Genomic DNA, 100,939 nt, shown 5'->3' with positions numbered 1-100,939 from the left:
CAGGTTTTCTGCAGAATTTAGCAAAGTCTGCGTATCGTGAACGCACCCAACATCTCCTGCGGCTAGTTTCACAGACCCTAATTAGCTCTAATCTTGGATTATTTTACCTAAATTAACATTGTGGTGTTCAAGATTAGTGCTAAATAGGGTCTCTGATACTAGCCAATAAAGTCCTTTGTGCATCAAAAGGATTTTCATCATACACATGGGAGGGGTCATACGCAATAAACACTATCATATTAATAATAGACGTACTCCCTCAACTCAGCACCGCACGACCAGCATGACAGTAACACAGACACAATGAAGCGTTCTTACCTTTGTATACCGGCTAGTGATCAGCAGATGTGTCAGCCGCACGAAGAGCACAGCCTGTGGTTTATATATATATATATATATATATATATATATATATATATATATATATATATATATATATATAGGGACTGTTGGCATGTATGCAGTTCAGGCTTTTCAACTCACCCCCCCAATGTTCTGGTAAGTGTAGTCTTGCTGTTAAAGGTACCTGAGAAAGGTAAAGCATCATGAGACTTGTGAGCTTCCCACTGGCAACCATTTCCCTACCTCAAAATAAACAAACTAGACTCTAAACAAAATGTGCTTTTTAAATCCTCTTCGGTGAGTTTTTTTTTTTTTAATTTAATTTTGTAAAAACTGTTCATGTGAACTCAATGGGGTATGAGAAGTTGCCCTACCAAAACGATGAAATAACATGCATACAGTGAACAGCTGGGAAACTTACGGTACATTTATTCAAATGCGGTGACAGAAGTTATAAACAGTCACCAAGTAATATAATTTTTGAGTAAAAAATTGCATATTATGTTTGTATGACAGTGCCACTTTAAACGTATATTATTAATTAAAAAATGGGCTAACATTCTGTTCACCAAGTGCAGTTTTGACAATAGCAACAATTGTATTCTTGACTAACTACATACGTGGGCGAGTACACGAATCATTCTGTGCAGATTTTGTGCAGAATCTGACCAATTTAGCCTAGGTGCGGTCACGGAGATCATTCTTAGAAGATCATTGGCTAAATTGGTCAGATTCTGCAGAAAATCTCCTTGAACGCACCCAGTCTGTTCGTTTCCAGATAAACGAATAATTTCCAGTGTTGAAAAGTGGGTCTGGAATGGCCTCCAGGTTTCTACATTCCTATCGTGAATTGTAGTGTCAAAGCCATAATACGTGCCTTTATACAAAGGAATTGGAAGGCTTCATGAACAACAAGTCCCAGAAACCAATGTGATGCTTGGGTTGTCAACTTTCAAATCTGAAATAAAGCAGGCGTTTCCATTTATTTTATTGGTTGAATATCATCGACGGCCCCCCTTACCAGGAACTGGGTTTTTGATTGTGTGGTTGGGCTGTCAATTAAAATGCAACCTTCTTCAGTGGTGGAAAGCGTTTGCTTGGGCTAGTTGCAGAGGTAAGATTTATACCGGCGAGAGAGCTGTGGAAGGGTGCAGATTTAAATAATTCATTTTGTAAACAGGCAATATTTGAGTTGTGATTTGTACAGTGTTACATTTCAAGATACTATGTCTGGATGTTAACATTAATAATTACTGTAAAAAAGTAATGGGATAGTAGCGAACCGCTAGTTAGCGGGATACGGTGTAGAGTTTAGAGGCTGTATGCATAGGCTGGAAATCCTGATGTTAAGCGGGGATTGTTAAAAACAGATTCCTTACTTTTTGAGTTGCAGTGAATTAAAGATAAACTTAGAATAAGTGTGTTTTCAAGCGTGTAATCGCGTTGTTAATATCCACAGGCGAAACGAAATACGACGTGGACAACAATAATCCATTTGATGAAGCAAAGAGAACAAAATTCAAACGCTATTCGATTTTATAAGCTAGTGTTACCACAGTTCGGAGCAGTAACTGGAGGGACTGACAAATAATAATAATAATAATAATAATAATAATAATAATAATAATAATAATAATAATAATTGGTTAAAAAAAGTTGCAACGTTTTGCCAACTACGTAATCTCACTGGACATGAGAAAGAGGAGAGAAGATTTGGTTAAACACGCGACGTTGGGAAAGCAAAAAAGATATTTTTGGAACGTTCCTCGAGTTTTCCGTGCTTGTTAACATAACTTTATACAATTGAAGACGGCCCATATCACAAGATTACTTAGAGTACTGCTGAACTAGAATTACTCTTGGCAATTAATGGAGTGGTCATTGTTCTGAGAACAGACCTGATACATTCAACAGTGTTTAGCAAATAACATTTTCAAAATTTAAGGACAAATCTTAATTAATTATTTGCAGAAGTGAATTGGGTGTCGAGTGTGGTTATATGAATTCATATTAATCCGTATCGATGCTGAGTAAAAAAAAAACTTGAACAAAATATGTTGCAAGTTGCATTAAATAGGATGTTTATGCAAAACATGTAACTGAACCACAAAGCTATACAATACTATACCAAATACCTACAATATTCGTTCAGTATGGATATAAGCGATGGTACAGGTAGGTGGGATGGGCTAGGGAGCAGAGACATAAGCACCAGAGAAATTGCAATGGAAAACGTGAGTCAAGAAGTGTTGAGCAGAGCTGAAAAGATTGGCCCCATTTGTGAAGAGGTCATTCAACCACTTCGATCGCCTGTCCGCTCTCCCGATGACTTGAACTGGATGCTGGCCCGGCTGCTGATGTTGTCCCGGAGGTGTCCATATGCTGACGTCAGAGAGAAGTGCTTATCCGTGCTGCAAAACGTGCAGGTAGGTAAACACCTGACCTGCGGCTAGGGTTGCTGCTTGTCAGTGACTGTCGGTTTTGATGTGTTCTGTGCAGCAAAACGCAATCTCCTAAAATGTGTTACCCTGTTTTTATATATTGTGTACTAAATATGGGATGATTGCTCTCAAATGTATTTAAGAAACCGTTTGAACAACCACTCAGTTCCGTCTGTACCTTAATGGGTTAAAATATGATACCTTTTTTGTTTGATTTGTTTTGTATCTCTGTTGCATACATGCAGTATTGTCTTTTTGTGTGTTTGCTTTTGTTATGACCGCTGTCATAGTTCCATAGTAGAGTCAGGCATACACTGTAATAAGTACAGTATGTGTGGATATGAAACCTATATACAATCAACCTGTTTTTCCTGTTATCAGGTACTATTGACTCGGATATTTACACAGAAATATTTATCGCGGATCTAGAGTGATGTGTTTAAGTAGTCTTTCGTACTTCATCAAAGAAAGGCATTTAAAATACAGTATGTCCAGGTTTTGTTTTGACCAGGAACTATATTTTTGTTCAGGGTGAATATATATGCAACCATTCTGAGTGGTTCTGATTCACGTGCTACAATATTGAGATGTATGTATTTTTTCTTTAAGCTGACTTTAAGCTTGCTTGTGGAATTGTGTTTCCAGATACTAGGAGTGTCATGAGCCCATGACCTGTCAACTCGCTTGGCTAGCTCTGTGCAATAGTATCAAAGCAGGTGGAAGTCAATATCTTATATAGGAGCTACAGTGAATGGACACACAGTGAATGATAACAAACATCGTAAAATGCAAGTAAAAGCTTTGGGTATTTCAGGATGAGGGTCTTGTGGGAATTCAGCATGCAGTTGCTGTACACAGATTGAAAAAAAAATAATAATGTACGCAGGTTACCTCACAACCCTATACTGAAAAAGCAGGCTTGTTATACTGTATGTAAAAACACAGAGTCTCCTTTTAAGCATCCCTGTGAAAGGAGTTTTTATGACTTTGCAAATCCACTGGTGAACCAGCCACTGCTAATATTTCATGGAACATTTCATCTTACGGCTTGATGTTTTTTTCAGTGTTATGGAAACTCCTCAGAGGGGGGAGGGGACACTAAACTGTTGCGGGTGTCAGGGAGAAGTTAGTCAAATTACCTCAATATGGCAGACGTTTTAAGTCAAGTCAACATCCTAGTCAGCCATTCGTTTATATAACCCTTCAAATATGAAGTCACTAACTGAAATGGTTTCTGAGATTTGAGGCTTTGACATCATGGTGGCTGTAGCTTTATAAATAAACTAACACAGATTTTTTCTTGTCAAACTTCAGACTTGTGTCAGCTGTGTACCGAGAATGCAACAGGTCTTTCTCACCTGGAAAAAAAAAGGTCACATGACCTCAATATGGCAGCCATCTTTGACCTAAGTACACTAATCGGTTCAGATAGTGACTTCACATTTGAAAGGTTATATAAATCTTGCATGAAATCTTGTTATCCCTGCCACACATAACAGGTATAACAGTTTAGTGTCCATTCAAGCGTGTGTGTCTGCAGCTAAAACAGTACTGTAGGTAATGTAAACAAACTTGTAAGCCAAAGAAGACTTTGGAACATTTATCTATGCTGTGAAACACATGCCAATTTTATTCCTTTGTCTTTTTTTAAATTCTTTATTTAGGTTCTCGTTGAGCATTAAAGCAAGTTGAGGAAACTTCAAGAACTAGTGCCGACCTAATAAGTGAGCTAGAAGTAATGTAGTTACGGTCACGCTGTGTAGTTATTTTGGTATCTGTAAAACAGTTTATAGTTTACAATAAGGCTTTTACAGGGGGCATTTACAAGGGAGACTTTATTATGTTGTCACATTTGGTTAATTTAATTTTCTTTTTGGTGTATTTAATTTTTAGGGTTACATTTTTAGAATTATTTGGTCGTTAATGTAGTAATGTTTTGAGATTGGGGAAGTTTAAGCGGTTACTACAAGCATTTTAGCCGTTAATCGCAAATTAAAATGTAATTGTTGTTCAACCTTAGTTGGTAGTATCAGTGGACACATTTGTTATTTGTTTTTTGTACCTTTATCATTAAGAAACACGATTTAGTATTTAAATGTTTTATTGTTCTTTTATTAAATTTTATTAAACATAATCGTACAAACAAGCAAGAGCCACATTAAAGTGCACAGTTTTAGTTAAATATTTAATAAAATACCATTTAGAATTTACAGCATTAAAGAAATGTTGTTGTTCAGAATTTGACCAACACATTTTAGAAATAATTGCCCAAACCCATGAAGAAATACTATTTGGAAAATGAACACAGCTATTGTTCTCCTAAAATGAAGCATCAAAATTATTTTCTTTTGTTTTGGATCAATACGGAAAATATCGGACACTGTCAAGTAGCTGTAGCTTTCCATCTATTTCCCTAGTTTCTGAAGTTCATTATTTATTTTTTTATTAGCTACAGTTACTTGTGAATGCTGGGAGTTGGGTTGTGGTTCGTAAAAGTTTCCACACAGTTCATGACCGGTCGCTATGGCAGCACTGGCATTGGTTTCAGAGCAATGCTACTGTAGCTACGGTATGCTGTGCTTTTTATAGGACACCACATTCACAGAATGGCACGGCTCTTTTTTCAACTGTCAAGTGAAACCAATGGAAAATTATGCCCCACCCCCTTTCTCTGAGAGCTCTATGGTTAAAATAAATAATGATGCATTTCCAGAGGTGCAATATGTTGTTACTGAGGATAAAGAGAGCTGTCAAGAGGTAATTGCACTGAATGAATTTTGAAAGGGACGGCAGTTGTTTACACCCAAAGAATAAAATTTAAAAGGGGCAGTTGACAGAAAACAAACTTGCTTTTGGAGATGATTGGCTAACAAATTTACTTGGAACATCTGCCAGGGCTGTATCGCTTACAGATGGCTTCCTGACTTGTATGCAGCCAACAGTTTTTATTCTGCACCCTGCCAGTTGTGGATTTGGCAGTGCACAGGTTTTTATCTTGCGAGGGTTATATGGTGTTAGAGATACAGTACACAAACATAGGTCTGTTAGTTTAAGTAATTGTACCAAAAAGAACGGGGGGCAGCACAGTTGAGCTTCCTTTCATTTGCATTAACAATTATTTACAGTATCTAGTGTTCTCTCCAGGATTGAAGAGCAGGAGGAATTTAAGATGGAGGCCTTCTTTAATTGATTAGATGTGAATATCGCTTTTGAAGAGCCAAATTTGTATGCTTGTCAAAAAACTACGCAAACTCCTGAACATTTGTTTGTTAAAAATATCTCTCGTCATGCAAGTCACAGTATTGTTAATATAGGTCTGTGACAGGATGTGAGTGGTGTGCTAATAACAAGAAGGTCCAAACAGTACTGTACTCCAAAACCTCCTGTGCTTATTTATAAACATATCATAAAGCCGCCCCTCAACTAGTGATGGTATCGAGGGGGGGGTTACAATCCCAAACAATAAACAAACAGTCCCACACAGGTAATCCACAGTGCACACAACTGTTCTCTCCAAACCGGGATGTGGTGCGTGTCTTGTGCAGTGAGGGTAGTGCTCAGGGCTTTGTGCTGCTCCGTGGCGGCTGCTTCCGTTTCTTAATCCTCCTCAGCAAAACAAGAAAAAAACGCAAACAAACAGCGCTCCGGCTTATCATTCAGTGTAAGGGGCTGTACTCACGTAGCTGCATCCCCTTTGTACTACCAAACTCCTCCCTGTGATCAGCCCGGCGCTACGGTCTATCCAATTGCTGCCTGCCCTACAGCTGACCACAATGGAGTTGTTTAGCAAACTTGGAGCTGCGCTCTTTCTCCAAAATTAGCTGACTTCTGGTTGCCATCTACCATCTAGTCGCCCTGTCTATGGGAAACATACCACCAACCTTACACAGCGCCTTTTCTGGTCAGGAGGGAGATGTGCAGCTCAGAGTCCTTCTCTGTCATAAAATAAAATACTTGCTTTGAGCATAATGTTTCATTATTGTTTGAAACCACTCTGTGTCATTCTGTATCTGCTTATCTAAGTCTTTCAGTTGTCTTGCTTCAGAAATGGCTACAGATTTGTTTTCTAATGAGGACCCCGCGGCCCTGGATTAATGTTGTTGCCATTTAATTCAGGTCCGCCCAATAAAGATGAAAAAGTAACCATTTAAAACTGCTTGTAAAATTACAATCTTCTCTCATTCTAATGTCAAACTGGGGCTGCCACCTGTTCATTCAGCTTTCTACAATCCAATCTGCAATTGGACTGAACACAAAGATCACCTTGAGGTAGCAATGTTTTATAAATTCATTCGCTTGCCTCCAACATTCCCTAATTGTCACATTAATTCACAGCCCTCTGTTCTGCCTACATTTTTTCTGTTTTGTTTTGCAGTCCAATGTTTAACACCCTCTGTGGTGTCCTTGGCATTACCTTGAGCTGACAGTTCAAACCAGATGGAAACAAACTAGATTGATTTCAAGACTCAAGTCCATGGCATATAGAAACTCAGCATTAAAGTATTTGGTTTCATGGTGCAGATGGAAATGGGTCATTATTCCACCTTTAGAGGTACTGCATATCTGTATGCATACCAAGTTGGCAAACACATGCCTTCTTTCCACAGACAAAATCCAGTTGTTCTGTTGACACTTGAGCAACGTGACAGAAGTGGTTCTCATGGATACAGCAAGGAAATCCTGCAACACCTTCCAGTTGAGCCCTGTCCAGTCATTTCAAATTGTTTGTGTGTAACATCTTGCAACATCTTTTATCATGTTTTGTGCAGCAGTAAGCTGAATGTAACTTGGCAAAAAGTCATTTAAAATATGTTTCTTGTGTCTTTTCTGTATCAAGTAGGCCAAATCACTTCAAGAAAAATAGACAACAGTGGTGTTATTATTGACTTGTGTACCTGTCTTAGCAGTGACCCATTACAGAAAAAAAAATTTTCGGCAATGAATTTAATAACAAATGTCTGATCCACTCATTCTGCATTGGTAGTAAATAGTTGTGAGGTTCTCCTGCTTCTTGCTCATTAAAATCCTTTGCATGCATTTATTTGAAGGGGAGAGGATTGTCTATTGTCTAGGGATAGCAAGATATTTAGTAAGCAAGTGATCTGATTGGGTTAAAATAGGCAAGAAATGTCCCACCATCAAGATCCACAAACCAGCAGGAGTGGTTAAATACGCGAGTCACTGTATGTAACGTTGAAATTACAACGGGTCACAGCACATTATACAGTCATCATGTTGCCAGCCTCCTAAATGTTTCCTGCAGAACTAGTAGATTTTAGAGATTAATTTGTGGAAGAAGCTGCTTGCAGTGATTTCAAACTGACACAAGAGGGAGGCATGCAGCCCTTTAATCCTGGATTTTATTCTAATCCACACCTAATAAATCTAGGGTTTCATCTCCCTCAAGACTCAGGGGCACCCCTGAAGCCACAGAAAAATGCAACAAATTCCACCACGTAGCAGGGGTCACATTGTGAAAGGAAAACTGGACAGCATGAGAGCTGGGTTTCTTGGATGAGAAGAACAAGCTCTGGTTACAAAACACACACAGAGATGGACAGTTTTAGCACGTGACCTCCTTATTATTGACTCAATAGATATGAGGCATTCTGGGTGTGAGATGACATGTTTGTAACTATGACCTCATGGCCTTGTGTAGTGATAAATGGGTAAGCTAAACACCTGCTGTACTGAAACGTTGTGTGAACCCATGTACTGATTCAGGCAGATTGTTCCAAATATTACACCCTAGTACCTGTTTCTCAAAGTGTTATGAGCAATTTGCATCTGCTGCAATCAGGCATAAACTGTAATGTGCTGTTTCATCCCCACTGGATGTTAAGTTACAACACTGTAGTAGAGAAATTGATTTCCAGAATGACTCAAACTGGCTCTCAGTGAGTGGGTCCTATTTGTTACAGTTTGTATAATTTTCCCCAAATGTAGTGCTAGCTATAGTAGGAGTTGGGGACACAAGCCCCCCAGACATCACTCAGCACACTCCTGCTCAAGCATTCAACAGTATAAATGTCTTCAGGCTGTCTTAACTCAGAAAGCCAAACTGTCCAAATGCTGTTTTTGTCCTATTGATTGTATTTTCAGGAAACATCTGCAGTAGAGACCTGAATTTTTTTGGTTTATATATATATTTTCATCTTCAATTTAAGAAAATTGCACATGTTGGATTTTTTTTTTTTAATCTGTGAAACTATAGGACTATTTTTTTAGATGTTTCTTTAAAAAAAAAAAAAAAAAAAAAAAAGAAATTGAACCTGTCATGTATGATTTAATTGGTTCCTGGGGTCCATTGGATATGCAAAAATAATGTATCTCGGAGGGAGTCGGTATACTACATAGCAGTTGCCTTATAAATTAACAATGTAAAATGAATATGATGTGCTAGGTTTGACTGTACACATTAATGTATATTGCACCCTGATTTAGTTTTTTTTGTTGTACATTCTTAGATGGTTGCTGCGCGTTCAGTATTCTGTCATTGTGGCCGAGGTGGCATGTAGCATGGCTGTGGGTTGCAAACACCCACACTCCTGAAACAGGTATTGGGGCAAGTTCAAACAGAGCAGAGCACAGTAAAGCAAACAAATACTGTTTTAATTAACTGCAAACATCCCTGTATCTTGCAACTTGCTGTTTAGAAATGTGTCAATTTAAAGTCCTAATTTATATATTCTGTATTTATTTTTGCAGAATGTAGCATTGTGTTCTTATGGTATGTAAACCATAAGAACAATTTTCTACCTTTCCTTTTTATGATTGAGCAGCTCCGAGTTCTGTTGCTCTAAAATCAAGATTAAATAATTGCCCTATATAATATGAGTCTGCTCGGTGCATTCTTGCTGAGTCTGTTTGTTTTTTCTTTGAATGCAGACATCTCGTTTTACTGGTTGTCCTGCTCCTCTGTAAGGGAATTTTAAGGTGTGTTATTTAATAATATGATATGGGTACAGGAAACCGTACAAAATTCCATTAATTTAGAAACAATATAGGTGCAGAGTTGTTTTTAGAAAGACTTTTAAGGAAGTGAAATCTGTGTGTGTGTGTGTATGTGTGTGTGTAACCATGAGACAAGTCACTTGACTGGCTTGTGATGGGTCCTCCTATCTGAGTGGTACAATCCAGTACATATTTGGACAGACAATGAGATACCACATCTCAATTGAGCTGTCTGTTACTGGGAGAAGGAAGAGGTCTCAAGTATTCTAGCCAAAACTAAGTCAAGAAGAAACTGCTGTTGTACAATTTCAGAGCTAAGACTGTAGAGACATGCAATGTGTGCCAAGAGAATTCCACCAGACCTAAGAACTTCTGTTTAGAAAAAAAAAATGAAACACTGAGCTAATTGGAGAACTGACATTGATTAAGTTTCCATTATCAAAGAGGCCCCCTCATGTGCCCAATTTAGTTATGCATGATTCAGTTTGGACAAAATGTTCTACAAAACAAAGCATTAGATTTAAAAAAACAGTTATTTAACCCTTAACTTGAGAGACTACTGGAGGAGACATTCAAATCTTACAGGGGTTGAACTGTTCAAATGAAAAGCAGGCCAGCTACAGTGACCTCCTGTTTAGGAAGGGTTTAGGCTAGAACTACAGCCTTCACCAGATTACAGTCCCAGCGGAGTTCTGTGTTGTGAGAGCTTGTCTTTAATGAACTACCCTTTCATGCCACTACACACTGCAGTATAGCAAGTGACTGCTTCTATAACAATATTAAATCACAATTATTGTCTGCACCCCACACCAGTGTAGGTTGAGTTGATGGAAGAAGTAATGTAGCATCTTTGTCCCGGACAAATGAAGTGACTCTTGCTGAAAATGTGTCTTTTTTTGTGTTTTAAATTGTTATTGCCCATTTTGTTCAGTTTTTTCTCTGTCTGCTCTGAATAAGGGAAAGTTCATTGTTCTGGTTTCAAAACGTTGTGGCCTTGCTTGTGTATATATATATATAGCTAATTTTTTAATGTAATTATGTGACAGAGTGGCATTGTTCTGTATGATTTTGGGTGCATTCTGCACATAAACAAAGAAAATGGATACATTCACTGAAATATTCATAAAAAAATTCCAGGATATGCATCACTGAATTTACAGCAATTGTTGTTGTCTTCAAAAACAAGTTTAAAACCATGCAGTGTCAATGTAATCTCCTGTAGGATTTACAAACAATGTAGTAAAACTTTCTCGCTCCTCCGATGGAAGAGGTGACACTTAAAATTGGGTATTGGTCATTGTTTCCTCCTACCCAACATAACCTATTGCAAGGCCATGCTTTGACCTGAAGTCTCCTAAGACCGCAAATCAGGACACGCACTTGACAAACTCAATGTTTGTTTCTAAGGCGTCTAGATTTTACAAAAGATACCGTACTTCATGAGAGGCAGATCTGGTGCACTTTATTTATGTATTGCTATCTTCACAGTTCAGTGACAGGTCAGACATTATGGACAGCAGGGATCACAGCCACAGACAATGGAGGGCGCTGTTCTACCCTCCCTCTCAAAATCAACTTTGTAATGTGTCCACTGTATCACATTCATTTCCCCACAACAGCACTGCACAGTGTCCATAGTCACCTAATCACTGTAATATTGTGGCAGCCATGATCAGGTGTTTATTACAAGTTAGTAAAGGCATGCTGTCAGGAGACTTGTTTACAATGTGCTATTCAAACACTACCTCTTTGTGTTCATATTACAGCTTGTTCAGGGATTACATAGTGCTTTCCCCAAACTGCCAAGACAGCAAATGGATTTGAAGTGTTTGCTGTAGGCTGTAAAGTTTAAACATTGTGTCCTTAAATTCATGAATGCATAAATAAATAAATGCTAAACAACTGTATTTCTTAATTATTTTAAGCGGCAGACAACAGTTCTAGTTCCTAGAATAACATAATCTTCTAATTTGCACGTGGATTTGGCACACGCTTCAGATAAACATTGTAAAACCACATAGCCCTTGGCTGAATGACTCACTGGTTTGATGGATAGAAACCGGGTGGAATTTGAAGACCTTCAGTTCAATAAATGGAAAGCCATGCCTTTCAGGAAATTGCTGTGATACTATCTATTTATTCCTTCTGTGGTTGGTTGCTTACTGGCTTTCAGACTTGTTTTGGGAAGAAAACCATCAATGTTCAGGGTGACAATTTGGCAGATTGTGCAAGAATGGCATTTGCAAAGCTTGCAAAAAACAATGTCATCCTGTCTGTCAGTAGACTCGGCTGTATGAAAATATATGTCTTTACTACATATCTATATGACAGGCTGACCCTTATAAACGTTTACCACATTAAATCTGCATGGTGATTTTTCTGTTATTCAGGTAATTATTGATTTTAAATATAACAAGGCTACATATGCCATGAAATAAACCATTTACAGTAGGATAAATAAAAAATCAAGCCCAGCCTATCTGTTTTAAAATGCTTCATTACACTTTGCTATGCTTTTACCTTGGTAAACTTTTATAAGGGGTGCTCAATAAAGTGATGCGATGAACTGTAACGATATGCTTCAAACCTGTATCTACAGTAATTTTAAAGGGGTAGTGTCTCATGTAGTTTTAAAGTGTACGTTTTTTTTAGGAAGGCTGCTACCTTGTAAGCCTGAGGTGCAAAATATTAGTTCTACAGGTGCTTCCTGTAAATTGCAATCAGTAACACAAGCATCATTTTAGGAAAATGGTAATATTGTACAGTAACCCTTTTTAATGTCTGTTTCTTTTAAAGAGAATCTTGGTATGATTATGAATGATCAGTTATTTTATCTAATGTAGTCTCCTTGCTGTTTAGATTCACTTCTATTTCACTTCATTTTCTGTTTCACATCCTGGTGACTTTCAAACCAAACTAAAATAAATGCTGTTTAAGTGGCTTTTCTTTATTCCTGGTCTGTGACCGTTTTTAACAAGGGGTCTTTACAGGGAAGGGCCAAACAAAAACAAAAGATAACCAACAAAAAGTTAACTTTTTTCTGTATCTTTTGTACAACCGCTATCGTTATTATTATTATTATTATTATTATTATTATTATTTATTATTATTATTATTATTATTATTATTATTAATATGATATCTTTTTGGTATCTTTGCAAGCCATCCTGTACTTGCGAAGGAAACCAGGCGCAGTATTGGAGTAGCTCCCGTTTTCACAGCTACCAGTCAGGCACTGTCTTTAAATCAAAAAGGGTTTCTACAGTATGTATTACTTCTCTATCCTAACCTCCCCAGCATGACCCACTCAATCAACCACACATTCCCCTTGTATACAACAAACCCCACCCATTGAATGAGTCTTTCCCTAGGGAATAGGTGTAGCTAATAAGACAATGACTCATCAACATGGTGTTTCCCAAGATGGCCGCCCCAACCGGACAGTAGACTTAAGGTCCGCGCCATCTCAGAGAGGGTGGGAGTTAGTGCATACCACGCCGCCCCTGGTTGGGAGGCCACACTTCACCCCTGAACAAGGGAGAATACTTTACCAAGCCACAAATAGAAATCTGACCAGTTCTGAAGAAATTAGAACAGCAGTTTCCCCTATGATAGAATGACCCTTTGATAAATGAGAAGAACATTATTCCTCATATGTGCTTTGTAGGTCACAACTTCTGTTTTTCCAGTGTTATAGTGTATTGTGTAGTCGACTAGTTCTTGTACTGGAATAATAATAACACACTAAGCAGTGGTACTCAACTCTGGCCCTCGAGATCCAGTCCAGGTTTTTACACCAAGCAGGTTCTAATGTTGTTTAATTGAAGCTGTTAAAAGCCAATTAACTTATTTAGGACCTGGTTGGAATAAAGACCAGGACTGGAATAGATCTCGAGGGCCAGAGTGGAGTACCATTGCTAGATGTTTGAAACAAGCCTGGCTAATCTCCAGGGTGCTCATTGTTTATCCTATCCAAGTATATTACCCATTGTGCCGATATCAGCGCCCTGGTTTGAACGATTGCCACTCTAACTTTTAGCTGAAAGTCAAATTTTCACCATTAATTTTCAGTTTAATAACCATGTGCAAATAATGCCTGAGGGGAAATATCACGTGCATAGAAAAAAAAAACTGCCTAGTAGTTGCTCTGTGCATTGAGTAATGCAGGTTAGGGTTCATGTCTAATCTTCGATAGAATAGAATATAATCACACTTTGTAAAAATACACCTATTTCAAATACATCTGTTTCAAATAGTCCTCGGAAAGTACATTTGTATGTTGCCTGTCCTTGGTATGTAACTTGAATGAAGGGTCCTTATTAATGCAACTTAATAAGGGAAAGTAGAAAATCTAATCCCCAGTCCTTAGTCTTTCTGATTTTCTATTAACAGGAAAATAGTGCTGATTTAAAGGATGTCGTAATACAGTGTATCACTGACATCCAACAAACGTGCTCCCAACACCCGTCAACTCATTCAGTCACAGCTTGACAATGAAGATCTATCGTTGAAGAAGGAATTATTTCCTTTTGAAGTAAAAAATGAACACTGTAGTGCAAGCCATAAATATAAATGAAGTAAGCCTATATAATACAAAGCAATAATAAAACCAACTGGGCATGTTTTGACCTGTTTTCATGTAGCCTTAAGACTATAGAGCTGTAGAGTGTACAAACATCTGCTTTATTTACAGGGTTCTCAAAAGAGCTGTGATTTCGTACTCCGGGTACAGTTGAGTTAGGAATGATCCCTGGCATTTAATGACTTTTATAATTGAGCTTTACAGCTGAGAAATAGTGGGAAGGACTCCAACTTATTTCACTGGAGCTGGCCTCTCCAGCTTCATAACAACCATCTGTCATCTATAAGCCACTCAGCCTCCTCCTCCCCTCTCCCATTGGCCCAGGGGCATTGAAAGAGTAGGGATTCTGCTATTCATTGGATGAGTGGCACACACCCCCAGAATTTGTTTATGTTCTAAACTATGTTCTCTATGAAAAGAACATTCCTTGACGCCCAATGAGGGGTGAAGTTGTTTTGGAGGAGAGGGGTGGGAGATTTCATGTCTTCTAGGAACTGCTGCTGTTTATTTTGCTTGGCCCCCGGGCTAGCCTGGTTTTGTCAACATTATGTAAAAGCCTGTGCTTTAAGATGTTTTTCTGTTTCGTGTTCAGAGAACTGGGCTGGACATTCCCAAGATGGCAATTCATTTTGTTTACTTGAAGCCCTGCTATGTACATATATGACCTAGCAGATCGTGGGAAGAGAAATGCGAGGTCTGTGATTGCAACTCATTCAAAGTATAATTCATTAATAATTATTATTAGGGCTGTATTTTTTTTTTTTTTAACATTAACACTGATTTCACGATTTCCGTGAAATGTACCCATTGTTGTTTTAAGATGTAGTTCCCTGTGAAAACTCCCATTTCTGAAAGAGTAATTGTAAATAGACATTTTTTTATCACTTAAAAATAAATACAGCAAACGTGTGCCTTATTGACGCACTACCTGTTACTGTACACTGCATTTAGGAACCTGAGAGTCAGTTTAGTTTGCTTCCAGTAAATGATTGAACACATTGCACTGAGCTGCACAATTTCTTTAAAAAGTCTTCAACGAAAGACACCAGCTGCATCAAAGATCAGAAATAGTTCTAATAAAGATCTATCTGTCCAGTACTGTAGAGTGTCTTTTAAAAGGTTGACATAAAAAATGAAATATTCTACCATTTAGCATTTACTGTTTTTCAAGTTAGCATCAGATATTTAGGAACATTTGTTGTATAACAACTGTAGAGAAAATTTCGCCTTTTTTAATGTGACCACTCCATTTTTTTAAATAAATATAATGTTCAATTAATAAATATAATGTTTATTTGTGAAATATCTTGAAATACCTATTCACAAAGCTTTTAAGAACAGTGGGCCATGTTCACAAAGGTGAAAGTCAGGAGTTAGTTGAAGACTGCGTTTAAAATAGTTTGCTTAAGAAATGGGCAGCAGTTTCAAAAATATTAGTTAACGTGCTCTAAATTGAGAGAGAGAGAGAGAGTTTTTTTGTTGAATACGGCCCTATATACTTAGTAACATAGAAAAACATTAAGGCTAATGGACTAGAAGAAATAAAAAAAAAAAAACAACTGTACTGTTAACACAGAGGCTTAGGTTAGGGGAAGTCTCTTTTGTTACCTCTGTCTCAAACACACACGCACACACATTCACACACATATATGCACAATCTTGAGAGAGGGAGAGCCATACTGGAGTTCTGATTGTTATCATAGGCATCTGCTCTCTGTCTTTCCTGACAAACCCAGAAAACAGATGGGCTTGCAAACTGCAGCGTTGCAGTCTTTGCAAACTACAATAAACCACTACTTAAAGAAAGAAGCTAAATGGGGATCATAGGGCAGATTTGTGCAAGTGTTACACCTACTGTACCGTGTAACTAAGGTACCCATACAGCAGAACTTAACCGAACAATCTTGTGCCCCGAAGTAGAGCACCATCAGGTTTTGTAAAAGGTTTTGCTCTGAGTGAGTGAGTGTAGGTACTACAGGGCATCATTGACCACCCTACAGTAGTTTTCGTATATTTGGATTGTTAGGTTGGCTTACTTTTTTAAATTGTGTTCTCAATTTGACCTGTAACTGTACGCCTATATGTAAGTGTTTTTGACATTTTTTTTATGTTACACAATATGATTTTATTTTTCTTTTTTTGTAGAACAGGACGGACTGCTTTTCAAAATTCGTTTTTTCTATGACGTGTGCAGCACCTTGAAGTACAGTGTGTTACTATTTAAAAATGTACAATATAGTTTTAAGTTAAAACTTGCTTTGATTTGATGTTTTCTTTTGTTTCTATTCTAATGCCCTTGGATACACCGCATCTGTTAAAGTCTTTAGTCTAGACCTCCATCTTTGAAAAGGCCAAATGTTACAAATTTGTTTTTATTTGAAAATCCAACCTCTAATTATTTAACAGGTATAAAAGAGACATGCATCCATCAAAACACACAAATAGCTGACATTTAAATAACTCAGAAGTTAGTTTTGTGAGCGTAACACTACATTTGTTTAATGGTCAGTAAGCTTCAAGATAAGGTTTTACCACTTTTAAAACCTAATCAACTTGAATTCTATCCTGATATTATAAAGTACTCAAAAGCTAGTCTTTTAACAATACAGTGCATTGTTGTCTGATTAAAGATTATTTTATCAAAGCTCAGCAGGACACTGATTCTGTTGTTTTTAAACTAGCTTCCTAATCTTTACAACAGGAATTAGCATAGGCAATCGAGACACTGATAATACAAACCATAACAGACCAAACTACATACAAGGAAGCAATTCAGGGGGTCTAAAGGTACTGTGGTCCATACTGATGATTAACGAGATCCTTGGTGTACCTGTGCCTCTCTGTTTCTTTGGCTTCTGTAAAGGCTGAGACAAAATAACTCTTTTTTTTTTTGCAAACTAACACTGCAAACTGTAGAGGTCAAGCTAAGTAACTTTGATACAATGTGGGGGAAAAAAAAAAAAATTACCAAATTGAAATTAACCAAATTGCATCAAACACTAATAAATTGGGCTCAGTGTCTAGTCTACACAAACAATAGTGACAGCTATTATAATGTTGTAGCCCTAATCACAATAATACATCTAAAAAAGTGAAATCTGTTTTATTTCTTGCTGTCACAATATACAAAATTGTACTTTATAGCGATTTTTTTTTCAGAGTTGATTGATATTTTAATAATTCAAACTTGTGTGTTTTGTAAATCTTTTTTGTTAGTATTACAGTAATGTTACCATTAAAAAATGAATGAATACATAACCTGCAGAATGCAAAAAATTAATGCATCTTTTTAAAGTGTGTGTACACAGAGAAAACAGACAGTAGTTTCCAAAACAAAGCAATTTTTTATTCCAGCATTCAATAAGGCTTGCTCTTATACTGCAATGTCAGCTGCGTTATCGAGAAGTGTCCATAAAGAAAGTAAACAGTTCAAAGAAGATTTAAAACAAAACAAAACCACCAAAACAAAAATGCCGATGTAAACCAACTGGACCAATAACCACGTCCAGTTGGTGAATAGGTAATTCCACCTGGGGTTTGGGTTTTTTCTACCTTGCTTGGCTTCTTCTTTAGGAAACCCTTCTCCTACCCTTATTCTGCAGTCCAGTCCTTTATGAATCCCAGCAGTGGACGGGCCATTCCTCGTAGCCCCTGTAGAGAACAGGGAATTGCAGATGCAAAGGACCACAACGTTATCCGACACTGATTCCAGTTATTCTATTCCGGTCGGATTGTAGATAAACCCCAGAGGTTCTCAGGCAGGAAAACAAAACAAACAACCTACCAGAGTGGCGGCACATGCTCCCTTTTACCAGCCAGGCATTTGGCTGTTGCAGGCTACAGGTGTGGGCCAATTAAGGCCAATGTATAGTCTAACAATAGTCAAACCATAATTGCCTACCTAACCACACCTGCAGCCTGTTGGCCCGTTAACTCCTTGACGTTATGGCAGGCATGTATGCTGCCCACAGGTCCATCTGATCATTATTGCAACCTCTGTGGGCTCATACCAAGCCTGCCATGAATGACTCCTGGTGGTAAACTTGTGAGCTGGCTCACAATATATATATATATATATATATATATATATATATATATATATATATATATATATATATATATATATATATATATATATATATATAAATAATAATTACTCTTGTAGAGAACATTTGAATGTGATGAATGAGTCTCTTTTGCCCTGTAAATGGCACTAGTACAAGTTTACACAAAACGTGTCTGTAAAACGCGGAAATGTATAATTCGGTTATTTAAAGAAACTCCACTCACGTCATTTTTTGTGCTTTCTAGCTGATCAGTCAGCATCAGATAAAAGGGTTGGCCTCTGAATTGAAAGTCATCCTCATGGTTGGGGCAAATACCCTTAAAATGTTCATATTTGAATGAATAGAAATACTATGTTTTACTTACTACGGTAGCCTTTTTTGTAAAACGGCTTCCATTTTTCAAGGCAATACATTTTTCTTTGGGTGGGAAAATCTAAATCTCAGTCAATTTTCTTTTGTTTTAATGTGTTTCATAAAAGACCTACAGTATACTTTCCAAAGAGTATTTGAAATTGTCATTCTTTACAATGACTGTACTGCCAATGGATTGGCTCATGTTCCCTGTTAAACAGTTTAGAATGTATTCCAGGGTTGAGAGGGACCCTATTCAGTGCATGCAAGTAAAAATACTAAAACCCAATTAAAAGGATCCCCGGAAGGGGGTGAAGAATCATTTGTACATCATGTGTGCATCCCTAAACCTTTTTAGTATTGTTTCAACTGTGCAAAAAATAAATAAGTACTGTGTTTTTTAACAGAACAAATGAGGGAGAACCTTTGTACTTATTTTGTAAATGCAGCTGCAGTCTTGTAGCAGGTCAGGAAATGGCTGCTTCCAACTCTGGTGGCCCATTTGTCTTGGTCAGGAAGATATTTTTATATATATATATATATATATATATATATATAATATATATATAATATTCAGACATTTTTTGGTTCATCAGAAATTAATACAAAATAGTGTGACTTGTATTCACCAAGTACAATGCAGAGGGTACTTCTAAGCCTAGACTGTAGGTTAATACATAGTTTTCTCCTTTTTGATAACTGTGTTTTCGACTATGTTAATAGTCCTTCAGTGACCATGTTATTTACAGCTTTGTTTGCTGATGCAATTTTGTCTATTTGCAACAGTCTGGGCAAGTTCCCAAACGGAATACCAGCCTGGAAGGTCGGACTGTGCTCCTTGCTCTCTCTCGTGATTTGTGATAGGTGTCACGACTTCTCTGTTCAGGCATGTTCCCTGCTGTTCTAATGATCTGTGTGCAATGCATGGATATAGCCTGTGGTACATACATTTCTCTAACAAAGTGATGCTCCTTTAACATCTAGAACTGCACCACAAATTAAACGCAGTATTTTAATAATTGTAAAATAAAAAAAACACTGTTTACTTTATTCTAGTTATGCATAGTCTTCTTTTTCATTAGTGATGTTTCCGATTATTCTAATTGGGACATATAGCACTATGTGGTTTTATATTCCTGGGGGAGGGGTTTATGTGGTTAAAGTGGGGATGCTTGCATTTATGTAAAACTCTTGGGCAGTTTTTCCTTCTTCAATTAAATGTATGGCGTCTAATTTGGAGTTTCTTGAAAGTCATAGAGCCCTATGTTGCATACTTTCAGAATGGCAAACCTGCTCAAAATTGGTCAAAACATTAACTATTTCCTGGTCATCTGTAATAAATAAATAAATGGTATAATGTTTTAAAAATAAACATACAAGATGATTAGGTGTAAAAAGGGTTCAGTTGATTGTCAAGTAATACTTCATGAAATGTGTATTCACTGTGTGACATGATTTTCCTTAGTATTACTTGAGTGAAGTCTAATTGGTGAGCGGAGGGCTTGTCAGTCAGCAGTGTGCAGTCGACGCATTTTGTTACGCATTGTTTGCGGCACTCGGGAGGCTCATAAATGCCACACTGCCCAGATAAAGGTTTTAGGAAGGTGTCAAAGGCTGGGCTTGAGGCAGCGCTTGTGTTGGGGTGAAAAGTTCAATGGAAAGGCAGGACTGGGGACTGAAGACTCTGCTATTTAGACCCAGGAAAGCTGACTGGCACCAAACAGACCTTGTACTGGCATCCATGTCAGCTCCACAAAACATTCCTGCTTTCTGATGATAATTCTATAATCACGGTTACATTATCAGATGGTATGTAATCGGCTACACTAGGGATTTGTGGAATTCAATCTAATTCAGTTTCCTGTTTACTCTATTGAGTGGCTTTTTTTCCTATTGCTTTTTAATATGTGCCTAGGTACAGAGAGCCCCCCTGTCATTTTCTGCCTGGTATTATTATTATTATTATTATTATTATTATTATTATTATTATTATTATTATTATTATTATTATTTATTTCTTAGCAGACGCCCTTATCCAGGGCGACTTACAATCGTAAGCAAATTCATTTCAAGTGTTACAATACAAGTAATACAATAAGAGCAAGAAATACAATAACTTTTGTTCAAGCAAAACTTTTGACAAACCAAAATTCAATAATACAGCACATAATAGTGATAGTTACATCAGGATATGATTAAATAGTGATAGTTACATCAGGATGTGATTAAATACAAAGTACTACAGGTTAAACACTTGGCAGATTACAGTATTCTGAAGTATAGGATTAAATGCAGTAAAATAGGGTGCAGATAAGCAAAATAAAGCACATTTACATGAAGGGTGATAGTGTCCCAGGATACAAACAGAGGAGTTCTACAGGTGCTGTTTGAAGAGGTGAGTCTTAAGGAGGCGCCGGAATGTGGTCAGGGACTGGGCAGTCCTGACAACAATACTGTATCAATAAGTGTTGAGGTTTAAGTTTTGCCTTTCTTTGTATTTTGATTACTATTGGGACCAACAAAGGTGTATTTTCTCACAACAATAATAAATGGGCACTACCAATAAAAACCACAATGGGGCATACAGTCCCTGAAAGCCTGTTTTGTTGGTTTTATTTTTTATTTTTATTTTTTCTATCCAGGAACAATTGACAGATGAACCTTCAAATGTTTCAATTATTTCTCTGTTACTGTTTTTGCACTTTTATGATTGGCCCTGGAAATGTGCCCTGGAAAACTGCAGTAGGTAGATTTAATTGAATGCAGCTGATGGTTTGTTACACTAAGTCTAATAGAGGTAGTTGAAACACCTTTTATCTTCCCCACGTCACCAGGACCACGGTGTCAATTAGGAAAGGTTTTCTGCTGTTTTGTGTTTTGTGTTGAAGAAGGATGAAAACTTTTATGCAACTTTCTGACTCCTCTGAAACCTACAAAGACAGTTGAAATAAATGCAAAAATAACTTAGCCTTACCAGCCAAGAATAAGTAGCTTCAAATTACATTTTCATATTTCCCCATTGGCATTTTTTAGGAAGTTCCCAGTTATTCCCAGTGGTTCTTATAACCATTTCTCAAATGTTGTGTTTATTATTTTGTGTGTGTGTTGAGGTCCTAATTAGTTCAGGACCAGGTGTATCTGGGGTGGGCAGTTCCGGTCCTAGAGGGCCAGTGTCCCTCCTGGTTTTTGTTCCAACTGTACGCTAAATTACTTAATTGCACCAATTAAGTGCTTATTAGAAGCTTAATTGGTCAGTTGGAATGAGCACCAGGAGGGACACCGGCCCTCCAGGACTGGAATTGCCCACTCCTTAGATGGACATATGTTACACATGCTAGATCGACAAATCAAATTTCCTTTTGTACTGCTGTCAATCAAGAATACCTGCTTAATAGATGACACTGACTAGACACTTTGCTGATCTAGCCTATGTTACATAGATCATGACTTGTGAAAGGAGGCTGTGTGGTCAGGTGATTTAAAGAAAAGGGCTTGTAACCAGGAGATCCCCAGTTAAAATCCCGGCTCCGCCACAGATTCATTGTGTGACCCTGAAGTTTTTCAGTGAGACGTTGAATTTGTATTTCACACACCCTAGTCTCTGTAAGTCGCCTTGGATAAAGGCGTCTGCTAAATAAAGTAGCTAAATAAACAATACTAATAACTAGAGCTGAAAAATTAGTATCAAAATTTATTTATTTATTTATTTATTTATTTATTTATTTATTTATTTATTTAAGTATTTGTAACTAAAAACATCATAAAATGGTAAAAGGAATGTGACCGAGTCCCCTATCATGGGTGCGATCCCACAAAATGGCATCTGAGACGGTACAGCCAAGGCCAGGCTGTTAGGAGGCTGTGTGGTCCAGTGGTTAAAGAAACAGGCTTGTAACCAGGAGGTCCCCGGTTCAAATCCCACCTCAGCCACTGACTTATTGTGTGACCCTGAGCAAGTCAATTAACCTCCTTGTGCTCCGTCTTTCGGGTGAGACGTAGTTGTAAGTGACTCTGCAGCTGATGCATAGTTCACACACCCTAGTCTCTGTAAGTCACCTTGGATAAAGGCGTCTGCTAAATAAACAAATAATAATAATAATAATAATAATAATCACACTGACAAAAGAGGTCAAGTGTATTTTCATTGTTTGCCAACACAAAAAAAAAAAAACAGATGGTGATGCTGAGGATATGCAGCTTCCCAGGAAACAAATGCAAAAATCAAACTTCATCTCTATGTTTAACACACATCACTTCTGTCAGAGCTTACAGTATGTCAGTACTTGAACAGCTTACTACTCAAGCTGTTTCTATAATCTAAGGTAAAACTATAGAGTCGTTAAGACAGACGCACATTACTACCCTGAATAAGGGACGGGCTGAAATGTTTGTCGAGATAGCGAATGTTTTACCATAGAATTCTGACTGCTTTCAGCTATTACCCCTTTTAAATGTTTTTTTTTTTTTTTAAATTACACTGAGCCCAGCTGCTGTTCTTTCTGTAAAATTCTCTGCTTCCTGTTTGGAACCGGAGAACACTTTTCTTCCTTCCTGTGCTGGGTGATGGATATAATCTCTGGGTTTGCCTGGCTCCTCTGTGTGTGCACGCGATTGTGTGTGTGTTCTGCACAGTTTAATAATGGGTCTTGTTATCATTAAATATGTTGGTGTAATCATCGCCAGGACTGTGAAACACTTTATAGAGCCTAATAGATTGTTTACATGCAGCATATTAAGTTGTGCATGTCCAGACTTGCCCGTTGTGTATTTGTCAAATGTTTTTGTACAATTGAGTAAATCGCTACCTTGCTGAATTCTAAACTATAATTACCCACTATGATTGATGACCGCTGAGGTTTGTGGTTGAACAGTACATGTCCTGTAAAGTACAAGAAGCAGTAATTAATACACTAATTGTACAAATAACACAAAGCACTGTTGAGTTTAAACAAAGGTGCCAGGGTGGTATTGATGATTATTATTATTATTATTATTATTTTTTTTTTTTTACCTTCCAACTAGAGACTACAAGGAGCTGTAAGCATTTAGTCTTTTACTGTTACAATAAGTGATTTCATCAAGAATTGATCTGACGGTAATATTCTTGATCTGAGAGGCAGTTTTGCAGGGAATGATGTCTGAAGAGGAGTTGAGTGTGTGGTCTGTGACAAAGCTCTTACACAGGTACCGGTACCTACAGCTTGGCACAGGTGTGAAATTCAAGGTTATCTGAGCTGCTGTAATGTAGTGGTCTTGTTTTTGAGATTTGACTTGTACAGTACCTTCAAGTACTACTGGTACTGCCGTTGTAATGAAATCTCCCCTTGGTCTGGGTAGCAGGAGAGGGTCCATCACACTTGAGAGCTGGGTCCTTGAAGATAGCAGGCCAGCTAGGGAGCCAGACAGGATGGCAATTGGATGAATAGCACTAGCTGGAGACACAACTGCAGCAGGTTTGTGACTTTTATTTGTGTGTACAGGGTAGAGCAGATTCCTGTTAGAATAATACATTATATTTAGGGCTTCTGTTTTTCAGTTTTTATTAATTACATTTTTCATTGCTTATTTTTAGTTATTTTCAAGATACTCCAAAATCGTTTTTTTGGGGGCTTTTGCTTTTTATATACTCTATTGTTTTCGGTTACTTTCCGAAATGCTTGGCCGTTTTTTGGTGACAATACGTATAGTAACTCAGCAGTACTTGCACACTTAAGTTGTACCCTTCTTTCCTTTGCTGTCTTCCTCAATGAAATCCTTAGTCACGGGCAAATCCTCTGTATCTTAACTGTAATACAGCTGTAAATCTCGCAAACAAGCCTCCATTCCTAATTCTAATCTTGTTTTAAATCTCGCAAGCGGAGTCTCCAATAGAAATGTAGGGGTTTGCTGCCACTCAGTAGTTGGGTTGGGTTTAAAGTATTCCGATCGAATCAATGATAGATTCAAGGCAGAAAGGAGGGACATTGCCCAGCTACACTGGGAAAGGTAGATTCAAGGCAGAAAGGAGGGACATTGCCCAGCTGCACTGGGAAAGGTAGTTTTGTTTTTCTTTTTTGGTATTTTTTAAATGGGAAAGGGGTGAAGTCAATGTGAATTAAGTAAGTAAACATTTCCAGTTTTTCCATTGTTTATTGGCTGTACACCAATTACATGTTTTCGTATCAGAGGTGTTTTATCATTTTGTATCGTTTAAAACTGAAAATCATAAGTTCTAATGATGTTATAATGATGTCGATTCCTACTTCCAGAGCGTATGTTACTCCCCTATGGGTTAAAGCACTTTCTCCTTCTGCGCTTGCTCACCGTCTGACTGCATACAGCCATTCAAAAGGGCAGAGCTGAAATACATAGGAGGCTGTGTGGTCCAGTGGTTAAAGAAAAGAGCTTGTAACCAGGAGGTCCCCGGTTCAAATCCCACCTCAGCCACTGACTCATTGTGTGACCCTGAGCAAGTCACTTAACCTCCTTGTGCTCCGTCTTTCGGGTGAGACGTAGTTGTAAGTGACTCTGCAGCTGATGCATAGTTCACACACCCTAGTCTCTGTAAGTCGCCTTGGATAAAGGCGTCTTCTAAATAAACACATAACATAAACACTCTTACAGGGGACGCATCCTGCAACAGCAGAATCATTGCACAGTGTAACCATTAACTTGTCCCCCAGAAACACATCGGTAACAAATATCACATAGGTGGTGTTACTACAGTACTTGCATCTTGCAGAATGTTGCAAGGGTGCAGGTTAATGGTTTCACCAGCTTGAGAGCTCTGTTGATGCTAGAGGGGTGCTGACTGGTGATATGATATCATGACTGAAACACAAAATGATACAAAGTGAAGAAACCAAATTGCTCATTACATTTTCTTATTATTGTGTTTTTTTTAATAAATTGGGTCAAAACTTCATCAAGCAATCTGCCGTGTTTGAGCACTGTGCCGGGTTCAGAGAGAGCAGCTGGATATGAATAGACATGAACATGCTGTATCCCTTGATGCTTGCTGTACATGTGGATTCAATAGAAAATAATTTGTTAGTTCATGTAATTACATTTGAATTACTGAGACATTTGGAAATATCCATTTTTTTTTAAGCTCTGCAGCGTATGCACTTCTCTGTCATGCTTACATTTTGATACAGTTCAGAGCCACATATCCAATTGTGGTGACAATTGGTAAGGATATTGATAATCAGAATCTGGTCCAATCTGGTCCAATATGGAGGTGCATGTTTGTTCCTCCATAGGTCAGTGCTTTCCTATACAATTATCTGTACCACGTATTGAATCGTGATGAAACTTCGTAGAGACATTTTTTAGCACAATGTATTAGTGTCAGACTGTGGAGGTGTACGGAGGTGAGGTGCCAGTCTGTACATACGTACGCATGTCACATTTTCATTTTTGCCTAATGTCCCCAGTGAAGGAATGTTTGAAGCATATGGATTGCCCCTGTTTCCTTGTCAGCCGAATGGATACTGTTAAACTGATATGTGCAACTTCGGTTTCTGTAATTCGTTACCCCACGGGGATGCCATTTAGTTTTGACTTATCCAGGTTGTCGACATAACCACGGGTGCACATGCGCCATGGCACGAACGTGCATATAAACAAGAACTCGCACATTTACAGTGTTTACTTTTATTTTTAGTTAAATGTCCTTATGAAAATGGTTGAAAGAAGTGCAGGGAATGAATCAATTACAGTATACAGTACTGTACAAACTCGGTACAACTCGTGTAGTTCGATTTGAAGTAAGAATTAATAAAATAACTACAGTGTTATTTTTATGATATACTGTTTACTATACTTTTAGGTATTGGCTTGTACTGTCTAATTTGATGGCTTAAACAGCAAAAGTTAACAAATGTACATTATACAGAATTAACTCAATAATAAACAACTTAGTTTCACACAGAAATAAAACATTGTCAGTTGTTTCGCCTGCAAAAACACGCGCTTGTTATCTCGAATAACCTGAGCTTTAAAGCCAATTGAATGAGAACCAATTTTTGGCTTCTCGCTCATTATGAACTAACACTGTAACCTGCTGCACTTGGTAGTTGTGAATGAATGGATGAACGACCCGTTTCCAGTCAGTGATCAGTCACATGAAACGACAGTGTCGAGTTATCCACCAGTCTTTTTAATAGTTTTTATCCCTTCGGTACTGATAAGTGTCAAGTTACGAGTAAAGCGTGGTGTCGAATTAAAAAATGAGGCAGGATGCATATATTTTATATGGAGAAAATTCAGGACCAAGACTGTCTGTCGAATTAAGCAAAGGTGTTGAGTTACCCACCAGTCGAGGTTAACAGAGGTTGACTGTACTTTCTAAATGATAAATTCTTTAAGTGAAGATAAGTTAAAATTGATTGAAAAGAATCGCTTTTTTAAACGACTCCCTCTTCCTCAGAAAAAATAAAACAGAGATGTTTCATCACTTGAAATCTGTCACACAGATGGTTTGGAGCTGTACCAAAGGAAGCAGAATGTTACACACAGCAGGCAAAAATAAGTCTATAATGAACCTTGCTGTACTTGGAACAGTAAACACAGCAATGAATTTAAACACGGGTGGTAATTCTTAATTCAACATCTGGCACTGCAGTATGATATTCCACACTACCCTTTAACCTGACAGATCTAGCACAAGCAAAAAATAAATAAGGTTTCTATTCTAGAATCTCCTTTTTAAATTGGGTAGTTCTGATGGTTTCAATGAAGCTGAAACTCGGGTTAGCCTTCGTTGATGGAGAGGAAATGTGTCCCGAGATAAAGCAAGAGAGCTGGTTTTTGTGACACCCTTTTTGTATGCAAATATAGCTGATGCTTCTGACTGTTGAGTGCAACAATGTGGAGTAGTGGTTAGGGCTCGGGACTCTTGACTAGAGGGTCGTTGGTTCAATAACAGGTGGGGGACACTGCTGCTGTACCCTTGAGCAAGGTACTTTACCTAGATTGCTCCAGTAAAAACCCAACTGTATAAATTGGTAACTTTGTATGTAAAAAATAATATAATTGTATGTAAAAATAATGTGATATCTTGTAACAATTGTAAGTTGCCCTGGATAAGGGCGTCTGCAAATAAATAAATAAATAATAAAACAGTAGCTGGGGTGATGTGGTTAAGGTTACAGAGCAAAAAGACACTGTAATCTTGGACACAGTCATATGATCCAGATAAATATGCTAGCTTATACAGTAGAAGCTATAAAGTAGCACCCAATAATTATGCAGCCCCTTTAAGGGGAGCTTGTGTAAGTTTGCAAGCCCGCCGCTTCCACACCTACTGTTAATAGCTCATAAACCAAGCTGGATACTCCTCAGACAAAATTTAACGGCAACCTTCACTTTGACCTGTGACCAAAGGTGGACGCCATATTGGGGACATTTGACCTATTGGGTTTCCTGATGATGAAGAACTAACACTATTGGCTTCTACTAATGTTAATGACTTACTGGGTGTCATACAACTTCTTACAGCTTTAATGATCTCGTCACTTTAGTTTGGGAACAGTGGAAAGACTAAGTAGATACAGAAGTACATACAAGATCGCTGAGTCTTTGAAGATATGCTGTTAATATTTGATGTTGGAGGAGTAGAACAGAATTGCTGTATGATCTAGTCCCACTTCTCTTTCCTTCTAGACTTCGGCACAGTTGTCCTGTTTTTGTAAATTTGGATCAATTTTTAAACTGAGTTTTAAACTTACAAATTAGTTTTCTCCTATTTAATTAGGAAACTCTATGTCCAACAAGGCCTTAAGTGCAGTATTATTAAGGAAAGTTTGCCAGATCATATAAATCTTGTTTTTACCCTTGTGCTTTAAACATGCTTCCTTCAGTTGTTTCTATTAATTACTTGAATTATTAAACAAAAAATAGGAAATATTACTAGGAGAAATTCGCTGAGATGTAGTATCTGGTGTTTCCTAGATTGCCCATCCATTACACCACAGGAAGCAAATCAGGATAGCATAACCAAATTAAAGCTGAGAATTTGTTTGAAAAATGAGCATGCTCAGTCCAGCACATGGATGTGTATCCAAATTGAACCTTATATAAATCAAATAATCTTCTCAGTTAATGATGTTCTGGCAGATATAGGAGGCTGTATGGTCCAGTGGTTAAAGAAAAGGGCTTGTAACCACAAGGTACCCGGTTCAAATCCCACCTCAGCCACTGATTCATTGTGTGATCCTGAGCAAGTCACTTAACCTTCTTGTGCGCTGTCTTTCGGGTGAGACGTAATTGTAAGTGACTCTGCAGCTGATGCAGAGTTCACACACCCTAGTCTCAGTAGAGATAAAGGCGTTGGATAAAGGCATCTGCTAAATAAACAAATAATAATAATAATAAAGATAGGGAGAGAGAAAATAAAGGGTGTGATGCTTGGTGTCTTGCTCTGTGGAAGTGGCTGAGCATTCCTCTTGTGTTTACTGCTTAGTTTAGTCATGCCACCGACAGACGTTTACTGTACAAACAAAGATATTTATATAAATTCGTACTATTCATTTTGTAGATGTGAACATCCAGCTGTTTTTTTTTTACTTTTTTTGTTAAACTACAAATGGCTTAAAAATTGCCTAGTTTAGAAGGTAGATTTGAGTTCCAAATAAATCATTTTCTCCTAACCAATAACATTATGAATTTCCAAGTTTTAATAACACGTCCATTTACTGCAATTATTTTTTCAACAAGGATCATGTTCATGGTCTCATTAATCTTAATGTTGCCCAAGAAAATGTATCATTTTATAATAGCTAATGTACACAATAACATTTTTTCAGGGGAAATTGAGGGTTTGGGCTATGTCAGCTAGCAAATACCTAAATAATAAAAGCAAACTTTAATTAGGACTTATGTTTTAAGAAAAAAAAAAAAATCCAACCAAAAAAAGGTTTGTTTTCATACTGAAAATTGGGCAATGTATCTTTTGGCTGGCTTAATCCTTCTGCATTGCTTTTGAGATTTCTAAACAGTCTTGTAATAGTTGGGGCGTGACCGGTTTAGATCTGTTTGTGTGCCTGTTTTGGTGAAGACTTAATGTTTCAAGTAATACTTCAATAGAAATGCATGAGTCATATAAAACTGAGCTAGACCCCAAAGCCTGCTGCCGAATCTGGGACGAAGACTTGTTTTCATGGTAAAGCAAGCATAGGTGGAGTACCTGTCTAACATCCTTTACTGTCAGCTTTCCTCATTTAAATCTCACATATCTTGACTCAATTGCAACATACATCTTTCCAAAAAAAAATAAATACATGGTGTCTTAATTTTCTTCTGTTTTACAAGCTAACATTTCTACTGTTTCCAGCAGTATCATTGTTTTCAGATCAAGCAGACTGTGATGATGCCTGAATTAGAGCCTGTGTAACTGCTCTTTTGAGTGCAGGTAGTTTTTACTTGCTATCAAGAACAAGGTACCTTCAGAAAATTGCCCTGACTTGACTATTGTTTTTGTTCTCCCCAAGCCAGATTTAACATACTTATTGTAAATATTTTAACATACTGATTGTAAACGTTAAATGTGACGGCAAAAAAATAAAAAATAATAATAATAAAAAAAACTATTGGCTCAAAACACACACGCTATGCTAGTCCCAAGGTGGTAATGTGTAGCTGTACACTACCACAAAAGTATTCTAGTGTGTCTCTCTGTGCTAATGGTATTTCCTTGTGAAGGAGTGGTATTGACTGTATAGCAGGGGAGGCCAAAGTTGGCCTTCCACTCCTGGTCTTTTTTTTCCAACCCTGTTTTAAATTGTTTAATCGAACCAATCAATCCTTCATACAGACCCTGAAGTAGTTAATTATATAATTGTACCTGTTAAACCTGGAGTGGAATGGCCCTCCAGTACTGTGATTGGACACCACTACAATACAGTCATCATTGCTCTCATGTCTGTCAGTGTGGTTTACTGTGGTGCCATCTGTTTTGTTTCATTTTTGAACAAATAAATAAATATATATGTTCTTAAAGTGCAGAGGTACTGTACGGAATATCACAGTTAACTCATATGTTTATGTTTGTATTTCATTCTATATCTCAATCCTGGTTGGAGCTCTCAACCAGGTCTTCTATCTAAATAAAGCGAGTAGCCAGAGGGCAACCATCAACAACCCCCCCCCCGCAACACTTGACAACAAGAAATAACATATAGCCCAGAACAAATGAGGGACAGGATGTTGCATGGGGATGGGTTAATGGATCCCACTGTACATTGTGAGAAGACATGTTTTATAGGTCTTTTGAGGGTACAGAGAGCTTTTAACTTGTGAGTTTTAAAGTCACAAGGATGGATGACTGAAACAGAAAATATGATAGATATGATTCTAAAGAAAAAAAAGAATGCATCAATGAATGACTGTGATAAATCATACCAAGTCAATTGATTAATAATCCTCTTTATCTCTTTCAGACATTATGGCCTTGTTTTAAAACTGGTCTCCACGGCTGAGAAATGTAGCATTTTCACTTTACAGCATTTTCAGATTTATTTATTATTTATTATTATTATTATTTATTATTATTATTATTATTATTATTATTATTTTTATTATTTTTTAAACAAGATTTTTTGGATGAAAAAAGCTGAATGCTCAATAGTTATCTATAAAATATAACCTATTCAAGAAATGTAATCAAAAAAATAAAAAAAAGAACAAGATTGAAAAAAATGAACACACACCAAAACAATTTAGATTGTAGCTTTAGAACAGAATATTTTACCCTTTATTAGCATGGTATAGGTAAATAAAAAGGAGGTGTACAGAAGTGAGCAAAGAGCATCTTTGATGGTATGTGTGATATGCCCTATAGGTTAGAATGTGTGATGATTCATCAGCAAGCGAAGCACTCTCATTGGGTGAACTCAGGAGATTTGGAACTGTTGCATTAGCAAAAAGAAAAATCACTCGAAAGAAACATGTTTTTTCTTTGCTTCAGTCATAAAACAACTGTTCAAGAACTTTGTGTAGTATATATCTATATAAATAAATACAGTGACTCGCAGTGGGTAACCTGATTAAATCCCCTTTTTATTTGCCCATAAATTAGCTTTCTCATGTGCTTGTTATTTAGCATTAAAAACGCTATCCTATTTTCTTCCTGCTTTTCAGCCAAGTTTAAAAAAAGTACCATCTTGATCTGATAAAGAAAGAGCAACTGGGGGACAGGCAAATAAACCCACGGTTTTAAAATGTTTTTCTTGGAACACAATGTCCAGATCACCCCTCCTTTTAATACCGAATGAAGATTTGTCATGGCATCCATGCTAATGTGTTGGATAACCTCCAACTTGATGGGCTAGATTTCCTGTACTTTGTCTCCAGTGCAAAACTGACCCCACTCTATATAAATAAGGTTATAAATAAGATAAAAAGCACCACTAAAAATAACTACATTTTGGTTAAAAACTAGAGATGAACCTTTTTAAATGTATGCTACTTACTGCTTTGACAGCATACTGTAAGTGCAGAACATATGAATCTGGAGCTGAATGTCATGTCTAATGGAAAGCTATATTGCATATCCTTTGTCACACTGCCTGGATTGATTCTTTATTTCAGACATTGTGTGGATTGATGTATTAACATTTTGTATATGTGTGAAGATAGTGGTGTGTAATCATAAAGGATTATTGTGCCAGTAAATGCATAAGATCTCAATTACTGGCACGACAATGCATTATTGAAATGGCCCTGTGTATTATGGGTCTCTAGAAAAAACTATTAAAATGTGAATATATATATATGCATAGGTGTTTTGCATGTACATTTTATAGCATTAGTATTTTTCATATTAAAATACATTTCCAAAGAACCTTAACCTGTACAGAAACCATTAAGACATTCAATAAAGTCACTTTCAAAGGTCAAACAAAGTTCAAGGTCAACAGAAATCAGTAACGGGTATGCCCACAATTGGCATCGATGACAGCCTGACATCTCCTGCCCATGGATCGAATCAGAGCCCGGATAACATGCCGGTGGATGGCAACCCACTCTTGCTCAAGTGCCTGGAAAAGTCCTTGTAACGTCTGTGGCTCGGGATGACTGTCACACGCATCGATCAAGCTCTTCCCACAAATGCTCAATGGGGTTTAGATCTGGTGATCAAGACGGCCAGGGAAGCACTTGAACATTGTTCTGAGTGAGGAAAGCTGTGGTGGCCCAGTCTGTGTGCGGTCGTGCATTGTCATGCTGGAAAATGACGTTACAGTGATTCATGAATGAGATCACAGGAAGCCGTATGATCTCATGAAAGTAGCGTTGAGCTGTCAGGTTGCCTTGATCATGAACAAGGTTTGTTCTGCCATTGTCCGAGATTGCCACCCACAACATGACACTCCCACCACCAAATCTGTCAACCTGTCGCACACAGTTGGCCGCAAAACGTTCATGACGTCGCGTGTATACCCAGGCTCTTCCATCTGCACGTCAAAGCAGAAATCTGGATTCATCACTGAACACCACGTTCCTCCATCTTTGTATGAGCCATACTCTGTTATTGTGACATCACTGAAGTCGTAGTCGACGATGTTTCGGTGTAAGAATCACTCTTCTAAGTGGCCTTCTTGCTCGGATACCTGCCTCCCGTAGGCGGTTTCTGACAGTCTGTCGGAAATTCTATGCATTTCTGGTACTGCAGATGTTGTAGAGGTTGCAGTGGTGAACCTGTCACATAAATGACGTAGGCATATAAATCTGTCCTGGGCTGCCGTCACACGTGGTCTACCGGATCGTGGGCAGTCAAGTGTTGTTCCACGTTGCTGGTATCGGTGCCAAAGTCGTCCTGTAGTGCTCTGGGAAACATTCAGACACTGTGCCACGGCGGACTGAGATTCACCGGCTTCCAAATGTCCAATAGCATTATTCCGTTGAGCCTCTGTAAGTCTTGGCATAACTTCAAATGTGTCTACAGCGAACACCAGTAAGACACACAAGCTAAGAACCCTCCACTTTTATAGCCACATCTCGGCACGTGCAGTGAATGCACGGGAATATTGCAAGTCTGAAGCAAATGGTGTTCATTTTGGAAATATTCAAGTGTTTTGGCGTACATCATTCGTTTTCGATCCTGACAATGTGACGCTGTCAGCAAAACGTGTTTAAATAAAATACAATTATTTTGATCGTTTTGAAGGTTGAATAAAAAATATCTGCTATGTGTTTCTTTTTTTGAAGGATGTATATACATATAAACAGTGATTAAAAACAAGCTTTCTCGATCACCTACATAAAAGCATACAATGCTCAACCCAGTGATTTAATGAAAAAAAAATAAAAATACATGGGAACAGTCAGTGACTTCATTTTGTAATTGTTTTCTTTGCTTCAGTACTGGTTTAGATGCTATTCAGTGCCTGCTTTCCTTAAGGTACAGTACAGAACCTGATGACCCTTTTTTTCTATGTTTATTTGGTTTATCTATTTTATGTTTTATTACTGAAACACTTCTAGATAAAAGATTATGAAAAAGAATGGGTGTCTAGCACTCAAGTTGGCACACGCTATAACACAAGCTGTGTTTAAACAGGTGTTTAGAACTACTGATAAAGATTTACACCTCTGAACACAAAAATGAAGACACAAAAAACAACCTGTGTGTCGTCTGCTGATGTGTTTTTAAGGAGGGTGTCTCCTGTGTGAACCAGGACTGTATGGGAGGGTGTCTCCTGTGTGAACCAGGACTGTATGGGAGGGTGTCTCCTGTGTGAACCAGGACTGTATGGGAGGGTGTCTCCTGTGTGAACCAGGACTGTATGGGAGGGTGTCTCCTATGGGGACCAGTGAGAGAACATAACAGGGGTCAGGTGTAGTGAAAAACTTAGCGGTAATGACAGTTGGTACCTCTGCACTTTTAAAAAGGGCGACATCATCTTTAGGCAGTGATACAGTACAATCCACAAAGCATGTATAGAAAAGTTTGCCCGTTACCACCTAACCAACTCTGTGTGTGTGTGTGTGTGTGTGTGTGTGTGTGTGTTTGTACTGTGACGTTCACACTGCAGTGAAACATGACTAGTTCTACAGAGCAGCTGCAGTGGAACCATGAGTCGTTTTTCTTTCTTTTTTTTTACGGGGTGAATGCAATTTTAGCTAGAACACATCTCAGGGTTAGATTGGAAGCTACTGTTTAACCCAAAAGCCACCCCACCCAATCTTGGACCGAGACATCTTGCACTGTACAATAACAAGACATTCACAGGGGAACAAGCCCTTTTTTCATATTCAATGGGTTTATGAGTCCAAAGTCTCCTTTCTCCAAGCACGTGTCTTACTGTATGTGAAAAGAACTGTAGCACTGCAAACCAATCCTTATAATAAGATTCAGGTAATGCAGTATCTTTGGGTCGAGTTTTAAACGCACATCTCAGTAAAACATCTGTACTGTGCTTTCAAACATTCTTAAATAGTAAGCAGCTTCAAAGATCAGTTTAATTCCTGTCGTGTGGTGTTTGCAGTCTGAGTGGTTCTGGTTTCTGTTGCTTCAATGTTAAGTTATTAACATTTTCTTTTTCTAAATCTGCCTTTTAACTTTGCTTGTCTGGAGAACCCCAAGTGCTAAGACTAGAAGCTGCCTTCGTTCCTTTTAATTCATTTAACAATGTAACCTTTCAACTGTGCCAGGCCTGTCTACTCTTTTTATACACTGTGCAGTGTGTAGGAACAATTCAATAATTGATCATATTAATATAACACAAATATTAAACAGAAATCAGAAAAGTCTGAAAGTAGATCTCTTGGTCTTTAAGCACAAAACAGAAGTCAAAAGCTTTCAATTAATTCATGCGGCTAGCGGAGCAACTGAAATATGACACTGCCTATCTCCTCGCACACAAAGTAGCAACTTCCTTAGCCCAAGCAGGCTGTGACATAGCTAGTAACTTGCTCACACACATACACGCCCACATACACACATACAGCCTAAACTGAAATGAAGGTTCTGTGAAGTGTAAGAAAGTTGTGTGATTGTGACCTTTCACCTCACCCTTGGATTTTTGTCAGTGTTTGATAGATTGTAGCCCAGACCCTTACCTACATTTCCTGCAAGTTTCATATTGTGCCTGCTGTTGGTTGAGGCACAGGACAGAGTTGAATGCAGTGTCAGGTGAATCTTCTAAGTGAAGCGATTACACACTTAATACAATTAAACAAAAATATTTAGTTGTATACTCATCTTAAATTGAAGCTGCAGTGAACTGGTGCAGCTGTAACAGATTCATATTAATTAACCAATTTGGCCTATTAACACATGTGACTAAAGTGTAGCACAGGTGAATTAAATACAGATCAATACTGAATGTGCTCTTTATAAAGTAAAAAACAAGAAAACCCAACTATAACTCCACTAAGGTGTGTCCTTAAACCTGGTACTCTTCCAAAAAACATTTATATATTATACTTATCAGTTTAACATTTTTGACATGAAGGGGTAGATGTACTAAGATGGGCCAGTCGCAGTGCAAACATACCGCAGTTTGCATTTTCATTCTGACAATTCGCAAAGTGCACATTTTGTCGTATGTACTAAGAAAAAATATGTTAATGAAGAGAGCTGCAATATACTAATATAAATATTATTTGCATTATCTTGGTGAGAGCTCTAGTGAGAGTTGTGCGACATTTTTTTCAAATAGAATAGTGGCAGTTGAGTTGTGGTTTGCTGCAGCAGAGAGTGCCCGAAGGATAATGTCTATACATGCAAGGGTGCAAGAATCAAAATAACATTGTTTTTGTTGAATGTAAACCGTCATCTGTACAATGCATTCAGGAGGCTGTCGGCTAAAGCAACCACACTTTACAGTACTGTTGACCAAGGGCATCAAAATAGAGATGGAAGAGTTTACAAGGCAGGCCATATTGTGGAAGTTAAATTTATCAAGTTAAATTTACTTTTTCATGTTTCAATATTGCTTGCAGCAATTCTGAAGCTTCCTGTTTTATCTTGACTTAGTGTCCTGTACTCTCCAGTGTGTAGATAAGAACCTGCAATTACTGCTGATACAGAAGCATATCTGCCAACAAAAGACACCTACATTTAAATAAACATGAGCGACTTGTACTGTAAGACTACAGTTGCTGTTTTAGTGGTGAGTGATGGCCAGCTTTCAAACTGTAGACAGATCGTCTTATAATCCACAGTAATGTTTTGTCAATGCAGCGGAGGCGAGTTTGTACTTTAAGACTCCATGGATCTGCAGTATTTTCAGTGTAATGTTCTCACCATGTATGTGGTAAACCAGAAGCAGCTGCATTGATCTACTTCCCACAAGGAGCAGATAAGAGGTTACTAAACCCTGCAGGTGTAACTGCGGTGGATGAGCCAAGCACATCCCCAGTACCTGCCATAGCTGCCTGGAGGTAGATTGGCATAAAATAAAACAAGAAAAGGCAGAGTTCAGAAGTAATTAGAACTCTGAAATAACAATTACGCATGATATAACTGTGGTTTGCTTTCATTACTTTTTTTTTTTTTTTGTAGATTACTCTGACATCTGACTGTTTCCACTCCTAATAACATCCTGTGGAACTAAAACTCCCGGTTTCCTTCATCAGAGAATTTTTGAAGAACACGCCTTTTGAGTTGCGAAAATATGACACGATGAAGGCTAATCAGCTAAACTGGGCAGCAATGGTGGTTGCAGACCTTTTGTTTTAGAGGCTAATTAGTATGATTGTTGTGTGTCCTGTACAGTATGTAATCTTTAGACTGTTTTGTGTACCTTCCACACACCAGACATTGGTGGAATTTAAAGTAGTATAGCTGACCTACTGTAGGTCGCAGGTGAACGGCTGCATTAGTTAAACTGTTTTTTTTTTTTAGCTTTGTTAATATTTTATTAACCTAGGGGGGCAAGAAGAAAGAATAGAAACAATGTCTAGGAAACCTGTATGAATATTCAATACTAAAAATAAAACTTGTATTATTGTTCTTCAGCAGAGTGAATGCCCAGCAGAACTCTGTGAAGGTGGTGTGCAGTTTTTATTTTTTTTCCAAAACCTTTTTCTTTTTCTTGTTACAGTCCCATGCAAGTCAGTTTTGCTTTTGTTTTTCTTAGGTCCAGTTCTCTTGCCAGGACTTTGAAGCTTTGTGATTTAGCAGGGGCCTTTTTTATATAATGGAATATCTGTTTTTAGTGGAAATGTGGAAAAAGAAGCCATATGCAGATGGGGACGGAACTAGATTATTTTGAAAAACACATTTAGATATTGTGGTGAAGCCAATGAGAACAGTTTAAAGTTTGTTTTGAGAGTGTAGCCTACTGGTTTAACACAATTCCTGTGAACCTTTTTATTTAAGGTACTGGTAACAGGTATGGCCAGACATTCAGAATGATGCTTTAGTTTGTTCAGTTACAGACTGGAATGTAGAACTGCTTAATTGCCTTGACAACCAAGAACAATGTTGATTCTTTAAGTGTTGTTGTGGTTTTTTTTTATTTGTTTTATTTTTATTTATTTATTTTTAACAGTAGCTATTGTATTGCGCTAAAAGGAGTGCTTACCAAGGTATTACAATATTTTCTTATTCACCAATGGGGCTGCATATCCTCGTCCCAATGTCCGACGTACAGTGTGTGCAGTTGTAGTCAAAAGTTTGCATACCCCAATGTATACCCCCAAATGTATAATTTCTAGGAATTTTTTAAACAAATAATTATTGGAAAAATCTTTTGCAGCAAAAGTTTTGCTTTTGTGGATGAGATAATCAAAGTGAACAAAAATCGTGCTATTTAATCACACTGATAGTCGTTATGTCTGGAGAAAGTCTGGTGAGGCATACAAAGAAAAGAACACCATACGTCCTGTCAAGCATGGAGGTGGTAATATCATTCTATGGGGCTGTTTTTCCTCTAATGGCACAAGAAATTTAGTTCCAATACGTTCCAACACAACAACGATCCAAAGCACACATCAAAATATACTTCAGAATGGTTAAAGAAGAATAAAATCAAGGTTCTGGAATGGCCTAGTCAAAGTCCCGATCTAAATAGAAGTCCTAGGAATTAGAATGAACTGGAACAATTTTGCAATTGAAGAATGGTCTGGTCAAAAATCACTAAAGAATCATGCCAAAAGCAAATATCCTAATCAGTTAAGAGGTTATTATTGCTAAAGGTGCCTCAACTAGCTATTAATTTAATTTTCCTTGTCAGGCTATGAATACTTTAGAATTCACTTTTTTTTTGTGGAGTTCTGAAATAATAAGTAATTGTAGCCATTTATTTCTTGTAACTTTTTTTTACCATCCATAAAAGCAAAACTTTTGCTACAAAAGATTTTTCCAACATTCTGTTTGAGAAATTTCAAAAATGTATAAATTTCCATTGGGGTATGTAAACTTTTGACCACAGCTGTGTGTATATATATATATAGTGCCTATAGAAAGTCTACACGCCCTTTCAAATTTTTCACCTTTTGTTGCCTTGTAGCCTGGAATTAAAATGCATTAAAATACTTCCAAGTGAAAAAAATATTCTAGAAATTTGTAGAAAATTAATTCAAAATAAAAACTGAAATAGCTTGGTTGGATAAATGTCCACCCCCCTTGTAATAGCAATCCTAAATTAGCTCAGGTGTAAACAATCGCCTTCAAAATCACACACCAAGTTAAGTGGCCTCCACCTGTGTTAAATTGTAGTGATTCACATGATTTCAGGATAAATTCAGCAGTTCCTGTAGGTTCCCTGTGCTGGGTAGTGCATTTCCAAGCAAAGACTCAACCATGAGCACCAAGGCGCTTTCAAAAGAACTCCTGGACAAAGTTGTTGAAAGGCACAGATCAGGGGATGGGTATAAAAAAATATCAAAGGCCTTGAATATCAAGACGATTATTAAGAAGTGAGAGGTGTATAGCACCACCAAGACCCTGCCTCGATCAGGCTGTCCCTCCATGACCGAGCAAGAAGGAGACTGATCAGAGAGGCTACCAAGAGGCCAATGGCAACTTTTAAGAGCTATAGGCTTTTATGGCCAAGACTGGTCAAAGTGTGCATGTGACAACAATATCCTAAGCACGCCACAAATCTGGCCTGTATGGTAGGGTGGCAAGAAGGAAGCCATTACTCAAGAAGGCCCACTTTGAATCATGTTTGAAGTATGGAAAATAACACTCGGGAGATTCTGTAGCCATGTGGCAAAAAGTTTTGTGGTCTGACGAAACTAAAATGGAACTTTTTGGCCTAAATGCAAAGCGTTATGTTTGGCGCAAACCCAACACTGTGCATCACCCAAAGAACACCATCCCTACTGTGAAGCATGGTGGTGGCAGCATCATGTTATGGGGATGTTTCTCATCGGCAGGGACTGGGGCACTTGTCAGGATAGAAGGGAAAATGAATGGAGCAAAGTACAGGGAAGTCCTTGAGGAAAACCTGCTGCCCTCTGCAAGAAAGCTGAAACTGGGATGGAAGTTCACCTTTCAGCATGACAACGACCCAAAGCACACAGCCAAAGCTACACTGGAGTGGCTAAGGAACAAAAAGGTAAATGTCCTTGAGTGGCCCATTTTAGAGCCCCGATCTAAATCCAATCGAAAATTTGTGGCATGACTTGAAGATTGCTGTCCATCAACGCTCCCCAAGGAACTTGACAGAGCTTGAACAGTTTTGTAAAGAAGAATGGTCAAATATTGCCAAATCTAGGTGTGAAAAGTTGGTAGAGACCTATCCCAACAGATTCACAGCTGTAATTGCTGCCAAAGGTGCTTCCACCAAGTATTAACTCAGGGTGTGGAGACTTACGATCTTTCAGTTTTGTATTTTTTATAATTAAAAAAAAATCAGGTGATTTATTGCGATAATTTTGATTCATTTTATGGATGTCTTCACAAGTTTCATGATTTATTTTCAGTCTCTCTCTGTACACACTGCAGGCATCACTTAGTCTGCTTTTCATGCAATTGCTTGCTTGGTAAGTCAGACTATTTAAAAAGTACAACCCCACCTCCCGATTTGGCTTCTTGTGCTCTTGTGTAATAATTTGGCTTTCATTTTACAGCTAGAGAGAAAATAAATGTTCAAAGCAACATTAAACAAATTAGTGTTATTTTCCATGTTGATTTTTGATTTATAACTCTGGCAAAGTGGCTGCTGATTTGAAACAGGTGCAGAGGTGATGCAGTGCAGAAATAATCACACGCCAGGAAACTATAATCCGTTTTGGAAAAAGCGGTCTTATTTGTAACTCGTATCGTAAAGAGTGAGTAGCCCATTTAATGGACAAACACTTTTTTTCAACTACGGAGTAGATGTGCTCCCGAGGTAGCATCTTTTTACTGAGATACAGTATCTGTTCTACTCCGTCTATCTTTTGGGACAAGACTGCACCCAAGCCCACATCCGACGCATCGGTGTGGAGGATGAAATCAGGTGCGATAAGAGTGGGGGCCTGGCACAGTTTACGCTTAATAGTATCAAAGACCCCCTGACACTCAGCTGACCGTTTAATTAAATTTGGAGCACTCTTTTTGGTGAGGTCAACTAAAGGGTTAACCACTGTTGCATACTCAGGGATAAAGAGGTGGTAATAACCGGCTAATCCCAGTAGTGACCTCACCTGAGATTTGGTTTTGGGAATCGCCACGTCAACCAAAGCCTGGATCTTGGTGACCATGGGTCTCATCCTTTCATTTCCCATTAAAAATCCCAAATATTGAGTCTCTCTTTTGGCAAACGCACATTTTCAAGTTAGCTGTCAGCCAGGCTGCCCTTAGACTGAAGGACGGCTGTAACCCTAGCCAAATGCTCTCGCCAGGTGGAGCTGTAAATCACCACATCATCAATATACGCTGCTGCATATTCATGATGTGGGCGTAAGACCTGGTCCATCAGTCTCTGAAAGACAGTGGGTGCACCATGTAGCCCAAACGGCATGGTTTTAAAATTAAACAGACCTTCAGGAGTTGAAAATGCAGTTTTCTCTCTAGAACTGTGGGTTAAGGGGATCTGCCAGTATCCCTTTGTCAGGTCCAGGGTCGAGATAAACTTCACCTTCCCCAGTCTGTCTGGAAGTTCGTCGACTCGAGGCATAGGGTACACATCGAACTTGGCAATAGCGTTTACCTTCCGGAAGTCCACACAGAAGCGATTGGTGCCGTCTTTCTTAGCCACTATGACAATTGGACTGCACCACTCGCTCCTGGAAGGCTCAATCACCCCAAGTTCGAGCATGACCCATACCTCTTTGCTAACGCCACTTTGTCGACTTTCCGGGATCCAGTAAGGTCTCTCTCGCACAGTGACACCTGAGGGAGAGAGACTGTCATATTCAACTAAGTTAGTCCTGCCGGGCACGTCAGAAAAAACATAGCTGAACTCCTCAATAAGCTTATGCAGCTCCCGTTGCTGATCTGGAACCAATTGTTCCCCCATCGGAATGTCTGTGCTAGAAGTCTCTGGGTAGGGGCCTAAATCATCCTCTATATTGCCTGGGGCTATAAACAAGATCTCCCTTGCCTGCCAGGGCTTTAATAAATTTACATGATAAATTTCATATTTATTATGGCGATCATGCTGTCTAATTTCATAATTCACTTTCCTTATAGCCCGAATCACTTCATACGGCCCCTGCCATTTAGCCCACTATTTTGATTCTGATGAGGCAAGTAGCAGCATTACCTCGTCTCCTGGTCGAAAGGTTCGAACGAGTGCATTTTTGTTGTAATGTTTCTGTCGGTGCTGAGCCGATTTGAGGTTATCCTGGGCCAAACGACTGACCAAATCTAGGCGATCTCTCAGTAGGAGCACGTGCTGCACTACATTTTTGGACGAGCCTTTGTGCTCCTCCCACCCCTCTCTCAACAGATCGAGGGTGCCGCGAGGCTGTCAGCCGTACAAGAGCTTGAAGGGGGAGAACCATGTCGAACTCTGCGGCACCTCTCTCGCTACAAAAAGGAGGTAGGGAAGAAGCGATGCCCAATGTTTTTGCTCTTGTGTTACAAACCGTCTCAGCATCGACTTCAGGGTCTGATTAAAGCATTCCACCAAACCGCCCGTCTGTGGATGATAAACAGAGTGGAAACAAAGGGGCGGGGGCCCACTCGACCCAGCGCTACTCGCTGGCAGTCTGGGCATGTGGCTACATGTTTCGACACATCAGTATGAAGACCGTCCAAAGAACTCTACTTTCGCTGCTTAGCGCCCTCACAGACCTGGAGGGAGTTTTACAACCAAGATTCATTATATTTTTGTCACAATAACATATACTGTACTATCTGGGACCAGGGGAAGTCAATTTCCAGTATCAGCAATAACGTATTGTTAAGAAGCAGAAGACCAGCTTTGTAGATTCTTTACAAGGACCGATACGACTCGAGACCAGTGAATAAATACACAAGGCCACGAATCCGTTCCCAAAGAGATCTGTTTAAAGCAGCGCCAGTATGTCATATTGTCTTCATTTACTGAAATATTTTGCAACAATTAAAATTTAAATGTAGAGATCATAAAACTTAACATTTACATCTTATAACAGATGGCAGACGGGTGCGTAGTCATACATTCCATGCTTTTGGGGCATTATCATTTTATTATTATTAGTCATTGTCATGTTTTCATTAAAAAAAAAAAGAGAAACCCTCCCATTTGTTCTTTTACAGTCCTTGTATACTAATATCCATATGTCACACATCTGGGCTGGAAATAGCTTCTTGCTGCAGTGAGAGGTTTTGTGAATGTAATAAAAGGATCATATTTAATGAAGTGAGAGTAGTTGAGGAAGTGAAATTAACAATTAAAATATCACACTGTACTTGTGCAATACACTGTAGTGTAATCATGATAAATATTTAAGTGACTTTATACCAACTGTGTCGTGTACATTGGTCAGGCCTACCTTAAATTAAATCCATGGGGTTGCAAAGTACCCTAAAATGCAACATTTCTGAGGAATTAAACCAATTGTAATGGCAATTTATAAAAATAAAATAGCTAGAAACAACTTTCCAGTGGTTGTGTTTATATTTATTTCAGTAGTTTCTTGAATGTAGCTATTATACCGATTTTGAATTGATTTTGCACTTGCTTCAAGATTATGTTGCACCGCCGTCTCCCATGGTATTAAGAGTATCATGTCAGTGTCATTTCAGGGACAATGTGTTTTGATTACTGTAACATAATACACAATGCACATACACTGCTTTTCACTAAGCATTAATACATGGAAACATCCATGTTCTTTTAAACAGCCGGTGTCTGCCGTCTTCTGTTTCGACGACAGAACCATTGGACTAGAAACCTGAAATATATATCCACGTGTTTTCTTTATTTACACAGTATTTTAGGATATGGGAGAATGAAGGGTGTCAGTATTTTAGGGTATGGGAGAATGAAGGGTGTCAGTATTTTAGGATGTGGGAGAATGAAGGGTGTCAGTATTTTAGGGTGTGGGAGAATGAAGGGTGTCAGTATTTTAGGGTATGGGAGAATGAAGGGTGTCAGTATTTTATGGTATGGGAGAATGAAGGGTGTCAGTATTTTAGGGTATGGGAGAATGAAGGGCGTCAGTATTTTAGGGTATGGGAGAATGAAGGGCGTCTGTATTTTAGGATATGGGAGAATGAAGGGCGTCAGTATTTTAGGGTATGGGAGAATGAAGGGCGTCTGTATTTTAGGGTATGGGAGAATGAAGGGTGTCAGTATTTTAGGATATGGGAGAATGAAGGGCGTCTGTATTTTAGGGTATGGGAGAATGAAGGGTGTCAGTATTTTAGGATATGGGAGAATGAAGGGCGTCTGTATTTTAGGGTATGGGAGAATGAAGGGTGTCAGTATTTTAGGGTGTGGGAGAATGAAGGGTGTCAGTATTTTAGGGTATGGGAGAATGAAGTGTGTCAGCATTTTTATTGATTTTTTGTTTTCTTTATAATGAAAACCAGAAACCTTAATCCATGGTGATCAAGGCGCTAGAAATAAAACTGTTCTATCCTGGTTAACAAAGCAAAAACATACTTAACACAATACACTATGTTAAGAATAGGCATCTTCCACATAGCCCCAGATTATGATAATCTCTGGTAAAGAAGGTCCTTATCAAAGCTGTTGATTGGACAAGCGGTTATATACAGTAGATATTTTGTAGCAAAAATTTTGGCATGATTCTTTAGTGATTTTTGATCATTCTTAAACGCAGAATTGTTCCAGTTCATTCAAATTCCAAGGATCTCTTGTGCACAGCCGCCTTCAACTCATACCAAAGATTCTCAATTTAGTCGTTGCCAATTAGTTTTTATTATTTTCTCCCCAATTTGAAATGCCCAATTATTTTTAGGCTCAGCTCACCGCTACCACCCCTGCGCTGACTCGGGAGGGGCGAAGATGAACACACGCTGTCCTCCGAAGCGTGTGCCGTCAGCCGCCCGCTGCTTTACACTCTGCAGACTCACCGTGTAGCCGCCTCAGAGCTACAGCGTCGGAGGACAACGCAGCTCTGGGCAGCTTACAGGCAAGCCCGCAGGCGCCCGGCCAGACTACAGGGGTCGCTGGTGCGCGGTGAGCCGAGGACACCCTGGCCGACCTAACCCTCCCTCCCCCCGGACGACGCTGGGCCAATTGAGCGCCGCCCCCTGGGAGCTCCCGTCCACGGTCGGCTGTGGAATAGCCTGGCTTCGAACTGGCGACGTCCAGGCTATAGAGCGCATCCTGCACTCTAGCGAGTGCTTTTACTGGATGCGCCACTCGGGAGCCCCTTCTTTAACCATTTTGAAGAAGATTTTGATGTGTGCTTTAGATCGTTGTTGTGTTGGAATGTCCAGTTGCACTTTAAATCAAGTTTTGTAGCGGAGGGTTTCAGGTGATTGGCCAATATCTCTTGGTATGCTATGGAATTCGTTTTAGCATGTATTGGAACTAATTTCCTGTGCCATTAGTGTAAAAACAGCCCCATAAAAGGATATTACCACCTCCATGCTTGACAGTAGGTATGGTGTTCTTTTTTTTTTTTGTACACCTCACCAGTCTTCTCCAAATGTAACGACTATCCAAATAGCCAAATAGCTCGATTTTTTTTTTTTTGTTTCATCACTCCACAGAACCTTTGACGAGAACTCATAGCCATCATTCAAATGCCGTTTTGCAAATTTTAAGCGATTGTCCTTGTGACGTTTTCCTAAGAGAGGCTTTTTCCTTGGCCTGCGACCATTGAGACCTTCACCATGCAATACTCGACCTATGGTTGAAATGGAAACCCTAGTCCCACTTGCAGCCAATTCACTTTGAATATCTTTGTCAGTCAATCTCAGATTGTTATTAACTTTCCTTACAATTCTTCAACTTGTTCTTGGCGAAAGAAAGGTCTTTCTTCCAGACCGAGGGAGTGTTGTGACAGTACCATGTCTTGTACTTCTTGATAATAGAAACAATAGTTGAAATTGGGATACTCAGATGCTTAGAAATCTTCTTGTATCCTTCTCCAGCTTTATGACAATAAATCATTTTCTACCTAAGGTCTTCAGATAGCTCTTTACTTTTTCCCATATTTACTTATTGGTAATGACAGCAATCATCCTATGCCTAGCCCTTTTATACTCTCTAAGAATATTCACCTACAATCCAGTATTTTCTAGACTTTTCTAGAATTAGGTTCTGGATTATCATATTGAAATTTCTAGCACCTTGTAGACAGTGCTATCATAGCATCAAAGGGTATGAATACTTTTGAATTTGCATTTTTGGAGTTTTGCAAAAAACATTGCTGAAATAAATAATTGTAGCCATCTATTTCTTGTAACTTTTTTTTTTTTCCTCATCCACAAAAGCAAAACTTTTGCTACAAAAGATTTTTCCAAAAATCTTTGTTTTCAAGAAATTATAAATTTTCATTGGACTACAACTGTATATGGTGGTGCATTCTTCTTGTTTATCTTGTTGCTGCTGTTTTGTTATTCCTAGTTTTGGGGGGGGGATCTAGTAAAGCTTCTACAGGGCACTACAGAGCCCTGCAGCAAGGGAGCAAGGTTGTCTTGTTGGCTGGCTTGTTCCGCTGTTGGATGGGAACTGGACACCATGCACCGATTCAAGTGTCTGTGTTTTTGCTTATTCTTCATATTTCTTGGTTTACAGCTATAATTAGAATTTCTTCACTCTTTTCACTTCTGCATTTTTAAACCAAATCTGCAGGCAGATTTTTTTAAAAACTGATCTGTGTCGAACAACAATTTCCATGATTTCTATTTCTGGAATCACAGAAACCCCTGGAGAACCAAAATGCCATAGTTTTAACAATGCAGATAAGTTCCGGAACAGGGTCACTAGTAACTGCCCTGTGTGGAGATGCTGATTTAGAGATACTATCAGGTAAGCTACAGTACAGTAAATGTATTTTTCTGATGTTGCCCAAAAAATGCATGTACTGTTAAAAAAAAAAAATCCTTATAGATTTGGTGATCTGAAGTCCCTGCTGCTACATTACTTCTAAGGACAAACATTCAAATTATGAGGAATAAATATAGGCTACTTCTTATCTTTTCTGATTGTTTTTAAAAGTGCTGACTGGTTTCTAAAAAAGCCTTGTTAAATCTTGTAATATACCATGTAAACTGTGGTACATTGTATTCTTTAGATCCGCCCTTGGGAGACATCCACAATCTGACTGTGGGATTTTTTTTAAATTTTAATTTAACTATTTCAGATGGGTGTTATGCACTTTTGTTTTAACAGGCCTACTGAGAATTGTATGAATGGACCCGCATGAGGCTATTTAAAAAATACCCAGAAAAAAGTGAGGCTACCATTTGTATTACTGAATGATTTAATGTTCATATTGGTATTAGTATTAGGTTTGTACAAATTCACAGTGCTAGAATTATGAATGTTTCTGTTTGTTTTATTTTTATTTTATTTTTTTTTTTAATACCCCTATCGGTTAAATTTCTGAATCTAGATTATCTGACTATTGCAAACATTGCTGTGAAGTTTTTATTCTCGTGCTGAGATTTTGTCTGTTTTTGGCTACAGAGGGAAAACATTTCCAACATGACTCTTGCCTGCAGTATTATCTGTTTTAAAAAGTTAAATATTTCGCTTGAGTTTGAAAAAGTGAAGTTACTGTATGCCATCGTCTATTTTGGCTACAAATTATTTCTACAGATGTGCATATTGAGTTTTACAAACAAAAATAAAAAATGTGTAGCCTTATGGAGAATATATTGCAATAACAGTAGATTAGACACAGTCAAAGTTTTAAACCCAAAACCATTCCTTAGTTTCCACAACCCCCTATTGCGATTTCATTTCAACATATCATTTGTGTTTGAAGTACAAGACACACGTTTTTCATAACACCACCTGCACTGGATTTCAAGTTCTTTTGAAATGCCCGCAGGATCAGTTCGCTCACTTGTTTTTGAGATGTTTCTCAGAATACAGGCTTGTAGCTGTGCTTTTCAAACCATGTCTGAGGAACAGAAAAAAAATGGTTGGAGCCTGTCCTTGTTATTCAGCTCTCTGATTGGCTGGAGCCTGTTGCTAGGCTGATGTCATTGTTTTTTGGGTGAAGTTAAGAAGTCAAGTTCCAGCTGGTTCATAGAGTGACAGAAGTAAGCTTTACATTACACCCACTCTGTGGTTTTCAGTTTGTTAAAGTACAAGCCAAAAAGAGAATTGTCAAAACCTCTAACCCTTTCAGGGCCAAATAATGTTTCAACAGCTTATTTTATTGCATTGCTTGCATACATACAGAAATGCTCATTAACTAATATTTGATTGTAGTATTACACTAATTACTATGTATTGTGTATATATTGGTAATATACACAAGATATTGTAAACACTGGGTATACAAATCAAGGTGTCTTGTTACATAATGCACTCTTCAAAAGTCCAACAGTTCTGTACTTAAACCAATTTCAGTGTCCGCTTATACCAGCAGCAGCCAAGTGCCCACAGATGGAGTGTTTCTCTATCAAACCAGCTAGGGGCAGCACCACAAATATAGTGTTACCCAGGCTGCTGGAGTGCAAATCCCCGACAAATGGTATGAGCTAAGCCAACTGTCTGTAAAAGTATAGAACGGGCACATCACTGCATCTTGAACATGGGCAGCAGTGTGGAGTAGTCATTAGGGCTCTGGACTCTTGACCGGAGGGTTGTGGGTTCAATCCCCAGTGAGGGACACTGCTGTTGTACCCTTGAGCAAGGTACTTTACCTAGATTGCTCCAGTAAAAACCCTACTGTATAAATGGGTAATTGTATGTAAAAATAATGTGATATCTGTATAATGTGAAATAATGTATAATGTGATATCTTGTAACAATTGTAAGTCGCCCTGGATAAGGGCGTCTGCTAAGAAATAAATAATAATAATAATATTTGGAGTTTTTATGGCAAGATAAACCATTATTTTAATTTAACATACTGCTATTACTACAGAACAGCTGATCTTATTTTACAACTTTACAGCAAATGCTTTAAAGAGAGACTGCAAGAATGTACACTTGGCTGTTTGGATAATGTTCAGCCTACAGATGACAAATAGAGGAAATGTACCTAACCTTGAGAAACAACTCTCAGTACTCAATACTGTCACCCTATAATCCTACACTACCCTTGTACAGTATTTCAATATTAAGGACTATTCATTTTAAGTACATTGCTAATTCATTGCACCAATTTGGGAAAGGGTTCATTTTTAATATTTCTGTTTATCTGTCTTTGCTTTAGAAACTGCTGCTTAACCATGTTAACAACACATTCCTATAAGTTTCTCACTGGAATTTAAGACCATATATCTGAATGCGTATATGACTACCGCAAGGCTGTTTTTATCATTTCACAGTTACTTTAAAAAGCTCATATAAATGATACATGTTCATTCTGGCCACAAAGAGCATGTCACTGTTATTGCAGGCTTGTTTGTTTTGTATTTATATATCAATTTAAGGTACAGGGAAAGCTAATTGTGTAGTTTTTATGAAACATGTCAGGGAATTGTTAAAGCATTACTTATTAACGCACACACACACCAATTATGTCTGGCAAAGCTGTTCTAAATGCTGATACAGCTCTTCAGTAATTTTACCTGCTATGAATAAATGATTTTCAGAGATTTTTATATTGTAAGCAGTTCTGTTTTCTGGATAATTGACAGGCACTGAAAGTAACAAGAAGCATGGCAAGACTGAAACCATAACTATTGAAAGGGGTTAGCTTTGCCTGGTCTAAAAGGATAATGCTGCCAGTTACAAGTCCTTTTGTAGCCTGAAAAAAAGAATTATTTGGTGTATAGCGATGACCAAAAGTTTTGCATCGCCTATAGAATTAACATATTTTGCTTGATAAATAATGTTACTTTAACATATTGAATTACATACCACTTTGGAGTTTTACATATACTTAATGAAAATAGAAAAATGGGACATTTCGAAATCTAACATGAAATACTGTACCACTATTATGGCTTCCAGTATAAGTTTTGTAGTTTCTTTGATTATACAATGTTAAATAAAATATCTAAATTATGTTCATATATTTATTTATCTTTTTATTTTATTTTTTTATGTCTCAATCCTAAAATTCTGGATAATGCAAAACTTTTGGCCAGAGCTGTAGATTCAGCCTCTCTGTCTAGAGAGGATAGGCTATATCTGCTTTTCTTGCAGCTGTTAGAGATCATTCATTTTCAACGAGTCCTTTACAAAATGAACTGCTGTTAATTTTGAAAAGCACCAAATTCAGTTAGACAAAATAATGATTTCCCCTCAAATCTGACTATAACTTCTTCTAGTCCATTGGACTGTTTGAAACTCATCAGAGGGCCCTAATCGCTACTAAGTTCTTATTTTGCTTTGGAATACAATACATACGAATTTTGTAAATTACATTCTGTGAGTTTTTTTACTTTCTCTACTTTCAACTACTGCCTTTTTAATCGAGCTGTGCTGGAACAGTGGGTGTTTTTGTATCTGGAAGGGTTGCCTTCAAATTGAAAACCTGTGGTTCCTCGTGGGATTTGAAGCACTGTACACTGACCCACTTAAAAATGCTGACTCTGACAGTTTGAATTCCCAGGCTGTCACTTTCTGTTGGTCACAGCAATGTCTTTATTAAACAAAATGCATGAAGAATGCCACTTTCAAACCAAACTATGTTAGAGTTCACCAGATCACCTCTTTTGGTGTATTTACTAATTAGAATTCATGTGGAGTAAGTCTTGTAACTCCTTAATGTTAAATACTGTAACTTTGTGCTCATTGGACCACACTGGATATGGAATGTGTTAATATGGTGGCTGTGATAATCTTTATGTTTGTACCATCTGCCTATGGTGGTGTGTTATGTTAGTCTACAGAACGCAATTTTCTGTATTTAGATCAGATTTGTCAAGATATGTGAAGGGGATTTGTAACAGAGGGGTTTGTTTCGTGTGTGGGTCGTCACTGCAGAATAATGAGGCAGACACAGAGCAGTGGGTGTTGACACATCGTACAGGCATGCAGATTTAATAACACAGATCCCGACACTAGGGTACCAGCAATGGTAGCCCTAGTGTCCGATTTAATAAGGAAAACAAAACCAAGCCAAAAATAAAAGTTTGCCACACAAGGCGAGTGCTAGCCACACAAGGCGAGTGCTAGCCCCACTAAAACTAACATCCCGCTCCAGGAACCTACTACTCTACGCAAACCCTCTCTACACACTTTGGGATCAACCTCCCCTAAACTAACCTACTTCTGGACTCCGGGAGTCCCGACCATCTCCATTTTCCGTTTTCAAAGTAAGACCCAGTTCTTTTAAAACAGGACATTTTGGCCCTGACTTTAAAGGCAGTGTTGTTCTAGCCCAAGTCCATCGCTCTCCAGGCCTTGGTTAGTGTGCTGAGCCATTCAGCCTAAAGCTGTCTCCCAGCAGAGTACTGACTGAGGCTCCCCCTTTAAACAGCCTCGACGCTCACATAATGAACATGCTGAATGGAGACTGTGTGTGACTCGCGGCCATTGCGGGGGCTATTTGCGCACTGTGGTTTGATTTGCAAACTTTCTTTCCAAGAGATGTTCAGCAACACTTTCCCTTATTCACTTTTCATTTTAACAATTATTTCATGTTGGCATTTCCACAATGGCTATACCCTTTTTTTTCTCACTTTGATCACCTTGACACACGTTCATTTTGTATATGTAATTTACTGTAACAGCTGTCACATTTATTTGTCCTTTGCACAATGCAAAATACAGTGTTTTTTTTGTTTTTTTTTATTTATTTTTTATATAAAACAGGGTTGCGTTCCAGACCAGTGCTTTGCTATCTATTTGTAGCAGTACAAGGCTGGTTTTCTGCTCGATCAGTGTTTTTCTTGGACGCACCTCAGGTTATGGTATAGATTTATGGTTCTGTGTGTGTGTGGGTTATGTCGACACAAGTAGAAGTAACACATTGCTGGAAAGTTGTTTACCTGTTTGGTTTATTTTATTTATTTGTTTATTGTGCACCTCCTTTTCTAGAGTGTACATTTAATTAACAGTATCTTGAAAATACAACAATGGATTTCTTTCTGAGCCTGTCATCATTAAAACCCCTGAATTTTGTACAATATGAATGTTATCAATTAATCGTATCTTCACATAAAGCTTCAAACCAAAATGATATAGAAAATTGTAGGAGTATTTATTTCTGTGTTCTTGCTGGGGCTTCAGTCAAGTGTAATAGACTTGCTCATTTCACTGTGCCGAAAAACCTTTCCACTGTAGGACCACTTCAAAAAAAAATGTTGTTTTTGTGAATTGCTTAGCTGTAAATGAGCCTTCGGGCTCAATGGGCTCTACCCTGGATAAATAATAACGAGTAATGAAATGTGCCACATTTGTTGTGTGAATGGAGCCTAACTCACTGCACACTATGGCCTCTTAACTCCCCTAGTAAGGGATCCTTACCTTCAGTGATCTTCAACTCCGAAATAAGCACAAAGGTCATGGACACGGATTGATACGTTATCTTGGCTCATTTCAGCAGGCTTTTTAATAATACACTGAACCCCAGCTGTTCCACGAAAAAAATGAATTTGCATATTATTTGATCGCATCCCCTTGACCCCTTCCATCCCCTCTCCTCTTCCCGTGTTCAGTGTTCAGTGGACAGCTCCCACAACTCCCTGTAACTCCCTCCCCAGCTGTCTGATAACGATGGAGAAAAATCAGACCGCAGCTGTGGGGGAGAGAAGGCTGATAATGAGCACTGGCAGCAGTGCCTTCAGTGCGGCACAGGCTGCATAATTCCTCTGTGTTCTAAACACCAGACAAAAGCCTGGATTCTTGCACGAGTCAGACTTTGTATCCCGGTTAAGGGGGGTGGGGGTGGTTGGGGGGGGGCTGGAGAGATGTCTGCAAAACAAAAGCAGCCTCTAGGTTTTGTTCATCGTTCACCACTTTGTGCATTATCATGTCCTGGGGATTTGAAAAAATGATACCTTTCTGTGTACAATGTATTAATTACAGGCAGGAATGAAGGAACCATACACCCACAGTTCTATCTAATGGCAGATTTTCTATGAGGTCATCTTAAGAAGGAGGGTTGTTAATTGCACATTGTGCATCAACCCACTTTGCCTAAATCAAGTACAAAGCAAATTCATGGTTGTTTTGATGTGTTTTTCTCTTTCTTTTTTTCTTCTTTTTTTTTTTTTTTTTTTTTTTTTTTTTTTTGTAAGCCAAGCACAAATTGCCTAACAAGTCGAGTCAAATATAAATGCTCTATGCTTGCTTGGGATATCAGACATGAAAAGAAAAGCACTTTCTTCTTTTTTTTTTTTTTTTAATTTTGAATATACAATTATTTTTAGGCTCAGCTTACCGCTACCACCCCCGCACTGACTCGGGAGCGGCGAAGACGAACACACGCTGTCCTCCGAAGTGTGTGCCGTCAGCCGACCGCTTCTTTTCACACTGCAGACTGACCATGCAGCCACCTCAGAACTACAGCGTCGGAGGACAATGCAGCTCTGGGCAGCTTACTGGCAAGCCCGCAGGCGCCCGGCCAGACTACAGGGGTTGCTGGTGTGCAGTGAGCCGAGGACACCCTGGCCGGCCCTAGTTTCAGCTTTCTTGCAGAGGGCAGCAGGTTTTCCTCAAGGACTTCTCTGTACTTTGCTCCATTCATTTTCCCTTCTATCCTGACAAGTGCCCCAGTCCCTGCCGATGAGAAACATCCCCATAACATGATGCTGCCACCACCATGCTTCACAGTAGGGATGGTGTTCTTTGGGTGATGCGCTGTGTTGGGTTTGCGCCAAACATAACGCTTTGCATTTAGGCTAAAAAGTTCCATTTTAGTTTCGTCAGACCACAAAACTTTTTGCCACAAAACATTTTGGCTACAGAATCTCCTGAGTGTTTTTTGTGCATACTTCAAATGGTATTCAGGGTGGGCTGTCTTGAGTAATGGCTTCCTTCTTGCCACCCTACCATACAGGCCAGATTTGTGGAGTGCTTGGGATATTGTTGTCACATGCACACTTTGACCAGTCTTGACCATAAAAGCCTGTAGCTCTTGCAAAGTTGCCATTGGCCTCTTGGTAGCCTCTTTGATCAGTCTCCTTCTTGCTCGGTCATCCAGTTTGGAGGGACGGCCTGATCAAGGCAGGGTCTTGGTGGTGCCATACACCTCCCACTTCTTAATAATCATCTTGACCGTGCTCCAAGTTATATTCAAGGCCTTTGATATTTTTTTATACCCATCCCCTGATCTGTGATTTTCAACAACTTTGTCCCGGAGTTCTTTTAAAAGCTCCTTGGTGCTCATGGTTGAGTCTTTGCTTGGAAATGCACTACCCAGCAGAGGGAACCTACAGGAACTGCTGAATTTATCCTGAAATCATGTGAATCACTACAATTTAACACAGGTGGTGGCCACGGTGTGTGATTTTGAAGGCGATTGGTTACACCTGAGCTCATTTAGGATTGCTATTACAAGGGGGGGTGGACACTTATCCAACCAAGCTATTTCAGTTTTTATTTTCAATTAATTTTCTACACATTTATTTTTTTCACTTGGAAGTTGTGGGGTAGGATGTGTAGATAAATGAAAATATATATATATATATATATATATATATATTTTAATGCATTTTAATTCCAGGCTATAAGGCAACAAAAGGTGAAAATTTTGAAAGGGGGTGTAGACTTTCTATACACACTGTAAGTGTTGGCGGTAGCGTTCCTCTCATTTTAGGCTTCTTTCTGTGTCATTTACAGTTCATCTGGTTTGTTCTTGTGTAGAGGTTGAACTACCTCGTTTTGGTCTTGTGGTTAAACCAGATGGTGTGGTCGGTGGTGGAGTGGTCTCTCTCTCTTCATGCAGTTGTGCCTTATTGCAAGGTAATGTATTGGAGCAAGTGCCTTGCAACACTGATCATTTCCTTTTTTTTTTTTTTTTTTTTTTTTTAAATATATAAAGTAATTCAACATTTAGTCAAATCACTTTTGAGGGGCAGAAAAACTTAAGTGGCCTGCTGGCAACAGCAGTGGAGTTTCAGAGACTGTTCTTCAGTTCAGTTGTGTGATTAAGAGACCGGAGGTTTATTTATTTATTTATTTTATTATTATTATTTTTTTTATTTCTTAGCAGACGCCCTTATCCAGGGCGACTTACAATTGTTACAAGATATCACATTATTTTTACATACAATTACCCATTTATACAGTTGTGTTTTTTTACTGGAGCAATCTAGGTAAAGTACCTTGCTCAAGGGTACAACAGCAGTGTCGCACCCCACCCCACCCCACGACCCTCCGGTCAAGAGTTCAGAGCCCTAACCACTACTCCACTGCTGCTATTTAAGTTAATTGGTCTCATAATGGCCCCACGTATGTTGATGTTTATCATTTTACCTTTCACTACAATGACAGCCTATTTGTGTACAGTAGGCAGAGTTAAGCCTTAATTCTAAGCAGATGTCAGTAGCGGTTAATGTTTAGGTTGATCCTTTTTTTTTTTTTTTTTTTTTTAATTCTAATCCCTGCAGCAGGTTCAAAATATTGGTGTCAGTGTAGTTCCATAGTATCACACAAAACATGTGAATGGAAATGTATGTAAGCGAGTTCATTGGCGTAAGCTCAGTGCTGATAGCATAGCCAGTAAGGAGAATTTTCAGGCTATGCTGTAACAGTGCCACAGATATTGTTCTACTAGCACACTGTTGTCCCCAAACATTTGTATCCCTTGAACCTTTTATGGGACAGAAATGTGTTCCAGCTAGTAATAAAACTCTGCTGGGTGCAGTACCATAATGACTAGGAACCTCTTGTTTCCCTTACTTGCTATGAACAAAATGTTCGTTTTAAAGGTGTCTTGTTTGTTTAAGCAAAGGCAAGATAACATAGAGCTCTTAGATTTACAATTGTTCTCTTATCAGTATTTAATTTAATGTTCAGGGTAACTGTCAGTATACAAGTATTGATGTACAGTAATCCTAAGAGGTTAGCCTTTGTACTGTATCTACCGGTACTGTTGAAGTTAAGCTGCCATTAATGCAGCCCAGGCCTAGTCAGCCCTCACTCACGAGAAAGTAGCAGTCAAGCTATAATGGTGTCCAGAAGAGTGGGTAGAATGACCCTAGAGTGAAATAAAATGAAATTCCTTTGCTTGCTGTCACTACGTACAAAGATTTGCACCTTTCCTCTGCAGCTTAACTACTAGTGCTGTCACTGGAACCACATTGTCATGAGAAATGCCGCAGTGACAATGAAAACAAATGTCAGCCTTCGGCTATTTGCATACTCTCTTTTGTGAAAATCTTCACTTGATGTCAATTCTGTTCAGTCACACAGTGTACCTGGTCTATCTCTTTAGCGGAGCTTGGTATGTCAACAGCCCTCTAGAAGGGTAAGATCATCTCTTTGCATAAAGTGGGTGGTTTCAATATCTGTGTGTTTATGCCAGATGGGAAAGGGGTGTGTGTATTTTATTTGTATTTATTTATTTATTATAAAATAAGAATATATCTATTCTTAAAAAGCAAACCCGAAACGGAATATTTATAATGCTGTACTGTACACAGTACAAGCTACACAGGCCCAACCACTCCAAATTTTCCCACGTCCACCTCTCCGCATGTCTCACTTATATTTTACCATGTACATACCGGGGATGTAGGTCACCATAGTGATATCTCTAATTGTATATTTACAACCCTGTCTGAAGTATAATATTTGATTTGTCTTGATTAGGACAAGAAAGAACACTTTTTTTTGTAGGTTTTTTTTTTTTTTTTTTTCCTCCTAAAATATATTTCTTTATTATACTACAAAATGCTTTACTGCTTACTGTAGCATAAAACAAGGTATGATGGTACATACTTTGTTTTTGATTTCTTTATAGATTTATATAGAATAATATTATTTTATTTTGTAGATTCATATGGGTTATAAGTAAGTGTTGGTGTCATTAGTGCATTGAAATTAACATTTAAAAGCACACGCTGTCAAAAACTAATTCTTTATGTACTGTGGCTAAGTGTAGCGTCGCAGTCAAGGGCTCATTATGTCCCGCTGGTTCCTTTGTTGAAGTGGAAGGGTTGTTGATCGTTTCATTCTCTGCAGCAAAAATAACAGACTCCCTGTGTCATAGTGTGCCCACCCTCTCATTGCACAGTAAGTCTGATTGGATCACTGTCTTGCAGCTTTCCTCTGTGAGTTGCCAAAGTTACTGTCAGTCGAGGGGTGTGGCGGATATAATATATGCAGGACTTGTTTACCCTGACGCCCGTGCGGCTCTGATTGGTCACTGTTGGGGAAACGTCATTTTTAGAGCATGTCATTTATTTGCCGTTAACAGAGACTCAGAAGCAGTCCGCTCAAGAGCGCGTCCTGAAGCGAAGCAGTAGCAAATAGAAGTTTAAAAAAAAAAAAAAAAAAAAAAGGTGATACTTGTACGAAACGGTAGTCAAGACAGTAAGGATGAGACATGCAACGAGAACAAACAAAGCAGTAGAAACTACTTCTCTGGTAGTTAGCGATTTGTTGAAGATTTGCGCACACTGTAAAGGGCTTTGCAAAAAGGTAAGAAATTTGTCAAAATGACAATACCTAATAATTGTAGCTCCAAGACAACCCGTCACAGATGGTAGTTTTCAAAACACTTAACAAATGGAAATACTGTTTTATTTATAAAAAAAAAAAAAAAAAAAGCCATGCAATTTAGAGAGTTGATTGTGGCTGTGTAAACGACGTGCGTTCATTAACGTTTTAAAATGATTGGATCAGTCTGTAATACATGTTATTGGAGTATTTTAACACTATCTTCCTCTGTTGAATGAGTACTTTAAAAAAATCTCAGCGATCTTTAAATCTTGTACTGTGAACATTCCGATAGCTATCCGCTAGATAGGACTAGGTATGTACTGCTTAGTGCTAGTCGTAGTGCGTGTGGCATATTTGTTTGGCGAGACAAGAATGACAGATAAGACTAGTGTAACTGAAGCAATACTAAAACAGATGTAGTGATTGTCTATATGCGTGTAAGTATGCTTTGTATTTTGCTACGAAGCTTGGGCATTTTAAGTGGGCTCCGTTTGAGTACGACGAGACGCCTTGGTGAATGGTGACAGATGGAATATTGATAGATATTAATTCATATATTCATTCAGATAATTAATAACGCATGCTATTCTGAAATACAATCGACTGTTAGTCTTTACGGTCATAACTAGTTCCTAACTTTATTATTACAATTAATAGATTTCAAGTTTTAAGTTAAAAAAAAAAAAAAAGCTGCCATAACTAATATTAAAATCACTGACTAATTAAAAAGGAAAGACGATTTTTTTTATAAAGACGTTCACTGTCCTTTTTTAATCATTTATTGCAGTCTAGTACAATAATAATAATAATAATAATAATAATAATAATAATAATAATAATAATAATAATAATAATGCGGATGTACAGTACTACCAGTACGATTTTTATTCCCTCGAAGGCAGATGATTCTGCTGCTGCCAATAATGTTCATTATGTATTGATGTCACTGTTTACTTTTTATTACTGTTTCATACACTTTGTTAGGTCAGCATATAATGATCCATTCTTTCCCAGCACTAGGCTTACTGAATTATATACATTAAAACGGCAGTTATGGTTTGTTGCTATAAATAAATAAATAAATAAATAAATAAATACAAATATTATTATTATTATTATTATTATTATTATTATTATTATTATTATTATTATTATTATTATAGTAAACAGGACTGGGTGAGTTTATGGCACAGGCAGTTCAAGTGCCAGGCTTTAACCACTGTACTCTCTCTGACCTGATACCACAGGACCATAATTACAGGATTTGTGGGTTTTTGGCCAGCTAAATGAGTCATTTGTAGAAGAAATAACCTTAAGAATTCAAAAGCTTAGTCTGCATTCTGAAATACCACTGTACATGGTGAACAGGCAAGGGCAGAATTAGCCTAAGTGATAATTCCATACTGTACCTAGAACACTGTTCAGGGTTAGAAACTAACACAATGGCAGTACTAGTCCTAAGAACTAATACCTTTTCCTAAGGACTAGTACCTTTTGAAACTTACTAGTCCTTATGTAAACTTACTAGTCCTGTTGTGAAATTCCTGAGTCAGAATCTACAACAGCTGTTGGGGTCCCTAAAATGTTAGGCTTATATTTTATTTTCCTAGAAAACAAACACTTGCTGATTTATTTGTATTTTTATTTTTATTTATTGTATTAAATAAACAGATACAATAAACATTAATGCTCATTCCCAGATTCACTGATTGGGTTTCTGCATCTCCCTTCCCCACATTCCAAACCCTGTGTGTCAAGTCTGTGTGGACGACACAGTTGACAGCATATTCTCTGAAGGCGTAGACTTACTGCAGCCAGTCAAATTGTGAAAGCCAGGTTTCTTGTGCTGCTTCTTTTTGCTGTCATTCCTTGTGTTTGCGAGTCATGTCTTCAATCTTTTTTCTTTTGTGGGGGGTGGTGGGGGGGGGGTCGCAACCCAGTATAAATCTCCACATTTTTGTAAAATTACATTGCACTTACTTCAATGTAATTTTCAATGTAAACTTCAAAGATGCAAGACACTAATTTATTCATCACCGTGGTTTAAAAGTGAACTTTCGGTATTATAAACTAAATCTAATTTTCAGACATCAAAACAGTATAAAAATGTAAAAACACAAAACAGATCCAGTGAATAGCCATTTCCTCACATTAAGTTGTTTTGAAACTGACCATATGAAATTATTGCTCTAATATTTTACACTAAATCTTAAGACATAGTTCAGCAACCATCCCTTTAATATTTTGCACCGATTTAAAGACCGACCTACCAAATAAGTGTGTGTTCAAGCAATTGGGCATATAAAAAAAAAAAACGTAATTGAAAAAATTAAACGTAATGTAAGAAAATTGACGTTTTTATAATGTTTTGATGTCTAAAAAGTACATTTTGTTTATATTGAAAGCTCCTGGTTAAACAATGCTGAGGAATAAATTAATAGCGTGAATACAGACAAAATTCAATGAAGGGCTGATGCATAGGTGGTGCATGAGTCTTTCGTTTGGGGAGGCTAGTGCACACTTTTCCCCCTGGATTTATTGAACCCTCCAATGAACAGTTAGATGCACACACAAGCCGACTCACGCGCCGCCTATGCATCAGCCCTTCATTGAATTTTGTCCGTACTCACGCTATTAATTTATTTCTTAGCATTGTTTAACCGTGGACTTTCAATGTGTGTGCGTGTGTATTCGTAATCTGGCACCACAAACAGTGTTCTGAAAGGTGGCATTTGTTCAAACAGTCGAAGGAAGTATGTTCTGACTGTAGCGTCACAGTTATTAAATTCTTACAAAGCGGTGGTGCGTGAAAACAGACAGTATGCTACGAAAATGTTTTGCCATAAGTTCTGTAAAATCAGATTCAGATCAAGCTGTTTGTATAGGTAACAGCAATTTGAATAAATGTAGAAATTATGAAGAGGATGTTCGAGGCAAGGGAATGAGTGAAAAGGATTCAGAGTTTTCGTCGGCTGCCTCCTGCAGCGGTATGGGGGGCTCAGATCGGCGGGAAGAATGGACGTTGAAATGCCAACTAAATCCTGTATGTGTACTACAGTGTTGATTTTGATATCTCAGCTGCCCTTGCGGTCTGGCGGTTGAGCAGTAGGAAAAGGATAAATATGTTCATTAGACCAGCTTTGCGCGCTTGCGGGGAAAAAAAAATCGATCTTCTCTCAAATATTTGTGTTGGTCAGAACAATTTCTTGTGAGGGTTTGGGCAATTTATTTTGGGGAGGCTAAGCCTCCCCAAGCCTCTTATACGTGCCGCCTATGGTCTGATGCATTTGCATATCTCAAAATAATGAAAAATTCGGCATGACCAGGGTAAATGAAGGGAGGTTTCAGTTCTTAATGCCTGCTTTGTAAGCATTTATGAATGTTTGTTCACCATTGCTACACCCGCTTTGAAAATGGACTTTAAAAAAAAAAAAAGGGGGGGGGGGGGTTAGCATGTACAAAAACAGCACGTTATGCAATTGCCTTTTAATAAAGTTGATTTAAATGAGAAACAAACGAATGTTGCACGGCCAGATGAATACAAATAAAACAACAATTTTTATAATTCGCGTCTCGGACAATCAGTAATGACGTGTGTTTGGTTGTGAAGTGAAAATGAACAAAGGTGATCATGCTCAGGAATTGCTATTAAACATAAAGTATTGTGTATTTAAATCAAATTGGAATTCTGAGAAATACTGTACATAACTGCGATTTGATATATTTTGATATGAATCTATAGTTTCAATGGCATGTGTCACACAGAAGTGCTGATAGAGCTTAGTTGTGGTTCTGGTTGCAGCAGCCCTCCATCTCTGCTTTTTTAGAGGTTGATGTTCTTACTCTGTTGATTTCCTGACAGATGTAGACGCTCAATTTGTCAGAGCGCTGAAGTATGAAACCCAAGACACTATAAGTGTCAAAACCTCATTCTCACTGGAGTTGAACTGTACTCCGTGTCCTAGGCATCGGGCCAAGTGGTTTCCACCAACGGTAGTACTTCAGCTGTTTTTATTGTCCCTTTTAGATCTTTGTTTAAAGCAACGTGTTTTACACCATTGATCTCTGTGCAGAAAGTTGCAGTGTATCTAGGTCACTATACCACTTAATGTTTGAACTTCAAAACTTTAAAGGTTTAGGATGTTTCATGATGACTACCATGAATACAAAAGTATTTACACAGGTAAAATCATTTATTTTATTCTTAACGTTAACTTTTTTTTTTTTTTTCAGGACATTGGTGTTCGAATTCCAAGGCCACTGGGACAGGGACCAAGCAGATTTATCCCTGAAAAAGAGGTAAATATCTTGAATAAATAAATTTGAGTCTGATGGAGACAAGACCAGTGGTTTGCTGGTGCTGGGCATCAGCGAATGGTGATGGGATTTAGGCTTTTATGTAACAGTCCTGTGAGACCTGTTTTGGTTTTTGGTTTTGATTTGGTTCCAGACACAGGGCACTGCAGTTAAGTGACTCCTGCAGTCCATGCTTTAGTCTATTCCTTTCCAATACTGCGAAGCTCAGTAAAACATTCTGTTTTATTTAACACATTTAATTTTGAGTTAAGGATTTACATTTTTTGAAAGTGTAATTTAAAAAAAAAAAAAAAAAGGCATTGTAGTTTTTTAAAATTGTAGTCCGATACCTGTTTTCCTTTTTGACAGATACTTCAAGTAAGTAAAGTGAATGCTAAGACGCAGGTGATTTTTGAAGACGCCTTTGCTGCCTTGGGTCGCCTTGACAACATTTCTCTGGTAATGGGGTTCCACCCTCAGTACCTGGAGAGCTTTCTTAGGACACAGCACTACCTGCTGCAGATGGATGGTCCCCTTTCACTCCATTGCCGGCACTACATTGGGATCATGGTGAGTGCAGACAGAGTGCTCAGATTATTCCATGGCCAGTGGTGTTTATCTTAAGGTTGGTTCATATTTCAGGTCCGACCCTGTGCAACAGGTCGTAATTACGTCCTCCACACTCTTGTGACGTGCGTCTTCGTTGGAAAGTTGTACAGCCTTTTCTCATGCGTCTGCGACCTGAAGTCGCATGGGATCGGATAATGTTGAAAAATGTCAGCATTTGCTGCATGGTTGTATGCTGGTAACCATCATGGAGCAAGACTTGAAGGAACTTTTTTTTTTGTTTGTTTGTTTATTTAGTCATCGCCAATGGTTTTTACTCCGGTTTTCTCCCCAATTTGGAATGCCCAATTATTATTTTTATTCCAGTTCACCGCTGCAACCCCCCGGCGACTCAGGAAATGGAGGCTGAAACACGTGTCCTCTGAAAAGTGTTCCTGCCAATCCGTCATTTTTCACACTGCGTATCCACAGCGAAGCCACCAGACCCATAGTGCTGGAGGACAACACAGATCTGAATGGCTCCACTGCAGGCGCCCCGCGGTGAACCGTAGATTGCCCTGCCGACCAAAGCCCTCTCTACCTGGGTGGTGCTTGACCAATTGTGTGCTGCCCCCTAGGAACCCCCTGTCACGGTCAGCAATTACATAGCCTGGATTCGAACCTGCGGTCTCCAGGCTATAGGGCTTATCTTGCACTCCACGCGGAGCACCTTTACTGGATGCACCACTCAGTAGCCCCAGGAACTTTTAATAGAAGAAGTTTGTAAACCTCCACATTTAAATAACCCCTCACTAAAAGAATACAGAGATGCCCAAATAATAGAAACATTGTTGATGTGTATTATATTCAGAAAAAATAGAAAAGGACTGGAGAGAGTGTAAAGCCCTATGGAGAAAACTGTGTGATAGATTTGTGAAGAGTGGAGTCGGAAGCTCGTGGCCACACTTTGCAGGAAATTGCCAGTAGGTATTTTTTGCGTTGAAGCAATGGTCCCAATCTGTTTAACAGATCATCAAACCTTTCACCTGTCATTCTAAAATACCTAAAATATCTCTCACTGTCACATACCTGCATCTCTGTATAAAATCCTCCCTTTTGGATTATCTGTTTATTGAGAGGACGGATGTACCAACAACGTCGCTTTCTAATTTTTTCTTTTTTTTTTTCTTTTTAAAAACCTCCTTGTATAAGGTACAAACTCGGAACATAAAATGTCAATTTTTTCAATTCCACCAATGTAGTCTGTATTTAAAGTATCAACGACAGCTGTGCAGTAAAAAGGGCTGTGACACAATGCGTTCTTCGTACAGCAAATAGTGAAGCTGTCTGTGCCTGACACATCGCATTAATCTGAAGCAGCCCTTAGTGGCTCTTTGTGTTAAATTACATGGTTTTTATTTGTTTCAGGCTGCAGCCAGGCATCAGTGCTCCAATCTGGTGAACTTGCACGTGAATGATTTCCTTCAAGTGGGAGGGGACCCCAAGTGGCTGAATGGTTTGAAAGATGCCCCACAGAAGCTGCAGCATTTGGGGGAGCTGAATAAAATACTGGCCCACCGACCTTGGCTTGTCACAAAAGCTCACATCGAGGTATGAATTCAAAGCAGCTTTCTCGAACGAAACCACAGATGACAGTTTCCTGTATTTAAGATAATGTGCAAACAATAAAGTGGGGCTTCTTGTCATAAACTAGTCCAAATTTTATCTTCCTTGAATCTGTACATTATTAACAAGCACTGCCATTCCTTTTTTTCTGATAAAAGGTGACCTTTCTTCCTTTGAACTCTCAACTTAGCCATTTGATTTGAGAGTGTAGCCCATGGCAAGGAACATGTATTTTTATGATGCACTGTGACTGAACTGTGTATGACTGACCGAAATGGAAATCGCAATTGCTGGAAACAACATATGATCTTACTATCTTTTTTTTGTGTGTTTTTCATAGCAACTGTTGAAGGCTGAAGAGCACAGCTGGTCCCTGGCCGAGCTCATTCACGCAGTGGTCTTGCTCACACACTACCACTCGCTGGCCTCCTTCACGTTCAGTTGTGGAATCAGCCCTGAAATCCACTGTGACGGAGGGCACACTTTCCGACCCCCTTCCATCAGCAACTACTGCGCCTGCGACATCGCCAATGGAAACGGGACGCTGGACGAGATTCAAGGCAACCATGCGGTGAGTGTGTGAGGAACCTATCTTTTAGTGACATACTTTTACTCCTTTAAACAGTGCCATACCTCGAGTCCCAAATAACAAGAGAGACATCTGTGCATTGCTTCCACTTTACAGCCAGCCTCCACTGTGGAGTCTTAACATTGTCATTGCAGCTTCTGACCCATGGAAGTGTTTATTTTTCTTGTTAATTATCTGCATTCAGCTGCTATCACAGAGCGTGGAGAGTAAATCTGTACATTGTCTTTGTTTTCCAGTTGACTGACACCCCTTGTGAGGTGGAGGCACTAATGGAGAAGATGAAGCAGCTACAGGAATGCAGAGATGAGGAAGAGGCGAGTCAAGAGGAGATGGCAACCCGCTTCGAGAGGGAGAAAACTGAAAGCATGCTGGTAGCCGCTGCAGGTGAGAAGAAATCTCCACCATCTAGGTGTGTGTGTGGTGTACTAAAAAAATACAAAAAAATGTATTTGGTTTAACCTGAAACTCCTGTGTTGAATTGGAAGGGTAAATGTATCGCTTGCTTATAACGTTGGAGAATTAAAAATGCAGTCTAAGCCATAAATAACTAAAACCTGATTTGGTTTTGCACTTTAAAATTGCACCTATTGCAAATTCTGAATGTTGTGCTCTTTTATGTTCTACAGAGGATGAAGATTCAGTGCCAACCAGGGACGTCTCCCGTCACTTTGAAGACCCGAGTTACGGATACAAAGACTTCTCAAGACGCGGGGAGCATGTGCCTACGTTTCGTGCTCAGGTAAGATCTTCAGACACAGACAGCAGTTCTGTAAATACTAGTCTAATTGAAACGGCACTGACCTGAAGTGATTTGAATTGTTAACTTGCAGGACTACAGCTGGGAGGACCACGGCTACTCCTTGGTGAATCGTCTTTACCCTGATGTGGGTCAGCTGCTGGATGAGAAGTTCCAGATCGCATACAACTTAACATACAACACCATGGCGATGCACCAGGACGTGGACACCTCCATGCTGAGAAGGGCAATCTGGAACTACATCCACTGCATGTTTGGAATAAGGTTAGTTTGCGTTAAACAACAAATATTAGATACATATCTAGTACCCCAAGGCATCTAATATGGAAACCAATTTTGCATAAAAGAAAAAAAACAACCAGAACCACCCTGCAGCTTCCTGAAGTGTTTTTATTTCCCTTTTTTTCCCCACAGATACGACGACTATGATTATGGGGAAATCAATCAGCTGTTGGATCGCAGCTTTAAAGTTTACATCAAGACCATGGTCTGCAGCCCGGAGAAGACCACCAAAAGAATGTATGACAGCTTCTGGAGGCAATTTAAACACTCTGAGAAGGTGAGGATTCTTTTTGTTCTCTGATTTTATTAGTTAGTTTGTCAGGAAAATTAATCATTTTCCCTGTGCTTACTCAATTTTAAAACATTTTACATTTTATAATTAGATTTTATAAAATCTGGAATGAAACAGAGCACCTCTTTATTTAGTGTTTTGTATATTTATTTTTTTACTTTGTTGGTCTTAACTATATTATTAAAGGGAAAGAACAAATATGTATTTATTATGTTTTGTAGGTACATGTAAATTTGCTTCTTATGGAAGCTCGTATGCAAGCAGAGCTGCTCTATGCTTTAAGAGCAATTACTCATTATATGACATGAAGTGCTATTTTGGGACGCGTCGAGGGAATCTGACTGGTACGTACTGTAGATCTTCATTGTGGATGCTGAGTCACCTGAACCAGGAGTTGGTTAACTGGCTGTGAATTCCATTGTGCCATAATGTGCTGTGGATGCATCAAGGCTAATACTCTGAGGTTGGCTTCAGCGGAAGGTATGGATAGACGACTGTGTGAAGAATCAGCAAACTTCAGTATTCAGTTTCATCTGTACAACATGTGCAACTTTTAAGTCTTTGTAGCAGTGCACCGAGCTGCATTGAGTATTTAATATCATTGTATTGTGTTTAACGTTGATATTGAAACAGGAGTTTAAATGCATTAATCGGTGAAAGAAATGGGGCTTTGAAATGTGTGCTTGATGTGTAATGTGAAGATGCAGCTACTGTACTCTTCCTTGTCAGTGGAATTGTTTGACCACTGGCTGTCCATGTAAGCTAAAACAAATGAAAGTGAAAAAAACACTGCAACTGAGCCTGTCTGGTGTTGACTGTAAGAAACAGCTGGTATTGTATTGTGAATTATTGTATTCCTTTTTTTTTGGCTAAAACTTTGGAATTTTAAAACTTCTCAATTTGCAATTTGAAGCGTGAGACCATTTCTGCTGTATGTGTGTGTGTGTATATATATATATATATATATATATATATATATATATATTAAAATAAAAATGTTTGAAGAAACTTTTGTTGTAATTTCGCCTTCTCATAAGAGAAGTGGATTTGTTACATATTGGGGGGGGGGGGGTGTTCTTCCCTGTGTCTTCCGTAGATGTTCATCTAACATTAACATAGTTATGCATTACAATTTTTGAATACCTAGTTATATGCTCTATGTAGGCAGAATTTATTTTGCACGTATCCTCCCTTTGATGCTGCTGTGTGTTTTGTTCTTGGCAGCAGAGCTTAAGGGAGAGTGGTATTATATTGATTGAGTCTTTTGAGATGCCAGTTTCACCAAGGTTGTGTGAGCTTACCCATCAACGGCTTTCATGACAAAGCTAGTAAATCAGGATTTGTATGATAAAAAATAGCCAATACTATACTTGATTTGAAGATGACCATCAATGTCTAAACAAATGATTTAAAAATACATAAAAATGCTTGTACTAAACCTATAAAAGCTGAAAAGACTTTTCAAAATTGAAGATGTTGGTATTGGCAATTGAAATAAAGCAGTCCATGGGAAACAATGTTTGTTTGTGTTTTCATTGAATGACATTCAGTATTTCACAACAGTGTAAGTGTTTCAAATGATACCTGTATTTCCCAGCCAACCTACATCAAGTCTGCCTTGGAAGGACAAAGGGGGCGGGGGGGTATAGTAATACCCCCAGTATAATAATTTAGTGTTTTGGGTAGTACTGTAGTAATGTTATTTTGTATGGGAAAAGGCACAATTGAACTACCAAACATACCAAGCCTCCCAATACTTCTGTTAATCACACTGCTGCCTAACCAGTACGATCTTAACCCTGAATTACTGATGTCATTCTGTAAATGGGTGATATTGACTAATATCTTGCAATTTCAGGTTCAAACTCAACAACCTTGCTCTAATAAATCCATCCAGCTCTCTAGACACATAACTCAGAGTTGCTTTCTACTGAAGACCTCCTCAGCGCCTACAGTGCTTTCCAGTATCTCCTTGATAGCAAAAATTAAAATCATACAAAAATACATCAGATGTGAGATTTCTTGTACCCTAGAAATATGCGCAGTGCTGCATTCCATATTTATTTGGGGAAAACAATTAAAATTGATGATTTACTTAAAGATACTTTGGCTTAAAAATATGCAGAGCTACAATACTGCATAAATATATTGGCCCAAAATAAAAAAGCCCCCTTGCTACATCCTACTAGTAAACAAGGAGAATGTCACTAATGTATATGTATTACGAAGTAGTAGGAAACATTTACTGGAATCAAACACATCATTATAAATGTAGCTGTGGATTAGAAAAAAAAAACTTTGGATGTTATGTCTTGTCATACCACCAAAACCTTTCTTAACATTGTTGTATCACATAAAGCAATTAATAGACTTTCCCATTCACACCCTGGGGCCAGAAATGTGGTCATGGATTTTCTCTACATAGGGGAAAAAATACAAGGTATGTACAGGCTTGGCTTTTTAAAGATGTAACTAGCAACAAACGTAAACCTCTGATACTCTGAACTAGGCATAGTTACTGATTTATTTCCTCTCACTTTGCTTGAGTGCTGCCCGACTTACAAAAACATGCCATCTCCCTGCACAATAATGCTCTCTACTGTATCAAAAACACAACCAGGAGTTTAGTGCTGGATGTCCTGTCTACATAATAAGATAGTGCCATTTAAAATATCCCAAAGAGTAAATAAGACTTGCATTATCTGTTGGCATAACTAAAGCAAATGACAAGAAATCCTTCATTTTAGTCACAGCAACATAATGCCTGAGTGAACATGAAAATATTGGCAATTTGGTAGAAGTTTTACCGCAGCTCAAAAATCAGATGCAGCTGCTTCCTAATGAAAGTGATATGGTGCTCTCCTTTTCCTCCCACAAGAATAACCCCTACGCACTGGACCGCTCTAATTTCGGTGCATAAACACAGATTGCACAATCTCTCTTCCTGGATGTCTCATGATAATAATAAGCTGTGCGGCAATCAAATCAGTCTTTCTGAACCTTGTCATGGAATAAGACTAAGCACTAGGAACAATAAAACTTGTATCCTTACATGACAGATTTGGTGATACATTTAAAAAACACATACACCAGAAACGCGTCTAACTGGAAGATGACAAGTTTGAGAGGAGGCTTGTACTTGACAGTACGCACACCACACTACATCACTTTTATTATGCTTCCTAGCTGGCTTGGGAAGCTATTGTTATTGTAAAGATTATTATTATTATTTTTTTGTTGTAATTTTTCCTCCCAAAACTTAAACTGCTTCTGTTCACACGCGGTGTAACCAATCAACATGAAACTTGCCAGGTATCATCCCGTGTAGATTACAGTTAAGATGCAAAAAAAAAATTGCGCTCCTGCGTCTACCAAGTTGGTGACCTGACGCAGTTTTTTGAAAAACCTTTCAAAATCTTCTTGGGAACTGGTGAACTGATTGATCTGAAAAGTTTGCAAAGCAGAAGTTGCAGCGATAAATTTTAATATCAAAATGACTGCCAGCAAATTCACTGAAATGCGCCCCAAACAGCAAACTGCTTCTGTTTGCAAACTGTTTAACCAGCTAACTTGGTAGGCATCATCCTGGGGACAATGGAATTCAAATAGGGAAAAATTGTGTTATTTTTAAAAACAAGATGGCTGCCAGACCTACATTTTCTTCTTAAATTTAGAACCACTTAAGTTGAAAAGTGGTTTATTTGATTAACTCCAAAGTTGACAAGCATCATCCCTGTGTCAATACAATTGACTTTTACAAAAATGGTGTTTGTGTGTAAACCAATACGGCCACCTGACACGTCTTTAAAAACCTTTAAAAATCTTCGGTCAAATGTAAAACTAGCTTATAACTCCTTACAAAGTGCAGATAGGTTAACGGTTACTATGAAACACATATAGGAAACCATATGTGCTAGCCAAAAATGCCATTTCCTGCGACCTTTGACCTATCCTTAAGTTAAAATGTAAAACTAGCTTAGAACTCCTTACAGAGTGTATATAGGCTAATGGTTACCAAACAACACATTTAGGAACCCATATATGCTCTATTCCAAAATTGCCTTAATCGTGACCTTTGACCTCTCCTTAAGCTTAAATGTAAAATTAGCTTATAACTCCTTACAGTGTGTAGATAGTCATGGTTACTATGGTGTTTAAAGTTATAAAGCATCGTGAGATATTGAACTAATGCAGTATTTTAAATTGAAACTGCTCCATAAAACTGATCTGTTGCTGACATTTGTGCTGCAATGCTACAGCTTGCCAAAATGTCCAACTGGTACTGAGCTTGGTCCAATGGTTAAAGAACGGGGGCTTGTAGCCAGAAGGTCCCCGGTTCAAATCCAGGCTCACTCACTGACTCACTGTGTGACCCTGAGCAAGTCACTTAACCTCCTTGTGCTCCTCTTGCGGGTGAGAAGTTGTAAGTGACACTGCAGCTGATGTATAGTTCACACACCCTAGTCTCTGTAAGTCGCCTTGGATAAAGGCGTCTGCTAAATAAATAAATAATAATATAGTTTGTTGTTTCTATAGACTTCTTATTTTTTTTATTTGCTTCATGGTTATATTGAATTTGATAACATTTGTATATAAATATGATTTTTCTCTTTATAATGCAAAATTATTGAATAATTTAAGAAAAACAACTACATTTTTTACTTGTATTTATTCATATATTTTAAGGTTTAAAGTTTTTACATACGATTTGGCAATGTACTTTGTGATATTTTGCTTAGTCTGGACTACTCCATAAAATAGCTGACAGTTCTGAAAATAGGACCATTTTCAGGCATTTTGTTATACAGACCATGGCTGGACAAAATCTTATAGCTCCTCAACAGTAGAACATATTTGAAATCTGATTCTTTATTTGAAATCCTCATAAAATTTTGTAACTATAACGTCCTAATATTTTTCTATATCTAACTTAGAAAGGGGTTGAAATTGGCAGTTTTTAAAAATATTATTATACATTTTGTTATAAATTTTTTGGGGGGTGCGGCTTATATATATAAATAATAATAATACATTCCACAACAAAAGACATTATATCACTGGAAACAGCTACGTAAGGCTTTTCTGTGGATGTATTAGGTTTTAAATTCTGATTTGCGGTTGCCAAACTACTAGCGCTAAAACACAAAGTGACAATATAAAATAACATGCCCTTATATGGTCATTCTATTTAGGCAGGAAAGGGATAAAGGATTTTTTTTTTTTTTAAAGAATGACTAAAATAGCTTCTAATTTTGTGTCTGTACAGGCAATACAACCACAGCAACCACTCGTATAAACAGTTTATATGGAATAACTGATTTCTTGTGTTTATTTAGCAATCTCTGCAACGGTCAAAATCGTTAGAAAAACAAAATGTGTCCTGCTGTGGTAGGAACAATGGGGCTCACGGAACTGTTCCAGAGAGATCATTAAAAAGCTCAGTATACAGTTCTTGTTGGTAATAAATTACAAATGTTGTTTTTCAAAGTTCAAGTCAACAGAACACAGCGCACGTTTTAGTCAATTCCAGAACCACCCTGTCAATTTGTTTTTTAAAAGCTTGTTGGATCTTGTTGAATCCTGTGTTGATTGTATAACAAATGGATCACACCATATATTTTCTGGATTTCCTCAAGTCTTCTTTAATTACCTGAAAGGAGGAAATTCCAAACAAATGTTACAATTTGAAAAGCCAACAGCTCCAGAGAGTGCTTAAGTGATCTATTTAATTGATGTAAATATTGGAGAGACTTGTGTGCATTGTTTGATTTTCATAACCATGGTGCACATAGGGGCCTATTTTAATTATTTAAACTGTGGCAGTATTTAAATCCACTGCTGGTTGAATGAATTCAGTAGACCCTTTGGAAAATATACCCTATATATACAAGAGGCTTCTTGCATCCTTCCTCCACAGGTGGCAAGCCAATGCGACTTCAACGCTTTGTCAGCGCTGAAGAAAAGCTGGGAGTCCTTGCAGCCGATGTCTTGTACCTGGCACGACGTGGGTACCCTGAATACCTATCCAAGGGGACCTGGTGGAGGCGTTCATCTGCAGCATGTCCGGCTCACCACCCCAACCTCCCTGGAGCAGGCCCTCACCCACACTGAAAAGGGTCGAGGCTGTGCTCAAAGAGGGTGAGCGAGGCCAGACCACCAGAGGGGTCTGCCGTGCGGTGGAGGAAAAGGATGACATCGCCGCAGTGCCCCACACCCCTCCTTATACCGGTCCACACAACCGCTGAAGAGGAAATGTTGGCAATGGTGGGCCATATCGGCTAGAGCAGCAGCCATGAATTCTGGCTGACCGAGATCCAAGACTGCTGTATCCTGGGGCTGGATCTTCTGGCTGAAGTGGGGGCCACCCTCGACCTGGCCAAAAAGACTCTCCAAATTGGTAAGAGCAGCCTGAGTCTGACCCTGGGCCAGGAGGAGGAGGAGACCCATTACACGAAGCGGCAGAACCTGGTCCTTCCCAGAAGCAGCTGACAGCACCGCGTCTTCACCCAGGGTGTCCCATCTACCAGAAGAGCCAGCTTTGCATCTCACAGCTCTCCTGCCACGAGAGGGCCATCCTGCCACCGGGGAAAGGACTGTGCGAAACCCCCAGCTGCCTTGGTAACTGAAGATGCGGTGGAGGTGCTGTGGTGGCGGTGTCGGGAGGGCCTGTCCCGGGGCCAGCAGGACCAGCTACGGGAGCTCCTGAGGGGGTACAAAAACATCTTTACAGCCACAGTGGAGGACTGTAGTTGTATCAGCCTGGTCCCACAGCATTAATATGGGAAACGTGGCCCCAGTCTGGGAGCAGCCACGCCGGTTACCCCTGGCGAAGCACAAGGAGGCGGAGGCTCCCATCTGAGAGATGGCCGATGCAGGGGTGATTGAACCATCGGCCAGCCCATGGGCCGCACCGGCTGTACTGGTAAAGAAGGACGGGTCACTGCTCTCTCTCGTGTGGATTACAGAAAGCTCAACGCGGTGATCCGGAAAGACTTGTACCCCCTCCCCCTAATCCCTTGACCTGCGTACCAGATACTGACAGGTTGAGCTGGCCCTGGAAGCACGGCCGAAGATGGTGTTCTCCAACGGCCAGGGTCTGTGGCAATTCACAGTCATGCTGTTCGGACTGTGCAATGCCCCAGCAACGTTCGAGCGGTTCATGGAACGAGTGCTGTCTGATGTTCACGGAGCTGCTTGTGTTGTGTTCCTGGACGATCTGATGGTACACGCCGCCACCTTCCCGGATGCGTTGAAGGACCGGAGGACTGAAACTGCACTCGGGGAAGAGAAATTTATTCCGGGAAGAAGCGCACGTTGTCCTCGGGCATGTTGTTGGGGTGAACGGCATCGACACAGACCCTGTCAAGGGAGCCGCAGTCAGGGATTGGACGGTCCCCAAGACCGCCACGGAGGTGAGCTTTCTGGGATTGCGTCCTACTACAGATGGTTCATCAAGGACTTTGCCAACACGCCAGGCCCCTGCACTGCCTCAACGAGAAGGGAGGCCGGATCACAGGGACCCTTGACTGCATGGCAGACTTTGGTGAGCTGCGCAAGGCCCTCTTGAATTACCCGGTCTTGGCATTCCCTGATCCTCAAAAGACATTCATTCTGGACACAGACGCGAGTAACGTGGGGATCAGGGCGGTGCTGTGCAAACCCTCTGTGCAAGCCATAGCAGATTACTGTGTGACCAGTAATCCATACCTCGATGGTCGGAGGTTCCACCTGCACACAGATCACGCCTCCCTGCAGTGGCTGCTGAACTTCCGCGAGCTTGAAGGACAGGTGACTCACTGGATAGAAGTGCTGCAGGGTTACGACTACTCAGTCCAGCACCGGGCCGGCCACCTGTACAGTAATACTGATGCCGCCCCTGCTCAAAGGGAAGCTGCAGGTATTGCACTCAGTTGGAGGAGCGGGAGGCACAGCGCTCCCCTGGAAGGGACCAAAGGGAAGCTCCAGCACCAGCAGGGTTTGGATGCCGAGCTGGCGCCACTGCTCGGCTGGGTATCGGCAGGACAGCGCCCAGCAAGGAATGCAGTGTCGGCCCTCTCCCCGGGAATGAAGGCACTGGAAGCCCAGTGGCAGGGCTTGTGCCTCCTGGGGGGTGTGCTGTACCGTGCATGGACAAACCCTGCAACGGGACCGAAGCGGCTGCAGCTGGTGGTTCCCCAAGCTCATAGGGAGACTGTACTGTGCACTGTGCACGATGGGCCGGCCACAGGACACTTTGATGTCACCAGACCCTGGGTAGGCTCCGGTTCAAGGTGGGGTGGTGCCACCGAGATGGGGGGTGCTACTAGGTGGGGGGTACCGCTCCGCTCCATGTTGCATGACATTTTTGCCACAAACCAGTACCTGAGCCGAGTGGAGCCGGGGGTCAGTGTCCAGTGCCCCACGGAGTCCATTTTCCACTTGTTTGTGGATTGCCCTCGGCTGCAGACCTTTTTGTTTTCAGAGAACCTGCTGGCTTCCTTGGGAGTTACTTTTACTAAACATATTTTTGTTTTTAGTATAAGGTACAGTTTTGCATGGAGGTATAGATGCGCATTGGTTAATTTTGTCCTTGTACAGGCAAAATTAGCTATTTTAAAATCCTGAAAAAAATAAAATTTTAGCCACTGGTTTTAGAAATCCTATCAGTATTTTTAGGGTCCTGATGGTCTCCAAGATCAAGATGGCGTTTGCTTATTTTAAAATGGTGCATGACCTGATCAGCTTTGAGAGATCTCGGTGCATTGGGGAGTGGGTGTGTGCCGTGAGTGAGGAGGGGCAGCTTGCTGTACTCATATGAGAAACACTCTCTGAAAGACTGAGATCCCATTGAACTGAAACTTTTGAAACTGGACTGAGAGACGTTGGATATGTTATGTTTTTTTGGCACCAGTGTTTTATTTTTTGGTTTTTTTATATAATTTACAGAATAAAGGGATTTAAGTCAAAAGTCTCTCTCTCTCCATATTCTATTAGGAGCAGAATGCGATACAGTACGTGGTTTAGTGAAGTCCGAAAGTTGCCTGCAAATAAGAACATTTGGTTGTAATAAGTAGGTACTACAGTACACAAAATACAGTACCTCAAAAAAAAAAATGACAAGGATGTGTCTTGTATTCATACACACAATACAGTATTACTGGACTGTTTTTTTTTTTTATGAAATATCATCTTGCATACCATTTTTAATCTTGCTTAAAATGAAATGTTATAGCGTGGTTGTGGATCTTTAAAACATGCACCCTTGTACAATTATCTTGCTTAATAATAAGCTTCTTCTATTTCACAAAACCTGAAATATTTCCATCTGTATTGCATTAACAATAGATGTGACTGCTTATTGTTGTCCATTATATATTATGTAATCTCCTTCAGTGCCTGTACTTCATGGTGTATTATCTTCAGCAGGTAAGATTACGTAATAGACTGTAAAAGCACAATATCATTAACAAAGCTTAAATCAAGGGTTTTGTTATATAGCCAGCAATCAAAGGAAAAATTGGCTTAGTGCACATTGCAGTGCTCTGAAAACACCCCATGTTGCTATGATGGAGCTATGAGAGGCTCCAGGAAAGTGTATTGACTCTGGGTCCTATTCATTAGCTGCTGACACTGGGATCAATTCAGTCTCCCAGCAGACTTTATGGAATTCACATGAGCTGTCATCTAAAGCTAGGTCTTCTAGCAAGTGATAAAAAGAGAAGCATACATAACTATATTTAAAACACTTATTTAACAACAAATACAACACAATACATTCAACTAGAAGTGTACTATTTGTATATACCAATTCACTAAGCACACAGAGGATTCAATTAAATTATTCTTTTCTACATTTTTTATGCAACTGAATATCGAAAGAGCCAGACAGCTAGATAAACCAGTCTCATTAGTGCACTGAGCATAGAATGTTATTGAAATGGTAATTCTCTTGACTATGAATATGAATAGATTTTGGGAAGCAAGCATTGTTTCAGCTGTTGTGTTAAATTAAAATATTGTAATGTAATACATATTAAGTAATTTAACCATAGCTTATTATAATTTTAATTTAGGTTTTTGTGCACCATGCAGTGTTGAGTTGGATTTCAGTTGGTCCATTCTTGTTCTACCTGTCCTAAGCTGAAATAGCATTTGTAGCACAATACAGTACTTAATGTATTGCAATATCAAAATGCAGACATGACATTAAAATGTGCAATAAACAGATTTGAACAAACCACAGTGAATCTGCTTTATCCTTGGAAGGACGTTAGACTTTAAAGAACAAAAATAATGACATCATACTTGGCACAGCTCCCACTAACACCACCGCTGCCTGAATTAATTTGTGACTTTATTGCTTTCTATTTAATGCAGTCACATCTCTGTAGAAATTAGACACAATTAACTAATATATATATATATATATATATATATATATATATATATATATATATATATATATATATATACACACACATACATTTATGTGACTGTTTTCCCATTAAATAAACAGCACAATGCATTCATACCTAAATAGGTCGAAAGGATTTGTAGCAGTGTTTTTGTCTCTTCCTCTCCAATGCTCAAGGCAGCGCATGTCATTTTCTCACTGCAGTTCCACACGGTATTACACACCAGGCTGGCCAGCTGCCAGTGCGCAGGTCCAAAGTCCTGTAAACAGTTGATCAACCTGTAAATCAGTTTGGTATACAATGAAAGGTTGTTTAAGTGGTTGCTTTCATTGGAAAAGTGTAGAATGTGGCCAGGTGGAAATAGAATGATGGATTGTTAATTACCCCTGGCCACACCATATAAAAAGGTCAAAGGCAATGTTTGTTGAAGGAGATGGTTCAGAGAAGCCGTGTTGCCCAGCCTGAACAGGGAGAAAAAGACTTTGTATTGGGATTGCAATGTTTTTGTTTAAAACATTTTGTTTGTGTGTGTTAAATAAACGTGCGCAAAGGCACTTAAACTGCAATATCTGAGTCTGGGTTTGCTATTTCTGCCACAGGCCAGACTTGTCCGCCTGCCACTTTACCACAGGCCACCATCATCATTGTTGTTGACTTTTGCAGTACCACCTATCTTATGGAAATCTATATGCAAAACTTAAAAAAAAATCTGTGTCTGAAATGTGTGCAATCTTGGAAATGGAAACATCAGCCCATTTACTGAAAATGTGCTTGTCCATCCCTGTACACTACCATACCTGTCAACATTGAGTTTTCAAAGTACGGGAGCTTTTGTAAACTGAAATCTCATACCTGTCAGCTTTTGAAAATATAAAATTGAGAGCGAGGGGGAGGGGGAGGGGGGGTGCAGTGTGTGGCTAAGTATGTGAACTTGCCTTGTGCACTGAATGCATGCCTGCCACAGGACTCCCCTGGGTCCTAAACCCTGCTACGTACAGACGGGGTTTGCAGTAATCAAACACCGGCCATGAATTTTATTGACATTAAAGGTTTGCTGACATAAGGGGGTTTAACAGTAGAATACGGAAGAAAATCTGTCCCGGGAGATGTCCGGGAGAAGGGTTTAAAATACGGGAGACTCCCGGTGAATACGGGAGAGTTGATAGGTCTGCTACATCACTTACTTCATATTTTAAGATCTACAGCTGGGGTGGCCAAAAGTTGGCCCTTCCACTCCTGTTTTTTTTTCCAACCCTGTTGTAAATCTCTTCTCCTCCCTTCTCAACACCTCTCTTCTTTCTGATCTCTTTCCCCTCTGCCTTCAAATAAGTCTCTATCACTCCCTCCTCAAAAACCCCCTCGACCCCATCTCCCTCCAGAGCTACCGTCCTGTCTCCCTCCTACCCTTCTTCTCCAAAACCCTTGAGCGGGCAGTACACCGCCAGCTCTCTGCTTTCCTGTCCAACCACTCTCTGCTCAACACTCTCCAATCTGGCTCCTGCTCTGCTCACTCCACTGAAACCGCCCTCCTGTCTGTCACTAACTCACTAAACTCTGCCCGAGCTGCCTCTCTCTCCTCTGTCCTCGACCTCTCTGCTGCCTTTGACACTGTCGATCACTCTATTCCACTATCCTCTCTCGATGACCTGGGAATCTTTGGCACTGCTCTGGCCTGGTTCTCCTCCTACCTCTCCAACCGCACTTACCAGGTAACCTGGCGTGGAGCAACCTCAAGGGTCAGTCTTGGGTCCTCTCCTGTTCTCTCTCTACACCTGCTCCCTGGGCCCCCTCATCGCATCCTATGATTTCTCATACCATTTCTATGCTGATGATGCTCAGATTTTCCTCTCCTTCCCCCCTCTGACTCCACCATCCCCTCCCGTATCTCTACATGTCTGTCTGCTATCTACTCCTGGATGCACTCGCATCACCTCAAACTCAACCTCTCTAAATCTGACCTCCTTTTCTTTCCCTCCTCCTCCTCCCCCTCCTCTAATCTCTCTATCTCCATTCCTCTGGAATCTACCACACTCTCTCCCCCCTCCTCAGCTAAGAACCTCTGAGTCACCTTGCCTCTCATATTCCTAGCACATCTCCATTCTGGCACGCACTTGCCAATTCTTCCTGAGCAATATACGAAGAATTCGACCCTTGCTCACCTACTACGCCACCCAGCTCCTTGTCCAGGCCCTGGTGCTCTCCCGCCTAGACTACTGCAACTCCCTCCTGGCTGGCCTCCCTGCATCCGCCACCCGTCCGCTCTAGCTCAGCCAGAACTCCGCTGCTCGCCTGGTGTTCTCTCTGCCTCGCCTCTCCCACACAACTCCACTGCTCCGCTCACTCCACTGGCTCCCGATCACCGCTCGCATCCAGTTCAAGACTCTTGTCCTCGCCTACAGATGCCTTGACCAAACTGCACCCAGCTACCTCCAGACCCTCATCTCTCCCTACACCCCCACTCAACCTCTCTGCTCCTCCTGCACTAGAAGACTGGCTTTACCTCCTCTACGCTCCTCTGCCTCCAGAGCCCACTCCTTCTCCACCCTCGCCCCACAGTGGTGGAATGACCTTCCTACAGATGTCAGGACTGCCCAGTCCCTGACCACCTTCTGGCACCTACTCAAGACCTCTTCAGACAGCACCTGTAGAACTCCTCTTTTCCCTCTAGACACTTTATCACTCTTCCTTAATGCGCTTTACTTGCACTTATCTGCTCCCTATTTTACTGCATTTAATCCTGTACTTTACAGAGTACTGTACTGTAATCTGCCACAAGTGTTATTCAAGTAGTATTTTGCATTTAATCGTATCCTGATGTAACTATCACTGACACTGTTATCTGCTCCGATATTGAATCTTATTTTGTCATATACAGTACTTGTACTTACTAGAACTGAAGTCATTGTATTTTATCTTGCTCTTAATTGTATTAATACTTGCACTGTGATTCTTGAAATGTATTTTTTGTTTATGACTGTAAGTCGCCCTGGGTAAGGGCGTCTGCTAAGAAATAAATAATAATAATAATAATAATAATAATAATAACAATAATAATAATAATAATAAATGGTTTAATTGAGTCGTTCATTCCTTCGTCTCCTCTCTGGGCTTTGGCTCACTTGACGTCGACGAAGGTAAAACAATAGCAGGGTTTTCTTTCAGATGATTTTCTGTGTCTTCAGTTATTGTTAGTTTTTTTGATTGACATTCTCCTACTTCCTCACTTTTACGTTGAACTTCAACTTTCTTTGGCAGTATTTTTTCTTCTAATTTTTTTAACAAACTACTACTCTTCATTGTAAATTGACAAGAAACAAAGGCATTTGCCATGGCAACATTCTAAATCACATGAACGTGTCCCACCTGACTGGGAGCAGCGCGTTTTGTTTCTTTATTTTTAAATGTACAGTAAATTAAAACGTTTTGATTTGTTCAAGTTATAATTCTTATTTTTTGTTATTACTATTATTAAATCCATTTACCTATGCATCAATATATTACATCCTTAATCTTAATAACACAATGTTTTGTCGGCGGCATACTGCATACTGGCACTGAAATTCTTACGGGTACCCCGTACCGGCTTACTTTCACCCCTAAGGAAATATGCTCACAATGTATACATTTGACAAAATAAATGTCCTTTCTTTAACAAATAAGAGCAAACTGGAAACCCAAGAGCAGTGGTGTAATGTAGATAAATAAAAGTTTGGCTTACACTCAGCAGGATGCAGCTGCCGGGCTCTCACCAGGAGTTTCGTACTGGGCAGAAGGTCAGATTGTTGATGGACGCTGCAGCTCCTCGCATTCATCAGTTGATTTGTAGTTGAGTCAAAGCAATGCAACTAACAAGTTGGTTTAGTGTGCTCATTAGTGGTGCAACAATGATATTTATTATAGTCTATGCAAGCAGCCACTGCATCTCCAGGAAATGTACAAATATTAATATTACTGAAGATCACAATTGTTCTGGACTAGTTACATATTGATACAAAGCAAACTCCATCTGCCCAACCATGTAATAATGTTATGATGTCAACCACCTAGTGGATAACAATATAATTTTGCCACTGCTCCAATTCTAGACTAATAAGAGTTACCTCTTTTGATTCTGTATAATGACCTCATTGAATAATTACATCATTACTGTTTTATCACTTTATAATAATTGGCAGATGCTGTACTATGAATAATCGTAGAATATGGCTTTTCACATGAATAACTTAGTAATCTAAACAGAATGGTGAATGGCTGATAATTACATTACTGTATGTTGGAATTTAATGTTTTTAACCAAACCAGATTTTTTTCAGTTGTTGTACGTTGCAAAACCTGCATAATATTTATTATTAATTTAAAAACAGGTTCCAAAGAGTGAATGTCTATACACTGTATCACATTTGTGACCATTTGGTAAAATACCGCTTATAATTATGCTACATCAGGTACTCTATATGAGTCATAATTCTCACTTTAGATCATAACTGGAAATGTGCTTTTATGTGGTGCAAAGTTTCCAAACAAGCATTTTGTGTGCTGTCTAACCCTACCTAAGCAGACTGAATGTGTGTTACTAATGCGATCAAAACAGGATACCACTCTGCTGGGTAACATTTTATAAGTGCCAGTAATTCAAATTTCAATACATAAAAACACCAATTATGATTTCCTGTTGCATTTGTGTTCATTTATTTTTCCGACCTCAAGCCTTACATTAATTGGCAACAATTGAAACAATTACTGTCAGTTACCCGATTATAGGGGTACAAAAGAATTTTCCATTTTAAAGAGATATCTTTCAGGTAGTTTATCTTTTGCCAAATATACTTTTAACTGTGTGAAGTATACAGATACATACCAAAAGTGAGTTTATTAACAGTTATTTAATCTATAATGCACATGTTTTTTCTGTTTAATCCAAAATTAGATTGCTTATTAAATATTGTTTTCTTAATAAAAATCTGCGTGGTACAATTGTTCATACCTGTAGCGGAACATTACCTGTATCCAATTCACTATTAAACAGGAAGTTTAAAACGTGACAGCAATGATAAGCTATTGAAACATTTAGAAAGACATGTTCCCCCCCCACCCCCCCCACCCCCAGGAAAATACAGCTTTGCTAAAAAAAAAAAAAAAAATAAGTGAAACAGTAGGCAGAATTGAAACCAAATTACATAAGCTACATACCAAGTAATTTGACAAGCAGTCCCACGCATGTTGGTTAGTGGCATGTGTGCAATCTAGAGTCGGGTGAATTGATTAGCTTTATAAGGACATCTTCCACCACGGAGAGATGTGTTTGGACACATTTCCTTTCTTTCTCAACACTCGGATGGGTTTTAGAGGCTTTCGAGGTCAAATCAAGCTCATCGTAAACGCGGAACACCTCCAGTACATCGTCGATGCTACACTTTTCCTTAAAGAACTGTTCTTGAGCCTCATTTTTACATTACATTTTTAAACAGACACTGCCATTTTCTAAACATGCATATGTGTTGCTGGATGGGCATAATGTAACCTTTAATAAACTCATACTCCCAGTATAATGGCAGGAAATTACTCCCCTTGTCAAGGATGCACCTGGGCTCTCTAAATATGGGGTGGCATTCACAACTAAGGAAGCCCTTTTCATGTATTATTGTGGAGACTAACATACTACAGTATAATGGAGTTTTGAACAGTTCAGGAAGAAGAATTGTCCCAACAAAAATCTCAATCTAAGGAAATACGGAGGCTGTCTGTCACACTTACACATGAAAACAGCCTAGATAATATGGATGACACTTGAGAAGGAGCTATACGAATCAGTGGGTAAATGGAGGCTGGGTTCCGGAGATAGATTTTTTCTGACAGCATTAATTTTGAATTTACAGCCACGGTAGGGCATGAATGCCACTGAAATGCTTGTTAGTACCATATTTTACCACCTTACTGCCATTTTCAAGAGGGGGCAAGCAAGCTGGCTATTGTTACATAATGTGCATTATTTTTTCCAATGCCATCTGGTTCCAAGCTGTTTCATTCTCAAAAATGGTACAATAATATAGCTATTGTGACTTTATCATAGTGTCACATACTGTAGTATGTTGACTAGTTATGGGTTCACACAGAATACACTTACTTATGAAATAAAGCACTAAGGTACAGCTTACAAAAAATATACTACAACCTCTAGGCAGCGCGCCATACCAGAACGGTATGTAATAGAAAAAAGAACACTAATAATTCCTCAGTGTATAGTCTATTCACAACTTACACTTCAACATCCGAGGTATGTTCTCCACCTACAAAACTAGACTTTGGGCTAAGAAAAGGCATAATCCTAAAATGTCTTTTCTCCAGCTAAATATGTTTGTTACATTTTACAATATTTTCATCAATACTTTTCCGCTTTTGGGATTTCAATAGTTTGTTAATTGTAATGGTTAGATTAAAGTTTTTGTATTCAATGGAGAATATTATGGGATGTACAGCTGTGCTCTTTGATCACGCATTCTGTGAGAAAATGTTTTTTCTTTTTCTATTAAAACACCATCTTTCTGCCATAGTTGGGTTTTGCTTTTTGGATTGTTACCCTAGAGAAATAGAACTGTTCAGGTTGAGACTGAGGGGTAGATGTACTAAGATGGGCCAGTCGTAGCGCAAACATACTACAATTAGCGTTGTGACAATCCGCAAACTATACATATTGTTGTATGTACTAAGAGAATATATGTTAATGAAAAGAGCTGCAATATACTCATTTAAATATCTGTTGCATCATCTTAGCGAGATCTCTAGCATTGTGTGGGTTGTGCGATATTGTTTCGATAAATAGCGGGAGTTGAGTTGTGGTTTGCTGCAGCAGAGAGTGCCCGAAGGATAACATCTATACATGCAAGGGTGCAAGAATCAAAATAACATTGTTTTTGTTAAATGTAAAGGTCACCTGTACAATGCATTCTGTTCCATCTTCCTTTGACCTAATTTAGTACTGTTATATATAAAAAATTGGCAGTTTAATCCCATCCGATTATATAGTGGGGCCCCCACCTTCACCCCCAAATAAAAATGTGTTTCTATCAAAAAGCTTTTCATAATCATACAGTAGCCCCTTACTGAACCGGCCATGTTTGTCCCACATAAGGAGGTGTCGGGTTGAAAATCAATACAATAAAAATGCACACACATATATTTATAGTGCTCAATGTATTTTAAATGTAAATCATTGCGCTTACATAACACTAATGTGTTATAGGTAGGCTACACATTACATTATATAAAAATATAAATCTGTACAGTATTAGGCAGTACAGTACACTAGTAAAATCAAATGAATACCTAGCGCAGTTTCTTTTTACTTTAGTCTGTAGGCTACCGGTAACACAAAATAAATCATGCTGGGGCATTGTACACATTGGTGGACAATGCGAATAAAATCATTTTTTTAAATGATTACTCTTTTTAACTTGGCCTACTTAGTAGCCTAGACAATTAACACAAAATAGATCATGGTCCTATACAGATGCTCAGAATGAGCTGGAGGGGTTAGCGGCACATGAGTTCCCAACACGTTGGGGAAACCAGAAATGTGATAGAAATTTATTTTCAAGGCTTGTAAGTACACCCTGCTTTTAGGAAAAAAATAGTTATTTGGATGTTCACCTTAAAAATGCATTGAGCGCAACTGGTAACGCACCTGGTATTTTGCAACTGTTTAAAACATGCTTTCAGAAGTTCTTAACAAATTGATGCAATTGTAAGTGTTGCAATTGTCAGAAGCTTTAATTCATCTCATTATAATATTTACATTTGCACTATCTCCACCCCTTCCCCGAATTCATGCAGGAACGCCCATAATTACATATTAATCTAAGGCTGAACCGCAAAAAAAAAAACTGCTGCCACAAAGCATTCCCTAAAAAGCCACTAACAGCATTGCGCTAGTTTAGTACATTTCACCCTAGACTTCTGACTGGTTTGCGACTGTTGCAACAGCGGCGACACTTTAGTACATCTACCCCTGAGAGTGAACTCAGAATGAACCTCTGTTTACAAATATTTCAGTTGTTCTTTTGCTAAACGCTGACTTTAGCCTTTTGTAACATGCTTACTGTTTTAAAATGTAACACGTGATGGTTTTGGCTATATGGGGAAATCCTACACACTGTTTGTTTTTTGTTTTTTTGTTTTTTAAATGTATTTATGATTTAATCTCAAGGTTAGTAGAATAGATTTAGCCACATGAACCAATGTTGGAGACTTAACGTTTTATGAATAGCATGAAATGTCTATTTTCATAATCCCCCGCTATTACATTCCAAAGAAAAAGAATGTGCAAAACTTTACTAAATGCTTGTCCTTAATCTGTTACCGTGAATAATGGTACAATCAGTCCTCCCACCCCTTTTACAATTTATTTGAAGAATACTTAAATGACAAGTTTATGCTTGGGGACTGCTTGTGGCTCAACATTTTTCAAATGCCAGTATGTTCGCTTTTCTACAGCAGGGTGCTTTAACCCTGATCCGAGGTAGCACCTTTATTTGAAGGTATGCTCTGAGCTTTCTTCGAGGACCCTGAAAAAATCAAAATAAGTATCTGTGCTGGCTATGGCTACAAATCCGAAACACCACATGCATTTTTATTTGAAAACAAATATATACCTAGTTTCATTTCATTCATGCCATATTCAGTGGAAGCCAAAACGTTGTTACTAATTATTAGAAATGAGAGTTAATCAATTATCCTTCATCTTCAATAAGTTGTTCTAGTGATGAGTATGTCTGTCTGTCTCTCTCTCTCTACCACGATAAAAGAGTCACAAGGAAGTAAATAATGAGTGCAATACATAATCATATTAAGAAGTGATGTAATTTAAAGAGTGCATGATGCTAATCATATGAATACTTTTGAGAAGTGATTTACTTTCAGAATGAGTACCACTAGTACTTTGAAGAAGTTCAATATATTCTACAGATAAACATGGTTAAAAATGTGAAACAGGAAGAGTCAAACTCGCATATTTTCTACAAAACCTTAAGATGTTGTCTGAATAAGAAGTAAAGAAATTATATTACTACAAAGGCAAAACATACCTGCTTTTTTCTGGTGCTTTTTGAGTAATGCCAAGAATAGCAGATAGCATCCTGAGCAGTTAGTCAGTGCAGCAAAACATTCATTCTAGGAAGATCGCTTACTGCAAAAGAAATAATCCACCAAAAACATATTAACAATCTGTACACATTTCAAATGTTTCATGTTACAATTCAGATTGAAAGATATATTTATTGTATACATATATATTGTTTTTCAAAATGTTAATTGATGCTCAATAAGCATAAAATTGCAATACAAAAGTGATACCGTACAGCTGGCCATCTGGCAGCTCTGGCAAACACCAGAGAAGCCGGCGTGTTAGTGGGCCGGTGATCATGAGGGAAAAAAAAAAAAAAAGGTAAACCTAATTTTTTATTTTTGTTTGCTTTCGCTATTGTGTACGTGTAGATTAATCAAATAGAAAAGACTTCAAATGACTACATTAAGAACTCACCTAAAATAATGTAACTAAATACAAATTGAGGGGGCACACACTCGTGGCTTCTCCCTAATCCTGAGCCAATCACTGCAGGATGTTGGATCATCATTTGTTGACAAAAAAAAAACAAAAAAACAGGAACATCAAAATTAGTAGGGCTGCACTCCCTGCTAGAAAAATGGATAAATCAAATAAACAAAAAGTCGGAGCTGAGAAAATTAGAGAAAAAAAGCAGAAGATTCTAGAAGCTGAAGCACAAAAATGTGTTAAAATAACTGATTTGTTTAGTCGTCCCGGCTCTTCTCGACCATCGTCATCAACTTCAACTTGGGAGTCGTGATCGTGATCGTGGTGCGCATGAAATGTTAGTAAATGATATTCTTGATCCTGTGGCAGCTATTCCTGTTATTGAGCAACAATTTGCAGAATTAGTTGATTTAGCATCTAATGTGTGTGCCGATCTCGAGGAGAGCCAGCAGTTCATAGGTCCTCTTTAATATTACTATTTTGCCTGGGCCAGCAGTAGACAGAGCTACACATTTATAACTGCTTATTGTTTGAGGGTAGTCATTTTATTTCATGAAACAGAAAGTTAGCAGAAAGAAGAGAAAAAGATAGAACAGCAGTAGTGAAGGTAGAACGTAAGTTCATCTGTATGTTCATCGACATGTCAAATCTACATTAATGATTTAGATTCTGGTATAGTAAGCAAATTTGTTAAATTTGCAGAGGACACAAAAATAGGAGGAGTGGCAAACACTGTTGCAGCAGAAAAGGTCATTCAAAATGATCTAGACAGCATTCAGAACTGGTCAGACACATGGCAAATGACATTTACTTTACATTTAAGTACTGCACACAGGCAATAAAAATGTGCATTATAAATATCATATGGGAGATATTGAAATTGAAGAATGAATCTATGAAAAAGACCTAGTTTATGTTGACTCAGAAATGTCTTCATCTAGGCAATGTGGGGAAGCTATAAAAAAGGCCAACAAGATGCTCGTATATATTGTGAGAAGTGTTGAATTTAAATCAAGGGAAGTAATGTTAAAACTTTACAATGCATTAGTAAGATCTCACCTAGAATACTGTGTTCAGTTCTGGTCACCTCGTTACAAAAAGGATATTGCTGCTCTAGAAAGAGTGCAAAGACGAGCAACCAGAATTATCCCGGGTTTAAAAGGCATGTCGTATGCAGACAGGCTAAAAGAAATGAATCTATTCAGTCTTGAACAAAGAAGACTATGCGGTGATCTGATTCAAGCATTCAAAATCCTAAAAGGTATAGACAATGTCGACCCAGGGGACTTTTTTGACCTGAAAAAAGAAACAAGGACCAGAGGTCACAAATGGAGATTAGATAGGGGCATTCAGAACAGAAAATAGGAGGCACTTTTTTACACAGAGAATTGTGGGGGTCTGGAACCAACTCCCCAGTAATGTTGTTGAAGCTGACACCCTGAGATCTTTCAAGAAGCTGCTTAATTAGATTCTGGGATCAATAAACTACTATCAACCAAACGAGCAAGATGGGCTGAATGGCCTCCTCTCGTTTGTAAACTTTCTTATGTTCTTCTGTTCTAATTGTCCTGGGAAAATATAAATCAAATTCTGTTTTTATGTAGCATGTGCCTGCAAACTGTACCATATTATACTGTATTACTGAGGGTTAAATATTAATTAATTTAGCTGATTGAAATGTTTCATATGCAATGAGACATATCCAAAGATGAGAGTCCCTGTCTTAAGCAGTGACCTAATACACCACCTGGAAAGTCTCTCTTTGGCTTGAATCTCACTCTTTGCGGACAGTATCTCTGTCGTCCATATAAAAGCGTGTTAATATTACTTTGGATATTACCTCCTAAATGTTTGCAATAATAACATATTAGGCTACTGAAATAAATAAGCAAACCCATTGTACACTGTATTCCAAATATGTCTGTAGGTCTCCTGTGGTTTATGTATATTTACAGCAAACAGTAAAACAGTCCCGTCACAAGATGTTTTTAGTTCAGTAATTCAAATTTGCTAAACGTCTTAAGTAATTGTTTGTCAGAACACAAATCACGCATTTTATTCTTATTGTCACAGCCTCAACATGGGCCGGTGCACTTTAAAATGCCAGGTCTGATTTTTAGTCCCAGCCCATCAATGCCGTACAGCAAATAGAAAAGGTTTAACATGTTTCTCTATGTTTTAATTAGGAAATTAGAAGTCAAGTAAAAATACAGGATTGCACTTAAATAAGTAATGTACCAACACATCTAATCAGCTTTAAATTTAGATACATTTTTTTCTCACTCTTAGTCGCTTGTATGACACAACAGAGCAGTGTACTTTATATTATGTAGTTACATTTTACGTAGCTGCAGTGTGGAATTCTGCTAAACTCACAGTTTTGTTATTAAAAACACTTTATGTCGTGTGTTTATGTAGTAGAACATAAACATTCCCCTTTGAAATTAATATTTATGTCATTATAACCTATTTGCCACAATGCAGCCCTGTAACATTTCAACAATTGTTACTGGACTAAACATGTTTTAGTAAACCTTAACACAAGTTGCAGGAAATACCTGCAACTTGCAAATACCCAACTGATGAAAAGAGAGGTACTCGCTCCTTGCTCTCGTTCAGGTTTATTTTAATGAATTGGGGTGAGGGGGCGCTTTGGAGAGCGTGGGTGCTTATTAACTGGGTGCTAATATGAAAAATGAAGTTTTTGTAATTCAATAATTTGATGATTTCAAACGTACAAACAGCACCTGAAATTGACCTATTTCAAAAGTAACACTTCAATAGTACACCTTTGACGTCACAAGCCACAGCTAATATTTACTGGGCAGATATACTCATATTTTGCATGCATTTGGTAAAACAAAACTCCAGATCCAAACTTTCATTTTACACATACATGCTATAGTAATTTATCAATAAGTGTTGCTTGGGGAATGCGTGAAGCTTGAATATTGATAAATTAACAAAAAATATAATATTTACTTATCATCCATAAACATCCTATACTGTAATAACTCCATTAATGTTATGGTTCTATTGTGGCTTTGGTACATTGAGCATGTTTACTAATTAGGTACAGTGGCCCTGAATATCAAAGCTTTTCCGACCGTTGGGGGAGGCCTTTTGTAGCAGGATTTTAACTTTCTGGCTGTTTTTCGTGTTCCGAGCAAAAATCAAAAATGGCCAGGAAGGATGAGAAAACCCCAATTCTGACACTATTAAGAATGTTATGCAAATTAAGTGGGTACTTAATTAACATTCCCCTGTGCAAAAATAAAAAGGTTCGGTTTGGTCGGATTATTTTCTGTCTAAAGTGGTTCCACCTGTTTCAAAGAATCCTAGTGGAGGTGGGAACCAATTTCAAACAGGCTCCGTGTTAAAATATAAAAAGGTCTGCTGTGGGTGGAGTGTTCATTTTGGCATAAAATAGCGCCATAACCGGGTACATGAAGTTTTAATTGAATTAATGCAGAGCATACATTTACAAAATTAGACGACATTAAAATAAGCTCTCTAACTTTAGGTTTTCTTCTCTCTCCTGACGTACTTGCTTTATTATTATGTTCTATTAAATGTAGGTCCCTGTCTTCTCATGTTCCTCCTTATCTCCTGGAACACACACCTGTTTTGTTTTCTCTGTATTACCTGAAATGACGTAAAAAAACCATTTGTGCCATTAACATATAGGTTTCCCATTTAAATACTGAATAGGTATTCCACTGCCATCTTTATGTAAATTGCACCTATTCCACCTGTCGAAAAACAGCAGAAAAGTGTTTAATTTTATGATGGAAACAACTGTCTACATAATTTTAAATGACCTTTGCTGCTGCAATGGTGTTTGCCACTCTTCCTATTTAACAGGTTTGCTTACTATACCAGAATCTAAGTCATTAATGTAGATTTGGAAGAGCAGAAGACCTAATACTGATCCCTGTTGAACTCCACTGGCTATGTCGCTCCATTTTGAGGTTTCTCCTCTAATCAGCACATTCTGTTTTCTATATGTTAATATTGGAAAAACTTTTTGGAACTGGTTTTAGCCCCATTGGCAATGTTCATTTCTATCTCTCTCTTGGCCTTTCTAACTTCCTTTTTTACTTCTGCTTGTCTTTCTGTGTACTTTGTTCTTGGTCCCTTTTAAACGTTCTGTAAAGTACCTTTTTTCTCTGAATATATATTTTTTTAATTGATCTATTAAACCATTATGGCTATTTTGTTTTGGATTTAGATTTGTCTACTTTTGGGATGTATTTGTTATGCGCCTAGCACATTGTAGTTACTTAGTGCAGTAGCTTCAAGTTCGAACATTTTGTTTTTGAGACTTCTAGCATTTAGATAAATACATTTAATGGCTGTTGCCCTTGTTTTGAGGTAGTCTCCCTTCTGTTTTTTTTTTTATTTCTCCCCCGTTCCTTTCTAGTTTAAATGCTTCTGAACCTCCTTGAGGATCCTTTCTCGGAGAAGATTGGTTCCCTTTTTATTTCACTGCAGCCCATCCTGCCTATGTAGATAGTCCTTGTTTTAGAATGTGGTCCAATGTTCAAGAAGATGAAGCCTTTTTGTGTGCACTACGATTTCAGCCATGCATTTAGATTGTTTATTTAGTTCCAGCTGTCCGTATGGTCCTTTGCAAGGTGCTGGCAATATCCCAGAAAATACCACAGTTTTGGTCTTGTCTTTTAATTTCATTCCTAGATCTCTGAACTTGTTTTGCAGGGATTTTGGCCTGTCTCTTCCAATAAAGATTTAAGTTCTATGTTTTTTTTTCACATATTTATTTGTTAGATTGCCAGATTTAACGTGCCAGCTAAATGTTGACTCGCCAAGTGTCAAAAGAAAGATTTAAAGACAAGCATTTTTTTCAATATGTAATGTCATATTGACTTTAAATGTTGAATTTGTGATACACGTTTTCAATATTTATAATTGATATCTGAAAGTATGTATTTCAAAACTTTTAAGTATGTTTTTGTTAACATTTATGTGTTAAGCTAAATCTGGAAAAAATGTAATTGTTTTGGTTAAATCTAGGAAAAAAACACTTGGCAAACTATTTGTGCTTCCTCCACAGTCTAAAATATTCATGAAACCTTTGTTTTCAAAACCCTCTCCAACCAATGAGCCATGAGAACATTTCTATACTTCCATCAAAACAGCAGGATAACCTTTTATGGCTTTTAATGATTCTTATGTCATCGTGTCAATGGTTTCATTCTTTTTTTTTCTTTTTTTTTTTAAATAAATGTAGTCGTTGCCAATTATTTTTATTATTTTCTCCCAATTTAGAATGGCCAATTATTTTTTAAGCTCAGCTCACCGCTACCACCCCTGCGCTCACTTGGGAGGGCGAAGACGAGCAGAGCGTGTGCTGTCAGCCTGCGGACTCACCTTATAGCCACCCTAGAGCTACAGCATCAGAGGACAACGCAGCTCTCGGGCAGCTTACAGGCAAGCCCGCAGGCGCCCGGCCAGACTACAGGGGTCGCTGGTGCGTGGTGAGCCGAGGACACCCTGGCCGACCTAATCCCCCCCACCCCCCCCCCCCGGGCGACACTCGGCCAATTGTGCACCGCCCTCCTGGGAGCTCCCGTCCACGGGTGGTTGTGGAATAGCCTGGACTTGAACTCGAGACGTCCAGTCTATAGAGCGCATCCTGCACTCCATGTGGAGCGCCTTTACTGGATGCACCACTCGGGAGCCCCCAGTGGTTGCATTCTTAATTGGGATATGGTACCCTTGCCTGTATAATACACCTAGGCTATACAACAATGTATCTTACCTGTTATGGAATTATTTGTAAATAGAAAATCATTGTTCTCACTTATGCTGATTATTATTTTTTTTATATAAACTTGCATACATTGAGAAGATTTTTCCATTTTTTTCCTCCTTAATAACTGCATATGATGTACTATCTAACTCATACATAAAATGAATGGAATTTGACTTTCTGATACAGGTACATTTTATACTGTTAGATTGCCCCCTTCTGGAATCCTCCGAAAACAAAACACAACTACACAAAAGAAAAGGGCACGTTGGCCAAACAAACAATAAAGATAACAACAAGGAAGTAGTCGTGCTGGTTTGAAGCCACACAAATAGCAATTGTTTAACTCGTCACTCGTTCGCCACTATCGAACACCCTTTACTCTGCAGCCAAAGCTGCAGGTTCTTATAGTGGTGACCGAGGGATTAACTAGCTATTGATTATCTTGTTAATGCCTCGGTCACGTTCTGCATGGGTTTACTAAAGATGCATGACTGTCAGCCAATTCAATAATTACTAGCCGACAGTCACGCATTGAATGAATTAAAACAAACAATACAAAACAATAACCTGGTGGACGGCGTATCACTCGTCCGGCCAAACAATACATAACAAACAAATAATATTAGCTTTCGCCATCATCTATATATATAAAAATCATAATATAAATACAATAATAAACAAAGGGGCGGGACTCCGCCACATACACACGTTTTGTTCTTCCATTAGAAAAACAAGGAGCATCACTGGCGCTGATGCATAACACCTCAAAACAACAGCAGTTATCACGAGAATAAATCATTAATTTGTTTTCTGGTTTTAAAAATATAAAAATGTAATTATCAAATGCATTCCAGATATGTAAAATCCTTACTGAAAGATTTATTTTCAGTGTCGTTCACCAAAAACCTTCGGACGTGCAGATTTATATGAAATCAGACTTACTGCCAGAATAAGTTTGGCTTGCTGTAAACTAAGCAGGTCTGAGCCAATATCAATCAGTTTATCCAAGGTTTTCAGCCGGGCGGCTCTCCTCTTAAACTGCCTGTCCAGGATGTTCCCCTGCTGCTGTGCACTATACAGTCTGACACTATCAGGTACCTCACAGGTACTCAACATCATTACCTAAAAAACAGCAATGATTCAGCAGATATGAAACAAAAGGTGGTGCAAAGACTCAACGCTGGCTTTTAAATATAAAATCAATCCCACTGAAATGTACTGTACTATACTGTACATGTCCAGCTCTCTTTATATGGGGACAGCTATTTTTACTACATAGGAAACACATTTTCATACATGACTTACAGTAGTTCATTTTCAAATCAATATGCAAGCCATTTTAACTATGCGTTATAAATAGTAATGTGGATATAATGCGTGCAAAAGTTCAAATTCTATAAATACATGTGCTTACAGGAGGTTTTAAACCATGTTAAAAGATCAGCTTTTAGCATGCTTTGTTATCTTCCACCTATATAACCATCGCTTTGCATACTTAGTTAGTGCTGAAAAAGCTTCATTTATTGGCTGTTGCTTTTAGCTGGTAAGTATGAAACCTATAGCAACAGCTGGCTGATTGAAGCTACACATAACTCAGAACCTCATAATGATATATGCCTCATGCTGTTTTAACAGCTAAAAAAATAGTGGTATGTACATATATATATATTTCATATATAGCATTTCATACCATATCCCCATTGTCTTAGTTTAACTTCTACTGTATTGTAATAGTTTACATTCCAAAACATATTAAGGGGATCACTTTTTTCTCATACCATACAGTAGCTTGTTTACCCTTTACTTTTCTATTGTGATTTATTTGAACCCTAACACTAACGAGAAAACCCAAGTTGGATTCCCAGCTTAGCGAATGACTTTGGACCTCTTTGTGTCAGTTAGAAGGACAAGAGGTCTTGGGTCAAAAATGTGATTATACCTGCAGTGTGGTAAAATGAGGTATTTTGTTGCAGTAGTATCTACTGCTGTTTGAACTGTTATTAAACCCTATTTTTTAAGAATCTAACAATTTTATTTTACAGCTCTGTATAATAAAAACAATGTAAGTGCAGCATGAAGCTTGCTATTATTGCACAATTATTAACCAGCAGCATGCATTAATGACAGTAATGGGCAGTACAGGCCAAGGTAGAAAGGATTTTGCATCTGCAGTATTGTAGATTTACAATGCATATATCTACTTTGAGTCTAGTAGGATTTGCTGCAATATACCTGCTCTGTTTCTTGCGCCTGTGCTTTCTGAACTATTAGGCCGTGAAGGTGCACTGCTAGAACTGCCAATGGAGTCACTGAAAAAAACAAATAAGTGTTAAGTCAAAAGCAATGTATTAAGGTGAGGCACATCTATTTATTTCATTTTCCACGGCCTTGGTTTTTCAACAATTATTTTGGCCGATACAGTACTTTTTTATTACAGTAAATTAATATCTGGACGGGATTGCTGATTTCCATCCTTCCAGGATTGTGAAAACATAAATTCACTCATTTGCTCTATACTGGTTATGTGTTTAAACTTGCTCTTCATTCTTGCACAGCTAAGTGTGCTGTGAGCTTTATGTGTAGCCCAGGAACAAAACATGAATGTAAAACATGACAAAAAGCTGATTTATATTTTATTGTGTGTTTTAGGAAAAGAGGCTGTCTATATTTGTAATGCCACTAGAGGTCACTGTTGTCATCAGTAAGTCAATTTGCTGTTCTTCAGAAAAAGAACAGTTGCACTTCAGCTTGCACTGAACAGCTGTTAAACCACATATACTGTATATGCTGGAGCTGGGGATGCTGGAGCCGGAGCGGAGCTGGAGCTGGGTCACTGGAGTGCTCCGGAGCTGGGTCACTGGAGCGCTCCAGAGTTGGAACCGGAGCTGGGTCACTGGAGCGCTCCGGAGCTGGAGCCGGAGCTGGGTCACTGGAGCACTCCGGAGCTGGAACCGGAGCTGGGTCACTGGAGCGCTCCGGAGCTGGGTCACTGGAGCGCTCCGGAGCTGGAGCCGGAGCGGAGCTGGAGCTGGGTCACTGGAGCACTCCGTAGCTGGAGCCGGAGCTGGGTCACTGGAGCGCTCCGGAGCTGGAGCCGGAGCTGGGTCACTGGAGCACTCCGGAGCTGGGTCACTGGAGCGCTCCGGAGCTTGGTCACTGGAGAGCTCCAGAGCTGGAACCGGATCTGGAGCTGGAGCGGACCTGGAGCTGGGTCACTGGAGCGCTCCGGAGCTGGAGCCGGGTCACTGGAGCTAGGTCACTGGAGCGCTCCAGAGCTGGAGCCGGAGCGGAGCTGGAGCTGGGTCACTGAAGTGCTCCGGAGCTGGGTCACCTGAGCGCTCCGGAGCTGGAGCCGGAGCAGAGCTGGGTCACTGGAGCGCTCTGGAGCTGGAGCCTGTTAACTGCTCTTAACTAACTTTCAGTTTATTTTATTTTATTAATAACTGATGTTGTATAAAATGATCTAGTGATGTAATAATTTCAACCCAGGATGTCGTCTGTTAAACAGAATTCTGTTCTGGGTGTGAAGCAATACTTATGAGATACCAATTCTTTAATCGTGATGATGTCTCCAAATGCAATCAGTTTATTGTGTAAACGAATATTTTTCCTCAACATGGGATCATATTCTTGTAAGAAGATTATTTTTTTTCACAGTCAAACGCCCAATTTCCATTAAAAGTCTATTTTTCCTTGGACTGCAATGCATGTCCGGGCTCCTGCTAAACGCAGTCAGCTGCAGCCGGGTATGGAGTTAGATCCTCGTTATTATGAAGTGTTTTGTCAGCTGTTTGGCTGTGCTGCCATTTGGCACATGATCAATAGAAGTGACACCAATTATTTGTCACGTCCCCCCTGGAAGAGGGAGATACATTAAATCTTGTTGGAAAACCATCCATCAGTCTCTTCCAATGAGGCTTTGGGCCCACGGCTTTGACACAATATTGAGTGAACAGTGTATATATAATCATCATCATCTTCAGCCTTTTTCAGTCCCCTGCTGGATGAAGGCTTCCCCAAGATTCTTCCACAAAAGCCTGTCTGCTGCGTTCCTCATCCACGTTGCTCCTAATTTCATCTTGCCATCTTTCTGGAGGTCTTCTTGGTCACTTTATATCTCTTGGGATCCAGAGATACCCCGTTATAACGCGACCTGTTATAGTGCAGAATCGGTTATAACCCGGTAAGGCCGTGGCTCCCATTTTCCCCATAATGCAGTTTGACTCGCAAACATTGAGTGAACACTCCAGATACTTTGTGATCCTGGTGATGTTATCGTGAATTATGCGGATAAATTGTAATAGAAACTCAAAAAGAAAGAAAAGAAACCCTATTTTGTTTTATTCTTGTTTTTACATTACTGTGTTTAAACGCATTTAAGTTGAAACTGGGACGCACAGTAGTTATACAGCTCCCGTGCTTGCACTGTATTCTTTTTCCTAAAAGTAAAAACAAACTGTCCGTTAATGTTACGAAACAAGTACGAACCAATACAAGTGTGTATAAACGTCCTTGGATTCTGTGTTATTTATTAACATTTATTATAAAAATATACAATTTAAATAAGAGTGCTGTAAACATTAAACTGGTGGAATAGCAGTTTCTATTCTACTGTGTATATCAGTGGGATGAGGGATTTTTTCATTTTAATCATTGTGATATATACATATGTTCATACGTGATTTAAAATTGTAAAGGCCGAACTAAAACTATTGAAACTGAAAATTACCTTGTCTCTCTGACCTGCCATCCCGGCATGCACTGGGGGACGCGCCAGCAAAATTGATGCACGAAACAGGCTGACCCAAGAATCTTTGGAGAACTGCCTACGTATCGCCATCACATCTGTCACACCTGGGGCCGGTTGTACTAACGAGATCAAAAAATAGGATCGGATCCAGGCTCACTGGAGCCGGATCATGAAAAGGCATTGTACTAGCGGGTCAGGATCAAGCTCCACTGATCCGAAATCCTAATCCGATTTTGGAGCTGCGCAGCCGTAACTAGAGAAAATGACCAATGAGAAGCGAATATGCGTGGCGCAGAGACTGAAGATTCTGAGGGTGCGTTCACGACACGCAGACTTTCGTCATTCTGCGCAGAATCTGCACAGAATCGGAGCAGGTAGCCAATGAATTTGCAGAATCTGCGCAGATTTAGCAAAGTCTGCCTCTCGTGAACGCGCGCTGAATGTCAGTAAATGAAGTGCATTTAATTTAAACGACATCAATCAGAAGCAACTACTGTACATGTATAATTTAAAACTTCATCGATTCTCTAAAAACAGAGCGAGTATATTAATACCGGTATCGGGTTTTGTTTTGTTTTCTTAACTTCTAAAAATGTTTTAATAAATGTTAGCGTAATCACCGTCGTGTGTATTTTCTGACGGACACACAGATATTTTACAGAGGTATAGCCACCATACACACAAACATAGCTGCAGCGTCGGTTCAGGGCAAATGATCAAGAAGTGCTGACAGACAGCTGCAACTAGAAAATGTCGCGGACAGGGAGAGATTGAGGCTGTCAAAGGGTAATCCTAAATTATTGAGAAAAAAGGAATTTGGGCGGGGGCGGGGGCAGGGGGGTGATATGCATTTAAAAAAACTACAACGTTAAATCTAATTAAAGCAATGATTTAATTGTAATCGATAACATGAGAACGCCAGTATGACTTTGTCAACACAGAAAACGTAGAAATATTATTTATGAAACCTCATTACGCAGTCAGGTTTATTTTTTTCTGTAGCTATATGGCGAAAACAGAAATGTCAGATATAGCTAAACACAAACTAATATTGTACAAAGTTGTTTTTTTTTCTAATTAATATTATCTTAATACAGTACTGTTACAGATACTTTTAAATGCATTGTTGCTTAATGTTTTCTAAAATGTTAAATGATCTCTGTTTCAATCTGAAGGAAATATTTTTGGATATCCCTGCAAGCGGGTTGTAAACTTTATTAAGTTATCGTTAATTATCCAAATTCAGTATAGTGCTTATTTAAATATTATTTTTAGCAATTTTAAGAAGGTTTCAGTTATCTATTTTGATGATGCATGGTCCATTTCAAAAACGTTTGATCAAACTCTGATCCGATTCTGATCTTGGTCTAAATTAACATGCTTGATCCGATAGTTGTGCCGTATTCTTACTTCTTCCTCGCCGAAAACCTCAAGAGGGTTTTGCCTGTCTTTAAAAACCCGACCTATACGTGTCTGACGGTTTCGAATAAAACGAATTGCATTTAGTTCCTCAATTTTTCAAAAGTGGGATCAAGTTCTGAATGTTCTAAAGCTGACCGCAGAAAGAAAATGTAATTTTGCTCATTGAATGTGCCATGACGCAGTTAAGCTTTTGCAATGGATTTTTCTTTTTCATTCTGCGATGTTGAGTGTAGGGGTCGCAATTGTAGCAAACATGAAACGCAAGGAACAAAACAATTAAGATTTTAAAAAATTCCAAGCGATTTATTATTATTATTATTATTATTATTATTATTATTATTATTATTATTATTATTATTATTTAATACCCCGCCAACCAGGCTTTTGCGGGACGGACAGCACAGGTCAGCGGGCCGGTTTTGGCACGCAGGCCGCCAGTTGCCGACCATTGGTGTATATTGTAACGACCCAGGATTTATACTGTTGCAGGACTGGTCTACGGACCCTGTTTGGTTGTGTGTGTGTGTTTGTCTGTGTGACGAGTGGTGTGGTAAACATGCGTAGCTGCGTCCCCTTTGTACTACCCAACTCCTCCCTGGAATCAGCTTGGTGCCTCGGTGTAACCAATCGTTGCTTGGCCTGCAGCTGATAGCATTTGAGTCGTTTCATGTACAGCTACGTGCCCCCACCAAGATGGCCGACTTCCTGTTACCGCCCACCGTCAAGTCGGTTCGTCTATGGTTCGTATAAAGTTGCTTATCACCAGCTTTACACAGCGTCCTTTCCGATCGAGAGGGAGATTTACAACATTGATTCTTTCTCTCGTTATCACAGTTAGTTAGCAGTGAAGCGGTAAGCTTGCTTCACCCGGGATTGGTGGGTGACGTCCAGGGAGGCGGGGACATGAAAACATATAGGGGTGCCCACATTGGCGTGTACAGAGCCATGTGAATGTGTTGCTGTGAGAGTACAGGACTGTTTGTTGCTTTTGATGTGGCCCAGGGAATAATCGTCAGAATAAACTGTGGATTCGAGTACCTGCAAATTGTGTGTTTTCTTCCTTCATTTTCCACCGTATGCTTACATAAAAGATGTAAAATAATATATTTTTTATTTTTTATTATGTCTCAATCGTAGAATTCTACGATACAAAATGTTTGGCCATAGCTCTAGATCTATTAGTCCTCAGCATGAGTGCAGGTATTCTGGATGTAGCCTTTCATGTAGTACTGAAATGAAGTCCCTAATTGTGGATTTCATGAAAACAAGTAGAGCCAAGGGACCCAGTGGAAAAGGAGAATTGGTTCCAGTTCATGATTAATTAATATTCATTTCTGTGTTTAATATACATAATTGTGGAATCAATAAAAATGAAGGCCCTTCTGCCTTGGTCATATCTTATTTAAATACTCCAGTAGTACACCCCTTTTAGTCCAACAAAATACTGGGTGTGTATTTTTAATTTTATGTAACTTCCCTAATGCTGCTTATAAATAAAGCCAAGTATGTTACCTGGAATAAATTATTCTTTGCAGGTCCATTACTGCCAAGGTTGGAAAGCTTTCCCAGTAAGGGGACTGCCAAAATGCTGAGAGAGGCTGAAATAGCCATCATCTGATCAGATAATCAGACAGATTCTCCTTGCTCCTAATCTGCAGGATCTAAATGAAGATCAGCTTAGGGCAGCAAGCTACCAGCCTCGTGTATTTAACTTTGCAAAGCAGAAACAATGCAACAAAAGATAACAGTATTCATAAATGATTGTATATCAGGTTTGCTTTCGCTTTAGATCAAAAAGAGGCATTTCTGGATATTGAAACTATTCTTAAACTGATAGACGTATAAGTGAAAGAATTTGGCATTGCAAAAAGTTCAGATTGTGTGAATTCATAACCAAGGAAGTCTGGTATTTACACCACTGACATGGCCCAGAATGTAAAGTCTGAAACTCTTAATTTAGCAATTTAACAAGGGAACACTCCCATCGATTAACTTGACAGTGTGCGTGACATCTTAGTCCCCAATTGAGAACTTGCTGCAGGTGTACTGCCCATTGTAAACTCTTCAGGTTGTACCCCCCCACAACCCTGTCATGCACTGGAACCACTAGAAAACTGCATGGTGAGGCATACAAAATATATAAGTGAAAGACAGCAGTCACAGAAACAACAGTTAATCCACAAAAAGTTGCAACCAGTTGTATTTACAGTGAAATATTCCCAAAGTATTATATTCCCAATTCAATAAACAGTTTTAAATTGTAAATCCTACAGGTCATGCATCATCTTCGTGGCAGGGAATTGGATTGGACAGTTAAATCAATCTTTTGTCTTGAGGGAGGGGAGGACAGTTACCAGAGGATTTTCACATGTCATTACAGGTAGGAGTCGATGCTGATTAACACGAGATAGAAAGGTGTTGCTGCTGTAACTTCATCCTCAGATCTCTCAGCAGGTGTGTGGCAAAGTGGCTGATTGTGTACAGGTGCAGGAGTGATGCAGCGCGCAATGAACTAACAGAGAATTGTAATCCAATTGGAAACAGGTTTTATTGATTATAATCCCGGTCTGGTGACCAAACAATAACTCCAGGCAATACACAACAATGTGCAATGCACTGGAAATAACAATGGGTTACAGTCCCAAATAATAAATACACGTATTTTTCCCACAATGTACAAAACACGGTCACCAGTCCTGGGTGCGTGCAGTAGTGCTCGTGGTGGGTGATACAGTTTATTTTGTGACAGTGGTGAAGTGCTGTTCCGGCTTTGTGCTTGCCCAAGGCGACAGCTCCGGAATCGCGTTAGCTGTCTTCACAATGATTCACAAACAAAACAATTACTAACAGACAGAACAAACAAACACAAAAAACACTTGCGATACTGTTACGTCCTTCTCCACAGTCCTTCTAG

The 100,939-nt window shown here is 38.9% G+C and overlaps 1 protein-coding gene across 2 annotated transcripts; it reads left to right on the top strand.

The window, feature by feature from the left end:
* Window positions 1-1,440: 1,440 nt before the first annotated feature.
* sesn1 (sestrin 1) lies at window positions 1,441-67,118 on the top strand. Of its 2 annotated transcripts, XM_034004676.3 has the most exons (11): window positions 1,441-1,456; window positions 1,802-2,768; window positions 61,982-62,047; window positions 62,414-62,614; window positions 64,019-64,201; window positions 64,557-64,787; window positions 65,042-65,189; window positions 65,432-65,544; window positions 65,636-65,826; window positions 65,977-66,121; window positions 66,358-67,118. In XM_034004676.3, exons 2-11 carry the CDS (start codon window positions 2,496-2,498, stop codon window positions 66,442-66,444), a joined length of 1,638 nt encoding a protein of 545 aa, XP_033860567.1. In that variant the 5' UTR covers window positions 1,441-1,456; window positions 1,802-2,495; the 3' UTR covers window positions 66,445-67,118. The 2 variants fall into 2 exon arrangements, with proteins under 2 accessions (XP_033860567.1, XP_033860568.1); XM_034004677.3 differs by lacking the exons at window positions 1,441-1,456; window positions 1,802-2,768 and adding an exon at window positions 57,505-57,727.
* Window positions 67,119-100,939: the final 33,821 nt, after the last annotated feature.

This window comes from Acipenser ruthenus, chromosome 5 (genome assembly GCF_902713425.1).
Source record: "Acipenser ruthenus chromosome 5, fAciRut3.2 maternal haplotype, whole genome shotgun sequence".
In the NCBI taxonomy this organism is placed as follows: domain Eukaryota; kingdom Metazoa; phylum Chordata; class Actinopteri; order Acipenseriformes; family Acipenseridae; genus Acipenser; species Acipenser ruthenus.
The sequence above is the reverse complement of the archived record's forward strand: the minus strand, read 5'-3'. Positions and strand labels throughout refer to the sequence as shown.

Bases quoted from the DNA above. Each gene is read 5' to 3' on its own strand.
- sesn1 (XM_034004676.3), top strand. From the start codon at position 2,496: ATGGATATAAGCGATGGTACAGGTAGGTGGGATGGGCTAGGGAGCAGA. The intron at 2,769-61,981 runs GTAGGTAAACAC...TTTTTTTTTCAG, and splicing joins CCGTGCTGCAAAACGTGCAG to GACATTGGTGTTCGAATTCC. The intron at 65,545-65,635 runs GTAAGATCTTCA...GTTAACTTGCAG, and splicing joins TGCCTACGTTTCGTGCTCAG to GACTACAGCTGGGAGGACCA.